At 40.1% G+C, this 144,179-nt stretch overlaps 1 protein-coding gene and 1 pseudogene across 2 annotated transcripts; both read right to left on the reverse strand.

Moving 5' to 3' along the window:
- Positions 1-5,920: 5,920 nt before the first annotated feature.
- SEL1L (SEL1L adaptor subunit of SYVN1 ubiquitin ligase) lies at positions 5,921-75,763 on the reverse strand. Of its 2 annotated transcripts, none has more exons than XM_073011232.1 (21): positions 75,584-75,763; positions 69,661-69,698; positions 68,691-68,922; positions 40,066-40,170; positions 38,205-38,310; positions 36,726-36,888; positions 32,372-32,425; positions 32,222-32,281; positions 31,181-31,262; positions 30,664-30,818; positions 27,713-27,769; positions 25,132-25,200; positions 23,023-23,100; positions 21,886-21,948; positions 20,485-20,572; positions 20,018-20,166; positions 18,925-19,090; positions 18,301-18,375; positions 16,839-17,011; positions 12,587-12,715; positions 5,921-10,164 (listed from the first exon to the last, which is right to left on the reverse strand). In XM_073011232.1, the coding sequence occupies exons 1-21, from the start codon at positions 75,651-75,653 to the stop codon at positions 9,955-9,957; spliced, it is 2,322 nt and encodes a 773-aa protein (XP_072867333.1). In that variant the 5' UTR covers positions 75,654-75,763; the 3' UTR covers positions 5,921-9,954. The 2 variants fall into 2 exon arrangements, with proteins under 2 accessions (XP_072867333.1, XP_007985687.2); XM_007987496.3 differs by having other exon boundaries at positions 40,066-40,233; positions 75,584-75,762.
- On the reverse strand, positions 33,656-34,070 carry LOC140710119 (non-histone chromosomal protein HMG-14 pseudogene; annotated as a pseudogene).
- Positions 75,764-144,179: the final 68,416 nt, after the last annotated feature.

The raw sequence follows: 144,179 nt of genomic DNA on the forward strand, positions 1-144,179 counted from the left end.
TTCGCCGAGTTGCTAGGTAACACTTTTTAAAAAAATCTAAGCAAATCCTCCAACTGTATTTCTTGCATTTTCTCATCATTATGATCTCATGACAGTGTCAACCTGCTGGAGGAAGAAAGACATGCATGGAAAGGCCATGCCCCGTGTAAGAATATTCATGCCCAATAGCATCTCCAGGTAGGATTCGTGGAAGAGTCAGCCCCCAGCTCCGTCACAGCGCTCCTCCTTCCTGGCACAAGGCCTTGGCCTTAATAAGCATTCAGGCGGCGTTGAGTGGAATTGCCACGCTGTAGGGAGGAGGGCCGGGGCTGCCTTGGTTTCTTTTCAGCGGTGGCTTAAGTACTCAGTGTTTCCTGCTTTTTGGTTGGCAAAGGGCTTTGTCACTTCAGTGGATTGCCTTCAATGTAGGGCCCTGGTGACCCCATTTCTGGAGCACAGCCACCCCACTGCGGGGTCGAAGTTGTCATCCCTGGGCCGCCCATGAGCCGTGAAAGCACCTGCCAGACGCACTCACTTTCTTTTCCCTCCTTGAAGCTGTTTTTCTAGGAGGGATTTCTCCTGCTTTCTTGGGAACAGGGAGAACTGACTGGGGAAAGACTTCAGAGAAATTTTACATGAAGTAGCTAGTTAAGTAACACAATGCCACATAAGTCGTTCAAGTACATTTGTGTTTAGGCAGGTTTTCTCAAGAGATGATTCTGGATCTTCACCATCTTTCAGAATGTTATTTCTACTGGAAAGTCCATCTGCTCATTCAAATTCGTATATATATATGTGTATATATACACACACACACATACATATACATATATATACACATATGTATATATATTGGAGGCCAGCCGTGCTCACGCCTGTAATCCCAGCACTTTGGGAGGCTGAGGTGGGTGGATCACCTGAGGTCAGGAGTTTGGGACTAGCCTGGCCAACATGGAGAAACCCCGTCTCTACTAAAAATACAAAAATTAGCCGGGCGTGGTGGTGGGTGCCTGTAATCCCAGTCACTTAAGAGGCTGAGGTAGGGGAATCGCTTGAACCTGGGAGGCGGAGGTTGCAATGAGCCAAGATCCCACTGCTGCACTCCAGCCTGGGTGACAGAATGAGGCTCCGTTTTACTAAAACAAACAAAATGTGTGTATGTGTGTGTATATGTGTGTGTGTGTGTGTACATATATACATATATATATATATATATATATATTTTTTTTTTTTTTCTTTTGAGATGGAGTCTTCCTCTGTCACCCAGGCTGGAGTGCAGTGGCACCATCTTGGCTCATTGCAACCTCCGCCTCCCGGGTTCAAGTGATTCTCATGCCTCAGTCTCCTGAGTAGCTGGGATTACAGGCACGCACCATCATGTCTGGCTAAAATTCAAGTATTAATCAAATTAAACTCCCCTCCCCTCCCCCTCCCACCCCCTCCCACCCCATGGTAAGGTTTACCGTAAACCTTACCATGCAGCATTAACGAGACAGCATAACATAGTAGTTTACAACTTGGGTGCTTTTAGCCAAGACAGGTTTTTTTGGTTTGAGACAGAGTCTCACCTTGTCCCCCAGGCTGGAGTGCAGTGGCACGATCTTGACTCACTGCAACCTCCGTCTCCCAGGTTCAAGCAGTTCTCCTGCCTCATCCTCCTGAGTATCTGGGATTACAGGCATGTGCCACCACACCCAACTAATTTTTGTATCTTTGGTAGAGACGGGGATTTACCATATTGACCAGGTTGGTCTCGAACTCCTGACCTCAGGTGATCCGCCTGCCTTGGCCTCCCAAAGTCCTGTGCTTACACGTGTGAGCCGCCATGCCTGGCCCAGTTTTTTATTTGAATTCAAGTTTTATGACTAACACTAGCTGAGTGACCTTGAGCAAGTTGCTTAGCTTGTCCAAGCCTGTTTCCTCATGTGTTAAATGAGAATGACATGACTAGTACTGACATCCTGGAGTATTGAAGATTAAATTCAATAATGGATGTGAAACACTTAGCACCTGTCCCATATTGTGGTGATGAAGACCCGCAGATGAAAACAGCCTCTTTCAATTCAGTCTTTCATTCATACTCATCTTCAAATTCATTTTACACTTCAAGGTCTGAAAGATAGTAGGTGATTAATAAAGGCTGGTGAATGAATGCCCAAATGAAACCTTATGTTATAAACTTTATTTTTAATTTTGAGACAGGGTCTCACTCTGTCACCCAGTTTGGAATGCAGTGGCATGATCTTGGCTCGCTGCAATTTCCACCTCCCAGGCCCAAGTGATACTCCCACCCCAGCCTCCCAACCTTCCAAGTAGCTGAGACGACAGGCATACACCATCATGCCCAGCTAATTTTTTTTTTTTTGGTAGAGGCGGGGTTTCACCATGTTGCCTAGGCTGGTCTCACACTCCTGACCTCAAGCGATCTGCCTGCCTCGGTCTCCCAATGTGTTGTGATCACAGGCGTGAGCCACTGCACCTGACCCCTTATGTATAAACTTTAATATTGACCTCTTTAGCATAAACTTTGTTTGTAAATTATTTGGAGTCAACCATTTTAGGACAGTGGAATGTTGTCATTTCCACCAGGAAGCCTTGTAAAGGGTCTGGTGTCAGTGGAACAAAAAGTCAATTTGGTTTCTTTTGGCACTTAAGACCTCCCACAGCTGGACAGGACCTTAAGGACCATCCCCACCCAGTCTCTTGATGCCTATGATGACCCTGTCCAGCAAATCACTTGTCTGGGGCCACCCACCCAGTGTGAGGACTCGACTGCAGTCCAGAACTTTCTCGCTATGGCATCCTTCCCGTTTTCCTTTGCATTTTAGGGCCATTCAGTGGGGCTAGGACTGACCATCACTAATCTATTTTGTGAAGGGACTGGGCAACTCAGGAGAACCCATGCGAGGATCAAACGGTTGGTTGTGTCTCAATCTCTTTTCCTTTTTTTGAGATGGATTTGTGCTGTTACCCAGGCTGGAGTGCAGTGGTGTGATCTTGGCTCACTGCAACCTCCACTTCCTGGGTTCAACATTCTCCTGCCTCATCCTCGCAAGTAGCTGAGATTACAGGTGCACACCACCATTCCCAGCTAATTTTTGTATTTTTAGTAGAGAGGGGATTTCACCATGTTGGCCAGGCTGATCTCGAACTTCTGACCTCTTAATCCACCTGCCTCCGCCTCCCAAACTGCTGGGATTACAGGCGTGAGCCACCACACCTGGCCATGGACCTTTCCCTTATGCCTCTATCTGATCTGTCATAATGGCCTGCACTGAAGTGGTGACTCACAATTAAAAAGCCCCTTTAAGGAGTGGCAACAGGTCAGATGAGATGGAGTTTCATTTCTCTGTAGTAAAGTTTGGGTTTCATCTCTGTTCATGGGTTTCTCCTCTGTTTAACTGCTCTAAGGCACAAATGTGCTCTCTTAACTTACTGTACTGTGTTGAGACTCAACAGATTCTTTGGTTTAGCTAACGTGAGAACACAAAACAACAGTCTAGTTATGAGGCTTTAACTAATTTTCAGTCTTAAATGAGTGATGAAATGCAGATACCAATTACACGGACTTAAGGCTTCAATTACTTTTTCCTCCTTCTGAAACAATAAAGGCCCAGTGTGGGTGCTTTCACCTACGGCACATACTTCAGCTAGGGTCCAAAGATGGCTACAGGGAAAATACCCTGCTCTTCTCAGCTCTCGCAGTCCTGGAAGTACATTTCCATGCACTGAAAGATGTAAGACGGGCTGGGTATGGTGGCTCACACCTGTAATTCCAGCACTTTGGGAGGCTGAGGTGGGAGGATTTCTTGAGCCCAGGAGTTTGAGACCAGCCTGGGAAACATAGGGAGACCCTGTTTCTACAAAAAAATTAAAAAATAGCTGGCCGTGGTGGCACATGCTAGTAGTCCCAGCTATGCAGGAGGCTGGGGTGGGAGAACTGCTTGAGCCCAGGAGTTTTGAGGCTGCAGTGGGCTCTAATTGAGCCACTGCACTCAGCCTGGACAACAGAGCGAGACCCTGTCTCAAAAGAAAAAAAAAAAAAAGGAGGTTTAAGACGCTACCAGCCACAGAACATTGTCCAAATGGTAGGTAAAAGAAAATACATGTACAGGTTGGAGAAATTCAAGTAAATTCTTCTTTTAGTACTTAAGGGAAACAAAATCAGCAGGAAGCCTCCCCAACTCCTCACCACCATGCACTCACACGCACGCACAGCCAGCGTTAGTCTCTACTCACTTCAGGACGTTGCATTTAGAACAAAAAAAGTTCAATTAATCAAATTTTCCTAAGAAAAGCATCTACGGGCATAGCCACAGAGGAAGGGTGAGGAAACGCAGGTGTGCAAACTCTTGAAACCCACAGCTGTGCTTTCACACCCTGAAATAAATCTGTTTCCAAGAACAGAGGTTTCTGTTGTCCACGTTTAAATCTTGAATCGTGTAAAACTCAATGATATACTCATGTTCGAAGTTAGCATCCTTACATGGGATACCTGAATCTCTTATCTCCCAAGACTTATGAGACATTCTTTCCAAGTCTGAGAGGTGAATTAATGAGGTTATACTGGGCGGTAGAGAGGAGGCAAAGGGAAACCGGATTGAGCAGCAACAAATTATATGAACATTCCAAATTCAGTTAACCACATTCCACTCACACGAGAAAAAATTGTGCAGTTTTTAGAAATGGGATTTAATATACGATTGAGCATTAACGTTGTCATGTTTAGAAGAAATTAACCCAGATAAAAAGAATTTGGCCTCTAGGGAAAATCAGAGTTCTACTCAAATTCTAATACCAATAATAAACTACTAGGGTGGTGAATTTTCAGAATCTAATGAAAAGCTTGTTCAATTCGATGGCAAAGTAGTGGCGTGACATGAGAAGGAATGTACAAAGCCCGTTACACAGCAGTACCTCCTTTTGAACTGCTAGGTTCTAACGCTTTTTCTTATTCATAGAAAAATACCCAAAAAGTAAAAAATTTCCTTTTCTTTCATAGTTCCTACTACAGAAATTCTGATTTTTTTTTACTTGCATCTAATTTGTGTATCTGCTGTAACTTAATGTAAGCATACTTCTAAGCTGGTATAACCAACGTAAATTGGCATCATAAAGGAAGTTAGGGAAGGGGCTGTAGCTCATCAAGTTGCAGCCAGTGAAGATGGAGGACGTTCTAATGACTTGTCAGAAAGACGCCAAGTGGTGAACAGGTATTGCCCCAGGTTGGATGGTCACCTGCTGGTGTTAAGGCTCCGACATCCGACTTCCCCTACAACTTTTAGGTCAGTCAAGGTCATCTGGGGTCACTGACTGTGCTCCCACAAGTAAAATTTGAGATCTGACATCTCAGTTGCCACAATTTGCATCATGCAGGCTTTTTATCCAAGATCTAATGCTTCTAAGCTGGAACATTTTACCTCAGTTACCTCTTTGAGTTGCCTGCTGGGAAGCTGGGGGCCAAATTTGTAGCCCACTTCCAGCTGCATTTTGTGTACATGTTCACTCTTGATTTAGTGTTTTTTATTTCTCCTTTACTCAGAGCATATTTAGTCTAAATAAATGTTATTGTGTTGTACGTGTCTCTTAAAAATTTCCTGGCACAAGGCAATGCATAAACAAGCTTTAGATAAATTATATTATCATCAGGCTAGAGTGAATCACGCTTACTACATATCACAGGCCACTTCAGGGCAAAGATGGTCAGAGATTGAAAAGATAATCACATTTCTTAGCATATTCATGCTCTCCCTAGGGCAATATTGGACTTGTAAAACTCTGAATTTCAGGAGTTTAAAATGAAACATGAATTCAAATGGCCCCAAATGAATGTTTTCAGAAGCTTCTGAACTTCCAAAAAACATTTAAAAATTGAATCATTCAGCTTAAAAACAGTCTTTCTGGAAAGATGCCTGGTTGTGGTATATGACAGCATACAGGATAACCAGAGGTGGAATCTTTATTTCACAAGTTTCAAGATACAGTACAAAACGAATCTGTACATCTCTCTATTAACAGGGTTTGTTTGTTTACACAATTATATTACACTTCACCAACCTTTATACTGCATTTCATTAAATACAAAATACATTTACAAAAAGAGTCTACCATGGTGTTCCTTCACAATGCCAGCTTAAGGTCTTTTAAAACTTCCTTTTCTACATATTTATAGTGGTTATATCTTGATTATATCAACATTATGAGTTTTATGAGTTTATTTTTTAATCAAAGAGAATAGTGTCAGCCTGTTTCTCAGACCAAACAGGAAAAAGAGCATGTGAGATGATTCCCTGCACATAACCAAGGAATCCTTTTCATGCACACATTGGACTTTTACTTGTGCCAACAGTCACTTTAACATACAAATCATCTTTCCTTGGGATCGTTTTAAATTTTCTTGAAATACCAAGTGGGTGGAGAAATATAGCTTCTTTTCAACGAATACCACAAATTTAAAATCCAGATCGTGCCTCAGGCATTCAGGAGTGTTATATTTTCATTTATATTTGAGAGCGATGACCGATGAAAAATATTTGCATGAAAATAGAAATTTTCTTTTGTTCTAATCATTTCTTATATACTTCTAGTCATAATAATGTGTCATATATGTACATATGAGATTCACTTTCAAAACAAATATCAGCTGTCACTGAAACAAATATAACCCTGCTTGTCTTGGCAGGTAAAGGGGCTGTTTCCATGACGCATCTTGTTTTGAAATGTGCATGTTAAATGTTAGTCCGAACCTCTGTAAAGGAAGTTTTTGCATATGTAGTTGAGACATTAATGCACATGCTACCCACATAAAGAATTGTGTTTTTCATTTATAGGCCTGCATGCATACTTCCAAACACTGAAAAATGAACATGAGGATAAAAGAAGGGAGAGAAAGACAAAGCAAAAAAAAAAAAAAAAAAAAAAAAAAAATCCTATATATATATTAATGAAATACTTAAGTTTCCTGGAGGCATCAACGGCTCTTTAAATAAATCATCAGATCATCACCAGATCACTGGCAGGGGTTTCCAAAACTTCCCAATAGTACAGAGACAAAATGGCTTAGTGGTAAGACTCTCACATGTAAGGTAAAAATTAACCAAATATGCAGAAAAGTAACAAATCCTTAGGAGTATCAAGATTAATAATTTATAAATTAATCTGAGTTAAGTGCTAAATAATAAATTTTGAAAAGAAGTCATCTTTGATTTAGTTTTTTTTTTTTTGCCATTGACTACTAATCCAAAATAAGCCTCACCTAGAAAACAGAAACTGAAACTTCAAACAGAGAGAGAGAGGAAAAAAAAAACCCGCCAATGCTACCTCTGTAAAATAAAATAGAAGCAAAATGAATAGTTTCAAGACAGTCAGCTAACCAACAAACCAAATGCATAAGAGAATACTAAACAGGGTATTACTGTCATCACGCTCGAAGGCAGGAAGACAGACTACAAAAGGTCTTAGGAGAGATGGGCTGCCGTGGACCAATGAAGCCACACTCTATCTGTTAAGTCTAAATTCTAACATTAAAACTCCTGAATCCTGAGTTAGTTTAATGTCACTGACATTAACTAGCTTTAGTTACTGTCATTTTATTCAAATGGATGCCATTTGATTAGGTAAGTATTGAGCATTATTGTAGGAGAAAGACCAAACCCAACTCCTATTTGCTTAGGTACCATGTCCCATGAACACAAAAGAAGAAGAGAGCAAAGTATTTTTGAGACAGTCTTTCAGTGAAGCCGTAAGAACTGAGTTATTTGAAAGATACCATTCACAAACTGCTGGCAGCAAATGACCCAGGGTAAAACAAAGTGGAAACAAGCCAAGAAAAGGAAATTCAGAACATTAACAATAAAAAAAGGCAAGTAGTAAACTAATAAGAAGTGGGTTATTATATGAAGAACGAGACTGCACTTTCCCATCCAGCCTTAGGTGGCACACACTGTTTTAAGACATGTTTTCTCAAAGCATGTACTCAATGGAGGAAAGGAAAGTGAGATATAAAAATCTTGCTAAAAGAAAAATGAGGGTGGACAGCAGAACAACAAAGTGACAGTTGGTAGTCATCTTGGGTGGTTTTTCAACTTTTACATAAATTATAACAGTTCCTTCTAAAGGAAGTGTGGCTGCTACCATGGATGACACTTATTTTGAAGCGGGGAGAAGGGGCAGTGGTGCAGACACCGAAGTACTGTACCAACTGAACTCAAATCTCTACGTGTAAGAGACCAAACAAGTCTTAGTATTTACAAGAGCTGCCTAAAGCAACATTACACTTAGTGGGGGTAGATTTCCTACCTTTCACAGATATGCTTTCATACATATGGTTCTCTTGGTGACCAACTCTTCGAATTTGGAAGCAATTATCTGGGAGGAAAGTTTTGCTTACCAGGTTTCCCATAATTCTCTAAACACAAAAAAGGTATACAACTTCACATTTAAAAGCCTTCATGTTCATTATAGACTAGTTAAATCTAGTTCTAACTACTACCCCAACTTCAAAAATCAAAGCAGTACACCTCTACAAGCAATAAACTTTTCAAGTTTTCTCGCAGATGAGGGATTCTGGGAAAAAAGCATGAAGGTTAGTATAAACAGACTGATATCAGTAGGCATAGAAAATCTGCTCAGATACAAATGCAGTCTCAGACAAGATACAGGCTGGTGAACACCACCATCTGACAATAAAATGAAATACAAATTCAGCTTAATTCCTTCACGTGTGTGATTATGTGAACCTCTTCAGTTTTTTTCCCATACTATTTAACCAGACAATCCTGAAAATCAAGTAGCCTTGATTTTCCTAATGTTAGTAGTGAGAAAATGGTGACTATGATAGCTAAGCAGCGGCTGGCTTTCTATTATAATATAAAACTATCAGAAATAAAAAGATACCTGAATAGTACAGAACAGTATAGACAGGTTTTGGCTTTCATCAACCACTGAGTTTAATCCATCTTTGATTCTCTGAGTTTTAGTATTATAATAGTAGTCACTGTAAGCCATACCCTGGCAATGATATTTCATATTTAAAGAATTCAGGAAGGTGATGTGTTCTTTGTGCAAAAAGAAATGCCAAGTAAAATAAATCCTGGGAACAAATGCTTCAACTTTAGGAAAAGTGTGTCTGTGTCTGTGATCGTGGTACCCCAACCAGAGTTCGTTTTGTTTTCTAATTTCTCCCACTTAGTCCATCCTCTGGCTTCTGGATCAAGGCTCTGTATATTCAAAACAAACAAGCAAATTACAGAGTAGGTGGGGCAAATTCTCAGCAAGGAGTCAGTTCACAAGGCTTTGCATATGTATATTCCATTCCAAAGAAGTCAAGCTCACAAAAAGCTCCTTAACGAGGCCTTTCAGTCTTTGAAGGAGAGGAGTATGGTATACCGTATGACAATCACCAATAAGAAACCGCCCAACCTTCCCTTTTAAAATAACGAATATGCTGAATAAATCTAATTGCATGTGGACTGGTAAGAGTTTCTCAGTTGTCGCAGTTTCCAAAAACTTAAAAGGCAAGTTCTATTTTCAGACTTTCGAACACATTTAAATTTGCAACTAACTGGGTTTTCCTTTTTACACTGATCAGTTTTTAGTGTCGATGCACAATACCTTAAAGATGGTTGACATTAAGAACTTATGCACACTGAAATAATGACCAAAAGGATCCAAGAAAGATAGCTGGATACAGTAGACGTTACTTTGAGTGTCTCACATATGTTTCCAGAAAAGAAAAAAGAAAGCCACTGAGAGTTGTTATTCCATATGGCACTGAAACAAACATTCAGCTTAGTTTAGGTAAGAGTTACTTATCCCTGAAAATAAAGGCATCAGATTCTAAGCAGCTTTAGGAGTTCAATGCTTCCTTGTGCCGTGCCTCTTCCGGGAGGTGACCACTGATCCAAGGTCAAATGCAAGTGTTCCCAGCAGATAACTTCCTTTGCCGTCACTGATCGAGGCTGGACCCAGTGGCTGTTACTGTGGTGGCTGCTGCTCTGGTGGCGCCTCTTGCTGGGGTGGAGCTGGCCGTGGCCCTGGAGGCCTGGGTGCAGGCATGTCTTGGTGCTGCCTTTGTCTATAAGCTATGACTGTTCCCAACAGCAGCGCAATGATGGTCATGAGGTAAAGGTCCCACTCAGGTCCCAAAAGCTGGTCCATATCAAGTTGGGTGAACATATCCCGAATCTTCATGAAAATAATATAGAAACCATTATTATCACTAAAATGTCAGGCAAGGAACTGGGAAAGTTACATCACCAGAGGTAAGTACAGAAACTAAAATAATTGGTTTTAAAAATGTTTTGCAATGTGTGTGTATGTTTACAAGGGTTTTAAAAGCCTTCAACTGAAGCTCAAAATAATGTGTCTGAGGAATTAAGCTATTAATGTATAACAGATGACATTTAATATAAAATGTTTGACAGTGTTCTTTCCATCAGTAATCCAATATACTAATTTTAATCATTTTTCACAGAAAATATTTGAAAACAAACACTGGGGCCAGGCACAGGGGCTCACACCTTGTAATCCCAGCATTTTAGGAGGCTGAGGTGAGTGTATCACTTGAGGCCAGGAGCTCGAGACCAGCCTGGCCAACATGGCAAAATCCCATTTCTACTAAAAATACAAAAATTAACCAGGCATGGTGGTGGGCGTCTGTAATCCCAGCTATTTGGGAGGCTGAGGCACAAGAAATGCTTGAACCCAGGAGGTGGAGGTCGCAATGAGCTGAGATTGTGCCATTGCACTCCAGCCTGGGCGACAGAACGAGACTGTGTCTCAAAAAAAAAAAAAAAAAAAAAAAAGAAAAAAACAGTGGCGAGCCAAGGGCAGAAATTAGTATCTTGGCACAGCGAATCTACTGGCAGTGATAGCACGCCAGCTGGAAAGCTCTGTTCCATGACAGTGGGGCCACTTCACTGTTCTCCATGTAATTGAAAATAGCAGGAATTCAACTATTTAATAGCTGAATAAATAATGCTTCTCAATTAGGATTTAACTAAAACACAAAATATTTAACATCTGAATTGCAACCTGAAAGTTACGTCCTTAGGCTATGATATTTTAATTGTTTTAATATCACTTATTTCTGACACTTTCTGACTTCTATTATACTTACCCATTAAGATAGTAAATATGGGGTCTAATTTTTAAAATAAAATTACATTTGAAGTATCTCTATAACACATTTGTAGGTACAAGTGCTAAATTTTTCTGGAAAAAATGACAAGAAACCACTAATTGTGTTCTCTGGGGAAGAATCTGGGATGGGAGATTTGTGGTCTTCTGTACTGTTTGACTTTCTTACGATCACTACTTATTAGTCTTGTACTCTCTTTTTCTTTTTAGTTGGAATAGCTAGGTGGTAGGATTATGGGGCGTTTTTACTGTCTTCTTTATACTTCTGTATTAACACAAATAGCAAGGATATAATATACCCAGTACAGCATATTGTAAGATGAAGTCCTAGACCATAACCAACAGTGAGTAATAAAAACTGAGAGAGAGAAGGGTCTGCAATGGTACTGAGAGAGAAAGAGGAGGCTGCCACATGATCGGCTTTTTAATGAAAGGAACAAAGATTGTTTCAGTTGGCAGTGGTTCCAGCACACCTGACTCATGCTACCATGCAATTACCGTAGAAGTGACTGGGAGGCCAGAGTCCCACAAGACCAGTGCTCTGGAGCCCTATCTGTGGAGGGCTTCAGGTGCATGGACTAGACAAGTCCATTTCTTTTCACTGACGCTGGAGCGGCATGGACTACGTTTATACCTGTGACAGACATGAGGGAAAGCCCGTTCTTGAATCTAATACTGAAAGCCATTAACAAAAGGGTGAAACATCACCCTTTTCTGGTCCTGAAGAAACTTCTCTTGTCCTGAATAAGCCTATGTTAGAAACAAGGGCTCTGAACATCTTAGGGCTTTCAGAGTGAAATGCTGCACCAGTTAATCCATTCTAGGAACTACAGTACTAGAAACAAAATATAAAGCTGGCAGAACCCAAGAGTACCTACATGCCAGTATTGCCAACTAAAGTTGGTAATTTTGAAGAAAATGGGTAACCCACTTCCTATACAGGTTCTCCCATTAGCCTATTTAAATAATTTATGCTACTTTTAAAGAAGAAAATTCGGGTGGTGTTTTCAACTTAATGTTTCACTATCAGAAGAATCTGAAGTACAACAACCTGGGCAGGTTCTCAGGTTCTTCTTTCCTTTTTTTTTTTTTTTTTTCTTTTTCTTTTTAAGGGACTGGTTTGAGTCACTGCCAGGCGGTCATCTGATTTAACGTTTACTGAATTAAATACTGTTTCAAACTGCCGTTAGTCTCAGTTTTCCCTAAACCGGAAAACACCTGCCTCCGTGAAAAATGCTTTAGCGTTAGGAAGTGTCAAATGCTATCTAAAAACTGCAGTAGCTGCTTTCTGTCTGCATTTATCCCTCCCCTGATAAGGTACTCTGGTACCTGAGCTGAGGGGAAGAAGGGAACACACCTGATACCTGCAGGACACTCTTCCCTGTGCTTCTCAACTTTTGAAAAACAAACCTCCAGGACAGACCTTCCATCATTTGTATTTTAATGAAAAGAGGCATGGACCACTTACGTTTGTTTCCCGTATGTACTGCAAGAAATAGACAACGCCCAATTTGCAGAGGGCTAGGAAGACTGGAACTTGTGCATCTGGGCTGGCTTCAGCTGCCATGTCATAAAAACGTTTTGCAAGGTGAATATCCTGTAATATAGGTAAGAAACAAAAATGGATTTTCTTGGCAAAATAAGTAAAAATATTTAGTGAACATATTAGACAAATTTATTTTACCTTTGAGGTTTTCATTTTAAAATGAGTTTCCCTCACCTAAAGAAAAATGCCAAGCTTTACTTGGGTAAAATTCGTTTAATTATCTAACTGCTTAATATTGAAAAACTTAATTAAAGAACTCATTTTCCCCCAACATAACATTTCATTTGCTGTGTAGATATGCTGGATACAGCCATGTATCCATGCATTAGCACTGTTAACCTAGAGATCTCCAAGGGCGACCTCTGAAACTCACACTAATTTTTTGCTACTGAAAACTTCAATCATTGTTAGCAACGTCTGGTTTCAGTTTGGGACGGTGATCTTCAAAGTAGGGTAGAGACACTCAAGATTTTACAACAAAGGCCAGGCATGATGGCTCATTCCTGTAATCCTAACGCTTTGGGAGGGTGAGGCAGGAGGATCACTTGAGGCCAGGAGTTCAAGATCAACCTGGGCAACATAGTGAAACTATCTCTACAAAAAAATAAGCCAAATTAGCTGGGTGTGGTGGCGCCTGCCTGTAGTCCCAGCTACTTGGGAGGCTGAGGTGGGAGGACCACTTGAACCCAGGAGGCGGAGGTTGCAGTGAGCTGATATGGTGCCACTGAACTCCAGCCTGGGTGACAGAGCGAGACCCTGTCTCCAAAAAAGAAAAAGATTTTACAAGAGGCACTGGCATGGACATGTTAAGGGACTCTGCTCTGCAGTTCTGCAGCTTCCATATGTGCTTTTTCCTGAAAGGGATCTGCTGAGAATAGGCCTGTGTGCACAGCAATGTTTCTCTGCAAAAAGGAAGGCACAGCCCTTATCTACCCCACTCTCTCCTCAAGTGCATTGCCTTGGGGTGTAAAAACCTCAGGAGCTACCACCAGAAGAGATGCCTTGAAATACTGGTTCTGGAGAAGGCTCCTTTATCGACTAATTATAAACCCTTATTAGGGGATCTTGTGTTTCCCTGTGTTAGATCTTTCTGTGAAGGGTGAAAACCAGTCATTCTTAATTTTGGCCCAGGCTGGAGTATTCTGAATTTAGACATGTAATAAAATGGGATGGTGGGAATTTTCACTTAAAAATCTCACTTCTACTCCCTATTATCAAAGAATACCAAACTCTTAAAGAATTCCATGAGACATGAGGAAGAAAGGTTAAAGACCAAAAATGACTCCTCCTGCCAACATATTTAAATACAAGCAGTTATTTTCACCTATTCCTTATTCTTGTCCTTAGGGTGTGTCATTATTTAAAAAGAAGAGCATCTTCAAATAATGGTAACAGTATGGTTAGTGTGAGTTTTTAGAAAAATATAACTCAAATGGTTTTTTGGACTGCTGTATTTTTCAAGATCATGGATCAAACTTCCTGTGATTCATACACTGGATGATTCACTGGGGTAATTAAATAGATTCACTAGTGTGTAATTAAAACTTATCAAATAATATGATTTTTTTCAATTACAGTCAATCCTCATATTTAATATTTTCCTAACTATATTAAATGGGGGATTGCTTTTAGTAGCATGAATATTTTAAACCTCAAAAGAAAAAAAATACAAAAGGTGATCACGATGTCTTATAAAAAAAAGTAATGGAACCGGGTGCGGTGGCTCACGCCTGTAATCCCAGCACCTTGGGAGGCCAAGGCAGGTGGTTCATGAGGTCAGGAGTTCGAGACCAGCCTGGCCAAGATGGTGAAACCCCATCTCTACTAAAAATACAAACATTAGCTGGGCGTGAGGGCAGGCGCCTATAATCCCAGCTATTCGGGAGCCTGAGACAGGAGAATAGCTTGAACCCAGGAGACGGAGGTTGCAGTGAGCCAAGATCGCGCCACTGCACTCCGGCCTGGGCGACAGAGTGAGACTCCATCTCAAAAAAAAAAAGTAATGGAGTTACTGATTTTTATACATGATTATTTATTCTCAAAAGCTAAACAAAAAGTTCCCTCCCCCTACTCTTATCAACGGAATACTATGCCTTTTATCATATTCTTTATTCACAAGAATTTCTATCATTAGTTATACATTGTATTACAAATTAAATTAGAAGAGCACATTAATTTTCTTGTTTTATAACCTATTATAAAAACAAGAATAGTTATATCATTTTAATCTTGACTACAGTCAGTAAATCATTACTAGATGTACTCCATGAAAGCCATAACTTACATGTGATTTTTATATTAGTCTTGTTAAACTTCACTTGATTTAAAAATAAAAGTCAGCTGGGTGCAGTGGCTATACCTGCAATCCCAGCACTTTTGGAGGCCAACGCGCTTGAGTCCCCAGGGGTTTGAGACAAGCCTAAGCAACACAGTGGTACCCCATCTCCATTTAAAAAAAGACACAAGAACCCGTCAGCCTTTCTGATAGAAGCTAAGTCTAATTTGGGCCACTGGATGACTGGGTTTGACAATAAAGAGAGGCTTTAATTACTACATTAAGTGGCAGAGATTTTCCAGAAGTTGAATGTACTGAGTTTGCTGCTCCTAAGCCTTGACTGAACTATACATAAGTATCTAATATTAGTAATATTCTAAATATTAAGGTAAGTTTAAAATATAAACATTTACATACTTTAATTAAAACATCCAAATGTGAACAAAGCAGCGGCATTTTGTCAAGAAAATACTGCATTAGCAAAAAATGAACTTTCCCTCAATCCTTAAGCAGAGTTAGGTCAACAAAGGGCCTCTAAGTGACACAGGAAGGAGTATAATTAACAGCCCATTTCATAAGTCTTGGTAAAGCCTTTTATACTCTTCCTAGAAATTGAGAAAAGTGAAAGGCTCCAGTGTCAGGGAACGCATGTTTTCACAAGTCTCTGGTTTCCAATTCTTTGCTTTCGACACAACTGAAGAGGGACCTATTAAGTGGTCAGGGGATTGATCATTAAAAATAATTTCTAATGACAAGTGACTCTGATTTTTGGCATCTAACTCTTAAAGCAGGTTGAAGAATTAAGTGACCACGCTATAGTGAAACTCTTCCCATTTTTCATGTACATATTTATATGAATGACATTCTAGTGATACGTTTTAAAAAACGAAAAACAGAATTAATGCTAAATCTACACAATTTTTAATACCCCATTTATCTCATTAAAAGATGCATTTTCAATTAACAATACAAAAAGCAAAGTTTTATCAAAACATATTTTGTAGATTTGACCAACAATGTATTAACTGACCAACTGTGACTAGTAATATCTCATGAATTTTTCTTAACACTTAGATCACTGGTAAAAAAATTCAAAATGAATTTATACACTTGTTTGTTTCAGATAAGTATGACAGAGTAATCAATAAAAGACCTAAGCATTAAAAACAATATATTAGTATTACATTCTACAGAAGTCGTGGTAGAAAACATAAATTTAGGGAAACAGGAAAAGACATAACTTTCAATTAAAAAACTTGCTTGTATATTTCTAAAACATTAATAATGGTGAGTATTCAATTATTATTATTTAGGGTCTACTGGATATTTTAAGGGTAACTAACTTTATTTGAAAATGTTAATAATTAAAATAGCTAGAATTTAGACCCTTTGAAACTTAAGAAAAAACTGAAATGCCAACTTAAAAATGTACAAGGGGGTCTGTAGTTTTTCCAGTTTCTTTTGAGGGCACACAGGCAAAACCTTAAGTCATGAGTCCAGAGAATGTCGGAGTTCATTAGGAAAGTATAAGAATCAGAAATAAACTTATTAGAATACATTTAATTCATTTCAAAATAATTTGAAAAGAATAGAATTTGGCTGAAGACGGACAGATAGTTTCTCAAACAAGTAGTTATCAGCAGAGGCAGCACTGCACTTCCATTTTCATGAGTCTGTCTTCAGCTTAATCCCTAAATAAAACGGCGTGGATAGTAGTATCTGTGGGTGCTGGAAGATGAGAGATGGAAGGGCAGTGTTCTGAAATATTACAAATCAGGCCCATAATTTAGTGGCCTGAAATCCAATTGAATGTCAAGGAAAGTCTATTTTCTATTCAAATGCAAGTGTTTCCCCCAATCACAATTGTATGATTCAAACACGTTTGGAAGCCACACTCACCTGTTTAATGCCCAGTCCTTTCTCATGCATGTATCCCAGATTAAACATAGCTTGTGCACTGTGTTGCTGCTCAGAAGCCAGACGGTAATGAATAAATGCAGTTTCATAATCGACATCGGTGCCAAATCCATAGAAATGGTAGTCTCCGAGCTTAATTCTAGCCACAGTATAGCCTTAAACAAAAGTTAAATGCAGAACTGCCAATAAATAAAGTATGTTTAAAACAGACCAAACTTTTTTCTCCTCCTGTTAACATGCTTACATAAAACAAATAATTTTAATTCGTAGTACACAAACTTTGTAACAAATCCTTTCAGCCAAGTTATAAAGTCCAGTAAAAATTTAAACTAGAAGTGTAGCTCTTCTGCAGAAGGCTTTGGAATAGACAGAGGTAAAACCAAGTTGGTGTGTGTGTTGGGGGACAGGTTTAGTATCCCTAATTCAAAAATCTGAAATCTGAAATGCTCCAAAACCTGAAACTTGACATTCAAAGGTCATGCTCAAAAGGAAACGCTCACTGGAGCATTTCAGATTTCAGATTAAGGATGTTCAAACAATATGTATGCGCAAATATTCCCAACACACACACACAAATACAAAAACATCCGAAATCTGAAACACTCTGGTCCTAAGCATTTCAGATAAGGGATACTCAACCTGTACTCCCTTCTTTCACAAATACTCCTATGTAAATGATCAGGCTCTACTTTATCATGTCACTTACATTTTAAAATAATCCAGACTGACCATTTAGGTTTGGAGAAGGAACAAGCAGAGAATGTTGAGAGGAACATGTTCAAAAGAAATATTCAAAAGAAAAAGAGGAAAAAGTCTCTTAGGTTTCAGACTAATGTTCTATCATATATTCTATGTAATTCCCGTTTCACACAGTATACTGGCCTTAAACTACAAACCGAAGAGTGAATCATAGCTTGACAGAAATGTGTTGTACAAAGACTTTACAACCCAATTTAGAAACTCTGGCTCTGAGAAACTTCTATGTTAAGAATAAATAAGAATAATATGCAAACAAATGAAGTCACAGTATCTCTGCTTAATTATTTTATTTTTTTGAGATGGAGTCTCATTCTGTCACCCAGGCTGGAGTGCAGTGGTGTGATCTTGGCTCACTATAACCTCTGTCTCCCAGCTTCAAGCGATTCTCCTGCCTCAGCCTCCTGAGTAGCTGGGATTAGAGACGCCTGCCACCATGCCCGGCTAATTTTTTTGTTTTTTTATTAGAGTTAGGGTTTCACTATGCTGGCCAGGCTGGTTTCGAACTCCTGACCTCAAGTGATCCTTCTGCCTTGGCCTCTCAAAGTGCTAGGCTTACAGGCGTGAGCCACTGGGCCCGGCTTCTGCTTAATTTAAACGTGATGAATGGCATGGTTTAATATTCTCATGGGAGACAAACACAGGGAGGTCCCTAGGTGAAACTCTTATCCTAGAATTAATCACTCACCTTGAGAGGCGGCTCTGTTCCAATGTAGCAAAGCTCTGGGGTAAGTTTCATTCTCACCTACAATGGTTGCTTCTCCTATAGGAAAATAAATGAAATACGAATCAGATATTTAAGAAAAGGCACTAGACTTAATTTTCATTTGCAAAGTAGGGAGGACAGGTGAAGCATAAGTTAAAGAAGAATTAGGATATAAGAATTAAAACAAATGCTGAAATTAGACAATTACTGAACTAAAATAGTGAGTTCAAAGCAATCACTGGATGCAAGAGTGCACTACTTTGTGAAACATGTTTTATCTATAGAACCAATCATGAGACTATTGAGCCACTTTTCTACAAAGTGTTGGGAAAATGGTGTTTTTGTATCCACTGTATTTTGAAAAATATATTTAATCAAAGGGCTTAATTTTAAAATGAATGTCAAATCCATTCTACAGTCAACTCTGGTTATAAAACTAACTTTGATGGCTAAAGTAAAATATTAATAACTTAAGCATGTGTGTTCAGTTCCAGTTATAATAATAAAGAATGTTTCCTAGTAGCTTTTCTTTTTGAACAAATTAAACAGTTCACTGGTGTGAACTCGTGCATTCTAAACCTAAGGTAGGACTAAAATGAACCTTACTCTGATCAAGAATGAAGGCTGCATTGCTTTGTGCCACTTCATAGCCCTGTTCAGCCAGGAGGAGGTACTGGATCACTGCAGCATTGTAATCACCATCTTTATAGCTGTTATAGGCAGTCATAAGCCTTTCAGACCAACGGCCTCGTTCACATACATTCTTAAACAACTGTGTGAGGTGGGGAAAAAAAAAATCAGTAAAAGAAAATAAGAACGATATACCAGAAAATCACTTACGCACTTTGGCTACAGATAACTATTAAGCTTGCTCTTTCAATTTCTGGCAGCTTTCTTGAATAGACATAAAAGTTTGAGATACTTTAATTTAAAGTTTTCACTTACTCTTTAGAAGTCAACGGGTTTATAAAAAAATAACAGTACACAATCATTGTACTACAAAAATTACCATTTACTCTGCCCAGGTACTGTTCTAATGGTTTATGTGTATTATGATTCTTAATCCTCCCATGAGGTTCATGAGGGGCCACCCTATGACATAAGTCCTGTCAACAGTCTCATTTGACAAGTGAGTGAACTAAAGTATGGAGATTTAGAAACTTTGCTAAGCATTTATCAATGTCACTCTAAAGTGCCAGGTCTAAGAAAGAGCTAAGAGGAAAATTTCCAATTAGGAGATATTAGCATTCCTTTTTGGAACATTCATTCAACTTTTTCTTTCTTTCCTTTTTTTAAGTGATAGGCTCTTTCTATGTTGTCCAGGTTGGTCTCGAACTCCTGGGCTCAAGCCATCATCCACCTCAACCTCCTAAGTTGCCGGGACTACAGGCACGTGCCACTGTGCCCAGCTCACATTTTTTTTTTAAACTGATTATTATCAGATACTGTCTTAGGTGCGAGAGATACTGCAGACACCAATGTCTCCCCTTATACAGTTGATTCTAATAGGGAGAGACTGTAATAAGTAAGTATAATAATTAGACACCGACCCCTCAGTTTTCCCTCAGTATATCAAAGCTAGGTAGGCTGAGTCTAGAACTATGTAAGAAAATATACCAAGAAAACTAGAATTAAAAGCACAGACTTTCCTGCTGGGCAAATCAACTCCCTACACACAAGCTGGTAGAAAAGACCTTACCTCCACTGCAGTGTGACATGATCGCATCACACCGGTGCCACTGGCATGCATCTGAGCTAGGTTGTAGAAGGCCAAGATATGGCCTCCCTGAGAAGCTAAATTAAAATACTTTAAGGCCTGTTTATAATCTCTCTTGACTCCAATGCCATCTGTAAGAAAAAAAAAAATCACACGAGATAATAGACTTAAGATTTAGTTAAGCATCAGAGGAGGCTTATATATGAGGAATAAAACTCTAACGAAAGAATTCTTACTGAGTAAATATGCGAACCTAACACAAATTAGCATATTGATACAGATTAATATAATTTACAATGAAAAACACAAGATGTATAAATCATTGAACTGGCAGAACATTTAACCAGCCAGAATTTGGTAACACCCATTTCCATATCATAATGCCATCCAGAGGAAAACAGCTTAATTTAGATCTTGGGGTATACACCATTAATTCCAATGTTACTTACTATAGTACATGGAACCAAGCTGTAGTTGCCCATCCACCCAGCCTTGTTCAGCAGCTTTCTGGAAATACTTCAGGGCTAGATCATAATTCTGTAGAAAAAGATGTCATATGATGGTAACGTTCAAAAGGCTGACATACTCAAAAGTTAAGAGACTTATTAAAAAAATGAACAAAGCATATAAAAAAATTCCCGAAGAGCCATTAAAAAGATCACTTTCTAATTCTTATAATAGATAATAATATACATTAAGTCACAGGGGGATTAATATTTAAGGCGGTGAAGAAAAGCAAATAAGAGTTTTTGTGAAACAATTTGTATGCTGCTCTCAGAAAGCATAAACACTAGTAGAACATCAGACCAGGAACTAAGAAACAGTCAATCTTCTCTGCTAACCAATTAATCCTTTTTAAACCTCAATTTTCCCAAAATTAAAGAAGGGAAATTCTCTCCTTATTCTTTTATTCCCTGTGTACCTTACCAAACACTACATTATTATTATACTTCAAAGGTCATATGTATCCAAGGAGAAAAGTTAAAATAAAGGTTACTACTGAATTTTAGTGTCCTAGAATGACTACAAGGCCTCAAAATGAGAACACATTACTGTCTTTTGTGTTAGAGAATACCTATAGATATTAAAAACCTAGCTCTTAAACCTGGCTCTTAGTTTCAGCCTCAAATCAAAAGGATATATTACTTGGAAAGATCATATAGAGAAAGAAACACCAATATGAATCCAGGGACATCCAATATGAGGAGGCTGCACCGAAGGATGAGATGCAATGGCCAAGGAAACCCAGACACAGACAGAACACCAGGGAAGGGAGAGGTCAAGTGAGGTAGAACCAAAAAATGTCAATTGGACTGACATTTAGGAGGTTACTGGTGATCTGTACAGACAGTATAGTTCCATGAAGCAGAAGTTCGATTGCTAAGAACTCAAGAGTGAATGGCAGCAGCTTAGTTTGACTCTGAGTGAAGGGCTGGGAGAAGGGAGGTGGTAGCTAGAAGGGGCAAAGGGCAGAACAGAAAGCTTTCCTCCTCCTAAATGGAAGGCAGTTATGCATTTTGTCAGACTTGAGTAAAAAGGCAGGCAAAGAGATAAAGTCCTGAGAAATGGTTAGAGCAGGTCAGTCAGGTAGAGAGCAGAGATGGAAGAACAAGAAACAGCTCCATACCTTTGGGAGAAAGTGCCAGACACAGAGCTGTTCTAAGAAGAGCTGAGAGGGTGTCTGTCGGGTATGGGGTGGTAGTGAGACAAACTCACACAACAGGAAGAGGTTCAGCTTTGCTTACAATGGAACAGCCCCACCTGGGCTGACTGGAAGCTAATTAAGGAACACATCCCTGCCTCTCCAGCTGACTGATTATTAAAGTCAGAATGTCAGACTGAACACTTACAACTTGAACTCCTCTCCCATAGAGGTAGGCCATTCCGAGCCCACTCTGTCCAACTGGGTTGCCCTGCAAACCAGAGAAATCAGACAAAAGAGTGAAAAGAATTCATTCAAAAACAGGCAAGAACAAATAACTGCAAAATAAATAATTTATAAGCATATTCAAAAACATGTCTTAAGGTACTTTTCAGTTCAAAACAAAATTTCTTCTCATCAGACTAAACATAATATTGACTTTTAGACATTTGGGGGCTTTGAGTAATTTGCTGAAAAAGAGTAAAGAGTAAATTCATTTAGAATTCAATTTTGGTGACTTACTTTATGAACACCTGTACCATGAATTTATGACATAAAGCATGACTAATGTATTTCATCAAAATGAAAAGTAGGTCACATTTTTGCAGTTTTTCATTGGTAACATCCCACCCCAATAAAGAGGGAAGGTATCAAGGAACATCTTGTAATAAGAGCATAATCATGTAATAATAGCAATGCTGCTATCAGGTGACAAAAATATATACTTAGGATTATTGGAGTGTCATAGAGCAAAGAGAATCACTGTTTTGGGACTAGAAAAAAAAAGAATCTAGAATTTGCCTAAACTTAGAGGCACAGAAGACATCTTTAAAAAGACTGTCACAGCATTCCTTCGGAAAACATTCAAGTGATATCTGGAACTACAGTAACATGTATAATAGTTGACAGAGAGGTAAGTGTACATACTGAAGACATACAAAATTGTAGGTATTCATATGCAGTTTTCTGAGCCAAAGAAAGCCTAAATTATGTACTATGATTATCAAAAGTACCCTATAATGTAAGCTTTTCAATTTCATGTTGCAATATAAATAGGGTAGATTATATAACTTCAAGTTCCATTACTAAAAGTCAGTATTTCCCTGATTAGGAAACTTCTCAGTGAAACTTAACAATTAAAAATCAACAGTATGGTCCCTAAGAAAATTGCTTTTCATCAGGAGGGCTTTGTCTAATTAACACATTCACATGAATCATACTTAATAAGCAGTTTCAATAATGTATAGCATGAGTTGGCTATGATTAACCTTTTAATATAACAAATTTATTTATTAAAATATTAGCAATAAGGTACACATTTCAGTACACTGACACAAAGCCTTACCATGTCAGCAGCTTTCTTAAAGTAGTGGAGAGCTGTCTCATTACTCTGAGGTACAATGTCACTTCCTTCCGAATACATCTGGAAAACAGATCCCAATTTCAGTAAGAGCTGTAACCCTTTCTCGAATTACATTTTTCTCCTTTCTCATCTCCTTTTGGGTTTTGTTAGATCTCATGAAATCTTTCCAAAAAATTTAGAATTCCCCACAGGATATTTTAGAATTAAAATCAAAGGCTGGGTACAGTGGCTCATGCTTGTAATCCCAGCACTTTGGGAGGCCAAGGTGGGCAGATCACCTGAGGTCAGGAGTTCGAGACCAGCCTGGCATATGGCAAAACCCCGTTTCTACTAAAAATACAAACATTAGCCAGGCGTGGTGGCATGCGCCTGTAATCCCAGCTACTCGGGAGGCTGAGGCAGCAGAATCACTTGAGGCCTGGAGGCGACAGCTGCAGAGAACTGAGAGCTTGCCACTGCCCTCCAGACTGGGCCACAAAACATGACCTCATCTCAAAAAAAAAAAAAAAAAAAAAAAAGAATTAAAAGTAAACCCTTAAAAGCAAACATTTTAATAATTATATATTTTGATGCCACCTCAAATTTATGCCTTATTTGTAAACATGAATACATAAAATCAGCTCATATACTAGTCTCAGAAGAAATCTTTAAGCCCAGCATAAATCATTTTTCTCACTCTATTCCAGGGCAGTCAAATGGTTAGTAAGTTGCTTAGGATCAGATCAGTGATTCAACAAGGAAAGGGGGAGCTGCTTGCAGCATTCATTCTTCTTTCTCCTCTACCACTACTTTCCTCAGGATAAGATCACAAGTGGGTCTTAAGTTCAGGAAACGAAGTAACTAAAAGGTTTATTTGAAAAGGGTTTAAACACTAAACAATTAGAATATCAGGTATGGAGAATGATAAAGGGCCGAAAGAAAAACAGAATGGTCAAGACCGCCTTTATTCACATACGTGTTAAAGAAACAATACATTTAAAAGATAGTTTTTAAAGACAGTGACAGTAATTGAGAGCAAGAACCAAAAGAGGAATGAAAGGTTCTTAAATGCTTAACAAAAACAGATAGGAAATACCAAGTTCCATGCTACGGAACAGCTGGAATATTTAAATGTAGTTACCACACCCCAATTACTAGTATGATCATGAGGCAAATTATGATGAAATTTCCCTGTTGTAAAAACCTTTGTGATATATTCCATCTAAACTTCCTTACTTCAGGATTTACTTAGAAGTGAAAATACCCATTGATTTATAGTATGTTTCAAAATAATGAAAAAGTTTTGAGATTCTTCCATGACATATGTAATTTATTTATAAAGTTTCTACACTTAAATGTTCTGTTTCCTTGATTGAGAACATAGCTACAATGAGAAGAGGTGGGTCATGGCTACCACATTTAAGACAATTAAAAGCTCTGCAGATAAATTTCAACAAACTCTAATTGCCTCTATTCAGTATGGAAGGAAACAGGCAACTGTGAGAGTCTTAGCAAAAAACTGCACAGCATCAAGAACACGTTCCTCATTATTGCATACAATACACAAAAAGTAGGAGCTTAGTGAGAGTTTATTTCAATGGAGAATTAACATACTGATGAGTAAACAGTATGGTTTTTTTTTTGAGATGGAGTCTCACTCTGTCACCCAGGCTGGAGTGCAGTGGTGCGGTCTCGGCTCACTGCAAGCTCCACCTCCTGGGTTCACAACATTCTCCTGCCTCAGCCTCCCAAGTAGCTGGGACTACAGGCACCCGCCACCATGCCAGGCTAATTTTTTGTATTTTGAGTAGAGACAGGGTTTCACCATGTTAGCCAGGATGGTCTCGATCTCCTGACCTCATGATCCACCCACCTCGGCCTCCCAAAGTGCTGAGATTACAGGCGTGAGCCACCGCACCCAGCCGCAAACACTATGTTATATTTAAGTTGCCTAAGAAAATGCCTCTGAACAGCACTTTAAGATATAATAGTCGTGCACTAGAAATTTTATTTCCATTTATTTTTGGTAAATTGTTGATCCTGAACACAATACATGCTAATTATGCAAACACCTCTTGCTATTGCATAAAACATTCACAGGATGTACAGTACCTTTCCCAAAAAGGCCATGGCATGTGAATTGCCGGCATTTGCTGCTAAATTGAAGTAATCAAATGCTCTCTGTGAGAAAAGAATTTATTAAAATAATTAGTTTTTAACAGAATCTGCTTTTGACTTTCAGCCAAAATAATTATTTCAGGAACATTTAAAAAATCTTGTTATATATTACAGTGCTTTAAAAACAAGAATACCCAGTCACGAATATTTTGAAAGAGAAATCAGAACATCTAGAAGTTTTATTTTACCAAATAACTGTACCATTTATCATTAAGTCACGCATAATTATAGATACAAAGAAATTTCTTATGTCGCCTAAACTTAAGGTCCAAGAAGGCTCCTGTTATTTTTAGGCAAAATGAACATCAGCCTGCTTAAAAGACATTTAAGAGCAGCTTGACTTCTTTGGTCTATTTCTCTAATGATAACCTGGGAGAAAGGAAAAACTAAGAAGTCTTTCCAAGACATGGAGCATATTTTCATTGTTCTCTAAAGGAATACAATTTCCTCTTGTACTGTTTAGACAAAAATTCTTGACCCTACTTAAAAATCACTTAAGTAAACACACTAGCGTCACAGAAATTCATTATCACCACCCGCAACTGTATTGCCGCCCATTTTTTTTAAGGACCTTGTACCATTGGTTATTCCTCTTCTTTTCCTTGCTGACTTAACTTCTCCCTCTTTTGGAACCAGTTCCCCCTCAACCACATTCTATAATCTCATTATCAAAAAATAAAACTCAGCAGGGTGTGGTGGCTCTCACCTGTAATCCCTGCACTTTTGGAGGCCAAGATGGGCGAATCACTTGAGGTCAGGAGTTCGAGACCAGCCTGGCCAACATGGTGAAACCCCGTCTCTACTAAAAATACAAAAATTAGCCTGACATGGTGGCATGCACCTGTATTCCCAGCTACTTGGGAGGCTGAGGTGGGACAATCACTTGAACCCAGGAGGTGGAGGTTGCAGTGAGCCAAGACTGTGCCACTGCACTCCAGCTTGGGTGACAAAGTGAGACCCTGTCTTTAAAAAATAAAAAAAATAAATAAAATAAAAAAACTCAAACCAAAACATACAAGATACGTATCTCCTTTAGACCCCCAACTTCTCTCCAATGATGACTGTTCTGTTAGCCACTTTCCTTTACAGCTAAGCTTCTCGAATAAATGGTGACATGCACTTCAATTCACTCTGTCATCTAGTCTTAATTGGCTTCCATACGCTACATCAAAAAGACAGTTCGTCAAGGTCACCGCTGACCTTCATACTGCCAATCTAAATTTCAGCTCACCTCACTCCACCTTTCTCTGCAACATTTGGCAGAGTCCATCATGGCTTCCTTCTCGACAGACTCTCAGCTTGGCTTACAAGATGTCACACTCTCCTGGTTTCCATCCTAACTCTACCTGTACCACCTAAGTCTCCTTTGCTGGTTATTTTTCTATCAGTTGACTTCTGAACATTAAAGTTCTTCAGGGCTTAGTTTTGGACTCCATTCTCACTTCGCATTCTCTAAGCCAACTCATCTACTCCCATAGCTTCACACACCATCAAGATGATACCAACTCCTAAATTTGTATTTTCAGCTTCAATACAGGCTATTCAACTACCTCTGAACACCCTATCCAATGCCTGAACATACCCCTAAAATCTTCTCTCCTTGATCTCAACTTGTTTCTCCTCCAGCTCAATTTAAGCAAATGGCAATACCATCTTATTGGTTGCTTAAGGTATCAGCCCCCCTTCACTCATACTCTATCCATCACTAAGTCCTGTTACATTTACCACCAAATACGTCTTGAATCCACTACTGTCTTCCATTACCGTAGTTCTAGTCCAAGCCACATTCTCTCTCACCTGAACTTCTGGAATATTCCCCTCCCTGATCTGCCTGATTTTATTCTGGGGTCTTCTAATTCATTTTCTATACTGCAGCCAAAGCTGTTTTCAAATCTGAACATGCTGATCTTCATAGCTCCCTGAAGTGCTGCAGGGATATGCTGATGTGATCAGGCATTACTTATCTTAGTTCTGTTTCATGTACTATGGGCAGACCAGCCACATTCCTGTAGTATGGGCAGACTAGCCATATTCCTTCCTGTCTCTGGGCCTATGCACATACTGTTCTTTTTGGCCTGGAAGGACCTTATCTCCAGTGTCAACTAAAATGTTCTCTACTTCTTTTTATGGGAGTCTTCCCTGCCAAGTGGTACTTCCTATCCATTAACCAATTATTGTATCTTTTGAATTTCCTTTGTAAGAATAACCACAATTTATATTTGGTATGATCATTTAAAAAATATCTAATGCTCCTATGAAAGCTCCAAAAGGGGAAAGACCAAAACTATTTTGTCCAATATTGCATCCTGAATGCCTAGCAGTGAATGGCACATAGTAGGCACTAGTATTTGTATTTTTCAGCTTTCTTAGGGGTTGGTTACATCTTGAAAGCTCATTTGTGATGGGTGTTTAAATGACACAAGTTTGATACTGGCATTGACTCAGCAAGAAATATATTGAGAACATCATTTCCTGCTATAACTGAGGTGCAAAGCCCTAGGAACAGGGTAGTTACCTGATGATTCTGTTCTACTCCACGTCCTCCGTGCAGATGCAGTTGTCCCAGACCAACCTGAAAATGATCACAAACAAGGCAAAAGTAAGTGGTAGCATCTGGCACACAATTAAAATCAAACCAACAAGAAATGATTTGGTCGTAAAATGGTTTCTGTTCAGGACTCAAAAAACTAAAAGATTTAGTCTTAACTCCTGAAAATGTTATTCTACTTTAACCTAAAAATTTTGAAAAGTAAAAACGTATACTTGTAATTGCAAAGCACCATTTTCGGCCAGGTGCTGTGGGTCACACCTGTAACCTCGACACTTTGGGAGGTCAAAGGTGAATCACTTGAGCCCAGGAGTTCAAGAACAACCTGGGCATCATCGCAAAATCCTGTCTCTACAAAAAATAGAAAAATTAGCCGGGCATGGTAGCATATGCCTGTAGTCCCCACTACTTGAAAGCCTGAGGTGGGAGGATCACCTGAGCCTGGAGAGGTCAAGGCTGCAGTAAGCTGTGTTGTGCCACTGCACTCCAGCCTGGGTGACAGAGAGAGACGTTTTCTCAAATAAAAAACAGGCTAGGCACAATGGCTCATGCCTGTAATCCCAGCACTTTGGGAGCCCAAGGCGGGTGGACTCTCTAAGGTCAGGAGTTCAAGACCAGCCTGGCTAACATGGTGAAACCCCATCTTTACTAAAAATGCAAAAATTAGCTGGGTGTGGTGGTGGATGTCTGTAATCCCAAATACTTGGGAGGCTGAGCCAGGAGAATTGCTTGAACCTGGGAGGCAGAGGTTAAGGTGAGCCAAGATCATGCCACTGCACTCCATCCTGGGCGACAGAGCAAGACTTCGTCTCAAAAAACAAACAAATGAACAAACAAAACAAAAACCAAAAACACAAAGTATCCTGCTAAAGTGGAGGTGAAATCAAGGCATTTTCACATAAATTAAAACTGAATTTGTCCCCAGTGAACCTGCTCTAAAGGAAATACAAATGGGTGCTCTTCAGAAAGAAAGAAACTTACTAGAAGCTGGGAGATACAGTAAGAAATAAGAGCTGGCCAGGTGTGGTGGCTCATGCCTATAATCCCAGCACTTTGGGAGGCTGAGGTGGGCAGGATCACTTAGGCCAGGAGTTCAAGATCAGCCTGGCCAACATGGTGAAACCCCATCTCTACTAAAAATACAAAAAGTAGCTGGGCATGGTGGTGGACGTCTGTAATCCCAAATACTTGGGAGGCTGAGGCAGGAGAATTGCTTGAATCTGGGAAGCAAGAGGTTACGGTGAGCCGAGATAGTGCCACTACACTCCATCCTGGGTGACAGAGCAAGACTTCATCTCAAAAACACAAACAAAACAGAAAACAAAAATACAAAGTATCCTTCTAAAGTGGAGGTGAAATAAAGCATTTTCACATAAATTAAAACTGAATTTGTCCCCAGTGAACCTCCTCTAAAGGAAATACACAAATGGGTGCTTTTCAGAAAGAAGGAAAATTACTAGAAGCTGGGAGATACAGTAAGAAAGAGCTGGCCCAGTGTGGTGGCTCACGCCTGTAATCTCAGCACGTTGGGAGGCCGAGGTGGGCAGGATCACTTAGGCCAGGAGTTTAAGATCAGCCTACCAACATGGTGAAACCCCATCTCTACTAAGAATACAAAAATTAGCTGGGTGTGGTGGTGCATGCCTGCATTCCCAGTTATTTGGGGAGGTTAAGGCACCAGAATCGCTTGACCCCAGGAGGCGGAGGTTGTAGTGAGCCAAGACAGTGGCACTGGGCAACAGAGCAAGGATCTGTCTCAAAAAATTAAAAAAAAAAAAAAAAATAAAAAGCAATGAAAAGGTAAATTTGAAAATAAATATAAATTAAAATGGACTGTACAAAACAACAGTATCTCATGGTACCAAAAGATATAAAATCAAACACACACAGAAAACTCTGAGATCTCTGTGCTGTCCTGGAAATGGTAAAAGTGCTCATTGTACCAGACTTTGGTAAGTCAAGGATGCATGTTGTGATTGCTAGATAACCACTACAAGAGTAGCCATCATGCTAGCAGAGGGGAAGAGATGCAACAGGAAAAAGCACTCAAACCAAAAAAGGGCAAGAAAGGAGAGAAAAGTAAACACGAAAAGCAAGATACACAGAAAGCAAGTAAAACAGAAAATTTTAAGTAAATTAAATTTTACATTAGTGTAAAAATAAGACGTTGAACAAGTTTATTATAAGTCTATCAGCTAACATTTAGATCTACCTTTCACTACGTTTTTTTTTTCTTAAGACTCCACTGCTAGTCTTAAAACCAACTGTTCTTAATAAGTATCTAATGCTCATCTGTACATGTCCTAAATTAGAAATAATTGCCAACTTAGTGGAAAAAAATGTAAATGTTAAAGTTCTTTTTATTTTAATATCAAAAGAAGCCACAAAACGCGTGTGTGCACACATGGTACTTTGATGGACATTATACAATTTCCATTAAACGAGCTTACTTCTGTTCTTGACCTTGAGGAAATTATGATTTAAGATGAGCAGAAGAAAACATGAACGGTAAATAGCTCTGAAGAGCATCTGATATTGCAAATATTCCAGGGACTTCTTGTTTACAGAAAGTGACAGTTTTCATCATTGGTGACTCTAGTAAGAGCCTTCATCGTCGGTGTTAATGCTGCTCTGTTCAAGCAGTGATTTTTCAGCGGCAGTACATGGGAGAGTCACCTGGACAGTTTCAGGAACCAACGCCTAGGTCCCATCCCACACTAACCGAAATGGAATATCCTAAGAGTGTGGGACTCTTGGTATTTTTTTTTTTTAAGGGGCTCAGGTGATTCTAATACGTAGTTCATAATTGCTCAGGGCAATGAAAATGTAACTTACAGATATAAGTGCTTGCTCCTGTCCCCCACAGATTAAAATACACAATGCAGTAAAGATACTTGGTGAGATGTTTAAACACGTACCTGTGCTTGCACATCACCTTTTTCAGCTAGGAACTGGTAATATTGAATCAAATCTTCTTCTAGCATTCCACTGTTCATTCCTGGATTTTCCACTTCATCAGGCAGCCGTATTCTCTGTACTACTGAGCCTCCTGTTAGTGAGATATCACTAGCAACTGAAATAGAGGAATAAAATAATAAGATTGAGGAAAATCAGAAGAACTGTTCCAGAGAGAAGTACAATTCTAGCTGCCAAACGCTGACGAACACTATGTTAAAGGAATCTGTTTTTACGGTAGTCTATATAGATCGCAAATCAGTAATCTATTAATAAATTGAACTTTTTTCATAACATAAATAGAACCTAAAGCAAAAAATTATATTAAAAAAAGTACTTCTGAACCTTAACTAGTTTAAAGATGAGTCTACATAAAACAGCCATTTATAACACTTCCAATAGAACAATAAAAATAGAAATGTTTAAAGTTAATTTCATTTTTTTTTTTTCCTTGAAAGATAAAAGGGAAAACATAGATACCATGATTGGCAACAAGACGATAGTGAGTCAGTGCAGATTCACAACTCTGGAGGACGCCGATGCCAGCCCAGTATCTGTAACCCTGTAAAACAACTTCATGTGAGGAGGCAGCAGTTTCACGTACTTCAGTGGCATTCTTCGTGGAACAGATAAAGCTAAGTATACCCAGAATTTTGCTGTCATTTGATCCAAGTACACTAACACCTTATTTATGCTAAGTTTTAGGTTTTGAGGTAATTTATTCAGCAACTTCAACAAGAAGGCCATAGCTAAGAACAAAGAAATAAATAATGTAGTTCCTAGAGCAATCAAAATAGATGTTACAAACTTTATTTTTGAAGTGTGTGCATTTTACTTGTAAGAGAAAAATTATAAGGGCTTTTGCTTGGAACCAGTTTTAATCTTAAGACACAATTTTATCAAAAATGAGTTAATCTTCCAAATTAGCAAAGAAAAAGTAACAGCAAAATAGGGAAAATGAGACTATTGGAAGAAGGCAAAGTGCCACTAGCAATAAATGACCAGAATAAATGGGAAGACAGCTAATCATGAAGAGTAAAAAACAGAAAGTAGAGCTCTCTGGAGTCATTCTGCACAAATAACTTCATGAACTTTAACAACCTTTAGGGCACTGTTGCAAAATAATGTATAAATATTTCATGTTCTTTTTCTGTAGCCACTATTTATAAAATTTTGAAAAACTAAAGAAAATTTTTAAAAATTAAGATAATCTAAAAAATGATTCTGACAATTCCAACTCAGAGAAAATTTAAAAAGAGACATTTATCAGATCGCTCTTTTTAGGGGCAATCAGCCAAACTAATCATTTTAAAGAAAAACTGTGGACACCACCGATTTTCATTTACATGTAGATTCCATGTGTTATATCCATTAACAAGAATTTGAAGGAAGTTCAACTGAGTATTTGGTATTATTAGTACAAGCAAATCTCGATCATGAAAGCTGAAAAAGTTGTGGCTACTATAAACCACAAATTCGCCTGATATTAGTGTTATTAGCCTTCTACTAAAGTCTACTTACCAAAACCATGTGGGCTATTAGATTGCCCCCAAGAGCTCCAAATGTATAATATACAAGGGCCTGTGAAAGAACAAAAAATGTTTAACTGAACACAGGCACACATTTATTCAATTCAAACTGTAATATGCAATAAAGTTTTAATAGTATTACCTTTGCCTGACTTGAATTAACACCAAGTCCAGAGGCATAGAGAAAGCCAAGAGCCTGAAATAAATGATAAAGTAAGAAATCTTGAGTTGGTGAAGGTTTATCCAAGACAGACACAGTTTTATATACTACTAAAAAATACAAGAGTCTTTAAATGCTAAAAGATTTGAATTCAAGTATGTACAAACGTGGATTAAAGAGCCTTGGAAAAGCATTCAGGGTTTTACACATTACACAATTAAATTAAATGTAACATTAAAAAAAATTTTATTTATTTGTGGCCTTTTTTTTTTTTTTTTTGAGACAGGGTCTCATTCTGTCATCTAGGCTGGAATGCAGTGGCGTGATCTTGGCTCATTGCAACCTCTGCCTACTGGGTTCAAGTGGTTCTCCCACCTCAGCCTCCCGAGTAGCTGGGACTATGTAGAGGTGTATGCCACCATGCCCGGCTAGTTTTTGTATTTTTTGGTAGAGACAAGGGTTCACTATGTTGGCCAGGCTGGTCTCGAACTATTGACCTCAAGTGACCCACCCACCTCAGCCTCCCAAACTGCTGAAATTACAGGCGTGAGCCACTGTACCCGGCCACAATTAAATGTAACTTTTTTTTTCATAATTGAGATTTTATTGGTTGAAGATCAGTACAGACATTTCAATTTGTACATAATTCTTAACATATGTAACGAAATTCTAAAAAGCCATGTATTGTAATTCTTTTTTAAAGTTATTCCAGTGACTTTCCAGCTTAAAATTTGGAAGCAAATTTTCCTTAAGAGGCTATCAAGTACCAGTATCTTCACATGTTGCTCAGCTGTTTACATAGGGGCCACCAGTTCACAACTGAATAGCATATACACTACATATTCAAATTTGTAATCTTTCACAGCACAGTAACAAAGTTATTAGGAAAACAGGACTACCACAACCAAACATGTTACAGAGTGCACACAATTCTGACAGGGAGCGCCATGATCAAGGAGTGGTTTTCTTTAGGAAACAATTCTACTAAAAAACAACATGAGAATGGAAGTAATTTAAAATGTTCAAGACATTAAATGCAGGACTGACTCCATATTGCCATTTAATATGCTTTGTATTATAGGATATAAAAACTAACCCCCCATGTATGGAATATTAAGCTGACACCCGAGACAGTCAAAGCCTCCCATAATTCAATATCCCACAGTATTTTCTGGTTGTACCAAAAAATAAACCACCAGCAAATGATTTCACCTCTTAAAAAAAAGCATTTACACTTAAAAAATGGGATGAGGTGGGATTCCCTCCTTCTTAAAAATGTTTCTAGAGCTACTAAAAAACTTGCATTTACAAAATAGTTGATAAAAATATTCCTCTGGATTGTACAAGAAGGGAGACAGGGACCACTGGTAAGACATGGTATATGTATTAATCAGACTTGGCTTCTTTCTCTCCTGCTTCATCAGAGGCTGGACTCTCCTCAGTTTTCGTTTCCCCGCTTTCTACAGGTAAATCTTCTTTAGTTTCTTGGTTAGCCACTTCGGCCTGATTTCCCTTTGCTCCACTTTTCCCTTTTGTTTGCACTTTTTTGTCTGAAGCTTCGCTGTTGCCTTTTTCGGTTTCGCTTCCACTTTTGCAGGAGGTTTAGCTGACAACCGCGCCAATCTCCTCTTGGGCTCTTCCTTGGCGGCCCCTTCGCAGAGTTGACCTTCCTCCTGGGCATCCTGGCGGCAGGGAAGGTGCGTGCCGGGTGCCTGTGGGCTGCTGCGCGCAAAGAGCCTTCGCGAAACTGGGCTGCCTGGCCACTACCACTCCTCCCGCAGCGCGAGGTTCTGAGACCCACAGCGGGGGCGGTGGGAGAACCGGATCAAATGTAACTTTATTTTTATTATTTTTTTTGAGACAGAGTCTTGCTCTGTCGCCTAAGCTGGACTGCAGTGGCGCAATCTCGGCTCACTGCAGCCTCTGCCTCCTGGGTTTAAGCAATTCTCCTGCCTCAGCCTCCCGAGTAGCTGGGATTACAGGTGCTGCCACCATGCCCAGCTAATTTTTTTTTTGTATTTTTAGTAGAGACGGGGTTTCACCATGTTGGCCAGGCTGATCTTGAACTCTTGACCTTGTGATCCGCCCGCCTTAGCCTCCCAAAGTACTGGGATTACGGGCGTGAGCCACCGTGCCCAGCCAAATGTAAGTTTAAACAACAAATGTTTAGCTTGAAAACAATTTAATATTAACTAGAAAGACAAAGCTGAATACATGTAAACATGACTTTATGAACAACCATTATGAAGACAACTCCCATTATCGGTACATCAGCATATTTCTCTATATATGTAGAGAGGAATACGCTATGAAAACAGAGAAGATATGAATTACCAATATAAACTATCCCAGATATAAAAAGAGGCAGCAAGGGGTCAAGTTGAAGGGGTCAAAGGAGAAAGGCTGCTCTACAATGTTAGAGCACACATGATTTTCTAAAAATAAAAACAAAAAAATGGAACAAACAATGTACTGCTGAAGTTCAACCTTTTCAATCCTTTGCCTTCTGTGGATCGTCCTTGTTGTTGGAAAGTATAAGCTAACGTGACAAAGGCAGGTGTGGCAGAGACTGCAGTGCTCACTGAAATCATGAGCTCCTCTACATTTCCCAGCTTCTCTGGAGAATCACATGCCTGGGATATGGCTGTCAGGGATATAAGCCTGAAAACATCCTATTGAATCCTGAGGCTCTCTTTTCTTACTTCATTGTGGCGTGGAAGCCCCGTGTAGCAATCACTGTACATAACAGAAACAGCCCATGACCAGGAGTCACTATTCAGAAAAGAGTGATGCCAACAGGAGAGCTACATCAAATCTAGCATGAGCAAGAAACAACTGTCTGTTATTTCAGACAGTTGCAGTTAAGCCACTGTGATTTTCAGGTTTTGTCTGTTGCATCAACTAGAATTAATTTTCATGGAGAGAATGCTTTGCAACATATAAAGTGCTGTGGTTTTGTAAGGTTCTAATATTAGAGGGAACTGATGCCTTATAAAGTAAAACCATTCTTCAGAGCAGAACGCCTCTGAAAATAAAGAATATATATGTTTTTATATAAACTGATTCACGCAAAGAAGGGAAAAAGCTTTGAAAACAAAGGGGAACCATTAAGACATAATCTGTTTATAATAAAATACTGAGGAAAGAGCTGCAGAATTGTTAGGTATTCAGTTCTAAGAAAACAATTGCTATGACTCCTGTTATTGGTCATATAGTTTGAAAACAGGCTTTCCTCGTGATTAGGTATTTCATTAATCTTTAAGCAAGTCTCACAGCTTGAATAAACTTGAATTACTGAAGGAATTTTAAATAAATATGATGGTCCCCTAAATCCAGGTGTCAATCTTAGCATTATTAATGGGGAAACAACCAGATATGTTATCAACTGATGTGATACAATGTAGAATACAGAACATCCCTTGTAATGTAGTCTGGCCAAAAATATTTTACTTGTGTTCATCAGCTTTTAGCCGTGACATCCTATTGACAGGAAATACAGGTGATAAAGAAACAAACTAAAAGCCACCATGAAAAAACAAACTGAAGTAGGATATTCCGCAGAAAAACTGTGCCTATCTCTAATACAGACAAAAAAGGCACTGGGGTATACTAGATAACAACAAAATATAAGGTCGAGTCCTGGATAGAATACTGGTTTGGACAAAACAGGTATAAAGAAAATTTTGGGGTTCAACATCATATGAACATAGTGTGGATATTATGTGACTTAAAATGTGCTGGGATGAAAAGGTAAAGTTCTAGAACAATAGTGATATCTCATTTTAATAAAAATATGTGTATATATACATAAAGAGAAAGATCTATTATAGAAGGATATGCATGCACTAACACATTATTACTCATATTTGGGTGGTACATATGTGATGTGTACTTCTTAGTTTTGTTAGTTTGTATTTCTAGTTTCCTGTAATGGACATGTACTGCTTCTGTAATAAAATACTTTTAAAAAAAAAAAAAACAAGATTAACAAGAGCTGCAACATCTGAACTTTGGAAAAATGCAATGGTGAGTAATTTCAGATAAAAAATAATTAGCTTCATATTTCATTCTCTACGGATCTAATCTGGAAAACTACAAATGTAATTGTGGCAAGGCACAACTGCAAAAATGTCTTCATTGACTATAAATGTTCCCAGACTAAGGAAAAAGACTATCCAAGAAGACTGATAAAATGGTTAGCCACAAAATTAGTATTTAAAGATACTTTATCTTCCAGTCTGACTTTTTAAAAGAAGTCAAGACATAAGAGAGTACATTGCTTTTAAAATGAACAAGTGCTACATGCAGAGAGATTCTTCACTGAGAATGTACTTACAGTCTGTCCCTTGGGAGAGCCTTCCTCAGTCAGCTTCTCAAACATCTCTCTTGCTGCCTGGATATTCTGTGGCAAGTAATCACCAAATAAAAGAGCATATGACACTCTCTCCAGGGCTTTGGTATGGTTCATGCCCGCTGCCTTCTGAAGATACCGATAAGCTCTTTAAATGTAAACAATTAAAAACCAAATTAGTAATGTTCTGAAACTGCCGTTTTTTTGATCTACTAAAATGCAGCATAATTTCCTTATGTTACAAAACCCCTTTGATAACCTTTTGAGATACGGAGTTTCACTCTTGTTGCCCGGCTGGAGTGCAACGGCATAATCTCGGTTCACTGCAACCTCTACCTCCTGGGTTCAAGCAATTCTCCTGCCTCAGCCTCCTCAGTAGCTGGGATTATAGGTGTGTGCCACTGCACCTGTCTAATTTTGTATTTTTAGTAGAGATGGGGTTTCACCATGTTGGTCAGGCTAGTTTCAAACTCCTGGCCACTTCAGCCTCCCAAAGTGCTGGGATTACAGGCATGAGCCACTACGCCCAGCCACCCCCTCTGATAATCTTATTTCTATTTGGTCATGTTGCTTATATATGTAAAAAACATCCTGCTTTTTTATTAAAAAAAATTTTTTTTTGAGACACGGTCTTCCTCTGTTGCCCAGGCAATCACAGCACACTGCAGCCTCTCTACCTTCTAAGATCAAGTGATCCTCCCACCTCAGCCTCCCAAGCAGCGGGACCACAGTGTGCACCATCATGCCTGGCTAATTTTTAATTATTTTTTTAGAGACAGGGTTGCACTATGTTGCCCAGATTGCCTGGCTATTTTGTTTTTCATATGAGGTACCAGTTCTCCCTGTTATCCTAATATCTTGAAATAGTCTAATTATACTAACAGTAATTCTAAAAACTTCTATTAAAAAAAGTTAACCAGATTTGCAGTAAGACATTACAATATGATGGTGTCCAGTATACGATCTAAAAATAACCATTGCAATTTTCTTTTTAAACCTTTGCAGACTGTAAAAATGTCAGCTGAAATTAAAAGGACATAAGATGTTACGAGATAATCACTTGTTCTGTTTTTTTCCCAAGCACAAATTCCTAAATTCCAGTCAAATATTACAAAGCAAAACCAAAAAAACGTACTTGACAACAATTCTTTTTGTTTTATGTCATTTTGAATTACAAATAGTATATGCATTCTTGGTTCTTAGAAACTACTACAACTTGAGTCAATCATTGCCATTTTACTCACTGTTACTGTAATCAGTATGTGTAACAATTTTACCTTTAACAAACTAAAGTGTGGTAAAAGCAATGCTACTAATGCCCGCAAGTCATATTACGTTTTCTTGTAATGGAACTTAAAAAAATCTTCTGTGTCTCTGGTAGTCCATTTTTTAAATAATGTAGTTGCTATTTGTCTCAGTAATGGCCTGTCTTGGGGAAAAAGTGGACTTAGCAGTGCTACCTACTCTCTTTTTTGGCTTTTCTTATTGCTTCCATTAAGGATTTTCATTCCAGTTTGATACATCATTTCTGCTTCCTGCATCTGCCGTCTCTTAGCAGCCTCTTCTTCAGCTAAAAACAAAATGTCACATGCATTTAAATGGATTTTAATTCTACACCAATTATCAACCATAAGTATTTATTCTTTCTTTTGGGCAGTCATACAAACGTAATGAATGATCTTTCACTATTCTCAAATACGATCCTAAAAACGCTTATGTGTGGCCTTTACATGACACAAGATAAAACTTAAAAAAAATATATATATATATATAAAAAATTCATTGAAATCACTTTCTTATAGAAATACCAATACCAAGCTACTCTTAGAGGGTACTTTTCTGTTAGAAATGCTAACTTTTAAAAATATAATTCAACTAAAATTTCAGATTATATGTGATATGGTTTGGATCAGTGTCCCCACCAAATCTCACACTGAACTGTAATCCCCAGTGTTGGAGGTGGGGCCTGGTGAGAGGTGACTTAATCATAGGGATGGTTTCTCATGAATGGTTTAGCACCATCCCCTTGGTGCTGTTCTTGTGATAGTTAAGTTCTCACGAGATCTGGTCATTTAAAAGTATGTGGCACCTTGCTCCTCACCATCTCTCTCGCTCCTGCTCCCACCATATGAGATGGCTGCATCTCACATGGAAGTTTCCCAAGGCCTCCCCAGAAGCCAAGCAGATGCCAGCATCATGTTTCCTGTACAGCTTGCAGAACCGTGAGCCAATTAAGCCTCCTTTCTTAATAAATTTCCCAGTCTCAGGTATTTCCTTATAGCAGTGTGAGAATGGACTAATACAATATGCCAAGGTCAGCTAAAATAAGGTCCGGACATTAGAACACAGTAGTCAGAAAAATGCTGTTATATCCAAAGGACACTTCAGCTCTATTGGAAATACTGTATATCTTTATGAGGATAAAATATTTGATTAACTATATAATACAAATTAGTAAAAAATTGATTTTTATTAAATATAGAAACTGATTTAATGTTTAAGTTCACCAATTTTTCAAAATCATATAACACTGAAAATCACAGAACTGTTAAAGATTTTTCAAAAGTTATTTTGCTACTGTAAGAACTCATCAAAAGAAACATATTTCATTAGAACCAGTATTTATAGAAACAGAAGCAAATTCTTCTTATAATATAAAAAAATTCTGGTGCATTAACTGGAGTACCCAGTCACACTGGCCTACATCTAAAGATGCACTATATTTGATGTGCTTGCTCTTTTAGGATTGCCCAAATACTCTGTAAAAGCCATTTTTTTAAAAAAATTGGTATTTAATGGGTTATGTTCAAGATTTTCTGTTGTTTTTTCATAGTTAGAAAGTTTTTCCTGAACATAGCTTTCCTTAGAGGTCCCCATCTTTATGACATTAACACTAAAGATGGTTAAATATACTGTATTTGTCAAATGTTACCCTGGCATAGCATATTTCACCCTAAGTATTTTTTAAAAGTTATTTATTTTTCTTCTAATCACTATTAATCTTCTCCATAATGGCCCAGTTTCCTTTACTGTCCCCCAAAAGTTTTATGTTAATTTACCAGCCTGAAGGGTTTAACAAAACAACCTGTGTATACCAATGGAAAACCTTCTCCAAAAAAAACGTGAGTGTGACTTGAATGACACAGCCTGAAACTAAATACACCATATGCTTCCCACTCTTAAGTCCACTCTTTAAGGCTATAACGACATTAGCAATGTTGGCCATTTCTGACCAATGTGGAAAAGGATGACTAGAAAAAGGCCTTATAAACATTGCCCTAGACATAAAGCAATGCAGATCTGCCTCCTACTGAGCAATACTTACTTTCACAAAAGCCCCACTTTTCATCTGCTTTGTAGTCATAGGTTGTAGCACACCACAGTCTGCCATCTTCCCTCCCATCTGATGTACATTCATCATATTCCTTATCTAGGAAAAGAAAAGGGAAGTGGCAGGGCTCCCCATGTGCTGTGCCTTCAATGGCAGTCAAAGCTGGAATGACAAGAAATAAAAATCTCAACATGAACAACACCTCTGGTATTCATGATTCAATGCCATCAATTTTGGCTGTTAGAATTTGAAGCAAAGATTCATGATGCTTGATTTGTAATTGGGAACATAAAAGGGCTAGCAAAGATTTTCATTAGGGAGGACTTGGTTTAGTTAATTTAGTGAGCATGGCTAGCTGATTACTTAGCATCTGTGTCTAGGTTAGACTTTCTGAAGTTCCTGATATATAACCTTAGAATATTAAAAGTCTACTGTAAAACTCCCGCCCAAAAAGCAAGCACAAAAAATAGGCAAAATGCAAGTGAATCAATTCTACTGCTCAGCAAAGCTCTCCTTGTTTCTGAATGCCAGAAGTCAATTTCTTCAGTAATACAGAGTTATATAGGGAAAATGCTCCCCCCAAGGCAAAGTTAACCACTCACACACTCCTCTGCAATCCTGTGGCATTTTATTACAGTACTTATCCCATGTATGGAAGTTACTTCTTTACCATACTCTGGTTCTCATTGGACTTTGAGCTTGTAAAGGGTAGAGACTGCATCTGTAATTTATTCTATAAATTATTTCTGAGTATCTCTTAGGTGTTGGAAATTATGCTAGGTGCTAGAAATGAGGTGGATCAGAGGTCTCTGCTACACACAACTTACTGCCTAGCCAGGAAGGGAGATATTAAGCAAATGTGTGATGGATGCTATGGAAAGGAAAGCCTCCCCTCTCAGGAACTGAGGTTTCAACTGAACCTCAAGGGCGTGCAGGAGTAGCAGTGAATGAAAGGCTCGGGGGTGGGGTGGGTAGGAGTACTCTAACAGGTGCTAAGGTGACAAAAATCAATGAGTGGCAAAGTGGACAAGAGAAGAGGCTAAAGCTGCATGAGGAAGCCAGGCTGGGGAAAACTTTACAAGTCTTAATAAGGAGTTCGAACTTTTATCCTGAGAACAACGGAAACTCACTGAAAAGTTTTGCGTAGGAGTGACATGCTCACATTTTGTTAAAAGAGTGGAAAGTATGTAAAAAGTAAGGCTGGATGTAAGGTGACCAGTTTAAAGGTTGTAACAATAGTCTGAGAGGCACTGGTAGCCCAGAGAGGGGAATGGAATGGAAGATGTGGATGTACTCAAGTGATGTTAAGGAGGTAGATATGGTACCACTTTCTAGATGTGTGGATAAGAGGAAAGTTGAGTCGAGGAAGACACCCAGATGCTTTAAGGGAACATACATGGTTGCCCTTAATAAGATACAGAATTCTAAAGGAGGAGTAGGTTACCGGGTAGGTACTGCTATATTCAAGGTGGCTACTAAACAAACAAACAAACAACAAACAAAAAAAAAATCCCACAAAAAACAACAGCAAAAACAAAAAATCACAAGTGAAAATGTTTTAGGCATGTTTCAGTCATAGATTAAAAAAAAAAAAATTCTCCAGTACACAGATAATAGTTGAATTCAAGGGTATGCATAAGAATGCTGCATGAGATGTATATGAGAACACCAGAGGTCCAGGATTAAGCCTAAAACCATACACAGTAGGTATGAGCCCATGTCAACTTCCACTGGTCGCTTTTACATGGAGAATTTAATTGGGTAGCAGAGCTCGGTGATGAAGGGTCTAGGTTCTGGAGTCAGAACATTTGATGCAAATCCTACCACTTATTAGCTGTGTGCTTGGAGCAAATTATTTAATCTCTTAAGATTACTTAGCGATAACTTCCTTATCTCCAAATAGGAATAACAGTCCTTATTGCATTGAGTTGTTTGCAAAGAATGACTGAGATAATACATGTAAAGGATTCATTATGGTGCCTATCACTTTAGGTAATAAGAGTCCAAGAGATGACAGCTGCTATTATTATTATGGGCACCCCTGCTCTGAAGGCTAGAAAGTATCCCTTCTTTCTTTCCAGTGTAAAAAAATGCATATCCTACTATACTAATTTAAAAAATATTTTCAATAAGCTATGAGACACAAAATGAATTTCAAATGGTTTACACCAAGTAAATGTCACTCATCCTGGTAATAAGAGGCAAATAACTTTTTTACCTTTGCTTTGTCTATGTTTTAAAGCTGGAGGGATCATGCTACCTGACTTCAAACTATACTACAAGGCTACAGAAACCAAAACAGTATGGTACTGGTACCAAAACAGAGATATAGGTCAATGGAACAGAACAGAGTCCTCAGAAATAATACCACACATCTACAGCCATCTGATCTTTGACAAACCTGACAAAAACAAGAAATGGGGAAAGGATTCCCTATTTAATAAATGGTGCTGGGAAAATTGGCTAGCCATAAGTAGAAAGCTGAAACTGGATCCTTTCCTTACTCCTTATACGAAAATTAATTCAAGATGGATTAGAGATTTAAAATGTTAGACCTAATACCATAAAAACCCTAGAAGAAAACCTAGGTAATACCATTCAGGACATAGACATGGGCAAGGACTTCATGTCTAAAACACCAAAAGCAATGGCAACAAAAGCCAAAATTGACAAATGGGATCTAATTAAACTAAAGAGCTTCTGCACAGCAAAATAAACTACCATCAGAGTCAACAGGCAACCTACAGAATGGGAGAAAAGTTTTGGAATCTACTCATCTGACAAAGGGCTAATACCCAGAACCTACAAAGAACTCAAACAAATTTACAAGAAAACAAACAAACAACCCCATCAAAAAGTGGGCAAAGGATATGAACAGACACTTCTCAAAAGAAGACATGCATACAGCCAACAGACACATGAAAAAATGCTCGTCATCACTGGCCATCAGAGAAATGCAAATCAAAACCACAATGAGATACCATCTCACACCAGTTAGAATGGCAATCATTAAAAAGTCAGGAAACAACAGGTGCTGGAGAGGATGTGGAGAAATAGGAACACTTTTACACTGTTGGTGGGATTGTAAACTAGTTCAACCATTATGGAAAACAGTATGGTGATTCCTCAAGGATCTAGAACTAGAAATACCACTTGACCCAGCCATCCCATTACTGGGTATATACCCAAAGGATTATAAGTCATGCTGCTATAAAGACATATGCACACGTATGCTTACTGCAGCACTATCCACAATAGCAAAGACTTGGAATCAACCCAAATGTCCATCAGTGACAGATTGGATTAAGAAAATGTGGCACATATACACCATGGAATACTATGCAGCCATAAAAAAGGATGAGTTCATGTCCTTTGTAGGGACATGGATGCAGCTGGAAACCATCATTCTCAGCAAACTATCGCAAGAACAGAAAACCAGACACCGCATGTTCTCACTCATAGGTGGGAATTGAACAATGAGATCACTTGGACTCGGGAAGGGGAACATCACACACTGGGGCCTATTATGGGGACGGGGGAGGGGGGAGCGATGGCACTGGGAGTTATACCTGATGTAAATGATGAGTTGATGGGTGCTGACGAGTTGATGGGTGCAGCACACCAACATGCACAAGTATACATATGTAACAAACCTGCACATTGTGCACATGTACCCTACAACTTAAAGTATAAAAAAAAAAAAAAAAAGGGATCTCTAATGCAATGTATAGGCAAGGAATCCTTTAGTAACAACTTCAGAAGAGTCATTCTGACTACAGAATTTGGAAAGGACATCCCGATACACTGCTACTAGATCCAAACCTGCTGCTGCTTTAGAAAGTGTCTGAGAGTCAGGCATGGTGGCTCATGCCTGTAATCCCAGCTTTTTGGGAGGTTGAGGTGAGCGGATCACTTGAACCCAGGAGTTTGAGACCAGCCTGGGCAAAATTTAAAAAAATACTAAAAATTCAAAAAATTAGCTGGGCGTGGCAGTAGACACCTGTGGTCTCAGCTACTTGGGAGGCTAAGGCAGGAGGATCCCTTGAACCTGGGAGGCGGAGGCTGCAGTGAGCTGAGAAAGTGTCTGTAGAACTGCAGTTTGTAAACCTGAATTTCAAATTAAATAGCAAATGACGGTTTATAAGAATACTTCTATGATAATAGAAATCTTTGTCTTAAAAACGAATAGCTTATCATAGGAATTCTAGTTTGCCAAAACTTATATTTTCTAAGTATTTCAAATATATGAAATAATTCCTTTTCATGTGATGAACTATATGACAGAAAAGAAACCGGAGAGAGTAAAAAATTTTTTGACAACAAAAGGTTTTCATCTACTGCTGATTCAGCACTGACATAAGCAGGAAGAAACCTCAGGAGGCACTTGCTTCAATTTAGTCAAAACTGCAACCTGTCAAAATAATTCATTAGTGAGTTACTACAATGAAAATTTGTTTCTCTCAGCTACCTTCTCCAAGGGAAATCACAATATGGAAAGTGTTATTACCTTTTAAACCTGTTTTAAAATCTTCCAAAAGTTATTGGTTGGGACTCCCTAGTTTCAAATTGATTATCTCAAACAGAAACTCCTCACAATAGTTTTAATTTCAGTTAATTTTCTTTCTATGGAGAAATTCTGCAATAATTTCAAAGCCATCCTTTTAAAAACCTCCACAAGAACAGTGTCAATTTTAAAAACAAGGCAATCACTGCTCCGGTATAATGAAGCTGACAGGTTATGCAATTTAAATTAGCGATAACCAGTAATCAAATCTGACACCATGAAAGGGAAAAATGGGTTCTCAGTTCTGCAGCTTCATGTAAAATTCACATTTTCTAAATAATGAATCATATTTTGGCTCTACAATTAGTGACACAGTATCCCAATCTATTTGGACCTCAAGAGTAAGATATTTATAGTACAGAACTTATTGTAATACTGAACAGAATGCTTTACACTTCAACTGGTAGAAATCTGCTCTTGCAAAGTCAATTAAAATCAGTCAAGAAAGTAAGAAAAAGCAAAAAGCAAAACAGAACTGAAAATATTCAGTGTTGGCCAGAAGATGGGTAAATGAGTATGAAGACAGTGTCTGACAGTCAGGCACGGTGACAATGGCTCATGCCTGTAATCGCAGCAAGTGAATATATTAATACAATCTCTTCAAGAGGGGCATTTGGTAATACCTATTAGAATGTAAAGGTCCATATCTTTAGATCCAGCTTTTCTACTTCTAGGATGTTTACTTAAAAAAAAGCTCCCAAAAACACACAAAGAGATTATGTGCAAGAGAGTACTTGTACAGTATCCTAATTTTAAAAACATAAAACCAAATGAACTCAAAGATCTACTGATAGGAAACTGGGAAATACACTATGGGGCAGCCATTAAATGAAAACCGGGGCATTGTCAACATGGAAGGATTTAAAGGTCCCTAGAGAGTAGTGGAGGGGGCGGGGGGGGAGGGGGTGGGGTGGGGAAGAGGATCAAAGGCTGAGTCCTGAGGCAAGCTCGGTTTCACCATCAGACAAATTCTCAGGAATCAGCAGCCAAGTGAAGAAAGTATCTTCAGGGAAAAGAACGATACTAGTGAGGGGTTAAGATGAGGACCAGGAACCAACCAGGTATTCAGCAATTAGAATGTGACTGGTGGAAAAGAGTAGATTTAGTAGTCTGGAGAAGGCTCAAGTCTTGCTGGAGCTGGATTAGAGAACAGGAAGAGAGAAAGCGAAATCAGTGATTAAAGAGAACCCTTTCAAAGAATTATGCTACAAATGGGAGTAGAGGAGTGGGATGGTAGCTGGAGGGGGACTAAGGAACATAAGATTTTTGTTTTTAACAGATAAGATATTACAATATGCTTGATGCTTGAACACTGAAGGAAAGAATCCAAGAGATAAAAAAGGTAAACATGGCTAGAATGCTGATCTCTCTCTCTCTATATATATATTAAAGGCTAGGGGAATATAAGCACATCTTTTTCGCACTTTCAATTGTAAAATCAGAACAAAAACCTAAAAGTTAATTTCTTGATCTATACAGATAAACACAAATAATTTAGCTTTACAAGTTTCTCATTTTAAGAACTTTTACAGTTTACATGGGTGATCTTTAAATAAGAAAATTACCCATTTAATCATGCTGTTTCTCTGAAGCAATCTGATACTTCCAAACATAGAGTACTAAGTAGCATATGAATCAAATATACCTGTAGTCAAAGATAGCTGAGAAACAATTATTTAATGTTAAAAAGCTACCAACCTCCAGACAACTGTCATAGTGTTCATCAATTTTGGTAAACACTGAAATAAAAGCTCAATCAAGCAAACGATTGTCACCAAAAAAAAATCTCCCAAGGACTAAGAACAAAGCACCAGTACATACGGTTTAAAGGAAACAAAGTACTTGATTTAAAGTAAATGATACAGGACAAATGATATGGGCAGTATTTTACTGTTGTCTAGGAAAATGCTATAGTAATATTTTGGGGAAAATATCAATAGTACGTAATTTGCTACAGACTGCTTTCATCAAAAGTTGAAAACTGCTAAATAAGGTCTAGAAACTATCTTTGTAAATAAACACACACTATACGAAGAAAGCCACTGTTTTATAGATTACAATGCATTTTTCAGAAGATGTATTCATATGTAGAATGAACAAAATGTTAAGATCAGGGTTCATACAAAGTTCAGCTCTTTCTATGAGAAGCAACTAATCATTTTAAAACACAAAGAGAAAGAAGCCCAATAACTGGCCCATGTGACCAGAATAAAGTGGCAAACTTCATATTAATCAGGTGACAGGCACTGTCAAAAACCATCCAGAGTAAAACTTGCTCAGGAAAGCTGCTATTTGAGAACAGTGGGTTTCTCTAAACAATGGCTTTTAAAGACAGGTGGGTTTTCAAAGCTGTGGTGTGGCTGGGATCTACAAGGATGGTCTCCTAAAGGAGTTTCCTTGCACAAATAATTTTCTTGTAAAACCAAATCAAACCAAAGAAACAACAATAACAAAAAAAGTCTTTTCATGAAAGTCAGGACCTGCTGCAGGCAACTGCCTATGTCTTCTATCTTCTGTTTAATCTGATTGCTAGGATAAAGGTCGTTCCTTCCCTGCCATCCCCACTTAAGCAACAATGAAGTAGAAATCATTCTATTGCTCAACAACTTGCTGCAGAACCTAATTTTAAGCAAGATGTAGTCAGTTTAAACTCAGTTCCTTTTGTGCCATTTAAAATAGACCAAGATGCCAATTACTCTATTTTTCTTTTTAAAGGCTATAAGGATGTGTTTACTGCAGAGACAAACAGTAAGAAAGTATACAAAATTAAAGAAAAATGACAGTTATCTTTACCTATCACTTCAAGTTATTTCTGTCTAGAGGTAATGACAGTTAGTGAAAAAAGTTCTGGACCTTTTTCAGTTGCAAACTTATTTTTACAAATGGCTTATTTTCACATAAAGGATTTGGGATGGTTAATTTTGTGTGTCAACCTGGCTGGGCCATAGTGCCCAGATATTCAGTATATCATTGTTTTGGATGTTTCTATGAAGGTGATTTTTGGATGAAATTAATATTTAAATTGGTGGACTCTGAATAAAGCAGATTATCCTCCATGATGTGGGTGGATGTCGCCCAATCAGTTGAAGGACTGAGTAGAAAGAAGACTGAACCCTATAAAGAAGAAATTCTCCAAGCAAATGGCCTTTGGTTCTGTTTCTCTGGAGAACTGTGACTAATACAAGATCATACTAACTGAACTACTTTTCAATAGGACATTTTTTTGCTTAACATATCATTGACAATCTTGTAGGTGGCAGACAGCGCAGACTGCCTCATTACCGATTCTGAACCACTTCCCCAGATGACAGTTTCAGAATTCTCCTAGTGTCTTCCGAAAATGCTTCTGCTTTTCTGATGCAGGCAACATTTCTTCCTGAGGACCCAGGCCCCAAAGGTGCAGCCACTATCAGATTTGACCACATGGAACAAACATGAAGATGAAGCCAGTCTACTTGAGGAGCTGAACAGAAGAAAGGGAGAGCTGGAGTCTCTGATGGCACAAGTCCTGAACTGCCTACCTGTGTTCTACTTACATGAGCCAAATAAACCTCTGGTTTTGCCACTGTCTGACGGATTTTCTTATTTACAAGAAAACATGCTCCTTTTAAAATGGCTGAGTATTCTATAACAGGCAATACCACAAAGTAATCATTCTCCTTATGATGGCCATTTTTACTGAGATGATATGCAGAAAATAGTTAGCACAGCAAGTCTAACTAGTTATCCTTTGAAAGACTGCTTATGACGTGGCTGTCAGTTGCCATCAAGGAACTTAGATTTTGGAAGGGTTCCCACTGAGAGGTGAAGTCAGCTGGGCTTCTGGGTAGGGTGGGGACTTAGAGAACTTTTCTGTCTAGCTAAAGGATTGTAAACACACCAACCAGTGCTCTGTGTCTAACTAAAGGTTTGTAAACATACCAATCAGTACTCTGTAAAAATGCACCAATCAGCGCTGTGTCTAGCTAAAGGTTTGTAAATGCACCAATCAGCACTCTGTAAAAACAGACCAATCAACTCTTCGTAAAATGGACCAACCAGCAGGATGTGGGCGGGGCCAAATAAGGGAATAAAAGCTGGTTACCTGAGCCAGCAGCAGCAACCCGCTTGGGTCCCCTTCCACACTGTGGAAACTTTGTTCTTTTGCTCTTCACAATAAATCTTGCTGCTGCTCACTCTTTGGGTCTGCGCTACCTTTATGAGCTGTAACACTCACTGCAAAGGTCTGTGGTGTCACTCCTGAAGTCAGTGAGACCATGAACCCACTGGGAGGAATAAACGACTCCAGACACGCCACCTTTAAGAACTGTAACACTCACTGCGAGGGTCTGTGGCTTCATTCCTGAAGTCAGCGAGACTAAGAAGGAATAAATTCTGGACACATTTTGGTAACCATGAAGGGACAATCACCAAGCAGTGAGTACCATCAGACCCCTTTCGCTTGCTATTCTGTCCTATTTTTCCTTAGAATTCGGGCACTAAATACCGGCACCTGTCGGTCAGTTAAAAGCGACTAGCGTGGCCACTGGACTAAAGACATGGGTGTCAGGCTTTCTGGGAAAGAGCTCTCTAACAACCCCCAACTCTTCGGAGTTGGGAGTGTTGGTTTGCCTGGAACCAGCTTCTGCTTTCCCTGTACTTCTGGGCTGAGCCGAAGGTGGACAGAGAGGAAAGCCATTCAGTTCCGGGGTCTGGACAACAAGTTGGTTGACCTTGTGGCCATGAGTGGAACTCTCAAAGTCACGTTGCCCAAGTGAGACTCACCCATCTATCCTATCTAACCTGACCCTTGCCTCCTGGGTCCTAATGCTTGTCAGACAAACTTCCTCTCGCCTCTCTTCTCTGAGGCTAGTCCTGCTTCTAAAAACCACTCCCTATCTCTGGTGCTTTTCTAGTTTCTCCTATAAGAATGATTTCTAGTATATACTCCAGGACTCTATTCCCTTCTTTAGGCACCTGGGCTCACTAGTCAGAGACACACAATTTTTGTCCAAAGCCCAGTCGGGGCGGGGCACTATCTTATCTGGAATTTTAGGATCCCTCCTCAGGCTAGCGGGCCTAACAAAAGCTATTCCTGAAGCTAGGATATGGGGAGCCTCAGAAATGATATCCTTCTGATTCAAGTGAGGACAAAAGGCATCACTCTTCCAACTCTGGAGATCCTTCCCCTCACTTAGGGTATGCCCCACTTCAGTTTTGGGGCATAATATCTTTATAGGATATGGGTAAAGTCCCAATACTAACAGGAGAATGCTTAGGACTCTAAAAGGTTTTCGAGACTGCGTCAGTAAGGGTCATTAAATCTGATTTTTCTCGGTCCTCTTTGTAGTCTAGGAGTACAGGCAAGGGTGCAGGTTTTCGAGAATGCATTGGTAAAGGCCACTAAATCTGACCTTCCTTAGTCCTTTTTGTGGTCTAGGAGGAAAACTAGTGTTTCTGCTGCTGTGTCGATGAGCTCAACTATTCCGATCAGCAGGCTCCAGGGACCGTTGCGGGTTCCTGGACAGGGAGAGAACCAACCCAAAACCACGGGCAGTTTGGTCTTTCAGATGGGAAACAGGCATCAACAGGCTCACCCATGAAATGCATCCTAAGCCATTGGGACCAATTTGACCCACAAACCCTGAAAAAGAGGCGGCTCATTTTTTTCTGCACTATGGCCTGGCCCCAGTATTCTCTCTGATGGGGAAAAATGGCCACCTGAGGGAAGTATGAATTATACTACTATCCTGCAGCTTGACTTTTCTGTAAGAGGGAAGGCAAATGGAGTGAAATACCTTATGTCCAAGCTTTCTTTTCATTGAAGGAGAATCCACAACTATGCAAAGCTTGCAATTTACATCCCACAGGAGGACCTCTGAGCTTACCTCCATATCCTAGCCTCCCTATAGCTCCCCTTCCTATTAATGATAAGACTCCTCTAATTCCCCTTGTCCAGAAGGAAACAAGCAAAGAAATCTCCAAAGGACCACAAAAGCCCCTAGGCTATCGGTTATGTCCCCTTCAAGCTGTAGGGGAGGGGAATTTGGCCCAAGCTGGGTACATGTCCCCTTCTCCCTCTCTGATTTAAAGCAGATCAACGCAGACCTGGGGAGGCTTTCGGATGATCCTGACAGGTATACAGATGTCCTACAGGGTCTCGGGTAAACCTTCACTCTCACTTGGAGAGATGTCATGCTCTTGTTAGGTCAAACCCTGGCCTTTAAAGAAAACAATGCGGCTTTAGCTACAGCCTGAGAGTTTGGAGATACCTGGTATCTTAGTCAAGTAAATGGCAGACTGACAGCCGAAGAAAGGGACAAATTCCCTACCGGTCAGCAAGCCGTCCCCATTATGGATCCCCACTGGGATCTACATTCAGATCATGGGGACTGGAGTCGTAAACATCTACTGACCTGTGTTCTAGAAGGACTAAGGAGAATTAGGAAAAAGCCCATGAATTATTCAATTATGTCCACCATAACTCAGGGAAAGGAAGAAAATCCTTCTGCCTTCCTTGAGAGGCTATGGGAGGCCTTAAGAGAATATACTCCCCCGTCACCTGACTCACTTAAGGGTCAACTGATTCTAAAGGGTAAGTTCATTACCCAATCGGCCGCAGATACCAGAAGAAAGCTCCAAAAGTGAGCCCTGGCCCTGAACAAAATCTGGAGGCATTATTAAACCTGGCAACCTTGGTGTCCTATAATAGGGACCAAGAGGAACAGGCCAAAAAGGAAAAGTGAGACCAGAGAAAGGCTGCAGCCTTGGTCATGGCCCTCAAACCAACCTTGGTGGTTCAAAGAGGACAGAAAATGGAGCAGGCCAGTCACCTGGTGGGGCTTGTTGTCAGTGTGGTGTGCAAGGACACTTTATAAAAGATTGTCCAATGAGAAACAAGCTGTCCCCTTGCCCATGTCCACTATGCCGAGGCAATCACTGGAAGGTGCACTGCCCCAGAGGACAAAGGTTCCCTGGGCCAGAAGCACTCAACCAGATGATCCAACAACAGGACTGAGGGTGCCTGGGGCAAGCGCCAGCTCATGTCATCACCCTCAGTGAGCCCCAGGTACGTTTAACCATTGAGGGCCAGGAAACTGACTTCCTCCTGGACACTGGTGCAGCCTTCTCAATGTTAATCTCCTGTCCCAGACAACCGTCCTCAAGGTCTGTTACCAACTGAGGAATCCTGGGACAGCCTGTAACCAGGTATCTCTCCCACCTCCTCAGTTGTAATTGGGAGACTCTGCTCTTTTCACATACCTTTGTTACTCCTGAAAGTCCCATGCCCTTATTAGGGAGGGATATAGTATTCAAAGTTGGAGCTACTGTCTACATGAATATGGGGAACAAGTTACCCATTTGTTGTCCCCTGCTTGAGTAAGGAATTAACCCTGAAGTCTGGGCATTAGAAGGAACAAATTCCGGGCACACCACCATTCTAACTTATAAAAGTGACTCACGGAGCCCAAACCATACAAACCCGTGGTTTACTCTCAATACCCATTTTTCTTCTGGGATTCTACAGTTTTGGTACATGCTAGTAGAGGGTGATTAGAAACTAGTTTTCAATAAAAACTCCAGGCAGTGGGTCTCTAATGAGCCTCCCTGGTAGACAACATTTCACACGTGTTACAATTTGCTGCTGGGGGAATTAAGTGCATCCTGCATAAGTTCTGTGGGAGAGGACCCTTGGAAGCTTCTACCTTGTTTCCTCCAGACTTCCCCCCATGTACCTTGCACCTTTGCTGATTTTGCTTTGCCCCTTTTTGCTGTAATAAATAATAGCTGTGAAGGCAACTATATGTCAAATCCCCCTACCAAATCATTAAACCTGGGGATGGTCTAGGGATCTCTGACACAGATGCATCAGAAGTGGGATTTGCTAGAATGACCCTGACTCACTGATATATGGTGAAAGTGCTGTTTGAGAAGAGGAAGGATAAAGGGCAGAATATGATGAATCTTTGGGGCCTGAGTGGTTACGCAGTCATCCACGGTATGAAGCAGTAGCTGAGCTGCTATACGTTGTGAGAGCCACAGAATCTGAAAGTGATAGATCCAGCTCCAGGAAAGCTGGCTTGCTGGATGCCCCTGACTGCTTTTAGGCATGCTGGCTAAAATGAGGGAAAAGGCAGTGTAGTGCAGCCTGTGGTTTTTGTTCTCTCCTCTAGATGGAAGGAGAAAGGACCCCCAAATTCCCAAGGATGGGCCAAACCAAAAATGTTACAAGTTTGAACTGCTCTCTTTAAAAAGTTAAATCTGGTCTGGAACAAAATTTTGGATAAACCAGAAAACAAACAAACAAAAAAACTGGGGGAGGTAACAATCCAGCAGTTTTTTTTCAGCCTGGCTGCTGCTCTTGCTATAATATCCTCCCCCGCCTCCCTTCCTCCACTGCATTCCAGGATCTTCCCTGGCAGCTGTAATGTTAACAGTGCAAACACTGAATTTACTGCTAGGAGGCTAAGTAAACTGCAGTAGGAAAAAAAAAAAAAAGGAAGAAAAATTTAAAAATGGCTTTATATTTTGTGGCTATTGCATCCAGATGTATTGTAAAAATTAATATAAAATGTTAAACACTTATAATTTTATAAATACCAGAGGAATAATCCTGATCAGGGGAAGCTGCAAAAAAAAAAGGAAACGTGTTAGTGGCACACAGCTTCTTTGCTTTTTGCTGCCAGTGGGAGGACTGGAATTTGAACTCTTTTGAGTTTTGGAAACAGAGTATCTGTAATTGATGGTTTGCTTCCAGGGTTACCATGTGTACCCTCTGGGACTGAACTTTTTTTTTTTTTGAGACAGTCTTACTCGGTCGCCCAAGCTGGAGTGCAGTGGCATAATCTCAGTTCACTGCAGCCTCTGTCTCCCAGGCTCAAGCGATTCTCACACTATACTAGGCTAATTTTTTTATGTTCTCAGTAGAGATGGCGTTTTACAATATTGGCCAGGCTAGTCTTGAACTCCTAACCTCAACTGATCCGCCTGCCTCGGCCTCCCAAAGTGCTGGGATTACAGGCATGAACCACCGCGCCTGGCCTGGGACTGAACTTCGTGTACTCTGACTCTCATGAGACTGACTCAGCCCTGGAAAGCTTTTAGGTCAGCTTCCACTTACTAGGCTACAGTTGTGCTGTGCCTGATTTAAAAAAAAAAACAACAAACAAACAGTTAACACAGAAACTTAAGACCATGTAAAAAAACAAATAATAGGTAAAATGTGTTTTCAAAAAGGTAGGCCGAGAGGAAGCCTATTGTTTTTCTAAGATAGACCATTATGATAAATGGGAATTCTTTATCTGGCTAAGTCCAGGCCTCCTAAATCAATACTGCAGGCTGGTCTTCCTACTTACTACTAACTGGGTCTTATTGGTAACTCTGCTGTAAACATGCCTTGGCCAAAGACCTAGAGAGTAGACTGTGCAGAGAAGAGTTAACAAAAGAGACATAAACTTCTCTCTCTGAGAAGGTCGGCTTACAAGGTTGGCCCTTGGTTGGCATCTGGAAATTTAGATTGCTGGAGAGTTCCTACCATCCTACGGATAAGAGTGGCTCACCCAAACTATACAAACAATACGATTTATGCTGAACACTTGCTTTCCTTCTGCAAGTCTGGTACATGCCAGGAAGAGACCGCCAACTTAACCAGCCCCCAATAAAAACTCTAGGTCTCTAATAAGCTACCCGGGTAGAAAACATTTCACATGTGTTATCTTAACTTGTTGCTGCCAGATGTAAGCACTCCCTGTGTGACTCCTCTGAGAGAGGACCCTTGAAAGCTTACATCTGGTTTCCCCTACACTTCATTTCATGCTTTTCCTTTGCTGATTTTGCCTTCTAGTCTTCCACTATGACAACTTATACGTGTGAACACAACTCTATGCTGAGTCCTTGGAGTCAGCATAGATTTACTAGGAACACTTCCTACCCAATTACTGCACCTGAGGGTGTGGTCTTGGGGTTCCTCAACACAATTGGGAATAAGTGTGAAATGTTCAAGAAACAGCAAGAGGACAAGTATGGTGGGAGTCACATAAAGGGAAGTGGCAGAAGTTAAAGAGACAGGAGGTGCCTGATGTCAGGCCTTGTTAACAGAAGAAGTTTGGATTTTATTTTGAGTAGGACAGGAAGCCAAAGGAGGTTTCTGAGCAGGGAGAAGGCTCAGTCTGGCTGCTGTTAGGGAACTGATAGTGGGGGAAAAGAGCAAAAGGAGGAAGGCCCGATTGGAAGCTCGTACATATAGTAAACACTATCCTTGGGTGGTTCAGGAACCACTTCAGAAAGGAGAAACCTACGTTTATTTTTAAGAATGAACAGAAATTTGACAGTGGATTTGGGCAAGGGAATGAGGAAGGCATCCTAAGCAGTGAGGAGAACCTGTACAAAGGCCCAGAGGCATGAACTGTATGTTGTATTTGAAGAACAGAGAAGAGTTTTGTATTGCTGGAAAAGGCTGCTTAGGGGAGGGGTAAACCGAAGGCTCTGTGAATCATGCTAAGGACTGCATACTTCGTCTCCCAGGCAAACAGGGAGGTAATAGAGGCCTGTAAACAGGGGAGTTACAGGGTCAAATTTGAGTTTGAGAAAGGTTCATATGGTAGCAACAAGATTGAGAGGCTGACAAAGGGCAAAAGTTTCAAAGCAGCTGTCACATAACCCAGTTCTAGTGTAGCTGGAACTGTACACAGCCATACATATGCAATTTATGTTATATATTATATGTGCATAAGTACATAAGCCTTTTCTTGTATTAAGAATAAATTAAAAACAAGTCTAAATCATTATTGAAAAGTGAAAACAAACTGATACAAACTAATCTGAATGTTTATAAAGTTGCTGATAGAACCAGAGAATTATTAGTGATTTTAAAACACTGTATTATTATAAATCCCTAGCAAAATATATACTGAGGATAAGAAGGACCATAAAGGATTCTTGGGCTGCATTCTGTGGTCCCCCAGTTAGTGGGAAGGGCCACTGTTATTTTGAAACTATATATACATATTTATTAAAAAAAAAGTAACATTAATGTCATTAGGTACTAAGATTTTCAGCACCAGTGAAAGGAAATAACACAAAATAAGCAAAAACCTTGATGAGGTGGTAAGGCTCGCAGCAGACCTGTAATCTGTTCTTTCTTCTCACTGGCCCAAAACAGAGCGAGCAGATACCTCTCTCTAAGCATCATCAAATCCCCTTAGAAATATGGTAAAGACAGACCTGTGGCAAACACACTGAAGGTATTTACTATCGGAAGAGTCCTTACTTATGAAATGCTTCAGCAGGATGAACTTGATCTGTCTACATTGCTCATTATACAAAAACCTGGGATGTAGGCAGGCATGACTCTCTAGAAAATATCACATACACTATGTAATTATCAGAGAAGAAACCGGTGATGTCTCATGTTGGAAACAGCTTTCTTTCGTGGAATTGACACTCTATAGGCATTACTTAGAGGCCTCCAGTGTTGAACTCTGGGCTCGAGCACAGTCTAATTGAGGAAAGAAAGGACCTGAGAGCAGCTCTGGTAGCCACAGACTTCTCTACACCCTGCTTGTGTCTTACGATAATTTTATCTTTGAAAATATTTGCCAAGCTTGATAGTAGGTTAGGATCTCTGATCCTTATAAGTTCAATATGTCAATCTGATTTTTGTTATCTTGCCTGTAATATTTAATTTGAACTGGAAGTTATTGGTATGAAAGATACATTTCCTAACCCAACGCACCAAAAAGGCCTATAAGTAATGACAATTTAGCAATGCAGATCACTGGAGCTTATAGTATCTAACCCATTAAAAGCGATTTGGGTTCCTTGGAGAAATAGCTGACATTCACTTCTATGTCGAGAAATGTACAAAATGAGTTTAGGACATCCTTGTTCTTCCTGGAAAAAAAAGTTACGAAAGATCACCAGGATCTAGTCAAAAAGACAAAGGAATGACTACCAACAGCCAAAAATGGAAAATTCTGAGCAATCAACAAAAAAGAATGATTGCAATGAACACAAATACAATCATGTGACAGACACATCATGACTCCCTGGTCAAAGACAGACTGTGGATACCATGGTGGTCTCATAAGATTATAATGAAGCTGAAAAATTCCTATCACCTAGTCATGTCCTAGTCATTATAATATTGTAGCACAATCCATTACTCATGTTTTTGTAGTGAAATTAGTGTGAATAAACCTATTGCACTTCCAGTTGTATAAAAATATAGTAATACAATTATGTATGGCACTTAACACTTGATAGTGATAATAAACAACTATGCTACTGGTCTACATGCTTACTGTATTTTTCACCCTTATTTTAGCATGTACTCCTACTTATTTAAAAAAAAAAAGTTAACTGTACAACAGCATTAGGTGGGTCCTTCAGGAAGTATAGGCATCGTTATCATAGGAGATGACAGTTCCATGCCTGTTAATGGCCCTGAAGACCTTCCAGTGCGACAAGATGTGGAGGCGGAAGACAGTGATATTGATGATCCTGACCCTGTGTAGGCATAGGCTAATGTGTATATTTGTCTTAGTTTTTAACAAAAACGTTTTAAAAAAAAAATTAAAAAATAGAAAAAAGCTTATAGAATAAGGATAATGTATAAAGAAAATATTTCTGTATAGCTGTACAATGTGTTTGTATTTTAAGTGTTACTACAAAATAGTCAAAAAGCTAAAAAATTTATAAATGAAAATATAAAAGTTTATAAACTATTACTGTGTTACAACTGAGTACGGTATTCAATACCATAACAAGCTATGGAAGTTTGTAGCCTAGTGGCAATAGGCTATAACATATAGCCGAGGTACATAATAGGCTACAATAGCTAGCTATGTGTAAGGATACTCTGTTTGCATAATGATAAAATTAGTGATGCATTTATCAGAATGCATCCCCATTGTTAAGTGACACATGACTGTCCCTCAGTATCACTGGAGGACTGGGTCCAGGACCTGGCCTGGTGGTACCAAAATCCATGAGTGCTCAAACTGTTTAGATAAAATGATGTAGTGCTTGCATATAACCTAGGCAATCCTCCCGTATACTTTACATCATCCCTAGACTACTTCTAACACCTAATATAATGGAAATGCTATGTAAATAGTTATACTACATTGTTCAGGGAATAATGACAGGAACAAAAACTGTGGACATGTTCAGTACACAGCTGCAACCACCCATTTTTTCCAAATATTTTCAAATATTTGGTTGAATCCATGGATACAGAGGGCTGACTATATATAAGAATCCATGAATTTATAATGATGCTTGTGATATTGCGAAAAAATATTTGATCTTCATCCCATTTCCAGAAATATAGCTCTTAAAATCCCTGGAATCTCTTGAGTGATTAGAATGTCTTCTGTATGATAATGAGATAACTGGTGGCTGGAGGCTCCTAGAAAGCCTTGGGATAGGACTTGGTTGCCAGGGAAACCAACCATTACATTAGAGGGTTAGCATTTACGGTCCCACCGCCCAACCTCAGAAGGGCAGAGGAGCTAAAAGTTGAGCTAATAAATCAATGCCCAGTGATTTAATCAATTATGCTTGCATAACAAAGCTTACATAAAAACCCCAAATAGCTGAGTTCTGGGAGTTTGAGCACTCCCAGTTCTGGAAAGCTTGAGTTCTGGAAAGCTGAGCACATGGAGATTCCTGGAGGGTGGGTGGCATGGTCAGATCAGAGAGGGCATGGAAGCTCGGCAGCCCTTCTCCCATACCTTGCCCTATGCCTCTCTTCCATCTGGCTTTTCGTCTCTATCCTTTGTAATATCCTTTATAATAAATGTAAATTCATATTTACATTTACCCATTTATCATGCTTCCCAGAGTCCTAAGTGCTAGCAAATTAACTGAACCCAAGAAGGGGGTTGTGGGAATCCTGATTTATAGCCAGTCTGTCAGAAGCACAGACAACCCGGGGCTTATGATTGGCATCTCAAGGAGTGGGGACTGGTCTTGTGAGACTGAGCCTTCAACTTGTGAGATCTAATGCTATCTCCAGGTAGTGTCAGAATGGAATTAAATTGGTAGACATCCTGCTGGTTTCTGCTGGAGAATCCTCTGTATAACTGATTGCTTACTTGGTATGTGGGGAAACACCCACAATAGATCTAGTGCCAGAAGTGTTAACTCATTGAGAAAGAGAAAGAAAAACACACCTTCGTTTGGTTTTTCCTATATCCTTACAATGCTCAAATACAAAGCAAAACAAATACAAACAAAAACATACTCATTAGTCTCTTTTGGAGATTGCTTGGGCACCAAATTTTCATTTTGAAACAGTTCAAAGGAAATAATCAAGAGTTTATCTAGCTTTCTCTGGATGAGACTATATTTCAGGGCAATCAAAGACTTGATGAAAGAAAATTCTTTATAAAAGAATCCTAGGTAACAAATGCAGGAGGAATGGTAGAATTAGAAAGTCACCATTTTGCAACCCCTAATAAATAAAAGATTCAGGCAATAAACATAAACGGCTGCCAAAATCTCTAGGCAAAAGATCAATGAGGAACTTTAGAATGGTGAGATCAGACTGGTATCACCTGACCTCGCTGATTAATCTTAACATCAGTAAAAATGGAAAAGTCAGATACTACATGTCTCTCGACGTAATGCAACAGAAAGTACACACCACCACCTACCTATGAAATACTCTCAATAAAAAGACAGAACCAAATCTACCCATGTCTCTAGAACTAACTCCCAGTTTATAGAATAAACAGCAGATAATGGAACAAGCTCAATGATGTTACAAGGACATGACTAGCTAGATCCAAAACGTGAGAAACCATATAGCACAAAGGACACTGCATATTTCTTTAGCAAATAAAATTAACTTAAAAACAAAGGAGGGGCTGGGTGCCGTGGCTCAGGCCTGTAATCCCAGCACTGTGGGAGGCCAAAGTGGGAAGATCACTTAAGGTTAGGAGTTTGAGACCAGCCTGACCAACATGGTGAAACCTCATCTCTACTAAAAATGCAAAAAAATTAGCTGGGCATGGTGGCATGCGCCTGGTATCCCAGTTACTCAGGAGGCCGAGGCAGGAGAATCTCTTGAACCCGGGAGGCAGAGGCTGCAATGAGCCAAGATCGTGCCATTGCACTCCAGACTGGGCAACAGTGCGAGACTCTGTCTCAAAAAAAAAAGAAAAACAACAAGGGAGGGAGATCAGCAACAGATTAAGAGAAACCTAGGTCTTAGCTTGGAAATGAATTCAAACAAATAAATTGTAAACTGACGCTTGAAGAAACTTGAAAAATTAAACAGTCTGGGTATTAGGTAATAAAGGAGTAATGGCTAATTCTATGATTTTGCTGAAAAGAAAATTCTTCCTAGAGAGAGAGAGAGAGAGAGAGGTAAAAGCACAGGTGGAATTTGCCTTAAAATATTCTAGGAAAGAAAAAAGAGGGAAATGTGGGTATGGCAGTAAAGATGAAAAGACCAGCAGAATGATGTCTATTGAAGCTGAGTGAGGGGTGGTAAGGGGGGTCATTTTACCCTTTACTTTTATGCATGTTTAAAAATTTCCCAGGCTTGCTGCAGTGTCTCATGCCTGTAATCCCAGCACTTTGGGAGGCCAAAGTGGGAGATCACCTGAGTTCGAGGCTATGGTGAGCTATGACTGTGCCACTGCACTCCAGCCTGGATGACAGAGTGAGACCATGTCTCTAAAAATATAGAAACTAAAAAAAAAAAAAAAAAAAATCCCTAATTAAAAAATGAAGAATGAATTAAATTATAATATTTAGTAAAAATTTTAAAATGGTAATGCACACTTCGCTGAGGTATTTTCAAACGAAGTAAACAGAATTACTTTTCTGAAGAACAATTTAACAATGTGTATCAACTGTCTTTTAAACTTTTACATCCAATTCAGCAAATATACTTTTAAGAATTCTAAGGAAATTTTCACAGATACGCACAAAGATACATCTAAAATGATCTCCCAGCATAACATAAACGTTTTGGTTTATGGTACCGTATATTTACATATAAAATTATTTATAGTCATTAACTATCAAATTGCAAAATAGCTAAATGACATGGAAAAACGTTTATGGTAAACTGTTAAGTGCAAAATGCAGGCTGCAACATAGAATACACATTTTGACTCAATTTACTTTTCTTAAAATTATTCATACACCTAAAAAAATCCTGAGAGAATATTCTCCACGATGTGAGTAGCTGTTATTTCTAGTTGATGGGATTCAGGTACTTTTAATTTTTTAAAAATAGTTTTTCTATTCATGAGAATGGTACATTTGTAGTAAAAAAAAAATTCTAGGGGGAGGTTCCAAGATGGCCGAATAGGAACAGCTCCAGTCTACAGCTCCCAGCGTGAGTGACGCAGAAGACGGGTGATTTCTGCATTTCTAACTGAGGTACGGGGTTCATCTCACTGGGGCTTGTCGGACAGTGGGTGCAAGACAGTGGGTGCAGCCCATGGACCATGAGCCGAAGCAGGGCGAGGCATCACCTCACTCGTGAAGCACAAGGGGTCGGGGAATTCCCTTTCCTAGCCAAGGGAAGCTGTGACAGATGGCACCTGGAAAAAGGGGTCACTCCCACCCTAATACTGTGCTTTTCCAATGGTCTTAGCAAATGGCACACCAGGAGATTATATCCCGTGCCTGGCTTGGAGGATCCTAGCCCATGGAGCCTCCCTCATTGCTAGCACAGCGGTCTGAGATCGAACTGCAAGGCAGCAGTGAGGCTGGGGGAGGGGCGCCCGCTATTGCTGAGGCTTGAGTAAGTAAACAAAGCAGCCTGGAAGCTTGAACTGGGTGGAGCCCACCACAGCTCAAGGAAGCCTACCTACCTCTGTAGAATCCACCTCTGGGAGCAGGGCATAGCTGAACAAAAGGCAGCAGAAACTTCTGCTGACTTAAACGTCCTGTCTGACAGCTTTGAAGAGAGTAGTGGTTCTCCCAGCATGGAGTTTGAGATCTGAGAACGGACAGACTGCCTCCTCAAGTGGGTCCCTGACCCCTGAGTAGCCTAACTGGGAGGCACCTCCCAGTAGGGGCCGACTGACACCTCATATGGCCGGGTGCCCCTCTGAGACGAAGCTTCCAGAGGAATGATCAGACAGCAACATTTGCTGTTCTGCAATATTTGCTGTTCTGCAGCCTCTGCTGGTGATACCCAGGCACACAGGGTCTGGAGTGGACCTCCAGCAAACTCCAACAGACCTGCAGCTGAGGGTCCTGACTGTTAGAAGGAAAACTAACAAACAGAAAGGATATCCACACCAAAAGCTCACCTGTACATCACCATCACCAAAGATCAAAGGGAGATAAAACCACAAAAACTGGGAGGAAACCAGAGCAGAAAAGCTGAAAATTCTGAAAATCAGAGTGCCTCTTCTCCTCCAAAGGAACGCAGCCCCTCGCCAGCAACAGAACAAAGCTGGACGGAGAATGACTTTGACGAGTTGAGAGAAGAAGGCTTCAGGTGATCAATAATAACAAACTTCTCTAAGCTAAAGGAGGATGTTTGAACCCATTGCAAAGAAGCTAAAAACCTTGAAAACAGATTAGACGAATGGCTAACTAGAATAACCACTGGAGAGAAGACCTTAAATGACATGATGGAGCTAAAAACCATGGCATGAGAACTCTGTGACACATGCACAAGCTTCAGTAGCCAATCTGATCAACTGGAAGACAGGGTATCGGTGATTGAAGATCGAATGAATGAAATGAAGCGAAAAGTTTAGAGAAAAGAGAGTAAAAAGACAAAGCCTCCAAGAAATATGAGACTATGTGAAAAGACCAAATCTACATCTGATTGGTGTACCTGAAAGTGATGGGGAGAATGGAACCAAGTTGGAAAACACTCTGCAGGATATTATCCAGGAGAACTTCCCAAACCTAGCAAGGCAGGCCAACGTTCAAATTCAGGAAATACAGAGAACACCACAAAGAAACTCCTCGACATGAGCAACTCCAAGACACATAATTGTCAGTTTCACCAAAGTTAAAATGAAGGAAAAAACGTTAAGGGTAGCCAGAGAGAAAGGTCGGGTTACCCACAAAGGGAAGCCCATCAGACTAACAGCGGATCTCTTAGCAGAAACTCTACAAGTCAGAAGACAGTGGGGACCAATATTCAACATTCTTAAAGAAAAGAATTTTCAACCCAGAACTTCATATCCAGCCAAACTAAGCTTCATAAGTGAAGGAGAAATAAAATCCTTTACAGATAAGCAAATGCTTAGAGATTTTGTCACCACCAGGCCTGCCTTACGAGAGCTCCTGAAGGAAGCACTAAATATGGAAAGGAACAATCAGTACCAGCGACTGCAAAAACATGCCAAATTGTAAAGACCATCGATGCTAGGAAGAAACTGCATCAACTAACGAGCAAAATAACCAGCTAACATCATAATGACAGGATCAAATTCACACATAACAATATTAACCTTAAATGTAAACGGGCTAAATGCTCCAATTAAAAGACACTGGCAAATTGGATAAAGAGTTAAGGCCCATCAGTGTGCTGTATTCAGGAGATGCAGCTCACATGCAGAGACACACATAGGCTCTAAATAAAGGGATGGAGGAAGATCTACCAAGCAAATGGAAAACAAACAAACAAAAAAAGCAGGGGTTGCAATACTAGTCTCTGATAAAACAGACTTTAAACCAACAAAGATCAGAAGAGACAGAGAAGGCCATTACATAATGGTAAAGGGATCAATTCAACAAGAAGAGCTAACTATCCTAAATATATATATACCCAATACAGGAGCACCAAGATTCATAAAGCAAGTCCTTAGAGACTTACAAAGAGACTTAGACCACCACACAATAATAATAGAGACTTTAACATCCCACTGTCAACATTAGACAGATCAATGACACAGAAAGTTAACAAGGATATCCAGGAATTAAACTCAGCTCTGCACCAAGTGGACCATATAGACATCTACAGAACTCTCCACCCCAAACCAACAGAATATACGTTCTTCTCAGCACCACACTGCACTTATTCCAAAATTGACCACATAGCTGGAAGTAAAGCACTCCTCAGCAAATGTAAAAGAACAGAAATTATAACAAACTGTCTCTCAGACCACAGTGCAATCAAACTAGAACTCAGGATTAAGAAACTCACTCAAAACCGCTTAACTACATGGAAATTGTAGTTTTCATCAGGAACAACCTGCTCCTGAATGACTACTGGGTACATAACGAAATGAAGGCAGAAATAAAGATATTCTTTGACACCAATGAGAACAAAGACACAACACAGAAGAATCTCTGGGACACATTTAAAGCAGTATGTAGAGGGAAATTTATAGCACTAAATGCCCACAAGAGAAAGCAGGAAAGATCTAAAACTGACACCCTAACATCACAATTAAAAGAACTAGAGAAGAAAGAGCAAACAAATTCAAAAGCTAGCAGAAGGCAAGAAATAACTAAGATCAGAGCAGAACTGAAGGAGATAGAGACACAAAAAACCCTTCAAAAAAATCAATGAATCCAAGTAAGAGCTGTTTTTTTGAAAAGATCAACAAAATTGATAGACCACTAGCAAGACTAATAAAGAAGAAAAGAGAGAAGAATCAAATAGATGCAATAAAAAAATGATAAAGGGGATATCACCACTGACATCACGGAAATACAAACTACCATCAGAGAATACTATAAACACCTCTATGCAAATAAACTAGAAAACCTAGAAGAAATGGATAAATTCCTGGACACATACACCCTCCCAAGACTAAACCAGGAAGAAGTTGAGTCCCTGAATAGACCAATAACAGGCTCTGAAATTGAGGCAATAATAGCCTACCAACCTAAAAAAGCCCAGGACCAGATGGATTCAAAGCCGAATTCTACCAGAGGTACAAAGAGGAGCTGGTACCATTCCTTCTGAAACCACTCCAATCAACAGAAAAAGAGGGAATCCTCCGTAACTCATTTTGAGGCCAGCATCATCCTGATACCAAAGCCTGGCAGAGACACAACAAAAAAAGAATTTTAGACCAATATCCGTAATGAACATCGATGCAAAAATCCTCAATAAAATACTGGCCAACCGAATCCAGGAGCACATCGAAAAGCTTATTCACCATGATCAAGTGGGCTTCATCCCTGGGATGCAAGGCTGGTTCAACATATGCAAATCAATCAACGTAATCCATCATATAAACAGAACCAAAGACAAAAACCACATGATAATCTCAATAGATGCAGAAAAGGCCTTTGACAAATTTCAACAACCTTCATGCTAAAAACTCTCAATAAATTAGGTACTGATGGAACGTATCTCAAAATAATAACAGTGATTTATGACAAACCCACAGCCAATATCATACTGAATGGGCAAAAACTGGAAGCATTCCCTTGAAAACTGGCACAAGACAGGGATGCCCTCTCTCACCACTCCTATTCAACATAGCACTGGAAGTTCTGGCCAGGGCAATCAGGCAGCAGAAAGAAATAAAGGGTATTCAATCAGGAAAAGAGGAAGTCAAATTGTCCCTGTTTGCAGATAACACGATTGTATATTTAGAAAACCCCATTGTCTCAGCCCAAAATTTCCTTAAACTGATAAGCAACTTCAGCAAAGTCTCAGGATAAAAAATCAATGTGCAAAAATCACAAGCATTTCTATACACCAATAACAGACAAACAGAGAGTCAAATCATGAGTGCACTCCCATTCACAATTGCTTCAAAGAGAATAAAACACCTAGGAATCCAACTTACAAAGGATGTGAAGGACCTCTTCAAGGAAAACTACAAACCCTCAATGAAATAAAAGAGGACACAAACAAATGGAAGAACATTCTATGCTCATGGACAGGAAGAGTCAATATTGTGAAAATGGCCATACTGCCCAAGGTAATTTATAGATTCAATGCCATCCCCATTAAGCTACCAATGACTTTCTTCACAGAATTGGAAAAAACTACTTTAAAGTTCATATGGAACCAAAAAAGAGCCCGCATCGCCAAGACAATCCTAAGCCAAAAGAACAAAGCGGGGAGCATCACACTACCTGACTTCAAACTACAAAACAAGGCTATAGTAACCAAAACAGCATGGTACTGCTATCAAAACAGAGATATAGACCAATGGAACATAACAGAGTCCTCAGAAATAATATCACACATCTACAACCATCTGATCTTTGACAAACCTGACAAAAACAAGAAATGGGAAAGGATTCCCTATTTAATAAATGGTGCTGGGAAAATGGCTAGGCATATGTAGAAAGCCGAAACTGGATCCCTTCCTTACACCTTATACAAAAATTAATTCAAGACGGATTAAAGACTTAAATGTTAGACCTAAAACCATAAAAACCCTAGAAGAAAACCTAGGCAATACCACTCAGGACATAGGCATGGGCAAGGACTTCATGTCTAAAACACCAAAAGCAATGGCAACAAAAGCCACAATTGACTAATGGGATCTAATTAAACTCAAGAGCTTCTGCATAGCAAAAGAAACTACCATTGGAGTGAACAGGCAACCTACAGAATGGGAGAAAATTTTTGCAATCTACCTATCTGGCAAAGGGCTAATATCCAGAATCTACAAAGAACTTAAACAAATTTACAAGAAAAAAATCAAACAACCGCAACAAAAAGTGGGCGAAGGATATGAACAGACACTTCTCAAAAGAAGACATTTATGCAGCCAACAGACCCATGAAAAAAATGCTCATCATCACCGGCCATCAGAGAAATGCAAATCAAAACCACAATGAGATACCACCTCACACCAGTTAGAATGGCAATCATTAAAAAGTCAGGAAACAACAGGTGCTGGAGAGGATGTGGAGAAACAGGAATGCTTTTACACTGTTGGTGGGACTGTAAACTAGTTCAACCATTGTGGAAAACAGTGTGGCAATTCCTCAACGATCTAGAATTAGAAATACCATTTGACTCAGCCATCCCATTCCTGGGTATACAACCAAAGGATTATAAATCATGCTGCTATAAAGACACATGCACACGTATGTTTATTGTGGCACTATTCACAATAGCAAAGACTTGGAACCAATCCAAATGTCCATTAAAGAGAAACTGGACTAAGAAAATGTGGCACATATACACCACGGAATACTATGCAGCCACAAAAAAGGATGAGTTCGTGTCCTTTGTAGGGACATGGATTAAACTGGAAACCACCATTCTGAGCAAACTGTTACAAGGACAGAAAACCAAACACCGCATGTTCTCACTCATAGGTGGGAACTGAACAATGAGAACACTTGGACACAGGATGGAGATCACATGTTGGGGCCTGTCGTGGGGTGGGGGGAGGGGAGATGGATAGTATTAGGAGATATATTTAAGGTAAATGACGAGTTAATGGGTGCAGCACACCAACATGGCACATGTATACATATATAACAAACCTGCACGTTGTACACATGTACCCTAGACCTTAAAGTACAATTAAAAAAAAAAAAAAAGAATCAGGCCAAGTGGGCTATGTCCCAGCTCTGCCACTTATGAACTGTGGGACTCAGACATGGAATTTCCCTCTCTGTCCCTTAGTTTTCTCGTCTATAAAATGGCAACTATAATGCCTACTTTATAAGGCTACTGGGAGAATTAAGAGTTCATCTGACAGTGTCTGGCACATAGGCACTTGACAAATATTTATTATTACAGGTCTTTGAAATTATACCTTTCCCTTCAATTTGATAACTTAGTGGCAGGTTACTCTTTTATAATCTTGACACAGTCCCACTGTGCAAAGCTCTCCAATCCTAGCTTCACTATTTGTCTTGTGAAATGACTATGATGAAACAAATTGTAATTACATAGAAAGATCACTTAGAAAGTTAGAGTAGCTGCTGTTGCTTGTTTCTATGCCGTTTCACTTGCATATTAACTGACACTGCCTCCTTAAATGACCAGGTCAAATGCCTAGGACTGTGTTAACTATTTTCCAACAGCTAACATAAGCAAGAAACAGAGGAGCAGGGTGACTGCTTAAGCTAAAGGAAGTTATTTCTTCACCAACTTTTGCCATTTTTAAAATGTTGTGATCAATTCTCAATTCAGTGGGAAAATGTGAATAGTTCCCACGTATCTCTCTCTCTCTCTCTCTCACACACACACACACACACACACACACACACAAGCATGTCCTTGGCCAAGAACAGACAATTTATATTATTCATTCTTTATAGTGAGAGTTTATAAAATTTCATCTGTTTATGAGAATTGTTACAAAATCCAGGGAATTAACAGGAAAACTGGACAACACTTCATTGAGTATTGGTAAGTGCCAGTTAAAGTGTACTTCTGGGTAAAATGAGTAATAAAAGTTGCCAAATCTAAAACAAACAAACAAACAAACAAACAAACTCCTATTTTTTTAAGAAGTTCAAATTTGGATTTGTTCCTGAGAGTGGTTAGTAATGGAATAATAAACAGATAAGGCAGTGATCGTTGAAATAATAAATGACAGAAGGGTAGCAAGACATGGTGGAATGGATACATTAATAATTTTTAAAAGGATTAATATTTAGAAGACTATTGTGGAAAAGATCAAGTTTTAAATTGAAAAGTAGAGGTTTCAAGATGGTGAAAGTTAGAAAAGGACCGAAGTACACATAAGCTTCAACTGAGGGATAAACACCTAAATCAAATTACCTAGGATGATCCACAACGTTATTGTAATAATAATCCTACCACAATCCTGAAAACAACCATAGTGGCATGTTCGACAATTCTTCCTGAGTTTCTGTTTTGTATGCTACCCTGACAGATTATTTTTCAGAATTTCTCAGTGAGAAATGTATTTACGTACTGGAGTCCAAAAAGAAACATTAGGATATTAATAAAAAAAAAATTGCAATCTCATCTATTGAATTCAGCTTATGTAACTTGGGACAAATCAGTTAAATGAATAATTTGGTATATTAAAATCTAGAAATTCTCACCAAACTACACTCCATATATTATTTGTGGGTAATAATCACTGAAGCCAGTTTCCTTCAGCCTCTTTATTCATTAGCTTAAAATTTTCAGTTGTCTCCTAAATAAATCAAAAAGCAAGGAAAGTGTCCAGACTACCTGGTTTCCGTACTTTCTTTGGCTCTTCATAGTCCTTGTTTTCTGGATTTGGAGACTCTAGAAAGCTGAGATCTTCTGTGACACTTTCCCCCTCTTGGCTCTTGAGGCTGTCTTCCTCTTCTTGAATAGAGGATTCTAATTCGGATTCTTCTGAATCAAGAAATATTTGACCAGCAACTACTCTGCCTGCAGTAGTATGGTCCTTTACTGACTCATCTGATGTCAAAGTAGTCTGAGAATACAAAGTATTTTTAGTTATCAACAATGCCAAGACTTCCCCCAACCCTATTTGACCGTTATTTTCACTTATCCAGATATCACATCTCCTTCAGTCCCTGAAGTGCCACACTCACTCATCTCTACAGGCTTCGGCATGTGTCCATCACGTGCCTTCCTTCATCACCTAACTTGTAGTCTTTCTGAATTTCAACTTAGATGTTATTTCCCCCGGAAGCCTTCCTTAATTCCCAAAGTCTGGGTTAGGTTTTCCTCCACATGCCCCCAGCATACTTTATACTTCTACTTCCTGCTTTTATCTACATTCCCTCAAATCTAAAGATCAGAGCTCATAACTGATTGCAGGGTTGGGCTTGGTTAGTACTTGGATGGGAGAGCTCAATCAACCAATAAGTGCATTAGCTCACTGGATTTATTTTTGAAAACTGGAAAGTGGAAACAAATGACACCGGTTAAATTTTCAAACTTAGACACACACACTCATAGACACACACACACACACACACACACACAGAGCACATTCAAGTTGAAATGAAATACTTACTATCCCCTCTTGTAGGTATTTTCTCCCTCCAGAAAAACTAGACCTAATACTAATACCATCTGTCTTTTTCTGTCCTTTTAAATTCAATTGTTACTCAAAAGTTGCAGATTTCATATCCTTTCTAAGACACATAATTCATGCTTTTAAATCAGGCAGCAAATACTGGTCAATACACATTTTAGTACATACCTTGGAATCTAAGGATTCATCCTGGCTGCCTTCTTCATCTGCAAAGAAATTTTAAGACAATTTAGTAATCTTTCTTTTTGAGAAATTATAGTTATTATTAAAAGAAAACATTTGAAAAGTATAGCATATAATGATCAAACATTGGATAAACCTAGAATTATTTTAAAATTAGTTATATTCAGCAACTGTTCAGAAAAGATCAAATGAAAGTGAAAAAAAAAAAATGGGTTGGGGGTTTAGTTTCTCTCTTTCTCCAGGGAAGACATTAGCTTCATCCGTTACAAAGGTAGGAAGACCAACAGCCTCCACCAACAAAAACAGGTATTTCTTCACATGCCATCCAATTCTTGTGGGTCTATTTAGCCTATTTCTGAGAATGAGTTACTAAGTTCATAAAAATAAATCTCTAATTTCATACTCTGGGTTTCCACCTATTCTGTTTCTCTGCTCAGGATCTTGAGTCAGAGTAGCCCATTTTAGTGCTAATTAGTATTTTTATTGTTTACTACTAGAGTAAGGATGGAAACTAAGAATTATTATTTGATAGCAGAGTGGCAAAACAAATATATTTAGGATTTGTGTTCTACTCTACTCAGAGATAACCAGATGCAGGTAAAAAGCAGCGTGGTCCTGTCATATATTCACTCAATTGAGAGCTATGTATTAAGAAATCAATAACTTGTATTAAACAATTAAAAACAGTCACCGGTCACAACTTGCTTACACATTCACACAGCTTGCTTTGGTGTTGTCTGATTATATTAATGTTCCTTCTGTTATGCCTTACATGTTTTCTGACTATTACTTTTCTGGCTGCTTGTTACTCTTCTTCCTGCTCTTACATAAACACATGCAACAACTTAATGTTTAGATGCAAATGCTTGATTTTTGTATTACGTGCCAGTTTAAAACAGCAAATCTGTCAGATCATCTTTAAGTTTCCCTCTTGCTCTTAAAATTACCTGATTTTATTCAGGAGTGAGTTTCAGTTTTACCCACTCTATAAGCTGTATGAGAAATTAACCAGTAGACAAAATCTTGTAAGACCATGTGATTTTTACTAGAAAATTTGCTATTAGAGTTTCATTTATACTTTACTTCATATGGCTTTATCTTAAATATTATTTGTAATTTGTAACTCTAAAATACAACAAAAAACATGTGTAAGAGTTTGTCAAAGTACTAAGACTAAGAAGTATAATAAACTCAATTATGCACAAAATACAAGACACTATCTCACAATATTTCTTTTGAGTATTTGAGAAAACTAGCCCACTAGTGAGGTTTTGCCATATATGAAAGTGCTGTGAAGTTGACGAAAATTTAAATTACAGCTACTATTCATATTCACCTACGTTTAGATTACCTTCAAAGTATGTTTTACTTCTGGCAGATGAACAGAAGGTTATGCCACATATTAGTCTCATAGTGCCCATAACATTAGGAAATGATGTCAGTTAATTAGCAATTGTCCTTCATGCTAACTTCTTCACAAGCATTACCCAAAGTCCCATTTCTAACATGTAGTTCAAATTCCATTCTCAGCAAATCTTTAAAGAAAAAAAACCATCTCTATAATATAACAAAGTTGTACTGTAAGTACATGTAATTAATCACAAACTTCAACTAGTTAATATATCAAGAACAGACATTAAATGTTTAAACGTATATTAAATATCCCCAAATGCTGAATGAAACTTTAGCTGGAACTCTACATCACTCTCACTAAATTGCTACATTTAGTACCTCACCACAACAGGCTACATAGGCAGCTAACAGATGAATCATACAGACACACCGGTAAATACACTTCAAGACGTGTACATTTCACACAGCACAAGCTGTCAGGCATTAGAGTAGCAAAATGTGTTTTCCAACTCCAAGAAACATGATTTGTGACATCAGGGTTATTTCATGTGAATTGAATCATGCTTCTCTTTCCCTCTCTCTTCGCAATCTGGACTATATACTAATATTACCGGTAAATAAGATAATTCTCAGTTACTAAACTGGGAAAGCCTACTCCAGATGGTAGTCTCAAAGCATAAGCTATTTTCTTTTTCAAACTGATACAAACATTCACACAACACTTTTTAAAGAGTTGTTTATAACCTAGGAACTTCTGATATGTAGTATTCAGGTAAGGATTAAAGAGACTGAAGTTATGCATAAATAAAAAGCAAATAGTAATATTTTCATCAGAACACAGATATCAAGCAACAAGAAAAAATGCAAAAGGATTAAGTTATGCATTTCTCGCTCATCCAAATGGTTCATACTACTTTATTTAACTGTACACCTTCCTTTGAAAAAGACCAGTTTTTATTTTTATTGTATTAGCTAACAAAACTGCAAAGTACCAGAGATATGCTTTCAGGGAAAAGTAACCACTACAAAATCATTTTTCCACTCATCATGTAAATTCAACAGACTGATAACCTTTAAACACAGAAAGTCTAAAGAGTTTGGTGAAAACAGACCAGATCCCTGTTCTCTGTGTTAGCTCCGAATCGGTACAGATCCTAAGACATTCTCGATTCTAAATTTCTTCAATTCTGAGGCCTGGAGAGCTAGTTCTGGAACCTGGCTTCATCAAATGTTAATTCTAACACACATGGTTCAGTAACAAAAGCTTGCTCAGCCTCTGTTTCTCAACCCGTCATAAGGGGTAACACCTCTGTCCCGCTGACTCACAATGTTTTAAGGAACAACTAAACCAGTGAAATTAAACATCCTCTGCTATCTGAAAACTACTCTCTGAATTTATAATTATTACCTGAAATACCTGGCAGTGGACCTAACTAAAATGACTAAAAAGAAAATAAAGGTTAAGCCATCTTCCTGCCAAAAATAAGAAACATGCATTTGTGAGAAAAACTATAACGTTTTCACTATTATCCTGAGAAAATGAAGAAATATCCTTTTAGTGTCCTCCTTTAAATTTATTAACAGAAAAGAGAAAATGTTTCTAATATTAGCCATGTGTTAATGACGAGGATATCTTCTGAAAAGTGTATCACTGGGTGATTTCCTTTTTGTATACTTAAATAAACCTAAATGGGATAGCCTTCTACATACCTGGGCTATATAGTGTAGCCTATTGTTCCTAAGCTACAAATCTGTACAGCATGTGACTATACAGACTACTGTAGGCAACTGTAACATAAAAGTATTTGTGCACATAAACATAGCTAAACATAGAAAAGCTACAGTAAAAATATGGTGTAAAAGATTAAAAAAACGTGTACCTGTCTAGGGCACTTACCATAAATGGAAGTTGCAGGATTAAGAGCTGCTGTGGGTGAGTGAGTGGTGAGTGAATGTGAAGCCTAGGATGTTACTATACACTACTGTAAACACTGTACACTTAAACTACACTAAATTTTTTTTTTTTTAAAGTGTGCTACCATGTTACAATGGCTACAAATCACTAGGTGACAGGAATTTTTCAGCTCCATTATATTCTTACAGGGCCACTATCTTACATGGGGTTCACTGCTGACCAAAAGGTCATTATGTAGCATATGGCTATATCATATTTTTACATGACTCTAAAACACGATATTAGATAACAGCTACCAACAGCAATAGAATCAAGATTATCTTTGTTGGCTGACCATACTCGACCTGGATAAATGCGACCTGCCCTGGGCAACCACTAACATTCAAACACAAAATTATCACCAAAAACTTGATTTTCATACTGGAGTAAAACTTTAAACTTTGAGGCCAAAATCCTGTGAATGAAAATGACAATTGAAAATCCACTGCCTAATTTATACAACTTTATTTTACACAGTTTTTTGTTTTTGTTTTTTTTGACACAGGGTCTCACTCTATTGTCCAGGCTGGAGTGCAGTGGCATAATCACAGCTCAGTGCAGCCTCAACCTCCTGGGGCTCACTCCATCCTCCCACCTCAGCCTCCCGAGTAGTTGGAACTACACGTGTGCACCACCACACCTGGAGTTAGGTAGAGATGGGGTTTCGCCATGTTGCCCAGGTTGGTCTTGAACTCCTGGGCTCAAGTGATCCTCCCACTTCAGCCACCCAAAGTGCTGGGATTACAGGCATGAGCCTGGCCCGCACAGGTGTTTTATGATAAATGAACTTCATGTGAGCACAGTACTGCCTTTATTACCTTTTAGCACCCACATCTACATTGTTTTAGTTCCAGCTAAGGCTTTTGCCTTTACCATGGAAATGTTTTGGTACAGCTTTAACTACGATGGAAATCAGAGCAGACATTTCTTGAATACAGTCCTCTACCTACATCAATACAACCCAAAGACTTAATCTATCAGTGTTGAGTCTTTTATTATAACATCCTGAAAGCCCCAACTGTTGATCTTCAAATATCTTTTCCACTAGCATGGAGCTCTAAGTATATGAAATGTAGTCAAAGACAGACAGAAAAATTTCTATGCTTTAATTTTCTTTAAACTCTGCCAATTAAATTCAGAGGGATACACATCGTGTTCTTTCATTACTGTAGTTCTCTTTAGTGTGAAGAATCCCTCATGGAGACTGTTAATCTATGTACACCTGAGCTGTTCCAGACCTAAAACCACATGTTTAACAACCCCATAAGAGGAATTCTGATACAGAAGGTCCATGGTCCAGCAGGTACTCTACTCATTAAGCTCAACAACTTCATTTCACGCTTTTTGATCAAATATTAAATAACTGCTAAAAGTGCTTCCAGAGTTATGTAGAGTCTAAAGATCTGGTCATTAAACTCAAACCACCACTACTACTGGAAGGAGGGGAGTGGACCTCAAAGAATGACGTTGGCAGTAAAGTAATTAGCACAGGGTTGGTTCTTTTGAAATGGTATCTCAAATCACATCATGGATAGAATTTAGGTTTAGGCCTCTTATTTTAGAAGCAGAATGACGTTATGGCATTGATTTACAACTAGGACAGGTAATTTGGGGATTCAAATAACCATCTGGGAAATTTTCTGTTAAAAAAAAAGCTGACATTTATTTTAAAAAAAAGTTGACATTTATACTCTGTGTTGTCTCCCCAAAACGTAAAGCCACAGAACAGCTGTCTTGTTAACTGAAACAGATTAAAATTCCAAAGTTTACTGTACTAATTTTTCTTTATCAACACTTAGAAACACGAAGTTTTTCACGAACACTCTCAAAATGGAAATGTTCAAATGTAGGCAGATTAAAACATTTAAAAAAGGCGGGGTGGGACTAGAACCAGAATAAAAATTAGCTAACTGGAAAATCAATTCAAAAGCACACAAATTTCTGTATGTATATAAAACGCAACTTGTAAGAACCAAGATTTTCCCAAACATCATAAACAAACATGGGGCAACTCAGAAACACTGCGACAGGTCACCGCTTTCTCAGGAAGGTTTCAAAAAAGTAGAAAGTGGCTACGAGGAGATCAAAAGTCTTTGTTTTTAAACAAACGGACCAGGGACCATCTCAGGTGTTAGGCAAACTCACCAAACTACTGTCAACATCCTGGTCTGGATGGATCCTCCTCTGCCCTAAAGAGACAGCTCCAGGTTTGTCAATTATTTAACTTTCAATTCCCAAGCCCAGAGTTCCAGACCAGACCCTTCCTCTACCCCAGGGTCGAGGAAGCACCACTCCGGCTCCTGGGTCGGGATTCATTCTTTTGGAGTCAATTCCGCGTTCGTGAGAAAGAGTCGCGTAAAGTTTGTTACGTGGGAGAGAGGTGTGGGCAGAGTGGCCGCCCCTTCTTTTTCCACCCCACTCCACCTCCCTAAATAGCCCCTTTGGCGCAGGCCAAGCAAAGCCAAAGAGCGAGTGACAGGCCGGTGCGAGGTGTGCCCAGGGAGAACGGGGTCCCGAGTCTGGGTCCCCATGGCTCCGGCCGGCAGTAGAGGCTGGGGGGCGGAGGCTCTGGGCCTTCAGCCCGAGGGGGCGGATACTGACCCGAGGACGCCGAGGCCGAGCTCAGCAGCACCGCACAGAGCAGCAGCGTCAGCCCTATCCGGACCCGCATCCTGCTCTCGGGGCCGGTGCCAACCCCTAGAGCTGTCGCCTTCGCCTCTGCCACCACGGAGTCACCGCCGCCGCTTCGCCGCTGCTCTTCCTGCTCTAGTCTCCTTCCTCCGCCCCTTCCCAGGCCTCCCTGACCCAGGGCGCAGCCAATCCCCGCCCGCCGTCGCGGGCGTCTGGTCCAATCACCATGGTCTCCCCGCCCGCCCCCATTGCTCCGCCCCAGGGTCATTCATTGGCCAATCATTGTACCAGGCTCCCACACCAGCTTTCCCGGTTGGACCACGACTCACGGACATGGCCCCTGCTAATTGGTAGCACCGTTTCAACCGGAATCAGGGCGTGAATCAAAGACTGAGAGAAAAGAGGCTCATCCAAGACTACAATTCCTAGAAGGCACTTCATGTGATTAACTCGGGGGGTGCTCTTGGGAAACGTAGTCCATCGTGGGGCAAGATTTACAAGTGCGGGTGACTGTTAAAGTTAGAATGTAACTAACACCTGGACTAAATTTTAACTCAAGGCTATAGATTCACAAGCCTTTTTAAATTGACCCAAAATAAATATTAAGGAATAATTTTAAGAACTTGTAATGTGTTTAGCATTTTTTCCTGTTTTATTAAAAAAATTTAAGTTGGGCATAGTGATATGAGCACTGAGAAAAATGCCACAGCTAGTTGAATTTGAGGTGTTTTTTAAAACTTAGATAAAACAGTACCGTGAAGTACGGAAACCAGGGTACAACTCACTACCTGTCCTCCTTTCTCCGACAAAACAAAAGGAAATAAATCCACTCAGTACAGATTATCTCAATACAGTATTTATTTTCACTGGGTTCACCAGACAATAATCATCTAGAAAATGTGCCAACAGCCTTTGAAAAAGTATTTTAAACACTTGTCCTCATCATTATCTTCTTGTGAGTTGCATTGTTCTCTTCTTTCCTAACTAAAGTCAGGAGACCAGGTTCATGTGTGTGGAGGTAGAGGTGACTGTGATTGCATCGCAGGCACAGAAATACTCTATGTAATAAGCACCAATTCCAGGCATGTTCCAACTGGGTAGCAGAGCAGTGGCTTGGTGTTCCTGGCCCTTCTTTCATCAAACCTTGTCGTTCTGCTTTTCCTATCATCCACCCACAGTCAGCTCTAAGGCCTAGAACCTCGTCCAGCCAAGTGAAGGGCTTTGGAAAGGTCTCTGCTGGCCATGTGTCTTAGCACTTCTGGGCATTTGTCTTTGTCTTGTTTTGTTTTGTTTTGTTTTGTTTGAGATAGAGCCTTTTATTTTCAGGAAGATAGTAAAAAACCAACCACTGTTTCTCATTCACATCGGAGGAGTTGAAGGAAAGAATTATCTCCTCCAAAAACTTGTCTTTTCAACTACAACCTCCTTGGCTCTCATCACCATTTCTGTCACTAACAATGTTCCCTCTGAGTTCCTCTGATTATAAATCATAGAGTAAAATCTGGTATATTTTCCTTCCTTTTTCATCTTATTGATAATCAAGTTCTATCAACTCACTATGTAACTTTATTTTTTAAATTTTATTATGTACCTCTGTTCTCTCCCTCACTGAAGACTCCCCTAATGCTTTCATTTTCTCTCACCTAGATGATGCACCGGAGTTCTAGCCATATTCACTGACGTCATTCTCCCTTTAACTTGAATCACATATCATGGCCATATTAATTTTTCTTAAACACTACTTTCATATGCCTGTTGAAAATTTTCAATGGCTACACTTCTCACAGAATAAAAAAAAATTAGAACTTATTCTCCTCACAAAATAGGAACTGTGCTGACAGTTCTACTCTGTTGGGGAAGTACTGGGGAAGAAACTTCTGCCTTGTACAGAAGAGCCAGTGATGATCTGTTTGATTAAAATTGGGGAAAGTTTACTGCTTAGTTAAGGCCTAACTTCTTTTTTCAGTTTTGTCTTTACTGAGTACGTCTTATACTTAAGGCTTGTTCTGGGTGCTGCATGGACGAAATAGCCACTTCACTTTTACGTTCCAGATTTCACATTAACACAATCATGTCTTCCTAAGGGTGCCTCTACCCTTTCTCCAACTGCCCTTGCTTCTTTCTCTTAGCCATAACGCTGGCATCCTTCCCAATTTCATTCACATTTTGTCTTGGATCACACTTCTCCAACCAAATCTGTCCTCATTAGTCTTCATTTCTCTAAGAATCTATTGAGCACTCACAACCTTGCCTTATAAACAGATTGTACACGTGCTGAGGCCGGAGATGATAATGTGATTCTGTGTATAGGTATATAGTGCTGGACTTGCCACCACTAGCACTAAATAATTATTTGTTGGTTGATAGATACATCTTGTCTGTCTGTTGTAAGATTCAAAAGGGAGACACAGTATAAAAGCACTTTCTACATTGTAGGATGTTTTACGTATAGTATTGTTTCTTATTGATTGCTTGGTTGAGGCGAAGGAGGGAAATTAGTTTTATACCCTTAATGTGAAAAGGGCTTAGAGCTGCTGGAGCTTTTGCCTTTGGCCAGCATTGAGTAACTGACATGCTCTGATAATTCTCACAGGACCTGACTTCCTGAGGAAGTTCCAAGTCTCCAAAGTGGTTCAGAATATGCCGTGGGAAAGTCAGATTTATTTTATCAGCCTGCTATATTGCATGAGATTAATCAGAAAAAAGGTTGTGAATTCTCCATGGCCTATCCAGTCTGTGCATACACTCCTCAAGGTTCTCTGCCAGCATTCCCAGTTAAGGTTATGTACTTGTACAAAATGTTAATATTATTTATTAATTCTTGGACTTCTTTAATATTTGCTCAGCTGTCTTTATTCCATCTGTCCATATCAGCATTCTGGGTCATTGTCAGAGATTTCCAAGTTGCAGAAAACCTGTTTGCTCTGCATTGCAACACAGCACAGCACTCAATAGAGGTAGGTAATAAACACCTTTTAATGCAGATGACACTGATGTAACCTCATTCCATTGAAATGAATCAAGCAATCAGCAAATGCTGAGAACCTGAACGTGTTGAGGACATAAACCCAGCTTGCTTTTCACTTAAGGATGGTGAGACAACCTCCAGAGACTTTTCCTGAGAATGGGGCAATTGTCACCAACCCTAGTGGGATATATCCTTTCCTGTGCTTTTCTTTGCTTTCCATTTGAATTGGTAATAGGCAAGACTGTCAGCATTTGTATTAAGGTATTTGCCAGGGCAGGATTGGGGAGAAGCAAGAAGCAGAATATTTTTCCCTTCAGGGCTTTGAAAAGAATGTACTTTCTTTCCTATAGATGAGGTAAATTAAAGTTTTCAGGCATAAATGAAAATATAAACTCTTGCATTATATAGTGAGATAGAACCTGGCATCTTCTTATTTATATTCTGACCTCTTGGAGTAAATGAACAATGGATTTATACCTCATCATATCCCTCCTAACTTCAGGATAGCATATGGCAGGTGATCAAAGTGATTGAATTAATAAGTTTTGGGTGTTCATGCAAGTTTCCATGATTCTAATTAAGAGCATTAAGTTCGGATTGTAGATCATAGATTGTGGAGGAGTATATTTGATCTACCTAATCTTTGAAGCTGATAGAAGACGAAAGGGGGAAGGGGGCTTCAGGCTGTTTACCAAGTTTCATCGTGAAGCAACATTTGCTTTGGACATGTGTGTTCTCTGAGCAGTGTTGACTCATACCAGATAAAGGAAAGGCCAGGATACCTTTATACCCTAAATAACTGGACAGGCATCTTTGGGTTCAATATGTTCATAAATTTGTTAACTGCTAGTTCCAGGGAGAGACTGGATTATAACTAAATTTCAATACGAATTTGATGAAGTGAACTTTATAAGGTAGAGATAAACAGCTTAGAGCTCCCATTAAATTCAGAATACTTAACCCTTGAGTAGATGGCAATGTATTTAATTAGTGAATGTTGCATTAGGAACATTATTTTCACAGGACCTTCCTTCCTTCCTTCCACGAATATACAGGAACATTCCTGTAGTTGAGCACATGGCTTTATTACTCATTGCAGTGTTGAAAAAAAAACACACCATAAGGTATCTCTGTAGGAGGTTATTAGAAAGAACCTATTACAGAATTTGGGCTTTGATTGGGTGATTTGTCAGAGACTAGGGAAGTTCAGTGTGCTCTAGAGTGGATGCTGTTAGAAGTGCCTCTGTCTTCTATTGGGGGAACCAGCCCCCAATATTTCAACGTAGGTTCTTTTTTTATTTTCCCTAAGTGTCAGCTGGTCTGAAAAATAAAGAGAAAGAGTACAAAGAGAGGAATTTTACAGCTGGGCCTCTGGGGGTGACATCACATATTGGTAGGACCATGATGACAACCCTGAGCAGTAAAACTAGCAAGTTTTTATCAGGGATTTTAAAGGGGGAGGAGGTGTACAAACATGGAGTAGGTTACAAGGATCACATGCTTCAAAGGGCAATAAGGATCACAAGGCAAAGGCAAAATTAGAATTACTGATGAGGGTCTATGTCCCACTGTGCACATATTGTCTTGATAAATACCTTAACAGGAAACAGGGTTCAAGAGCAGAGAACCAGTCTCACCAAAATTTACCAGACTGGAATTTCCCAATCCTAGTAAGCCTGAGGATACTGCAGGAGACCAGGGCATATTTCATTCCTTATCTCAATCACATAGGACAGACACTCCCAGAGTGGCCGTTTATAGACCTCCTCCCAGGAATGCATTCTTTCCCCAGGGTATCAATTATTAATATTCCTTGCTGGGAAAAGAATTCAACTATATCTCTCCTACTCACACGTCCGTTTATAGGCTTTCCGCAAGAAGAAAAATATGGCCCTATTCTGCCTGACCCCGCAGGCAGTCAGACCTTATGGTTATCTTCTGTTGTTCCCTGAAAATCACTGTTATTCTGTTCTTTTTCAGGGTGCACTGATTTCATATTGTTCAAACATACATGTTTTACAATCAATTTGTACAATAATTTTCCTGAGGTGACGTACATTCTCAGTTTACAAAGATAATGTGACTAAGAGATTAAAGTAAAGACAGACATAAGAAATTGTAAAAGTATTATTAGGGAAGTGATAAATGTCCATGAAATCTTCACAATTTATGTTCTTCTGCCTCAGCTCCAGCTGGTCCCTCTGTTCAGGGTCTCTGACTTCGCACAGCACCTTCTATGATTTGATAGAAATAAATAATAATTAACAAGGCATGGTGGTGCACGCCTGTAGTCCCAGCAACTCAGGAGGCTGAGGCATGAGAATCAGTTGAATCTGGGAAGCAGAGGTACTGTGAGCCAAGATGGCACCACTACAGTCCAGACTGGGTGACAGAGTGAGATTCCGTCACAGAACAACAGCAACAACAACAACAAAACAGAAAAACAGAAATAAATCTTGAGGAGAGTAGATAAGAATGAGGATAAAGCTGTTAGTAGAAAAGAAGTAGCAGTCACTCATTTTGGCCAAGACAGGAGGTGTTTGGTGTTTTGTGGGTGGCACAGGGACCTTGTTCGGGTCTGTGCTTAAAGTCATAAAATGACTTATGACTTTGCATTGTCTCATTGTATCCTGCTCTCAGAGTAACCTGTCTAGGGTTGGTTTTCTGTGGGATTGCTTATATCTAATCAGAAAATAATATGCCCTAGTTCTGAGTGCCAGGTCAGTTCTGCTTGTCAGAGACCGCCCTTTGTTTTCTTTCTCAGCATGTGCTGTGTGACACACCTGGATCTTGATGAGGGATTGAACAATGAATAAAAAACAAAAAGCCATGGAGTTTACCCTCCAAACAGAGTGAAAAACAGACAAAACTAAATAAATAAATTATAAAATTAGGAGGTGATAAATGCTATGGAGAAAAAGATAAAGCAGGGAAGAATAATAAGAATCTTGGAGCAGGGGCATTAAAATTTAAAATGAGGAGGTTGGGACAGGCTTCCCTATAAAGTTTACATTTGAGCAAAGACTTAAGATGATGACAGAACCAGTCATAAAGATATGGGAGAGAAGAGCTGTCCAGGAATAGGGAGCAGGCTGTGTAAAGTTTCCAAGGCAAGAGCATGTCTGTTGTTTTCTAAAAACACCAAGGGGTTCTACAGCGGCAGAAGAAGGTGGGAGGGGTGGGGGGTGGGGGGTAGGAGCCTGTGAGGTCCGAGCAGTGATTGAAGCCAGATGGTCTGAGGATTTTAGGCTAATATAAGGGGGCTGGTGAAGTGCTACTTTTGGTGACTTTGAGACAGGCTATCTCCATGTGTCACCTGTATAGTGGCTGGAGATCTTCTCCTGCATGGGAATGACCAAATTAATTACACAAACTTTTAAATTCATTGTTTGGATATAATGCTGAAGTGACCAATTAAAACCTTTACACTCAAAGGTTTATTCAGAGGAAGTTCATATGCTGGTTAGAAACGGAGATAGATGGGTGTGGCTGGCAAGATGGCCAAATAGGAACAGCTCTGGTCTGCAGCTCCCAGTGAGATCAACACAGAAAGTGGGTGATTTCTGCATTTCCAACTGAAGTACCTGTCTCATCTCATTGGGACTGGTTAGAGAGTGGGTGCAGCCCAGGGAGGGTGACCCAAAGCAGGGTGGGGTGTTGCCTCACCCAGGAAGCACAAGGGGTTGGGGAACTCCTTCCCCTAGCCTAGGGAAGCCATGAAGGACTGCGCTGTGAAGAATGGTGCATTCTGGCCCAGATACTATGCTTTTCCCATGGTCTTTGCAACCTGCAGACCAGGAGATTTCCTCAGGTGCCTACACCACCAGGGCCCTGGGTTTCAAGCACAAAACTGGGTGGCCATTTGGGCAGACACCGAGCTAGCTGATTACTCTCCTTAAGATTTATTTCTGTTTTTCTGGTTTGTTGTTTTTGTCATTTTGTGACAGAGTCTCACTCTGTCACCCAGGCTGGAGTGCAGTGGTGCCATCTCAGCTCACAGAAACCTCTGCTTCCCAGGTTCAAGCAATTCTTATGCTTCAGCCTGCAGGATTTGTTTTGTTTTGTTTTTGCAGTTGCAAGATTTAATAGAGTGAAATAGAGTGAAAATAGAACTCCCATACAAAGGGAGGGGACCCAAAGAGGGTAGCTGTTGCCAGCTCGAATGCCTGGGTTTATATCCTGATCGTTGTCCCTCCCTTTGTGCTCTCAGGCAATAGATGATTGGCTCTTTCTTTACCTCCTGTTTTTGCCTAATTAGCATTTTAGTGAGCTCTCTTTACTATCTGGTTAGTCAGGTGTGAGCTAAGTTGCAAGCTTCGTGTTTAAAGGTGGATGGGGTCTCCTTCCCAGCTAGGTGTGGGGATTCTTAGTTGGCCTAGGAGATCCAGCTAGTCTTCTCAGTCTCCCCTCTCAACAGGAAAACCCAAGTGCTGTTGGGGAGGTTGGCCGACGACCGCTCTAACTGCTTCCTGCTGAATTGGGTGTAGTGGGGATTGTGCAGTTGAGATTTCCTCGGGAGAGGTGCCTTCGATGTCATTAACATCGGATCATGGGCTAGCAGGCCAGTCCAGGGGTCCACGGTAGATGTTAGTCATGGATTGCATCTGGGGCTCCATTTGAAGAATGATTTGTAGTTTTATAGCTTCAACTCTGGAAGAGACAAACTTAACAAGGAGGTTAAAGATACAGGGATTGAAATGTATGGCCTGCAGTGCAGGGGATTATTTCTTTGGCACACTTCATAGGCCCTATCTTCTTGATAGTTTTAAAAAGGCCTGGTCCTGTAAATAATGACTTGGCCATCTGATGGGTGCTATCAATGCCTAAGTGAAAGGTTTGGTGAAGGGTTTTAACTAATTTCCATTGGTTAGCTGTAGGCAAAAATATTTTCCCTTTTTTGGTGGCTAGCCATCCCGAGGGGAGGAAATGATGTCCTTGTGGGGTTCCCCATTCTACTTTTCCTGCTGAGTACTGGGGCTCGGTTTCCCAGAGGGGATTACCCCACACTAGGGGTCCTTCTACAAGCATTTCTAATGGAGGGTCCCACCTTGTGGCTCTTTTGGCTTCAATATCCACCTGGTAGCTCCCTTCTATTTCCCTTTGCTTTCGTTTCTGATGACCCCGGCAGTGTAAGACTGCCACCTCTTTAGGTTTCTGTACAGCCAATAATAATCTCCTAATGGCTTCCTGATGTTTGATAGATGTTCCCTCAGAAGTTAGGAATTCTCTTTCTCTCCATATTGCTGCATGGGCATGGAGGACTAGGTAAGCATACTTAGAGTCTGTATTATATTTACCCTTTTTCCTTCTCCTAATTCTAGTGCCTGAGTGAGGGCTATTAGTTCCGTCAGCTGAGCACTAGTTCCTGGAGTGAGGGGATTACTTTCAAGTATTCCATTATCACTGACCACTGCATACCCCACTTTTTGAAATCCTTTTTCTACAAAGGAACTTCCATCAAAATACAAGTTGAGGTTGGGATCAGTCAAGGGAACCTCTAAAAGGTCCCCTTGAGTGGCATAGGTTTGAGTAATTACTTGTTGACAGTTATGTTCTAGCTTTTATTCATTGTCTGGAAGAAATGTGACTGGGTTAAGAGTTGCACAAGTGTGCAGTCACAGCACTGCCCCTTCAAGTAATAGAGCCTGATATTTAAGTAAACAGTTGTCTGACAGCCACAAGTCTCCTTTAGCAGTGAGTATGCCGTTCACATCATGAGATGTCCACACAGTAAGATCTCTTCCCTGTATTATTTTAACTGCTTCAGATACTAAGACTGCTACTGCCGCCACTACCCGTAAACAATGAGGCCAACCCTTTGCCACTACATCAGTTTTCTTACTCAGGTATGCCACGGGTTGCAAGCTCATCCCTTGGACCTGTGTAAGGACTCCTAGAGCTATTCCTGTTTTTTCTGTGACATATAAAGAAAAGTCTTGCCCTGTTGGCAAGTTTAACACTGGGACTTGGTTTAGGGCCTTCTTTAGGGTCTGGAAAGCCACTTCCGCTTCAGGTGTCTATCTTACTAAATGGGTATTGGCTTTCTGAGTTTCCTTAATTAGTGTATATAATGGTCTGGCTATTTCACTGTGACTGGGAATCTGTATTTGGTAGAAATCTGTTATGCCAAGGAACACTTTTAGTTGCTTTAGGGTTTTAGGATGAGGATAAGCCAGTATAGGCTGGATACATTCCTCACTGAAGGCCCTGGTGCCTTTGGATAATTTTAGTCCTAAGTATTTAACCTGCTGTGAGAAGAGCTGAGCCTTTGGTTTGGAAACCTTGTAGCCACAGGTAGCGAGGAAATTTAAGAGTGCTTGGGTGGCTTGATGGCACAAGGTTTCTGAACGGTGGCTAAAAGTCAATCATCCATGTACCAAAGGACAAAAGTGTCCAGGTATGAGAATTGGCTCCAGTCTTGGGCTAATGCCTGGTCAAATAGATGGGGGCTATCCCAGAACCCTTGGGGTAAAACAGTCCAGGTGAGTTGAAACGTTGGGTTTGAAGAATCTTCAAAGGCAAACAAGAATTGAGAGTCAGGAGGTACAGGGATGCAGAAAAAGGCATCCTTAAGGTCCAGGACTGTAAACCACTCTGCTTCCTCTGGTATTTGGGAAAGCAGAGTATAAGGGTTAGGTACAGCTGGGTAGAGAGGAGCAACAGCCTCATTGATAATCCTGAGATCTTGCACTAACCTCCACTGTCCGTTGGGTTTCTGTACTCCTAAAATTGGAGTATTGCAGGAGCTATTGCATGGTTTTACTAGGCCTTGGGCTTTTAGGTCCTTAACAATCTTTTGTAGTCCTTGTTGGGGCTTGGGTCTAAGTGGGTACCTCCTTTGGTAGGGAAAGGAGGCAGAATCCTTTAGTTTAACTTGAACAGGACAGGCATTTTTTGCTCATCTATATTGTCCTTCTGTTGCCTAGACTTCAGGATTAATTCCTTCTTCAAGCAGGGGACAACAAACGGGTGTTCCTTCTCCTATGTTCAGGTGTATAATGGCCCCTGCTTTTGCTAGAATGTCTCTTGCAAACAAGGGAGTGGGACTTTCAGGCATAATTAGAAAAGCATGTGAAAAGAGTAAAGCTCCCCAGTCACAACTTAGTGGCTAGGAGAAGTATCTAGTGACTGGCTGTCCTAGGAACCCTCGAATAGTGACATCTGGAGGACAGTTGTCTGGGATGGGAGAGTAAGACTGAGAAGGCCACGCCAGTGTCCAGGAGACAGTTAACCTCCTGACCCTCAATGGTCAAGCACAGCTGGGGCTCTGTGAGGCTGATGGCATGGGCTGGCGCTTGCCCCGGGCACCCTCAGTCCTGCTGCTGGATCATCTGGTTAGAGGCTTCTGACTCAGAGGACTTTCGTCCCCTGGGGCAGTGGGCCTTCCAGTGATTCCCTTGACATAACGGGCATGGGTGAGGGGGTGGCTTATTTCTACTTGGAAAATCTTTTTTAAAGTGTCCTTGTAGACCGCACTAGAAGCAAGCCCTATTAGGCATTTGATTTGCGGAGCTTTTACCTTTTCCAGAGCCTCCAAAGTCCACTTGCCTGAGGGCCATGACTAAAGCAGTGGCCTTTTTTTTTCTTTTTTTTTTTTTTCCGTTTGTCCCATTCCACCTGCTCCTCCTGATCTCTATTATAAAAAACCTGGTTGCCAAGTTCAATAAGGTTTCTAAGTTTTGCTCCAGGCCTAAGGCTGACTTTTGAAGTTTTTTTTTTCTAATACCTGCAGCTGACTGAGTGATAAACTTACTCTTTAAGATTAGTTGGCCTTCAATAGAGTCAGGTGACAGGGAGGTATGCTTTCTCAATGCCTCCCTTAGTCTCTCTAGAAAGGCAGGAGGATTTTCTTCCTTTCCCTATGTTATAGTGGACATCATTGAATAATTTATAGGCTTTTTACTAGTTTTCCTTAGTCCTTCTGGCACTCAAGTTAGCAAATGTCTGTGGCACCAATCTCCATGTCCTGATTCTGTGTCCCAGTGAGGGTCTACACTGGGAACTGTCTGCTGGCCTGTGGGGAATCGTTCTCTTTCCTCTGTTGTCATCCTATCATTGACCTTACTGAGATACCAGAGATCGCCAAAGTCTTGAGCTACAGTTATGGTGGCACTTCTCTCATTTGGGGTTAGTGTCTGATTTAGCAGTAACATTATATCTCTCCATGTCAGATCAAAGGATTGTCCTAACCCTTGTAAAAACATCAATATAGCCATCAGGGTTATCTAAGAACTTACTTGGGTCTATTTTAATTTGCTTTAAGTCTGAGAGAGAAAAAGGTACATGCACTCTGGGTGGGCCGAATTCTCCTCCTCCCACTGCTTGGAGGGGGCATAATCGGGGAATATTGACACTCTTTGGTTCATTGTTTACCCCTTTGTCTATCTCCTTTGGACCGTTGGCGTTAACGGGGGTCCTTATTAGTTGGGAAAGGAGTCAGGTGGATGCTGGAATAGGGAGGTAGACTCTGAGGGCTTCCTGTAGGGCATAAACCACACTTTTTACGTAATTGCGAGTTGTTTCTTAATGAAAAGAAAGTTCGCACATATGGCACTTCACTCCGTTTGCCCTCCTTTCTACAGAAGAGGTCTAACTGTAAGATGGTGTTATAATTTATACTTCCCTCGGGAGGCCAGGTTTCTCCCCATTGAAGAGCATATTGTGGCCATGTGGTACTGCAGAAGAATATAAGTCATTTCTTTCTTAGCGTCTGAGGGTCAAATTGGTCCCAATTCTCCAGATACATCTTATTGGTGTTTTTGCCTTGAGGAGAACGTTTCCCATCTGAAAACAGAACATAGGGATGCCAGTATCCCTAGTCAATTTCCGATGAGCATTAGTCATAGAGTGTTCTCTACGGGCCTAATGCTTATTACTTTCCAGGGTGCGTAACCACTCATGGACCTCTGCTTATCGGATTAGTTATGCTCACTGATGTAGCAGTCCTGCACCTGTTTTCCTACCTTTCTTTACCACAAAGAAAGGGGTCCCACCTGCTGGATTCTAGTGGTCCTTTAGCAGCATGCCCAACATTGCCTTTGTGCTCAGGAGTGAGTCCTAGAGCTGGACTGGGTTCCTGAATATTTCATAACAACCCGCTGCCCCATCAAGATGCATTCCCATAAACAACTGTTCTTATGCAAATTCGTTTCAGAAAGGGTGTAGTAACCTTTTGAGTCAGGATTGAGATAATCTTTTGATTCTGTAAACACTTTAAGGCTTGGCTGAGTGCAAACAGCTCATACCTTTGAGAAGACCAATTATTAGGCAATTTTTCTAACTCTGCTTCCACAAGAGTATCCTATCAATTACTGAATAACCATTGTGGTTTTTTCCTCAATCACCTGGGAGGAACCGTCTATCTTCCTGTCCTGAAGGGAGTTCCTCCTAGGTCTGGTCGGACCTTTGTATGGTAATTAAGATTTAAATCCCCAGTTAGGAAATCTGCTGGGTTAAGGTAATTATCAGTGGTTGGAGTTACATTACCCTTTTCTAACACAATAGCCCCATACTTTAAGATTTTAGAGTTAGTAAGCTACCTTTTTGAGTTAGAATAATTCTGAACTGGTGAGGGGTGCTCACAATGAGGTTTCCTCTAAAAGTTACTTTTCTACTTTTAGCAAGGCAGTTGCTGCTACTGACTGAATGCATTTGGCCCATCTGCGGTTACTGGGTTAAGGATTTTTGATAGGAAGGCTATGGGTTGTCAGTGGCCTCAGTGCTTTCGGGCTACGCTTTTATTTAAACTGACAACCAAGTGGTATTGGAGTGTTATAGGGTCATGGACAAGACCTTCAACTATCAATTACAGGTTTTAAATTTACCCCGGGTTTTAAAGGAAAGGGGCACAATTTCTTTCTTTCTTTCTTTCTTTCTTTCTTTCTTTCTTTCTTTCTTTCTTTCTTTCTTTCTTTCTTTCTTTCCTTCTTTCTTTCTTTCCTTCTTTCCTTCTCTTTCTTTCTTTCTTTCTTTCTTTCTTTCTTTCTTTCTTTCTTTCTTTCTTCTATTTCTATCTTCTCCTTTCTTTTTCTCTTTGACTCCCTCTTTGTCTCTCTCTCCGTCTCTCTCTCTCTCTCCATCTCTTTCTCTCTCTCTCTCCCCCCCCATCTTTCTCTCTTAGCCATTACAAACGTGGGACCCTGGCAAGGGTGGTGGGGAATGGGTCCCACATAACTGCCCATGTTGAGAGCTGTATACCTAAATTGGGAGGGACACCAGGGATAAGACTCCCTGGGTTATAGCCTAAATGCCTAAGGACACAGCGTAGAGCTTCCTTTGGAGGTAAGACTTGCTAGAGGAAATGAAAGTCTGAACCATTAGTGCCTAGGAGGCAGGGATCAGAGGAAGTAGATTCAGAGGTAAGGAGAATTTTGGGGCTACAGTTTCAAGAAAGTCATGGTTGGGACCCAGGAGGATGGGTCAGAAGGATAGGTAGGAGCACACACATGGGCGGGTGACTGTTGAGTAGAGACTTCTGGCTAAGCCATGATCTCAACCAGCTACTGCCAGGAGTTCAGGACAATAGCTTTCTGCCTCTAGTCGGCCCTCAGCTTCCCCAAGAAAATTGAAAGTGGAAGCTGGCTCCAGGAAGACCAATGTGTGCAACCCAGAAGGGTTGGGGCTTGTTAGAAAGCCCTTCCCCAGATAACCTCACACCCGAGTCTTAAGTCTGGCAGCCATGCTAATTGTTTTTAACTGGCTAACGGGTGCCTGGTATTTTCCTCCAATTCTAAGGAAAGATAAGACAGAATAGCAAGTAAAAGTGGTCCAATATTACTCACCTCTTTTGAGGTAACTTCATGGTCACCAAAATGTTACCAGGGGGTCCTTGCTCCCAGAGCTCCCAAGATGGTGGCGGGCCGCTTCCAAAATGGCAGCAGGCCACTTCCAGGATGGTGGCAAGCCTTGTGTTCTCTGACCTGGGGTTCTTGGCCTCACGGATTCCAAAGAATGGAATCTTGGGCCATGTGCTGAGTGTTATAGTTCTATTAGAAGCCATGGGTCATGGAAGAGAACCATGGAACCCAGTGACTAGTGTTCAGCTTGATTGGGATGAACCCAGGCACTTAGCGGTGCAGGAACAATGGCAAGCCTTTAGCCTGATCGGGAGTGGCAATGGGCACCTCGCTGGATCAGGAGCACAGCAGACATCCTGCTGGATGTGGAGGGATGGAAGTCAGCAGCAGGTCTGCTACAGTGGCAAACAGCAGTGGTGGACAGTAAGCGAAAGCTCAGCTTGAGCCGTAACAAACACAGACCAGAAGGGTGCAGTTGAAAGATTTAATAGAGTGAAATAGAGTGAAAACAGAGCTCCCATACAAAGGGAGGGGGCCCAAAGAGGGTAGCCCAGGAGTTTTTTTTCATACCCCAGTGGGTCCTGGAACGCCAGTGAAACAGGACCATTCACTCCCCTGGAAAGGGGACTGAAGCCAGGGAACCAAGTGGTCTAGCTCAGTGGATCCCACCCCCATGGTGCCCAGCAAGCTAAGATCCACTGGCTTTCAATTCTTGCTGCCAGCACAGCAGTCTGAAGTCGACATGGGATGCTCGAGCTTGATGGGGGGAGGGGTGTCTGCCATTGCTGATGCTTGAGTAGGCAGTTTTCCCCTCACAGTGTAAACAAAACCACAGGGAAGTTTGAACTGGGTGGAGCCCACCGCAGCTTGGCAAAGCTGCTGTAGCCAGACTGCCTCTCTAGATTCCTCCTCTCCGGCCAGGGCATCTCTGAAAGAAAGGCAGCAGCCCCAGTCAGTGGCTTATAGATAAAACTCCCATCTCCCTGGGACAGAGCACCTGGGGGAGGGGTGGCTGTGGGCACAGCTTCAGCAGACTTAAATATTCCTGCCTGCTGGCTCTGAAGAGAACAGCGGATCTCCCAGCACAGTACTCGAGCTCTGCTAAGGGACAGACTGCCTCCTCAAGTGGGTCCCTGACTCTCATGCCTCCTGAATGGGAGACACCTCATACAGGAGAGCTCTGGCTGGCATCTGGTGGATGCCCCTCTGGGACAGAGCTTCCAGAGGAAGGAACAGGCAGCAATCTTTGCTGTTCTACAGCCTCTGCTGGTGATACCTAGGAAAACAGAGTCTAGAGTGGACTTCCAGCAAACTCCAGCAGACCTGCAGCAGAGGGGTCTGACTGTTAGAAGGAAAACTAACAAACAGAAAAGAATAGCATCAACATCAACAAAAAGGATGTCCACTCAGAGACCCCATCTGAAGGTCACCAACATCAAAGACCAAAGGTAGATGAATCCATGAAGATGAGAAAAAACCAGCACAAAAAGCCTGAAAATTCCAAAAACCAGAACGCCTCTTCTCCTTCAAAGGATCACAACTCCTCACCAGCAAAGGAACAAAACTGGAAGGAGAATGAGTTTGACGAATTGACAGAAGTAGGCTTCAGAAGGTGGGTAATAACAAACTCCTCCGAGCTAAAGGAGCATGTTCTAACCCAATGCAAGGAAGCTAAGAACCTTGAAAAAAGGTTAGAGGAATTGCTAACCAGAATAATCAGTTTAGAGAAAAACATAAACGACCTGATGGAACTGAAAAACATAGCATGAGAACTTAGTGATGCATACACAAGTATCAATAGCCGAACTGATCAAGCGGAAGAAAGGATATCAGAGATTGAAGATCAACTTAACGAAATAAAGCATGAAGACAAGATTAGAGAAGAAAGAATGAAAAGGAATGAATGAAGCTACCAAGAAATATGGGACTATGGGAAGAGACCAAACCTATGTTTGACTGGTGTACCTGAAAGTGATGGGGAGAATGGAACCAGGTTGGAAAGGACTCTTCACAACCTTATCCAGGAGAACTTCCCCAACCTAGCAAGAAAGGCCAACATTCAAATTCAGGAAATACAGAGAAGACCACAAAGTACTCCTTGAGAAGAGCAACCCCAAGACATAATCGTCAGTTTCACCAAGGTTGAAATGAAGGAAAAAATGTTAAGGGCAGCCAGAGAGAAAGGTCAGGTTACCCACATAGGGAAGCCCATCAGACTAACAGTGGATCTCTTTGTAGAAGCCCTAAAAGCCATAAGAGAGTAGGGGCCAATATTCAACATTCTTAATGAAAAGTATTTTCAACCCGGAATTTCATATCCAGCCAAATTAAACTTCATAAGCAAAGGAGAAATAAAATCCTTTACAGACAACCAAGTGCTGAGAGATTTTGTCACCACCAGGCCTGCCTTACAAGAGCTCCTGAAGGAAGCACTAAATGTGGAAAGGAAAAACCGGTACCAGCCACACAAAAACATAAGAAATTGTAAGGGCCATTGACACCATGAAGACACTGCATCAACCAAGCAGGCAAAATAACCAGCTAGCATCATAATGACAGGATCAAATTCAAACATAACAATAATAGCCTTAAATGTAAATGGGCTAAATGCCTCAATTAAAAGACATAGATTGGCAAATTGGATAAAGAATCAAGACCCATCGGTGTGCTGTATTCAGGAGACCCATCTCATGTTGAAAGACACACATGGGCTCAAAATAAAGGGATGGAAGAATATTTACCAAGCAAATGGAAAGAAAAAAAAAGCAGGGTGCAATCCTAGTCTCTGATAAAACAGACTTTAAACCAACAAAGATCAAAAGAGACAAAGAAGGGCATTACATAATGGTAAAGGAATCAACACAACAAGAAGAGCTAAGTGTCCTAAATATACATGCACCTAATACAGGAGTACCCAGATTCATAAAGCAAGTTCTTAGAGACCTACAAAGAGACTTAAACTCCCACACAATAATAGCGGGAGACTTTAACACCCCACCATCAATATTAGATCAACAAGACAGAAAATTAACAAGGTTATTCAGGACTTGAACTCAGCTCTGGACCAAGCAGACCTAACAGACATCTACCGAACTCTCCACCCCAAACAAAAGAAAATACATTCTTCTCAGCACCACATCACACTTATTCTAAAACTGACCATGTAATTGGGAGTAAGGCACTCCTTAGCAAATGCAAAAGAACAGAAATCATAATCAGCCTCTAAGACCACAGTGCAATCAAATTAGAACTCAGGATTAAGAAACTCACTCAAAACTGCACAACTACATGGAAACTGAACAACCTGCTCCTGAATGACTACTGGGTAAATAATGAAATTAAGGCAGAAATAAGTAAGTTCTTTGAAACCAATGAGAACAAAGACACAATGTACGAGAATCTCTGGGACACAGCTAAAACAGTGTTTAGAGGGAAATTTATAGCACTAAATGCCCACAGGAGAAAGTGGGAAAGATCTAAAATCAACACTACAACATCATAATTAAAAGAACTAGAGAAACAAGAGCAAACAAATTTGAAAGCTAGCAGAACATAAAGATCAGAGCAGAACTGAAGGAGACAGAAACATGAAAAACCCTTAAAAAAATCCATGAGTCCAGGAGTTGGTATTTTGAAAAGATTAACAAAATAGATAGAGTGCTAGCCAGGCTAATAAAGAAGAAAAGAGAGAAGAAAAAAATATACACAATAAAAAATGATAAAGGGGATATCACCATTGATCCCACAGAAATACAAACTACCATCAGAGAATACTATAAACACCTCTATGCAAATAAACTAGAAAATCTAGAAGAAATGGATAAATTTCTGGACACATACACCCTCCCAACAATGAACCAGGAAGAAGTTGAATCTCTGAATAGACCAATAACAAGTTCTGAAATTGAGGCAGTAATTAATAGCCTACCAACCAAAAAATGTCCAGGACCAGACAGATTCACAGCTGAATTCTACCAAAGGTACAAAGAGGAGCTGGTACCATTCCTTCTGAAACTACTCCAAACAATAGAAAAAGAGGGACTCCTCCCTAACTCATTTTATGAGGCCAGCATCATCCTGATACCAAAACCTGGCAAAGACACAACAAGAAAAGAAAAGTTCAATCCAATATCCCTGATGAACATCCATGTGAAAATCCTCAATAAAATACTGGCAAACCAAATCCAGCAGCATATCAAAAAGGTTATCCACCACGATCAAGTCAGCTTTATCCCTGGGATGCAAGGCTGGTTCAATGTATGCAAATCAATAAACATAATCCATCACATAAACAGAACCAATGACAAAATGCACATGATTATCTCAATAGTTGCAGAAAAGGCCTTTGATAAAATTCAACACTGCTTCATGCTAAGAACTCTCAATAAACTAGGTATTGATGCAATGTATCTGAAAATAATAAGAGTTATCTATGACAAACCCACAGCCAATATCATACTGAATGGGCAAAAGCTGGAAGCATTCCCTTTGAAAACCCAGCACAAGACAAGGATGCCCTCTATCACCACTTCTATTCAACATAGTATTGAAAGTTCTGGCCAGGGCAATCAGCAAGACAAAGAAATAAAGGATATTCAAATAGGAAGAGAGGAAGTCAAATTGTCTCTGTTTACAGATGACATGATTGTATATTTAGAAAACCCCACCGTCTCAGCCCCCAAGCTCCTTAAGCTGATAAGCAACTTCAGCAAAGTCTCAGGATACAAAATCAATGTGCAAAAATCACAAGCATTCCTACACATAAATAATAGACAAACAGAGAGCCAAATCATGAGTGAACTCCCATTCACAATTGCTATAAAGAGAATAAGATACCCAGAAATACAATGTACAAGGGATGTAAAGGACTTCTTCAAGGAGAACTACAAACCATTGCTCAAGGAAATAAGAAAGCACACAAACAAATGGAAAAACATTCCATGCTCATGGATAGGAAGTATCAATATTGTGAAAATGGCCATACTGCCCAAAGTAATTTGCAGATTATACCTACCATTGACTTTCTTCACAAAATTAGAAAAAACTACTTTAAATTTCATATGGAACCAAAAAAGAGCCCATATGGCCAAGACAAGCCTAAGCAAAAAGAACAATGGTGAAGGCATAACACTACCTGACTTCAAACTATACTACAAGGCTACAGTATCCAAAAAGCATGGTGCTGGTACCAAAACAGATATATAGACCAATGAATAGAACAGAGGCCTCAGAAATAATGTCACACATCTACAACCACCTGATCTTTGACAAACCTGACAAAAACAAGCAATGGGGAAAGGATTCCCTATTTAATAAATGGTGTTGGGAAAACTGGCTGGCCACATGCAGAAAACTGAAACTGGACACCTTCCTTATACCTTATACAAAAAGTAAATCAAGATGCATTAAAGACTTAAACATATGACATAAAAACCATAAAAACCCTAGAAGAAAACCTAGGCAATACCATTCAGGGCATAGGCATGGGCAAAGACTTCATGACTAAAACACCAAAAGGAATGACAACAAAGCCAAAATTGACAAATGAGATCTAATTAAACTAAAGAGCTCCTGCACAGCAAAAAAACTATCATCAGAGTGAACAGGCAACCTACAAAATGGGAGAAAATTTTTGCAATCTATCCATCTGGCAAAGGGCTTATATCCAGAATCTGCAAGGAACTTAAACAAATTTACAAGAAAAAAATAACCCCATCAAAAAGTGGGTGAAGGATATGAACAGACACTTTTCAAAAGAAGACATTTATGTGGCCAAGAAACATTTGAAAAGAAGCTCATCACTGATCATTAGAGAAATGCAAATCAAAACCACAGTGAGATACCATCTCATGCCAGTTAGAATGGTGATCATTAAAAAGTCAGGAAACAACAGATGCTGGAGAGCACGTGGAGAATTAGGAATGCTTTTACACTGTTGATGAAAGTGTAAATCAGTTCAACCATTGTGGAAGACAGTGTGGTGATTCCTCAAGGGATTAGAACCAGAAACACCATTTGACCCAGCCATCCCATTACTGGGTATATACCCAAAGGATTATAAATCATTCTACTATAAACACACTTGCACATGTATCTTTACTGCAGCACCATTCACAATAGCAAAGACTTGGAACCAACCCAAATGCCCATCAATGATAGACTGGATAAAGAAAATGTGGCATATATACATCATGGAATACTATGCAGCCATAAAAAAGGTTGAGCTCGTGCCCTTTGCAGGGACATGGATTAAGCTGGAAACCATCATTCTCAGCAAACTAACACAGGAACAGAAAACCAAACACTGCATGTTCTCACTCATAAGTGGGAGTTGAACAATGAGAACACATGGACACAGGGAGGGGAACATCACACACTGGGGCCTGTTGTGGGATGCGGGGCTAGGGGAGGGATAGCATTAGGAGAAATGTCTAATGTAGGTGATAGGTTGATGGGTGCAGCAAACCACCATGGCATGCGTATACCTATGTAATAAACCTGCATGTTCTGTACATGTATCCCAGAACTTAAAGTGTAATTATATATATATGTAGTGGAATTTCTTAAAAAATAAAAAAAGAAATGGAGATAGATAAGTGCAAAATATCAGTTAAGAAAAAGATCTTCAAACAAGGGAAATAATATTACTGTAAATGCAAATTACTTGAGAGTAAGTTTAGAAAACATTCGTGATGCAAACAAGGCTTTTGGACCATTTCCTATTCTCCCAGCTATGCCATGTTGACATCACATAAATGGAAACCAAAGGGCTGCAGTTGACAAAATATATGTGATATATAAAGATATATTTTATGTAAATACATGAAAAATATTTTCATAGGCTCACGCATATGTGATTAAAACAAACAGCATAAGAGTTGAGAGTAGGTTGCAGACATGATACTTTTCCCCCAGTTATGTTAGTGTGCATTTCCTGAAAACAAGCAATTCTCATGCACAACTACAGTACTGTTGTCAAAGTCAGGCACTTAATGCTGAACCAATACTATTGTCTAATCTACAGACTTTATTCAGATTGCATCGACTTGCCATAATGATGTCCTTCCTAACAAAAGAATATCCAGGATCATGAAGTGTGTCCAGTTTGTCACATCTCATTAGTTTTCTTTCAACTGAAACAGTTCTTGTGGGGACTATGTGTGTGAGAGAGTGTGTGTCTGTGTACATTTTCCTGAGTCTCATGACACTGGCATTTTGAAAGTGCATAACCCAGTAATTTTGTAAAACGTGCTAATTTCAGTTTGTGTCATGATTAGATTCAGGTTATGCACTTTTGGTAAGAACACCACAAAAATGATTCTGAATTCTCAGTGCACCATATCAGGAGGCAAATGCTGTTGGTTAGTTCCTATTCTGGCAATGATTATTTTGATCAATTAGGTATAGAGGTGTTTTCACTGTATTATACCTTTTGTAATTAATAGGTACCTTGTAGGGGATACTTTAAGACTATGTAACTATCTCAGGAGTTCTCAAACATTTACCCACTAATTTACCATATATATTCATGATTCTTGCCTGAATGAATAATTATGATGGCTGCCAAATGGTGATTTTCTATCATTCCTCCTATGTTTATCATTGGCTTTCTTCTGTAGGCAGAACTTTCTCTTCTTATTTATTTATTCATTTAATTAACTAATTTACATTGGTGTGGACTCTTAGATTCTTACTTTATTCAATAGGTATAATTCTTCACTATCATCAGATTATTTCAGATTTGACCAGTGGGTACCCCCTCAAAGGGACACCTGTATCTTTTTTCTTTTTTTCTGGTTTTATTTTATTTTATTTTTATTATTTTATTTTATTTTATTTTTATTATTATACTTTAACTTCTAGGGTACATGTGCACGACGTGCAGGTTTGTTACATATGTATACGTGTGCCTTGTTGGTGTGCTGCACCCATTAACTCGTCATTTGTATTAGGTATATCTCCTAATGCTACCCCTCCCCCCTCCCCCCTCCCCACAATAGGACCTGGTGTGTGATGCTCCCCTTCCTGTGTCCAAGTGATCTCATTGTTCAATTCCCACTTATGAGTGAGAACATGTGATATTTGATTTTCTGTTCTTGTGATAGTTTGCTGAGAATGATGGTTTCCAGCTGCATCCATGTCCCTACAAAGGACACGAACTCATCCTTTTTTATGGCTGCATAGTATTCCATGGTGTATATGTGCCACATTTTCTTTTTTTTTTTTTTTTTTTTTGAGACGGAGTCTCACTCTGTCGCCCAGGCTGGAGTGCAGTGGCCGGATCTCAGCTCACTGCAAGCTCCGCCTCCTGGGTTCACACCATTCTCCTGCCTCAGCCTCCCGAGTAGCTGGGACTACAGGCACCCGCCGCCTCGCCCGGCTAGTTTTTTGTATTTTTTAGTAGAGACGGGGTTTCACCGGGTTAGCCAGGATGGTCTCGATCTCCTGACCTCGTGATCCACCCGTCTCGGCCTCCCAAAGTGCTGGGATTATAGGCTTGAGCCACCGCGCCCGGCCTATGTGCCACATTTTCTTAATCCAGTCTGTCACTGATGGACATTTGGGTTGATTCCAAGACTTTGCTATTGTGAATAGTGCCACAATAAACATACATGTGCATGTGCCCTTATAGCAGTATGACTTATAATCCTTTGGGTATATCCCCAGTAATGGGATGGCTGGGTCAAATGGTATTTCTAGTTCTAGATCCTTGAGGAATCGCCACACTGTTTTCCACAATGGTTGAACTAGTTTACAGTCCCACCAACAGTGTAAAAGTGTTCCTATTTCTCCACATCCTCTCCAGCACCTGTTGTTTCCTGACTTTTTAATGATTGCCATTCTAACTGGTGTGAGATGGTATCTCATTGTGGTTTTGATTTGCATTTCTCTGATGGTGAGTGATGATGAGCATTTTTTCAAGTGTCTGTTGGCTGTATGAATGTCTTCTTTTGAGAAGTGTCTGTTCATATTTTGCCCACTTTTTGATGGGGTTGTTTGTTTTTTTCTTGTAAATTTGATTGAGTTCTTTATAGGTTCTGGATATTAGCCCTTTGTCAGATGAGTAGATTGCAAATTTTTCTCCCATTCTGTAGGTTGCCTGTTGACTCTGATGGTAGTTTCTTTTGCTGTGCAGAAGCTCTTTAGTTTAATTAGATCCCATTTGTCAATTTTGGCTTTTGTTACCGTTGCTTTTGGTGTTTTAGTCATGAAGTCTTTGCCCATGCCTATGTCCTGCACCAGCTGACCAGCATCAATTGACCGGCACTCCCCAGTGAGATGAACCCGGTACCTCAGTTGAAAATGCAGAAATCACCTGACTTCTGTGTCACTCATGCTGGGAGCTGGAGGCTGGAGCTGTTCCTATTCAGCCATCTTGGGCACGCCCCCAACACCTATATCTTTGTGATATATTCCCATCATTCCTTGAGCACATCCTTACATTTTTGTACTATTTACATTTTTTTCTACTTTCCCTGACCCAGCCCTGACATCAACCATTTCTCCAAGGAGCTCTGCTCTCCCTTCAGTGGAAGATGGTATTTATATCCGTGGAGTGCTTATTGTTACTGAGGTGTTATTGCCTCTAAAATCTCTTAGCAGATAGAACTGGGAAATATATATGTATGTGCTCCTCTTGTGTGTGTGTGTGGGGGGGTTATAGATGTGTGTGAGTGTGTACATACGCATACATACACACACATACACAGTCACACACATCTATAGTCATTTCTATATCTATCTCTCTCTATTCAAATCTCTGAGTAAATGAATAAATGAGCCACAAAAAAATAGGAAAAAATATTTGTAATACATATATTTTAAAGAGAGCATGTTTCTAAGATATATGAAAAACTCAATAAATTATAATGAATATATTATAAATACTATGTAGAATAAAACATGCAATTTGAATATGTATTAAATAATGTAAGCAATATAAATATGATATAACCCATACTATAAATATAAGAACTCAATAATAAAAACACACACAAAAAAAGGGGAATGATTTGAACAGGCACCTCACAAAGAAAATATGCAGGTAGAAACATGAGAAGGTTTTCAACTTCATTAGTCATTAAGGAAAAACCAGTTAAGATCATAATGAAATATCACTTACCTCAGCTAGAATGGCTAAAATTTAAAAGCTTGAGAATGTGAAATGTTGATGAGGATATGGAGCAATTGGAACTCTCAGATAAAACTGATAGAGCTGTAAATGTGTACAACTGTGAAAAATTGTTTAGCAGTATATCTTATAAATTTTAATGTATTCCTACCCTATAGCCCAGCATTTTTTATTACTATTTGTTCAAGAGAGATGAAATCATTTATCCACAAAACATCTTATGCGAAAATGTTGACAGAAGCTATATTTGCAATATTATTTTATAATAGTGAAGATCTTGGAAAAACTCAATGTCTACCTTCTGGTGAAGAGATAAACTGTGGTATATCCATACAATGAAATACTACTTGGCAATAAAAAGGAAATAACTAATGATATGTGCAACATCATGGATGCATCTTGTGCTGAATGAAACATAAAACATTATGCCAAGTGAAAGAAACCAGACAGAAAAGAGCACATACTTTATGATTCCACTCATGTGGAGCTCAAGAATAGGTGAAGCTGGCTGAGTGCGGTGGCTCACACCTGTAATCCCAGCACTTTGGGAGGTCAAGGCAGGTGGATCACCTGAGGTCAGGAGTTCGAGACCAGCCTGGCCAACACGGTGAAACCCCGTCTTTACTGAAAGTACAAAAATTAGCTGGGCACGGTGCAGGCGCCTGTAATCCGAGCTTTTCAGGAGGCTGAGGCCGGAGAATTGCTTGAATCTGGGAGGCAGAGGTTGCAGTGAGCCGAGATCATGCCACTGTACTCCAGCCTGGGAGACAAGAGTGAGACTCTGTCAAAAAAAAAAAAAATAATAATAATACGTGAAGTTAATCTGCAGCAATAAAGATTAGAAAAGCAGTCGCTTGGGGTAAGGGTGGGCAGGGGAAAAACTGACTGGAAAGGGGCAGGAGGGAATTTTCGTGTGATGAAAATCTTCTATAATCTCATTCATGTGTGAGTAACATGAGTACACATATTTATCAAAACTCATAGAATTGCATGTTCAAGATCCAGGCATTTTACTGTGTGTCAATTATGCTTTGTGCTAGGCAGAATAACGCCTCCTCCTCAAAGAGGTTCATGTTCTAATCTCAAACTAGTGAATATGTTTCTTTACATGGCCAAAGGAACTTTGCTAATATGATTGCATTAAGTTTCTTGAGATGGGGAGATTCTCCTGTATTCTCCAGATGGGTTCTAAATGTAATCACAAGTGTTCTTATAAGAGGAAAGCGGGAGGGTCAAAGTCAAAAGGAGAAGATGTGATGATGCAAGCAGCGGTTGGAGAGGTGCCATTGCTGGAAGGCCGTGAACCAAGGAATGCAGGCAATTTCTAGAATCTGGAAAGGGTAAGGAAGGAATGGCTATCCTCTAGAGCCTCCAGAAGGAGCACAGCCCTGACAACTTCCTGATTTTACCTTTGTAAGATCCATTTTTGGATGTTACAAAAATTATTTTTAATATTTTTTAAGAGGCGAGGTCTTGCTCTGTTGCCCAGGCTGGAGTGCAATGGTGCACACACGGCTCAATGCATCCTCGATCTCTTGGGCTCAAGCCATCCCGTCACCTCCACCTCCTGAGTAGCTGGACTTCAGGTGCATGCCACCACACTTGGCTAACTTTTTTCACTTTTTAAAAGAGACGAGACCTCACTATGTTGTCCAGGCTGGTCTTGAACTTCTGGGCTCAAGTGATCCGCCCACCTCAGCCTCCAAGTAGTTGACACTACAGGTGTGAGCCACTGCACCTGACCAGTTTTGGACTTCTGATATCCAGAACTATAAGATAGTACTGTCAGGCCTCTGAGCCCAAGCTAAGCCATCATATCCCCTGTGACCTGCACGTATACATCCAGATGGTCTGAAGTAACTGAAGAATCACAAAAGAAGTGAAAACGGCCTATTCCTGTCTTAACTGATGACATTACCTTGTGAAATTCCTTCTCCTGGCTCATCCTGGCTCGAAAGCTCCCTGCTGAGCACCTTGTGTCCCCTGCTGCTGCCCGCCAAAGAACAACCCCCTTTGACTGTAATTTTCCATTGCCTACCCAAATCCTATAAAACAGTCCCACCCCATCTCCCTTTGCTGACTCTTTTCAGACTCAGCCTGCCTGGAATCAGGTGAAATAAACAGCCTTGTTGCTCACACAAAACCTGTTTGGTGGTCTCTTCACACGGACGCGAGTGAAATTTGGTGCCGTGACTCGAATCAGGGGACCTCCCTTGGGCAATCAATCCCCTGTCCTCCTGCTCTTTACTCCATGAGAAAGATCCACCTATGACCTCGGGTCCTCAGACCAACAAGCCCAAGGAACATCTCACCAATTTTAAATTGGGTAAGCGGCCTCTTTTTACTCTCTTCTCCAGCCTCTCTCACTATCCCTCAACCTCTTTCTCCTTTCAATCTTGGCACCATCTTTCAATGTCTCCCTTCTCTTAATTTCAGTTCCTTCCCTTTTCTGGTAGAGACAGGAGACACATTTTATCCGTGAACCCGAAACTCCGGCGCTGGTCACGGACTCGGGAAGACAGTGTTCTCTTGATGTTTAATCACGCGGGGATGCCTGCTTGATTATTCACCCACGTTTCAGAGGTGTCTGATCATGCGGGGATGCCTGCCTTGGTCCTTCATCTTTAGGGGCAAGCACCACTTTTCTGGGGGCAAGCACCCCCACCCCTTCTCTCCATGTCTCTACCCCTTTTCCACTTTCCTGTGGGCCAAGCACCTACCACCCCTTCTCTCTGTGTCTCTACTTTCTCTTTTCTCTGGACTTGCCTCCTTCACCATGGGCAACCTTCCACCCTCCATTCCTCCCTCTTCTCCCTTAGCCTGTGTTCTCAAAAACTTAAAACCTCTTCAATTCACACCCGACCTAAAACCTAAATGCCTTATTTTCTTCTGCAACACCTCTTGGTCCCAACACAAACTTAACAATGGCTCTAAATGGCCAGAAAATGGCACTTTCGATTTCTCCATCCTACAAGACCTAGATAATTTTTGTTGAAAAATGGGCAAATGATCTGAGATGCCTTACATCCAGGTATTTTTTTCACATTTTGTTCCCTCCCTAGTTTCTGTTCCCAATGTGATTCCTCCCAAATCCTCCTTCTTTCCCTCCCGCCTGTACCCTCAGTCCCAACCCCAAGCGTCGCTGAGTCTTTCTAATCTTCCTTTTCTGCACCCATCTGACTTCTCCCCTCCTCCCCAGGCTGCTTGTCGCCAGGCCGAGCCAGGTCCCAATTCTCCCTCAGCCTCCACTCCTCCACCCTATAATCCTTCTATCACCCCCGCTCCTCACACCTGATCTGGCTTACAGTTTGGTTCTGTGACTAGCTCTTCCCACCTGCCCAAGAATTTCCTCTTAGAGAGGTGGCTGGAGTTGAAGGCATAGCCAGGGTACATGTACCTTTTTCTCTATCAGACCTCTCTCAGATCAGTCAGCATTTAGGTTCTTTCTCATCAGACCCCACTAAATATATACACGAATTCCGATATCTAACTCTGTCCTACAATTTAATCTGGAGTGACTTAAATATCATCCTAACTTCCACCCTCTCCCCAGGTGAACAGGAAAGAGTTTTTTCTCTGGCACAATCTCACACTGACAACTGCTGGCTCCATGAGCCAGACCTTCAGGAAAGCATTAGAGCAGCTCCCTGAGAGGATCCCCAGTGGAACTATCAGGCAGATTCCCCAAGTATAGCTAGGCGAGATTACATGGTTTCCTGCCTAGCTGAAGGGCTTAAAAAGGCAGCGTACAAAGCTGTTAATTGTGACAAACTTAAAGAAACTACCCAAGGTAAAGACGAAAACCCAGCCCTGTTCATGGCTCATTTGGCAGCAACCCTGAGACGCTTTACAGCCCTAGACCTTGAAGGGTCAGAAGGCCATCTCATTCTAAGTATGCATTTTATCACCCAGTCAGCTCCTGACATTAGAAAAAAGCTTCAAAAACTAGAATCCGGCCCTCAAACCCCACAACAGGAATTAATCAATCTCACCTTCAAGGTGTGCAATAATAGAGAGGAGGCAGCCAGACAACAACGCATTTCTGAGTTACAATTACGTGCCTCTGCTGTGAGACAAAACCCAGCCGCACCTCCAGCACACAAGAACTTCAAAATGCCTAAGCCGCACACGCCTAAGCCACAGCAGTCAAGCATTCCTACAAGACTTCCTCCATCAGGATCTTGCTTCAAGTCCCAGAAATCTGGCCACTGGGCCAAGGAATGCCTGCAGCCCGGGAATCCTCCCAAGCCGTGTCCCATCTGTGCAGGGACCCACTGGAAATCAGACTGCCCTGCTCACCCGGCAGCCACTCCTAGAGCCCCTAATGCTCTAGCCCAAGGCTGTCTGACTGACTCCTTCCCAGATCTGCTTGGCTTAGTGGCTGAAGACTGACGCTGCCCGATTGCCTCGGAAGCCCCCTAGACCATTACAGACACCGAGATTTGGGTAGCTCTCACATTGGAGGGTAAATCTGTCCCCTTCTTAATCAGTACGGAGGCTACCCACTCCACATTACCTTCTTTTCAAGGACCTGTTTCCTTTGCCTCCGTAACTGTTGTGGGTATTGACGGCCAGGCTTCTAAACCTCTTAAAACTCCCCAACTCTGTTGCCAACTTGGACAATACTCTTTTAAGCACTCCTTTATGGTTATCCCCACCTGCCCAGTTCCCTTATTAGGTCTAGATATTTTAACTAAATTATCTGCTTCCCTGACTATTCCTAGGCTACAGCCATACCTCATTGCTGCCCTTTTCCCCAGTTCAAAGCCTCCTTCCCATCCTCCCCTTGTATCTCCTCACCTTAATCCACAGATATGGGATTCCTCTACCCCCTCCTTGGCGACTGATCATGCACCCCTTATCATCTCATTAAAACCTAATAACCCTTACCCCGCCCAATGCCAATATCCCATCTCACAGCACGCTTTAAAAGGATTAAAGCCTGTTATCACTCGCCTGTTACAGCATGGCCTTTTAAAGCCTATACGCTTTCCTTACAATTCCCCCATTTACCTGTCCAAAACCTGGACAAGTCTTACCAAAAAAACAAAAACAAAAACAAAAACAAAAACAAAATACCTTTTAAAACGTTAGAATAGTTTTAGGTTTACAGAAAAGTTGCAAAGCAATGTGGAGTTCCTGTGTATTCCACACTCAGTTTTCCCTTCTTGCTGGCATCTTATATCAGTGTGGTGCATTTGTTACAATGAATGAACCAAACGGATCCATTATGATTAACTAAAATCCTCACTCTATTCAGCTTCCCCTAGTTTTTACCAAACGTGCCTATTCTGTTCCAGAACCCTATCCAGGATACCACATTACCTTTCATCATGTCTCCTTAGGCAACACTTGGCTGTGACGGTTTATCAGATGGTCCTTGTTTTTTATGACGTTGACAGTCTTGAGGGGTACTGGCAGGGAGTTTTGCAGAATGTCCCCTCAATTGGGATTTTTTTTTTTTTTGAGACAGAGTCTCTCTCTGTCACCCAGGCTGGAGTGCAGTGGTACGATCTCAGTTCACTGCAACCTATGCCCTTCTGGGTTCAAGTGATCCTCCTGCCTCAGCCTCCCAAGTAGCTGTGACTACAGGTGCCCACCACCATGCCTGGCTAATTTTTGTATTTTTAGTAGAGACAGGATTTCACTATGTTGGCCTGGCTGGTCTTGAACTCCTGACCTCAGGTGATCCACCTGCCTTGGCCTCCCAAAGTGCTGGGATTACAGGAGTGAGCCACCACATCCGGCCCCTCAATTGGGATTTGTCTGCTATTTTTCTCATGATTAAACTGGAGTTATGGCTTTTGTGCAGAACACTACAGAGGTGAAATGCCATTCCCACCACATCGTATCAAGGAAACATACTGCCAACACGGCTTGTCACTGTGGATGTTGACCTTGAGAACCTGGCTGAAGTAGTGTGTGGCAGGCTTCTCCACTGTCAAGTACTTTTTTCCCACCTTTCTGTAATCTAGAAGGAAGTCACTTTCCGGAGCCTGTTCTATCACGTTTGAATCTCAGTGTGAAGTCTATCTCCAGCTGTTGTTGTGTTTCACAGTCATTCCATAATCGATTTATTAATTGTGGTAACAGTCACACGAAAAAATAATATTTGGACCCATTTACATGTACAAACATTCTTCGAAGCCTATTGCTTTGCAAAGAGACTGCGCACTTGCATCAAGCTAAACACAAAATAGCAAAAAAGGAACAAAAAAGGAAGCTTTCATTGGTGATGCTGAGCATTGTGTCCCCCACCAAGAGACACACCTGGCGCACACCTGGCAGGGCCCAGGGCATGAGTACAAATGGAGGCCTATATACCATGGCTCTTACAAATTAAAAGTTATAAATTAAGCAAACAAACTGTTAAATTATGTCCTATCTACCTGCCAAAACAAATACACCTTCACAAAAAATGTGCAAAGTTATATAGTCTTATATTACTGAAAATCGGCAAATATCAAAGACAACTGACCGTAATTATTATTGCACGTGCCTGGGTGTTCCCTTGATGTGTTGGGCATGTTTGAGTGAGTCATAAATTAAAGACATATGTAATTTGCAAATTGTACATTTATTCTAAAATTTTTATTTTTCTTGCCTAATGTCAGCAGTATCTCCAATTATGCTGTTTAATCAAGATTTCCACAAAATTTCTGTTCTCTTGATGGTAATGCCAAATTACATAATCTTTTTTGAGTCATTGAAGTTATTATATGGTTTTAAAATTTCAACCCGGGAAACCTCTCTGCTGAGGCTGTAATAATTAAAATGGCCAATAAAGTTCTTAAGACATTACTTAAATTAAAAAATGAACCACAAATATTACTAACATGTTACAACATTGTTATGGGGTTTTATGTGATAAATTATTTTTATCATAGAAAATATTACTACATATTTTAACTCATCTAAATTACTATTTTTGTATCACAACTGTGTCTTTTGATATCTAGATCCATTCGGTAATTTTTCTTTTTTTGTTTTTGTTTTTGAATAGTCCTGTTGCAATAAGTATTTTCCTTTTAAATTTTTCAACACTATGGTATTATGAAGATAACTTGAAAATAGCAGTTTGATACTCAATTTGTTAAAATCTCTCTTCAATTAAGAATATACCTCAATTTATGATTTGCCTTTCTGAAATTTGTTTCAGAATTATTTATACATGAATCTTCTTTCATTGTCATGAAAACGTCATAATTTCGTTTTTAAAAGTTATCTCCGCAACCCCCTTTTTTTTTTTTTGTGGAGACAGGGTCTTACTCTATTGCCCAGTCTGGTCTTGAACTCCTCACCTCAAGAGATCCTTCTGGCTTGGTGTCCCAAAGCACTGGAATTACAGGTATGAGCAACCATGCTTGGCCTTTTCTTAAACATTTCTTTATACTTTAAGCATCACCTTTGTTGCATATTTTATGCTAGTTTTTTCAGTTAAGAAAACAATTTCTAAAATTAAACTATATATGTTTAATGCGTTTAACATAAAGTATCAAATTAGATCTGTTTTGTTTTGTTACCTTTTAAAAATTAAAATTAAGCAATAGGTTATACTAAATAAATGTGGATGGCACAAACTAAAAATTAATTTCATTTTGGTGATTATTCACTCATTTGGGAATGTTATTTTGCCACACTGTCCTAGTGGATCCTAAGTGTTCTAACATTGGTCCAAATTCCCATTGTGTGTCAAATAATGGTGTAGGGCCTAATTTCATATGTGTTTCATCATGTTAGTTCATTTTTGGGCCGACCCAGGAGATACTGCATTTTATCTCTGAATTGTTCCAAAGAATAGTGTTGCCACAGGTACAGACAAACTCATTTCTCCCAGCAATAGATTCCGACTCTGTGCATACGTGCACATGTGGCACAAAGAAATGCTTTTGGAGTTTTGGTAAACATTCTGGCTTAATCACCTTATTCTTTGCCAATCATGTCAGTGAGTTTTACAGTCATTCCATAAGCGATTGCCCTCATCAGTCTCTTAAATCAATGCCTAAAACTGAAAATTATTCTCTCAGCTTTTCAGTAAAGTCTAAACCTACTTTCACAACTCATGTAAACCAGCAAAATACTGTTGAGTTTTGACTTGTTTCCTTTTCTGGTAGTTCAACAACACATATAGTGAATATTACTTCATCAACATAAGTTTTGACCCTGTTACAACCTAGTTGAACTGAATAATAGTATCTTTAATTTCATTTATCTATCTGTTTATTTGTTTATTTAGATAGGGACTCACTTTGTCACCCAGGCTGGAGTGCAGTGGCGTGATCACAGCTCGCTGCAGCTTGACCTCTCTGGCTCAAGTGATTCTCCCATCTCAGCCTTCTGAGTAGCTGGGACCACAGGCATGCACCACCACACCTGCCTAATTTTTGTATTTTTTGTAGAGGCAAGGTTTCACCATGTTGCCCAGGCTGGTTTCAAACTCCTGGACTCAAGAGATCTGCCTGCCTCAGCCTCCCAAAGTGCTGGGATTACAGGCATGAGCCACTGTGCCCAGCCAATAGTATCTTTTTAAAAATTATATATGCTTAAACCTGCACGTTATGCACATGTACCCTACAACTTAAAGTATAATAATAATAAATAAATTAAAAAAAATTATATATGCTTTTTTCTCATCTTATTATTCATTAAATTATTAGCTTCATTTTGAATTTTCTAACCTTGAGAGTGATCATTTGCTTCACTATATTTTTGTTCATTTTAGCATCAAAATGTGAGACAATTTCTACTAAACCTAGATATTGTGCTTTTACTGACACAGAAAACATCATTATGCATAGCAAATTTTGGATACGTAGTGTCATCCTTTTAAGAACATCAGCATAAGGTTCTGAGGTGGCATTTCCTTATCTTTATTGAATATGATCAATTATTCTTTATTCATCCATTTTTTTCAGAAATTACATTGTACTTTTTCTATGTGCAAATTACGTTTTGTGACATGTAATTACATCTTCGTTTGATGAAGAATATGAGGTTGTAGGCATTTCATATGACCTGTGCAGACTGTGAATTGATAAGAATAATTTGCTAATTTTAATTTTTTGATCGCAATTAAGTCTTCATTGAATAGAGAATACATAATATGTTGGTCAGGACTTTTCTGTGGGGCATACTTGCCAGACATTTGCTCATTTCCCTTGTTTCCAGTTTTAAAATATGTATGCAATCTGCCTCTTTGAAGAACTTCTACTTATTTTCTGGTTAGCTTATTTTCTTTTTGAGTTCCACTTTTGTATATTTTATTTCTATCATGATCTCAATGATCCAAAGCATTAAACAATAAAACTCAAAGTGCATGTAATTTAGACACACTTTTACTTAAAATATAAGTGGAAATAAATTTGAAAATAAAAAACTATAATAAAAAATACATATTTTAGAAAATTATATTTCTTTGGAAATATCAAAAATTATATGCTAAAATTAAAAGACAGTGTACATTTTAATTAATAAAAACATTTTAAATAAAAATGATTAAAATGAAGTTAAAATATTTCTATTTAATTTTTTGAAAATTTATTTAAATCACATTAAATATTTTTATAAAACTACAGTGATTTACAATTCCAAGATTCATTGTCTCTCCAGTTACCAATGTAAAGAGCCAATGTCAAGCTTTATACTTATTATGTCTAGACCTATTTCTATTAAGAGTAATATGAATTGTTTAATATTGCAAAAATATTTTATTGCTATTATGCAACTGCTGTGAACATCATGAAAACTGTGAGAATCTCTAGAACTGTAACTTGGAGTATTAAGTGAATAAAAAAATAGATGTTTGGCACTACTGGGAAATGATAGTATATTTTGAGAAAATTCGTTACATTTCTGTTCTCTAAGAGAAATAAATAAGTTTGTGTTGTCTCTTACTGAAGCAGGGTCTACCTCTGGCATTGGCATCAGAGCAGTTCTATCAGTCCAATCTCAGACTGCTATAAATATCTGAGGCTGGGTAATTTATAGAGGAAAGAGGTTTAATTGGCTTACAGTTCCGCAGGCTGTACAGGAAGCATGATGCTGGCCTCTGCTCAGCTTCTAGGGAGGCCTCAGGAAACTTACAATCATGGCAGAAGGCCAAGGGGAAGCATGCACATCTTACATGGCTGGAGGAGGAAGAGAGAGCGAGGGGAAATGCTACACACTTTTAAGCAGCTGGATCCCAAGAGAACTCTATCATGAGAACAGCGCTAGGGGGATGGTGCTAAACCATTCATGAGAAACCCGCTGCCAGGATCCAGTTACCTCCCACTAGGCCCCACCTCCAGCACTGGGAATTACATTTCAACATGAGATTTGGGTAGAGACACAGATCCAAACCATGTCAGAAATACAAAGCCTTTCAAGACTTCTAGACACAGTTGCCTTCTGTTTCAGGGTCTTTGGAAAGATATGCAGAATCCTTTCCCAATCCTGGCTGGTGTTGGTTATGCGTTCGGTTTAGGTTTCAGGTCACACTGAGCCAGAGTGCATTTGTGGCACTTGCAGAAGTATGTGTCCCCTAAAATATGGAGTCTAGAGTGGATCTCCTTTTGCTCAGGTCGGGGCAATCAGTACTGACACCTTGCATCGCAGCAGGGTGGATCAAAGAAGAGATTGAGGGTTTAAAAAATTCTTTCCTTTTTGGTGTTAAAAAAAGACTTGTTAAATATGAACATGGGCTGAATCTCTTATAAATTAATAGCCAACACCCAACAAACCAAACCAGATACCAAAAAAAAAAAAAAAAAAAAAAACTAGCAGAAAACCCTAACCCCCAAAACATTGTGTAAATTTTTTTCAAGTGAAGGATAAGCATATTCTTTTGTCCGATCAGTTGGTTTTTACAGCTCAACATCCACATGTAGCCCAAAAATGAAAAAGAGCTTGTTCATATTATCAACGGGTGTGGTTTCCCTGTTATACTTCATGGCGCTTATCCCAATATGCAGCTAATTTTAAATTTATGGATTATATGTTTAGTGTTTGTTTTTCTTGTTGGAATTTGAGGAAGATAATAAAGCCTACCTTTTTCTTCCTTCTTTGAGTTCAGAATCCATTAAGAAATAAGACAGTTTGGGAGGCTGAGGAGGGCAGGCAGATCGTTTGAGGCCAGGAGTTTGAGACCAGCCTGGGCAACATGATGAAACCCTGTCTCTACTAAAAATACAAAAATTAGCCGGGCATGGTGGTGCATGCCTGTAATCCCAGCTACTGGGGAGGTTGAGGCATAAGAATCACTTGAACCCAGGAGGCAGAGGTTGCAATGAGCCGAGATCATACCACTGCATTCCAGTCTGGGTGACAGAGAGCAACACTGTCAAAAAAAAAAAAAAAAGGAAACGAAATAAGACAGACATCAGACACATAAAAGTATCAGCCTAATTACCAATAACTTCACTTTCTGCTTGTTTTTATAACTTATTCAAAGGGGGATGGAGTTTTTGCAAATTTAATTATAACATTGCAGGATATACACAACACTCAAAATCACCCATTCCCCAGTTCTTTCAGGAGATATCTTAAACATTTCCGGAGATTTAAAAAAAAAACTATTTGTAATTTCTTTTAATTAAAAAAAATTGTCATATGGCTCACTGGGAGTAGAATTGCAAAAGAATGAAGCCACACTACACAAAAACAGGACCGTGCTGGGTGATGCATAGTGTGTGTACACGGTGCCCGTGCATGTTTGAACACAGCAAGTAGTGACTCTTCTCTGCATGCGCACCAGGTCATCAGCATGTTCAACCAGGGGTGATGGAGATGGATATGTAAGGAGGATACCTAAGATTCCAGAGGTCTGGACTCTGCAGGCATCCTGGAGTCTTCGGCTTAAAAGAGAGACCTCAATTTTCATTCCTTTTGAAAGGATGGCTTGAGAGAGTTCAGTTAGGTCATGTGAGGTAGCCAGGAGCTTCAAATGGGAGACAGATAAGAAAGGAGTGAATAAATAAATGAAAGTAGTTCAGCAAGAATGTTCAGACAGAGTGAAACTTATATATTTATCGAAAGTAAGTAAACAAAATCAGATTAATGTTTAGAATGAGATTGTGGTTTGGGGAGGATTAGTTCTTCCCAGGAGGCCATGAGCCAGAGGTGAGCCTGCCTGCAGAAAAGCTACAGATAGGAAGTGTAGGAAGATGTGATAGGGCTTACAGATAAGAGGCAAAAAATAAAATAAATAAAATAAAATAAAATAAAATAAAATAAAATAAAATAAAATAAAATAAAATAAAAATGCTCTGTCTTCTAAATAGATTGATTCAGGAGTCCAGAGATCCTGCAGCACGTCTGATGGGTTGCTGCTAGTGGAACAGACTAACAGCTTGTTGCCCTCAAATGTGAGCTGAGTAAAAAGCCATCAATAGGAGGAATGTACACAGAAACTTACCAGGTAGACCTGAAGGTGAGGCTGCCTTGCAGAAGACCATTTCAGCTGTTTGAACTTTAAGAAACATTGGTTCGGATCTAACACTATGTAGAGTTTTGAGTGAATGGTTAGTAGCGTTTTTTCTAAAAGGGGACATTTCCACCCACAAACTAAATGACCCAAATAAGGCAGGTGCTATGGGGCTCAGCCAAGTAAGCCATTCTGTCTGCACTGGTATCCCAGCCATGCCTTATTTATTTATCTGGCATTACTTTAGATTTTTATCTTACTACAATTATAGTAGGAGATCTAATAAATCCAGCAATAGGAACAGAGAGACGTTTAGACATGTAGATAGCAGCCGAGTAAATTTTTTTTTCTTTTTTGAGACGGAGTTTCGCTCTTGTAGCCCAGGCTGCAGTGTAATGGCATGATCTCGACTCACTGCAACCTCTGTCTCCCAGGTTCAAGTGACGATTCTCTTGCTTCAGCCTCCTGAGTAGCTGGGATTACAGGCGCCCACCACCACACCCCGCTAATTTTGTATTTTTAGTAGAGACAGGGTTTTGCTATATTGGCCAGGCTGGTCTCAAATTCCTGACCTCAGGTGATCTGCCTGTCTTGGCCTCCCAAAGTGCTGGGGTTACAGGTGTGAGCCACCGTCCCTGGCCAGCAAAGCAAATCTTATATGTCCTGTGCAATTTTATGGGGGCAAAGTAGCCTGGAAGGTGGAAATGTCCTTGCAAATCTGCAGCTTCTAAAGAATTTGATTTTTGAAGACTAAGGGGTAACGAGACTGGCTGTTTTCTTTCACTCTTCAAAGTGAAAATTTAGCCTTGGATCCATCCTTTGAGATCATCTAATCTCACCTTCTCCTTTTAGAAAGGGTAACAGACCCATCAGGAGCCAATGCTTTGTTAAAGCTTCTAACACCCCACTAGCAGTCAGCCAGTAATCCCTGTATTCCCCAAACCATAACTCAAAAGCATCCTCTGATTAGACTGAAATATTGAGGACCAAAAGAATCAATATCTTCTTGTATGCATGACATCTGGGCAGTAGGGGCTCCTGAGGCTGCCCTCAAGTCCTTCAACCAGTTTGTCCCCACGCATAGACCTTGTGGGACTTCCCCATTCCCCTGTCACCCACAGAGATGACTTTGGGGGAGCCCCAAGGAGGAGCAAGGAGCCCTGCTGGAATGTGGCTTCCAGCCACTACCACCCACATGCCGGGGCCCTGGCTTCCCGATGTGGCCCGTTGTCTTGGAGAACACAGAGGGTTTTGTGCTATTTTCTTTCCTTAGTGATTCAGGAAGAGGATTTACACACAGCTCAGTGACACTGGGGGAAAGTGAGGATTCACCTTTAGAGATCTGAATGTCAGATTTGAAATGTTCTGCAATTGATCAGCTGGGTCCGCGAGATTGATCTTCCTGCCAGTCCCCTTCTCACGCCTCTTTTCAGGCAGGAACGTCCTCTTTATGGTTTAACTCACCCCCAGAGCCCTCCTCATTCCCTACTATACTTTGGAGGCTTTTCAGCCTCAGGAAAGCTCTCTCACCTCCTGTGACCCCCCTCAGATAACAGAGAAAGAGACTTCCAGGAACTCATCAAAGGGCTGCGAACAGTCAGCAACTTCAGACTACCCAGGAAGAATATAAAGCAAGATGTCAGCTTTCCTTCCGTGTAAAATCCAACCCCAAAGCTATCTTAAGATAGGGCACGTGGCATGATTCCACAGATCTTTGTGGACTTAATAAATGAATTTGCAGTCACAAAGACTGAGATTTCAGAACATGGCGAGATCTGTTTAACATTGATTGTCTGATCTCAGAGAAAAGGAAACAGAAAGGCAAATTGCCTCTAATTTCAATTAGAATATTTTGGAGATGACAGGAATCTTAGTGATTATTCTGTTTTCTTGTTGTTTTCTACAAATAGGAATTTAATGACTTGAATTTCTCGCTCTCTGAACTTTGGTTTAATAACATATATTCAAGTATTTTTATTTTTGACTTGAATAGAATACCTATTGGAAAGATACCCAAACTGCTCTTTCCTCAAATTTCCCATTCCTCACTCATACTTCCTAAATACTTGCCTGTAAAGTGGTTTACTAAGCTGGGAAACAGGTGGTGACTTTGGGGTCTTTATGCTTTAATCCTAGGTCCTGCTGTGGACTCATGATTTCCAAAGCGGGGCCCCTTGACAGTTACAAAACTGCCTGCGGTTCAGATTTACAAATAACGGACAATCCTGCCAAAGCTGCTTTGATGAGTACGATTAAAAAACAACACAGACATTTTTTAAAAGCTATTTTTATGCCACTATCTTCAGTAATTTAGATAATCTGGGATGTTAATAATTAAGATCCATGCCCCAAAACACCACCCAGCAAATTCTTACAGAATTGTGGTTCAGTTCCAGCTCTTAGAGAAGCGAAGGAAAGGCCAGTACACTGGGTACAAGGCTTTAGACGCATCATTCAAACTGTTCAAGCCCCCCAGCTTTAACAGTGTTCAGCACATAGTAGTAGGTCTTTCATGCATTCGTATTGGAGGATGAGTGCACATATCTGTAAATAGAGAGTGTACTTAAATTCTTTTAAAAAATAAAGCTGGATGCAATGGCTCATGCCTATAATCCCAATCCTTTCGGAGACTGAGGGTGGGAAATTGCTTGAGACCAGGAGTTTGAGACCAGCTTGGGGCCACATAGTGAGAACCCTGTCTCTACCAAAATTTATATATGTGTGTGTGTGTGTGTGAGAGTATAATATATATATATACACACATAGATGTATATATAAACAGATATATATATATGCATATTTTGTATATAAATTAAAAATAAAGAATGAGCTAAAGAATATAGCAGAAAAAGTGCTTTGTTTTTTTTTTAACTTTTAAGTTCAGGGGTACAAAGTGCAGATTTGTTACACAGGGAAACTTGTGACATGGGGGATTGCTGTACAGATTATTTCATCACCTAGGTATTAAGTCTATTATCCATTAGTTGTTTTTCTTGATGCCCTCCTTCCTCCCACCCTCCACTCACCACAAGACCCCAGTATGTGTCATTTGCCTCTGTGTGTCTATGTGTTCTCATCATTAGCTCCCACTTATAAGTGAGAACATGTGGTATTTGATTTTCTGTTCTTGTGTTAGTTTGCTAAGGATAAGGGCCTCCAGCTCCATCTACGTCCCTGCAAAGGACACGATCTTGTTATTTTTCATGGCTGTGTAGTATTCCATGGTGTATATCTACCATAGTTTCTTTATCTAGTCTATCACTGTGGGAATTTAGATTGATTCCATGTCTTTGCTATTGTGAATAGTACTGCAATGACCATATGCTTGCATGTGTCTTCACAATAGAATGATTCATATTCCTTCGGTTATATACCCAGTAATGGGATTGCTGGGTAGAAGAACAAGTTCTAAACTTCTCCCTGGTTGAGCATAATGAAATTTTACATGTACACAGAAGGCACCCAACACATGATAGGCACTGACATAGACTTGCTGTATTTTTAACTGCTGCTGTAAAACCATAACTGCTGCTATTGTCATTCATCCATTCAGTAAATATTTAGTGAGTGTCCAGTATCCACCATGTGCAAGGCACTGTAGACACAGCTATCAACAAATTATTTATATAATATAGTGAAAAGCATTTGGGTTTTGGAATCAGACATAGCAGCTCTCTTACTTAACTAGCTCTAGTGTGAACTTGCTGTGCTAACTTCTCTGAGCTTCAGTTTTCTCATCTGTAACATGGGGATAATAGCATCACCTTTGAAAGTAGGGTTATTATGAGGATTACATGAAATCGGTAACATCTGAGAAGTTTACAGAGTCATAGAATGTGGTCTAAATTATCATTAGCAGTAGTAGTCTACTTCTAGAAGTTTTTCTGTTGAAATGTTGCAGCTGCTATATTTCATCACGAGAGGGCGGCATGACCACACTATTTGAAACCTGTCTGTTGTATGCAGATGGCTCTCAGCATTGAACACAGCATCAGCCTCATTTTCTGAGTTTAACACAACATTTAGAGGTCTGAACAGCTTAGTCTAATATTTTTGAAGTGTCAGGTTTTAACCTCTAGGCTTCTATTCAACTGGGTATCTTTGGAACGATTAATTAAGTATTCTACATTCCAGATGCTGAAAATATTTTTCAAATTAGGACTCAGCAGGATCTGAAATTTTGAGTGTTAAAAATTAGGCCAAGTTATCTAAAAGCGTTAGGTTGTCTGTGGGTATATCCAGAATTTCATGCAGAGCTGGCCAAACTGTTAAACTCAGGCCTCCCAGCAGTCATTTGAAGTTCGTTTAAATTCAATTTACTGTGTACAAGCCGTTATAGTAGCTAGAGGATACAAAGCTGGAGTCTTTATTTCAACAGATATTTACAGAGAACCCACAATGTACCATAGTTTCAGCAAGGGATTAAAAAAAGAAACCAAAGTTAAGACGTGGTCACTGTCATTAAGAAATCTGTGAGATTTATCAAGCTCCTAAATGGAAAGTAACAAGCAAGAAGAGAGCAGCTCGATGGGCTGAGACAATAGAGCAGGGTCTGCTGCGTCTTGCACCAGGGGCTGGCTTGCAGCTATTTGTAGGCCTCTTTGTTGGAGAGGCGCAACTCCCTCCCTCAGGTGATCTCACCCATGACTGATGGGCTGGACTCTGCCTACATGGTGTCCCCGTGGGGAACATTTGTATCAGTGCTTCTAAACGTTCATGCCATGACACATAGGCATATTGCTAAGATCCATAATGAGGATGTTAGAGGCAATTTTCTTTCTTTTTTCCTTTTTTGAGACAGAGTCTCCCTCTGTCACCCAGACTGGAGTGCAGTGGCACGATCTCAGCTCACTGCAACCTCCACGTTCCTGGTTCAAGTGATTCTCCTGCCTCAGCCTCCTGAGTAGTTGGGGTGGCATACGCCACCACACCCAGCTAATTTTTGTATTTTTAGTAGAGATGGGGTTTTGCCATGTCAGCCAGGCTGGTCTCGAACTCTTGACCTCAAGTGATCTGCCCACCTTGGCCTCCCAAAGTGCTGGGATTACAGGCTTGAGCCGCCGCGCCCGGCTGTAATTCTCTTTTACTGTGAATCTCAGCCTAGAAACCAGGGAGCAAAATCTGTAGCTTGCTTTATCCTCCAATGAGTCCTTCTAATTTTATTTTGTCTCCTCAATTTGTTAGGATGCCAGAGACATCATCATAGTCAATTCATTTCTCTTGTTCTGGGACAGGTTGTGTGGCAGGGGCAGAGGGTGATATAAAGGTTTCGGTGAGTGTGTGGAGCTGTGAAGCCCTTGACATCACCTGGCCACGTGGGCATCTGTTGAGATGTCCGGTACTCATCTGGTTCTTGGTGATCAGTTTATTCAGGTTGCCTAGGAGACATCCTTTCTCTCCCTGCTAAGTTTCAGATTCATTGGCTCACTCTATCTCCCGGATGCTTTGGGGACATGGGAATTGTTCTGTCACACTACAGTTCAGCAAATTCTCTGAGGCCACCCATGGCTCTGTCCAACGTCAGGAAACAGCAGGCCACAATGTCCTTTCTGCATTTTTCTGCCTCCCAGGGATCTTCCCCGACAATGGGAACATTTTCCTGCTCTCAGATGCCTCACACCCTCCTGGGGACTTTAGTACCTCCCTGGGGTTTGCCCAAGATGCCCCTTCCCCCCAATCCCCAACTTCTACCATCCCATTGCTTCCCCTTAGGCTCCCTATCTCAAGCTTGGGAAATCTTCTAAAATCTAGGAACGGGAGGGACCCTGGCTCTTGTAGTCATGATTTCTCTCTAAAACCTGTATGGCAAATTCTCTTTGTGGCACTTAAATTTCCTGTCTTTTTGAAAAAACAAAATCCAGCATGAATCTCAAAGGTTATGTGATTTTCTCCTCGCTGCCTCCTTTCTCCCTACAAAGCAAGTACAGGCGAATCCAGCAGCCTGGGGTTGGGCAAGAGGAGAAGGGTAGAAAGGTGAAAGCAAATATAGGGAAAAATATTGGTTAATATTTCAAATATATTATCCTGCCATACCAATAATAAAGTACCCGCATTTGTGGATAATTTATCTTTTTTTTATAAGTTGAAGTGGTTTCAAGGTTATCCCTGTAATAACTTCCATCCTATTGTTGCTCTAAATTTCAGCTTAATCATTTCTTCCTCAGGGAGGAAGGGTCTCCTGACCTACCCCCACCCATGCTTTCACAGGACCATTTATCTCCCTCTTATAATACTCAATCTTGTTTTGTAAAAGTTGTAGTGAAATACACATAACAAAATGTACTGTCTTAACTGTTTTTAAGTGTACAGTTGAGTGGCATTAAGTACATTCACATTGTTGTGCTAGCATCACCATCATCTATCCATGGAAATCTCTTCATCTTACAAAACGGAAATTAACTTAATGCTCTTTGTGTGTGTTTTTGGATTAATATCTGTCTGCTCCCATGGGCTCCAAGTTCCATAAGGGCTTAGGCTGTCCCGTTTTGTTCATCGCTGCATGTTACTGTCACACTCAGTAAATACTGGTTGAGCGAGCACTCTGTGGTACGCACTGCATCAGACAGTAACACTTGCTTTTCATATATGCATTCTTGAGGGGGAAAGAAAGGAAAGAGGTACAATTGTTGTGTCAGAAATTGCTCATACCCTGGGTGTACATGGAAGCGTGCTGTACGATTCAACAGCATACAGACAAGTATGAGACTTTGGGCTAACATGACTACAACTGCATGCCTTCCCCAAAACATAATGAAATAAGGAAGTAGGAAAAGGAAAAAAAAAAAAAAAACCCCATAAGCAGTAATCAAGTGAAGAAATATAAAATAGTACAATAAACTTAAAAAAAAAAAAAAACACCTGACCATTATGAAAAGGCTCAGAAGATGCTGGAACAGACTGGAATCCTAGTAATGCCTGAATTCTCCAGACTGGAGAGAAAATAACATTCTAAGAATTCTCACTGCTAGCCCCAAATGTGAAGAGAAGCAGATGGAACAAAGTGGCCTTATTTTCTCCTTCTGACCTAGGAATCATGGAAATGATATTGGAAGAAAGGAGTGAGTGAGGATAGCTCTACAGCTACTCATGGGACTGAAGAAATCTACCGAAGCCCAAGGTTACTTAGCAATGGGAAGAAGATGCTTCCATCTCCATTGGCATTAGGTAGGGTGATCCTTTGTACAGCACAGATAGCAAAATAATGGAAGAGAGAGCAGGATTAACTTTTCCAACCAAATCTGCCCTGCATACCCTCTCAAGAGTAGGGGCCCAGCTGGGTCTTCAGCAGAAAACTTAAACTGGTCTCAGACATGGTGAGAAGGGAGCCAAGAAGTCATCCCACTCTGTCAGACCGCATAGAAAGTTTGCACAGGGCTGGCGAGCATGAGCAAAATGCAAATAAATAGCATGGCAGGAATGCAAACCCACTACAGTAAAAGAAACAACAAGTAAAACCCCAAGTCAAAGCAAGCAGGCTAGATGTATATTGCACAGATTCTGTCTAGAAGAAAACATGAGGAATAGAAGAAGTTCTTTGCAATCACTTTATGTTTTAGAGCAATTTGGCTTTATAGGAAAACAAATATAATAAGTCAAGAACTCAAAGATAATAAAACAATAGAATAAAATCAAGGAGTTATGGAAGCTCTATGGAATTAGAAGAATTAAACAATATCACTCTCAAACTCATAATTGCTAACTGCAAAGAGCACAATTTAAACATTGCCGAAATTTGAAGTATTAATATAGAAGAAAGGCTTGAGGCGGAGTGTGGTGGCTCACGCCTGTAATCCCAGCACTTTGGGAGGTCAAGGCGGGCGGATCACCTGAGGTCAGGAGTTTGAGACCAGCCTGACCAGCATGGTGAAACCCTGTCTCTACTAAAAATATACAAATTAGCTGGGCGTGGTGGCTCATGCCTGTAATTCCAGCTACTCAGGAGGCTGAGGCAGGAGAATCACTTGAACCCAGGAGGTGGAGGTTGCAGTGAGCCAAGACCATGCCACTGCACTCCAGCCTGGGCGACAAAGTAAGACTCCATCTCAAAATGAAAAAAAAAAAAAAAAAAAAAAAAAAAGAAAGGCTTGAGACATTCCAAATAAATGAAATGAAAAACACAAAAGATAAAGCAATTAAACTGAAGCTAACGGATGTAAAAGACAGAAAATTTCTACATAAAAACATTGGATGTCTCCAAAGAAGTATTCAAGGAAATAACAGAAACTTTTCTCTGAATTGAAAACAAAACTGAGTCTGCATATCCATCCCTTATACGCCGTTGGTGGAAATGCACAGTGGTGCAGCTATAAGGAAAGACAGTAAAGGGGTTCCTCAAAAAATTAAAAATGGAATTACCATATGAATTGACAATCCCACTTCCGGGTATTTATTCGAAAGAACTGAAATGAGGATCTTGAAAAGATACTAGCGCTCCCATGTTCATTGCAGCACTATTTGCAATAACCAAGTTGTGAAAACAACCTAAATGGTCATCAAGAGATGAATGGAAAAAGAAAACACAATAATACAAATACAAACATGAGGAAGAACAGGAGGGAACAGGAAAAAATTGGAGAATCTGAAAGTTTTCATCTCTCATAGCAAATTGCAAGGAGTGAAGAAAAAGCGTCCCCCCTAAAATAGGTAGCTTTAAAAACTCTGATCTTCTCATGTTTTTAGTAAACTCATATCTTAACCTCAGAAATATATTTTTAACAATATAGCTTTAAAAAGTGAAAAAATGTTTGTTTGAAGTTCAAAAAGTACTTCAATTTCACTGCAGTTTCTTTTACTTCCATAAAATCAAAGTAAATTTAAAATTAATCCTTTTTAATGAAAAGTATATATATACAAATAAACCCATTTTTATAAATGGATTTTCCCTCCTCCCTCTCTCTACTTATCAGTTCTTTTTTTCTGTATTTTTGCATAGAAAGATATGTGGGATCATTTTAACCTTATATGAACAATAGTTATTCCTGGACGTGGAATTTGGATTTAAAAAAAAATTATATTTGGCTTTGTGATTTAGTGCAGTCTTTATATTTTTTAGAATAGGCATGTATCATTTTTACCAAAACAGGTGATTTTTAAATGTAAAAACCAAAGAAAAGACTAGAAATCAATATGACAAGATATGAATAGTAGTCAGTTTGGGCAGGGGATACATGGATGATAATTAGATTTTTTTTTCTTTGTACTTTTCTGTATTTTTTAAATTTTCAAAAAATTTATAGAGGAAAAAAACCCCAAAAGGATAAGTTGAAAATATCCACTTTATACCAACTGAATTGAAATCATGCTGGTCTCATTTATGGGCTGCCTAAGAAACTCAAAGACAAGTTGATAGAATGACTGGCTGGCCAGAATGGGTTGTAAGATCTGTAATAATGAGCTTCAGAATGACAGGCTAGGGTGGCACGTGGTCACTCTTGGGTGGCCGAGAAGAAAAAGTGACAGTGTCTGAGCACTGAGAGAATCACAGAAATCGCAAAAGAACAGTCAGATCTATTCATCATTGCATGTACTCAAATATGCCATGACTCATTTCTTCCCTTGAAGCATAACACCTAGTAAAGTCTGTGAACGCTCGTAGGTGTTAGTTTTTTCATCGACCTTTTAACGGAATCTTATTCTACTTATTAGGCACTCGATAAAGATGGAAATCTGTTAATGAAAACTAATGAAACAAATTTTAAAACTAAAAATGACAGCAGATTTTGCTAAATTAATAGGAAATGGATATGATTCTCAAGAAACAATAGGTAAAACGTAAAACTAGCATGGCTGAAAAGTGGTTGTACAGCAGTGATGCCCTAACCATGCTGGCCTGATCCTTCTCTTGGTGCACTGAGACAGGCAAGCATGGCAAAGCTGAAAGACTGTGGAGTTTCAAGTCAAATTCTTGCCCCTCTAATTATAGTTTCCTTCTCCATAAGATGAAGATCCTAGTGCCAACTTGGCTGATTTGATTAGGATAACAAGTGCATTAAAAACTGTCAAGAATTCAATGGAGGTAATTACTACTGGAGCATGAAGCAGGGCAAACCTCTGCCCTCCTTCAGAATGACCACAGACTAGCTATTACCTAAAATTGTATGTTTTTTCTTCCTAACTGCTCTCTCTTTCTGTTCTTTTTTTTCTTTTCTTTTTGAGATGGAGTCTCGCTCTGTTGCTCAGGCTGGAGTGCAGTGGTGCGATCTCAGCTCACTGCAACCTCCTCCTCCGGGTTCAAGCGATTCTCCTGCCTCAGTGTTCTGAGTAGCTAGGATTATAGACATGCACCACACCTGGCTAATTTTCATATTGTTAGTAGAGATGGGGTTTCGCCATGTTGGCCAGGCCAGTCTTGAACTCCTGACCTCAAGTGATCTGCCTGCCTTGGCCTCCCAAAGTGCTGGGATTACAAGCATGAGCCAGAGCACCCAGCCCTAACTGCTCTCTTTATGTTCAACTTGACCAATAACCAACCCACACAGGCAGCTCCCTGGGGAATGTGCAAAATGAAACATGGATTAAACTTTATTCAGAGGCAGAGGGGGGATGTTCTGAGCTGATGGCCCTAAATCTATGTAGGAAGCACATGTGCATGAAGCCATGTTCTGAGCTGATCGCCCTGAATCTGTAAGGGAAGAACATGCGTGCGAAGCCTGTGTGTCTGGTGTGTACTAATAGCTGGAGGGATCACGGAGATGGTCTGATCCAACGTTTTCACTTTGTAGAACACGACACCAAGGCCCAGAGAGGTGGCGACTTGCTTAGGCTCATATTACTAGTAAGTAGCAATGCTGTGACAAAAGAACTCAGCATCGTGACTCAGAATAAGTACTCCTATTTTGGGTTAGCAGGGAAGTTTTAATGGGAGGACTGGCTTATGGAGAAGCACAGAAGTTCAGAAACTAGACTGGGGAGAAAGAGTTGGCCCTGAAAACCCCTGCCATAGCCTACAATTCAGTAGTGCACACATCCTTGTGTTGCCTCTCTATGTGTGGTGAAATTGTCGCTTCCTTGTTGCAAGAAAGCCTTGCCATCTTTTCTCCTCTTCTTGGTTCACCTGCTGATGAGCACATTGTCCATCTCCAGAAGCTTCACTGGGCAATATCTATTCTCTGTGATGTATGCATGAGGCTGGCATGAAAGAGACCTGAATGTGAGCATTCCTGGGTCCCAGAGAAAACAATGACAAGGAGCAAAGCCAGAGCTAGCACTGGGCATCCTCCTAGACACAGAAGGAGGGACTGAGGGAAAGATGCTGACTGGCAACGGGGCAGTTGGTAGCAGCAGAGTCAGGAACTAAGATGCAAATATTCTTTCATCTCTTGCAGCCAGAGGGCAGGAAAAGCTGAAAAGCAGGCTCCGTATTTAATTACAAGGTCTGCTGATCTCCAGAGAAGGTTGAATTTTGGGGGTCAGACCGAGAGTAGTTTCTAACAAGACCCTGGGAAGGAGAAAATCGGCAATGAAGTCATGCCAAGAATAAACATGTAGCTCCACAGACGCTTAGGATCAGGGAGGAGTCGCAGTTACTGCCTCTCCTAACTTCGTAGACATCAGGTCTCTCACCTGAAGTCTGTGGCCTTGGTTGACTGTGATTCCCTTCCATGGGGACTGAAAGTGTGGGTCTGGAAGCGTGTGCTTCTTTCAAGATGAGCTGTGGGCAGACTCTCTGACAGCACTGGGCTGAGATGTGTGCTTTGCCACGTTTTTATCTTCAATCCCTACTGGCCCCTTCTATCCTCACCTTCTTTTCCTTTTTCTAGGGACTTCTCATCTGCAGAATTGAGAAAGCACATATTTAGAAATTCCAGGAGTACCGAACAAAAATGCTTTATAAAAAGGAGACATGATCTCATAGAAGAGGGATGTTTATTTGCCCCAGCCCAGGAGAAGTTCATTCTGACAGCATAATTTTAGAGTCGATCAGACAAACACACCTGGGAAGGAGCTGGATAAACTAAATTAGGAATAAAGAATGGTCATTGCCTCAGGCCCTCAAATCTGAAGACACTAGCACAGATTTAGAAACCCACTCTCCAAGTTACTTTTTCCCCTCCACTGACTCATTTTCTGCTTTTGCTATTTATTCATGAACTTCTCTTTATATTTGGAGACAGGGAGGAGAATATTCTTGGGGATTTAACAGAGTTGGGTTAAAACAAGTAGCTACAGACATCAGGTATTGGTAATGACTCTTAGACAGTCCGTCCCAGCAGGAGTGGATGTGGACTTGGGGTTTGGACTTTGCTTCCTTCCATGCCTGCTTTTCCCGGAATCTGCTTTTCCCTTAATTTGCTCTCCATTTGTCCTCTTTCTACAAGGCTGTGGCACATCCATTGGCCGCCTCTGGCTTTCATATGCTGAGCTCAGTCTTCCATAAACAAGGCACCTTCCAATCCCTAGTTCTTGACAAAATAAACCATCATTAAGCCTGACACATAGTTGGCACTCAGATATTCGTTAGAGAACGAAATGAATAAGTTCCAAGTTTAACACAAATGGAGAAATGGAGGCTCAGAGACCTACTTACTCACTGCCCCAGGGTGCATCCTAGCAAGTGGCAGAGTTTACAGTCTAGTCGAAGTCAAGGAAAAAGCATCTAAAAACACTAGTAAAATTCTAGTGGGCTCAGGGTGTTCTCATGTCATAAGATTAGTACAGGGTGCAACTGTTACAACTTTCCCCAGTGGTGAACCGGGATGGCTACCACTGAAAGAAAATGCACTGGTGGGTGCAATAGCTCACCCTCAGCGGAGGCCTGGGGGAAGTGGTAATTATTGAATTACTACTAATTGAATGCTCTTGCTGGGGGGTATTGATGCCCTTGCAAAAGATTGATGGTGAACAGTGGCCATTTAAGGCCCTTGACTTACAACCGGCAGAGGTCCTCCTTGATAGATACAAATGTTCTTTTATCTCTTGCAGCCAGAGGGCAGGAAAAGCTGAAGAGCAGCTCCATATTTAATTACAAGGACTGCTGATCTCCAGAGAAGGTTGAATTCACAACCCAGCAGGTGTACCTCACTCACCAGGTCAAAACCCCCAATGGGAGGAGAAAGAACTCTGAGACTCAAGATGGGGACATCTGAGTTGATATGTTCAGACATTTTTATCCCCAGAATTCCCTGTACCCTCCGGGCTGCGGAAGTGGCTACTTTGCTCTGCAGTCATCTGAGACTTAAAGCGTTAAAAGTCTGGACTAGGACGGTTTTAAAAAGACTTGAGAAATGTAGGGAGTGATGTGGGAGATGATGGGAAGAAATGAGGTTTGTGTTCCAGTCGCCACTAATGCTCCAGTGCTTCTTGGGATAAGAGGCAATTTAATAGTTTGATGAATACGACATTGTAAGAGAAATAAATATAACTTGTCTATGTAGAAAGTAGATATAGTAACTCTTACATGTCCTGAAGATAGCATGTATTTTTCTTTTCCAATTTCCATTTTCAGTTTTATTTCATGAAATAATAACAATTCTCACAACAGTGATTAAACTAATAAATAACATTGTGCATTAGTGCATGAGAATGAAGAATGTACATTATAAATAATAATAGTTTATTTATGATACCGTCTCTATGGTATCATAAATAAATGATACCTTTTTTTTCTCCCAACAAAGTGCTTAAGGATCTCAAAAAACAAATACACCCATACACATGTAAATACACAGGAGGTAGAATTATATATGTGTATTTCACCACAAGTAAGAAATCTTCCAAATGACAGTTGATAAAGAAAATGGTAATTTTAGAATAAAAATCATTAGAGATGGTGGACATTTATTAAATTTATGTACTATCGAAACTTGGTTTTATTAATTTCAAACTCAATTTGAACATTCTTGAAATACAAATAGATAAAAATCTTACTAACATTATTGAGTCTCAGGCAGAAAAATACATTCACATGACCTTTTTTTTTTTCCTGGCAAAGCTATATATATCCTGTCAGTTTCAGTGGTTTGCAGATGTCTGGATTCCTTGGACCAATACGTTTGGAAAAAAAGCCTTTTGGGGACCAGTATTGAGTTTCATTCTATTTTGCCACTTAAGTTTATTTGGAAAAAAAATCACTGTTCTTTTACTACCATTCTTCTTCTTCAAAAGAATGAAGATTTAAAAGTAAAACAGTATGAGAGATATAATCTCACAGTAAAAACTTTTAAATGTACTCAATGAATTAAAAAATTAGCTTCATGAAAAACTCTTGGTTATCTCATTTATCTCATTCCTGTGGGGATCGGCGAAAAATTTTGTCAGGATAGGCACTGATGCTGTACATGAACAGAAATTTAGGACCCACTAGTGTAATGCATTTCTAGAAATTAGATGTAGAGAGAGATGCATCTAGAGAGATGCAGAAAGTATATCACAGGATGATTCGAAGTCGTTTGCTCTGGGGCAGCTCTTCTCACATGTTAGCATCAGCATCTCTTACAGAGCATCTTAAAACACAGATTGGTACCCCACCACAGAGTTTTTTGAGTCAGTGGATTAGTGGGAGCAGGTGGTCAAGAATGTACATTTCTAACAAGTTCTCAGGCGATGCTCATGCTACTGACCTGGAGGTCACCTTTTGAGAACCACTGCTCTATGGTAATAAAAAGGCAATTGCTAAAATGTATTTTTCATTTTCAAGCAATATTATAAGAACTTATCAGACTTCTTATTTCTCAAAATGTAGAGTCAGACCTCAATCTCTATTTTACAGAACAGAGAATGCAAATATCTTGCCCAAGCATTCCCATGGCCTGAGATGCTCTTATTGCCTTTTGAGTGAATGCTAACACATCTTTCTAGAGCCTGTTTAAGTCTGATCTCCTTTTTCCTTAACCCCTCAGGTTGATTCGATCTAATCTTTCCTTCCCTTTTCCCTTTTCCTTTTCTCTCCCTCCCTTCCTTCCTTCTTTCTTCGCTTCCTTGTATGGATGTTCCTCTTAGATTTTGGGCTTGTGGAGAACAGGTGCTGTAGCTCGTTTATTTTTCAATCCTAGCATGTAGCATCAAGCCTGGTGTTACTTTTGTCTGCCTGTTTGGCATATCATGGCAATAGCAATATTAGTGAGTTGAGTAACTGCTACTGGATTTGCTCTCTTAGATGGTTTGGATTATTTAGGTTAAACATTTTGCCTCACTTGCCCCTTATAATCAGTGTTATTTTTCTGAAATCACGTGGATAGCTTCTTAAGCTGCACACTTAAGAAGTATCTACTACAGGGGTACTAGCCAATTAGTCAAATATTGGAGCAAGCATATGGAAGTCCTCAGTCCCCATATTTGTCAATTATTAGCCTAATAGACTTCCCTGTACATAATCCTATTTACTATGCAAAAACTTGCATACTATTTCTTTTTTCTTTTTTTTTTTGAGATGGAGTCTCACTCTGTCGCCCAGGCTGGAGTGCAGTGGTGTGATCTCGGCTCAATGCAAGCTCCATCTCCCAGGTTCATGCCATTCTCCTGCCTCAGCCTCCCCAGTAGCTGGGACTACAGGTGCCCGCCACCATGCCCAGCTAAGTTTTTGTATTTTAGTAGACGGAGTTTCACCATGTTAGCCAGGATGGTCTCGATCTCCTGACCTTGTGATCTGCCTGCCTTGGCCTCCCAAAGTGCTGGGATTACAGGCATGAGCCACTGCACCTGGCCAACTTGCATACTATTTCTACCAGCCTTGGGTAACATAAAAATGTGATGCTTTAGCTACCCAAATTGAAAATTCTTCAAGTTTTTTTTTGAATATCAAAAATACATGGAATAGTAAATATGCTTGGAGTATTTTTCCACATTCCATAGGGAGGAATTGAAAGCTGAAGCCATCTGGTGCACCCAAGTTTTTCAATAGTTCAGTACCTCTTCTCATTTCTTTATGTGCCATTTTTCTTTTGAAACTAAGGGACACACATAATGGTATAGCAAAAATACTGACAGGCATGAATTCATGCTAAATGCAGATGATTTTATTTTTGAATTGATGAATTGGTTTTTGCCATTTTGGCCAGAATTTCTTTCATTTTTATTTTATTTTATTTTTTTAAATTACACTTTAAGTTCTAGGGTATATGTACACAACATGCAGGTTTGTTACATATGTATATATGTGCCATGTTGGTGTGCTGCAACCATTAACTTGTCATTTACATTAGGTATATCTCCTAATGCTGTCCCATCCCCCTCCTCCCACCTCACGACAGGCCTGGTGTGTGATTTTCCCCACCCTGTGTCCAAGTGTTCTCATTGTTCAATTCCCACCTATGAGGGAGAACATGCGGTGTTTGGTTTTCTGTCCTTGTGATAGTTTGCTCAGAATGATGGTTTCCGGCTTCATCCATGTCCCTACAAAGGACATGAACTCATCCTTTTTTATGGCTGCACAGTATTCCATGGTGCATATGTGCTACATTTTCTTAATCCAGTCTATCATTGATGGACATTTGGGTTGGTTCCAAGTCTTTGCTATTGTGAATAGTGCATTTTGGCCAAATTTTCAAGACCAAAGATCCTTGATTGTATGACCCAGGTACGTAGGAAAAGGCTGATTGATTGCGGGAAAGTAGGGTTCACTATTTGCATTATATTTATCACCATTTCTGGACCAATGAAGACAGAGATGAGGGAGCAAAACGTATCTGGGCTATAGACTGGGCTAAGGAGCAGAAAGATATGCAGATAATAGCATGAGATAGAATAGATAATGAGAATTGAAGTCCTAAAATTTTTAAGTCATTTTCTATAACTGACATAAAACATTTCCCAAAATATCATGTTAATCAAGTGAAATAAAGAGACAGCATTTTATTAACTTTGGCCAAAAGATGTCATTTTTCATCATACTTAGTGAACAAGAGTTACTTGTTACTTTTTAGACATGTTTAGATTGCTCAAACTCTTTCATTTGAGAAATGTAGAGTGTCCTGCCCTCAAACAGAACTACACAATTAACGAACATTTGTTTGAAGTGCTTTGTGACATTTAATTCAAAGGTGTCCATGAGATGCCACATGCTATTAGAAGTAGCAATCCTTGTTTTGTTTGTAGACAATTCAATTACAGAAAAGACCCAGAAAGAAGTTGTGAAAGGAATATCATTAAACAACCAAGTAGCTCTCTTCTCATGTATATTTTAAAGAGGGATCAGCTTGTGAGCTTGCAGGTAATTGACTGCAGAATTAGTTTGTCCATTGACCAAGCATTTATGGAGATTGTAAAGGATGAGAAGTAATACAAAGCAAGTTCCCTTGTAAAAATCTCTAGGAAGGTCAGGGGGAAGGAAGGGGAGAAGGAAATTTGTCTCTACCCTTATTAGATATTGAGGAACTCTTCTATGTTTAAGAGAAACTCTGGGCCAGGCCTGGTGGCTCATGCCTGTAATCCCAGCATTTTGGGAAGCTGAAATGGGAGGATTACTTGAGTCCAGGAGTTCAAGACCAACCTGGGCAATATGTTAAGACCCTGATTCTATTAAAAAATACAAAAAAATTTAGCTGGACATGGTGGCATGTGCCTGTAGTCCCAGCTACTAGGGAGGTTGAGGTGGGAGGATTGCTTAAGCCCGGGAGGCAGAGGTTGCAGTGAGCTGAGATCATACCACTGCACTCCAGCTTGGGTGACAAATGAGACCCTGTCTTAGAAAAAAACACACAAAAAATTCCCCCTGCAAACCCCCAGAAAAGCCCTATCCCATTATCTCTTTTTATTATTCTGGCCCCAAATAAGTTCACTCTTCTGAGTTTTATAGCGTTTTCTTTCTGCCATTTTTTTCTTACAAATTAATGATACACTGCATCAGTCATCATAGGGAGAGGTTAGAGTCCCATCTGCTGGTTAGGCATTGTTTACTCTTCATGAGGGCAACTGTGTTAAAAAGTCTCACACACAGGTACTGCCTCCCTCCACGGGCCTCAGTAACTTAACCAGTGTTGGGACAGGCAGCCTGTGATAGGTGCAGTCACCTTGAGTCACTTCCTTCCTCTTCTCCTGTGGCTGCTCGGTGTGATGTCCCTCGTCCTGCCCCATACAGTCCCTCCAGTTAGAGGGTGAGACAATCCCATGCTTTGGGTTTGGGTTTAGGAAGATGGAAAAGGCTCATTTGGCGTTCAAGCAGAACACACGCCCACTGACCAGGTTATCAGCCAATTCTTCCCAGGAGTTTAGAGCATAATTACAGGTAATTAAAAATAACACAGTTCTTCAGTTCTGATCTGTCATTGTCCCTTTTATGAGAGGCCTTACAGTGTGGAAGGGAGGCCAGCTAAGGCAGGATTTGGGAATTCTTAGGCGTCTTTAGTCAATGGCATCTTAAGCTTCATCAACTCCCTGACAATTGAGCTCTTAATTGTGTGTGGGTCTTTTATTCATCTCACAAACATCTATTGAAGGCCCAATCCATTTTTCTGCACTAGATTCAACTAGATTGTACATTCCCGGAAAGGCAAGGGACTACATCTTTACACTTCTTTGTAGCTCTCTTCTTTCTCTCTTTATTTTAGAATCTAGCAAAGTACTGTGTACTTTGTAGCCACTCAGTGATTATTTCTAATTAAATGAAACACTGAACAAAGTTCCAGCTTCCTGAGACCTCAGACAAGAAGACAAGTATTGGGTAGATGAGGGGAAAACATAGCAGTTTTTGAGTACTATATGGCAGTGACTTTGCTAACTACATTATCCAACAGTTCTGCCAGCTATGGCCCAGGGCCTAGTTCTAGAGATTTTGAAAGAAACTGTTAGCGTCTCCCTTGGAGAAAGTTCATGGGTAAGAGCATTCTGGGACCACACCAAATATTGATTCCTGGAATGACAGTCCAAATTGACATGAATGTTCAATTTGAGAGCCAAACATAGATAAAAAATAGAGTATTGGGGACACCAGGGCTACAAAGAGGCTACAATGGGAAGGCCCAAGGGAGAGTTGGATGTGGACCTTGCCAGAAAGAAATAAAGAGAATAAGAAAAGGACAGGTGGTTAGAAACAAATGCCGTGTTTTCTAACACTCCCCATGAACCAGTGAAAAGAACTGTTGGACATACAGGAATTATTATTCCCATCATAATCAGAGTCAAGATAAACCTAGGATACTTCTCAGATTGCTAGCATAGAAAGACTGAAGAAATACTAGAAAAGTATATTAAAAATATAGATTTAAGTTAAAAAAATATGATTTCTTTAACACACACACACACACACACACACACACACACACACACACACACACGTGTTTTATTTAAAGAGAATGAAAACAATCTAAACATGAGGCTTTTTAAAATGTGAGGCCCTGGCCAAATGTCCCTCATGTTCACTTGGTGACAGTATCTATCCTTCTAGTACAGATTGGGAAACTGAGGCTTAGAAAGAATAAATGATTAGAAGAAAGTTGAACTAGTAAGGGGTGGAGACAGGATTTAAATCTGGAGTGATTGGATTCTAAACCCCCTGTATTATTCTGTTCTCATGCTGCTATGAAGACATATATGAGACTGGGTAATTTATAAAGGAAAGAGGTTTTATTGACTCATAGTTCCGCGGGGCTGAGGGAGGCCTCAAGAAACTTCCAATCATGGTGGAAGGGGAAGCAAACATGTCCTTCACATGGCAGCAGGAAGGAGAATAAGTGCCAAGTGAAGGGGGAAGCCCCTTAGAAAACCATGAGATCTTGTGAGAACTCACTCAGTATCATGAGAACAGCATGGGGGAAACCACCCCCATGATTCAATTATCTCCACTTGGCCCTGCCCTTGATATGTGGGGATTATTACAATTCAAGGTGAGATTTGGGTGGAGACACAGAACCAAACCATATCGCCCCACTCCTCCCTTTAAAAAAAGCTATACTACATTGTTCAGGCAAGAATAGGATCTGATAGGAATGTGACAGGTTGGGAGCAATGGCTTACACCTGTAATCCCAACACTCTGAGAAGACAAGGAGAGAGGATCACTTGAGCCCAGGAGTTTGATACCAGCCTAGGCAACACAGAGAAACCCCATCTCTACAAAAAATTAAAAAATTAGTCATCCATGGTGGTGCATGTATGTAGTACCAGCTACTCAGGAGGCTAAGGTGGGAGGATGGCTTGAACCTGGGAGGTGGAGGTTGCAGTGAGCCATGATCACACTACTGCACTCCAGCCTGGGTGACAGAGTGAGATACTGTTTCAAAAAAAGAAAAAAAATGGATATGTTGTAGGTCAGGACATCCAGAACACCCTATGGGATTCTATTGTCAACGGATTAAAAAAAAAAAAAGATCCTGCTCTAATTAAATAAATAACATACCATTTGAAAGAGTTTTTCCTTTCCAAGTAATTTGCTTATATCTGAACTGCTTTTGTGTCTACCTATGGTCTGACCTTTGTTTATAGAGCCCAGAGAATGGCGGCCATTCCCTACCAACACACTACTGGTTGTGTCTTTTTTGGCAAACCCAATAAAAATACATTTAATAGTCTTGCAGAGTTTGATTTTGTTGGGTACAATAACCTGCCACTGCCCCAAAGCAGAACAACATGATTCAAAGGGCCAAAACAATGTCTTTAATGACTTGATAATTAAAACAACACTACACAAGAGCAGTTTAAATGTAAGCAAATTACTTGGAAAGGAAAAAAAAATGCTCAAACTCTTTCAAATGATATGCTGTTTGTTTAATTAGAGCAGAATCGTTTTTTTAAAAGCCATTGACAATAGAATCCTAAACAGATTGATAGAAAAAAAGTAGTAATTAAAGACATCTTTTCTGATAATAGCACAGGAAGAAAAATTCAGCATGAATCATGAAGCCAAAGGATACTTGGCATGGATCCTATAAAGAGAGATTGTGAAAATGTTTGGGCTACACTCTTAATTTGGGCCCCTTAAAGCAGAGCTGAGACAAACACCGCACAGGTGACGGAGCAGGAGTATCACCATCTTGAACAAGCACTGTTATTTTAAAATTCACCGTAATCAAAAACCGCCTAAATCCAAAGGGCATCTGCCTAATGGCTAAGGTCAGCATGACCATAAACCACAAATAACATCTCTGAAAAGACACCTTCCAAACTCCTCCCCAACCGAAGATGTCAGCCCCAAGATAACCTCCCCACTGCCAGAGACATTCCAATCCCGCCATAAATTTCTCCCCAACACAGAAACATTCCAAGCTTGTGATAAGCCCCCCACCCTAAAACCAATATATAGTCTTAGTTTGTAAGAAAAAGCACTTCTAACTGAAATCGGCCAGAAGCCCCTCTCAGGTTTTTTCTCTAAAATAAACCTGCCTTTTCCTATCAAACCTCGTTTCATGTTTCTTTTCTCTTTTTTAAATTCATACAACAGGGAGTTTATTTGGGAGGTGATCCTGGGAAGCACATGGGAGGGAGTTGGGGAGGTAAGAGAATAAAGTCTGTGCATGAGCAACTTATTGCTGTAGGCAACTGGAGCTCAATCATGCTGGAAACTTCCAAGAGACAATGCAGAACATACCTTAAAACTGTCCTGCTGAGGGACTGCTGAAGATGGGGCATGTATTTACCATTCCTTGAGGGTTACTCTTGGGAGCATTAAATCCTGGGCACTTCCAAACTCTCCTGTGCAATCTCCCAGGGTGCTAGAGATGCCTTTCAGGCAGAGAAGCAGAGAAGGGCTCCCTTAAGGTGGAAATTGGGAAACTCTTGGAATGCCTGTAACTGTCCTTGATGGCTGCTGGTAGACTCAGAAATGGGCCAAGGGGTCATGGGGCCATGTACCAACAGCATCTGTTACAGATAGACTTTTGTAAGATGTCATCTTTCTAGACCAGCACAGTCTAACAGAAATAATGTAAACCACAAATATAAGCCACATAGGCAATTTTAAATATTCTAGTAGCTACATTAAAAAAGTAAAAAGAAACAGGTAAAAATAATTTTAATAATGTGTTTGTTTCATTCATTATGCCCAATGCATTATCATTTCAACATGTATTTAATATAAAAATTATTAATAAGATCTCTTATGTTCTTTTTTCTTTACTATCTTTGAGATCTGGTATGCATTTTACACTTACAGCACATCTCAATTCAGGCCAGTTACATTTTAAGTGCTTCATGCGACTCATGGCTACTATATTGAACCACACCAGACTAGATAAATATGAGAAAGACATTCATGCGGGAAAAGGGTATGGAACAAAAGTTTGTGATTTGCTTTTCTGTGATTTTCTTCAAAATATCAGTCAAGTCATAATCTTCCAAAATATTTTAGGATTATCCTTTTTTATTTTGAGAACAACATTAAATGATGTCCTTTTATAATTTATGGACTTTTTCACAAACTTTCTCTGCCCTTTTGATTTCAGATGCTCTTCTTCTGGTTTATGTGGCAAGGACTATCATAATTAATTTTTCTTCAGAACATTGATGGGAGAAGACCTGAAGGGTATCTTGCCATTATCAATTTAGTTTATGGGGACCATAACCATGGAGGCCTGGGGGAGCAATGGGAAAGCAGGAGCACCATTTGACCTGGACTCTTAAAGGTTGGTACTAACTAATGAGATTCTACCTATAGTTACTGCATTTAAAAAAAAAGTTCATTTGTTATAGATGCATAATATCCACATTTAAAGTATGCTACATTTTTGCAATTTCCCCCATTTTTGCAAATTTCTTTCTTTAAAAAAAATCTGAAAGTTCTTAAAAAAAGGCCTGGGCCTCTCTTTATAGTTGAGAGGAGTAGCAAATGCCTTTCATTTCCAACTTCTTTCTCTTCTTGTCTGTCTATATGAGAGAGCCTATTATTATAACAAAAAACAAAACATGGATTCCTTGATTTTCTAGTCCTCCTTGAAGTTAGTAGTGGCCATGTGATAGTGTTGGCCAATGAGATACAAGCAAAAATCTTCTGGTGATTCTTCTTTGTCGTCTTTATTCCTTCCTGGAACTCAGACATGATGGTTGGCATTGTGGCAACAATCTGGTAACCAGGAGGCAAGCAACATGAAAATGTAAGCCGACATGCTGAGGATGGTAGAGAAAAAGATAGCAGAAAATTTTGTATCTAATAGCAATATTGGGCTTCTTTACCAGCCCCGGAAGTACCTTCTGACTTGTTATGTGAGACAAATAACACCTTCTATATTTAAGCCACGATTACTTAGATTTTCTTAGAAAAATGAATTCGTATCTGATATAGAGGCACTGCCAAAACCATCACTGAAAAATACTCAGTGTGCATTTGCTTTCTTTTTCAAACTTTCTTGCTCTTCCCTACAAGTGGCTAATTAAGCAGTCATCCAGAAACACAAAACAAATACACAAAATGCTGCAAATCGGAAGTTGATAATTATCCAGAGAGCTAATTAGATATCTTCTATTTTAGAAAAGGTATAGACTGATCACAGCATCTACCTTCGTGTTCCAGTCTCAAAGTCGCTTATTCAAAATGATTGCAATTTCTTCAAATTGTCACTTTTCATTTACAGGGGACAAAAATATCAATTCAGATCACTCATCTATCTTTGGGTCCTCAGATCTTACCTTGAGTTTGGTACATGGAAGGCAATCAGCAGATGTTTATTGTATAAATACAATGATAATATTGGGCAAGTAAAAAATCACTTCTTGTGCAGGATTTGTTCATTTTTAGCCTTTTTAAGAAAGCTTCCTCAGATTTTTAATGGACTATCCCATTTTTATGGACAATATTAATGCAGGCTGTAACAACCCCAGAGATATTTTCTGGAAGTTGTCTAAGAGCTTCCCAGAGAGGGAGAGACAGATGAAATGACTGGTTTATCTCAGAATTTCCCCTCCCATGGTAACTGCCCAGCACCTCTAAGAACTGTAAATGAGGAGTTATAAGTATGAAAGGAAAACACCTTGGGCCCCCAAAATCACTAAGGAAAACTCAAGCTGGAAACTGCTTGGGGCAAACCTGCCTCTCATTCTATTCAAAGTCACTCCTCTGCTCAATCAGATAGATGCATATTTGATTTGCCTCCCTTGGAAAGGCTCATCAGAAACTCAAAAGAATGTAACCATTTGTGCATCACCTGTGACCTGGAAGCTCCCTCCCCGCTTCCAAGGCTTCCTGCCTTTGCTTCAAGTTGTCCCATCTTTTCAGACCGAACCAATGTACTTCTTACATATATCGACTAATGTCTCATGTCTCCCTAAAATGTATAAAACCAAGCTGTGCCCTGACCACCTTGGGCACATGTCATCAGGACCTCCTGAGGCTGTGTCATGGGTGCATACTCAACCTTGGCAAAATAAACTATCTAAATTAAATGAGACCTATCTCAGACTTTCTGCATTCTCATAAGTTTCCAAATTGTCTTTACTTTCTTGGACACAAAAATAAAAACCTCAAAACGAGTACTTTTTAAAACCATGTAGAAATCTGTCCCTTTTCCATGTGGGTGAAACTCAAGGCAACTACTATGTAAGGATGAAAGCTTCAGAGTTCAGATTTGATAACCTATACAGGAGGATCAAAATCCAGTCTTAACGTTTTCTGACCAAACCTAGCTTCTATAAGTGGTTGTTAAAACAGCTTTTCTTTGGCTCACTGATATTCTGTGATTTCTCTGAGGACAAGAATCTACAGGATTCTGGCTTTTACCTTTAACATCTTTTTTTTTTTCTTGAGACAGGGTCTTGCTCTGTTGCCCAGTCTGGAGTGCTGTGACATGGTCACTGCTCATTACAACCCTGACCTCCTGGGCTCAAGCTATTTTCCAGCCTCAGCTTCCAGAGTAGCTGGGACTACATGCATGTGCCACCACACCCAGCTAATTTTTGGATTCTTTTGCAGAGACAAGGTCTCACTATGTTGCCCAGGCTGATATTGAACTCCTGGGCTCAAGTGATCCTCCCAGCCTTGGCTTCCCAAAGTACTTAGATTATCGACATGAGCCACCACACCCGAATCTTTACTTGTTGCATGATGGTTGAGCTTTTGCACCTTAACTTGGAGTGGAAACAAATATGCTAGCTGTCTGACCTTGGGTAAGTTTCTAAACTTCTTATCAGTTTCCTCATCTTTAAAAATGGGAACTGTAACAATACTGGTCTCATTAGGTTGTTGTGTTAGTTACGTGAGATAATACATGTATAATGCTTAGCACAATGCTTTGCATAGACTCAGTCCTTAATCAATGTTAGTTGTTATTAATAAAATTTATATAAAATTGTTAATTATGAATAATTAATAATTATGAATAAAGTACTATTTACAACTGTCTCATAAGCATTTATGCTAGATTGATGGAGATAGTGCTGACTTGTCTTCAGGAGCACCTGATCCCCATTTTTTTTTTTTTTTTTTTGAGACGGAGTCTCGCTCTGTCGCCCAGGCTGGAGTGCAGTGGCCGGATCTCAGCTCACTGCAAGCTCCGCCTCCCGGGTTCACGCCATTCTCCTGCCTCAGCCTCCTGAGTAGCTGGGACTACAGGCGCCCGCCACCTCGCCCGGCTAGTTTTTTTGTATTTTTTAGTAGAGACGGGGTTTCACCAGGTTAGCAAGGATGGTTTCGATCTCCTGACCTCGTGATCCGCCCGTCTCGGCCTCCCAAAGTGCTGGGATTACAGGCTTGAGCCACCGTGCCCGGCTCCATTTTTTTTTTTTTTAAAAAGGAATTATTATAATGACTTATAAAGAGTTTCTTTGGTTTTCTTGGTTGATTTGCTAGATGTTCTCTCTGGAAACCATATCCAAGAACTGGAGCATTAATTTGAAGAAAGAGGTTCAGAGGTTTCTCTCTGAGTTTTCCTTGAAGGCAATAGGAAGTGAATCATTCAAATTCAACTTTCCTTTCCCTGACCCACGCACTTGGATCAGAACACTTTACATCATCAGTGTTAGAACGTTTTTCTTTTCAAGAATTCTTTGGATGGTGAAGTGCAACTGGGATTTCTCATATCCGGGGAAACCTCGTTTCTATCTAGTTCTGACTTTGCTTGGGCCTGAACAGCAGGTGATGGCTTTGCAGTCATGGAGGAACAAAAATTTTCAACATTTTTTAGTTGAGAAAGCCTAGTCTTTAATTCAATCAGGGCTTGGAAGAAGGAGGAGGCAATGGGGTTCTTTGTTTTGTTCCAACTAGTTTACCCTGAGTCTGCAGCTGGTTAGAGTTTCTAAGAGGCTGTTAGTTCCAATTAATTTAGTATACACTCTCATAAGTGTGCCTGATGAATTTAGAGGCAGCAACGAATTTATCTGTGCACCAGCCATAAAATTTCCATTACTTTTGTTAATGAATTTTCCATTTGATTTTGAAAGCTTTTTAAAAAGTTGCTCATTGGTTTTTCAGGGCCTTCCCCTCCTCCTTCTACATAATTTGTGTCAAAATAAGAACTTCACTTAGAGAGAGACTGGACATTTCTATGAGGCATTTTGCGTTTGGGCCCAGGGAGGCTGCATTTCCCAAATGTCTCTAAACTTCAAAGGCCATCATACCCTTCTTGGGCTCCAAAGTAGGTAAAATAGGAAGTCCGAGCTGAAGAGGTTGGGTTTCCCAGAAAGTTCAGTTATTAACTGCAGGGGGGAAAAGCAGCGATCTATGCAGCCAGTTGTGGCGGGAAAACAGTCTGTCGCAATAAGGTCGGGGTCAGCTCAGAGTTTCCTTTCCTGAGCTCTGTGCCTTTTTCTTTTTTCTTTTTTCTTTTTTTACTTTAGCAGAGACATCCCGCAAGATGAGAAGCACTGGATGCTGTAAGTCTGATTGTTAGCTAAGATCTGGCCTTAAGATTCTCAAACCCTAGAGAGGAGAGACAGAAGCAGATAAACCTGCATTTCAAAGCTCGAGGCAATTTTCCTTCAAAAGCAACACTTTTGAAGCAGCCTGTTTCTTTGTTCTGGAAATACCATCCAAACATACAGTTTTATTAGGTAAATGTAATCACACCATAATCAGAAAATGTGTTTGAGAGGCTGTGACTCTAAGGAACTAAACCGTGAATGTTTATGTTGTCAGCTTCTTGCATGTCTGAAGACTGTTTCATTTAGAGAGATGCTCCTTTTCTGTGTGTTAATTTACAATGGGCTGTGTGTCACTTGTTCCTGTGCAGGTGTGAGGACTGGCAGATGGTAGGAAGGACAACAAGGCAATAAGAAGGGAGCAGGGCAGGGCTAGGGGAAGCTGACACTGCACGTTGTCCTGTAGAAGTGGGAACAGCTCAGACAGACATGGAGAAATCTCCCTGTTGGTGAGTGGGGGTCAAGTCTCATCCTACTGAGTAGGATCCATTTGTTTTGGAGGGAGTAGACACTTCTCACTTTTCTGTTGCCATTTTTTTCTGTGGGAAACAGCAGGAAACGAACACTAAGAAGGTACAGCTTAAACTGGGGCCCCTCTGACCTTTGATCAACAGATCGGGTCATGGAGGGGTCTAAACATGCAGCCCACATGCTAAGCACTGGGGGAAGACGGCCTGCCTGAGGAGAGAGGCATCTCCCACGGGGGGGTTTTCTGAGAATGGGCCAGGCTTGGAATCCTTGAGACAGCCAAGTCTAGGAGTTGCAAGTTGTGTTCTGCATCCGATATTTTGTTATCTCTGGCCCTTCAATAAAATCATGTTAAAATGGATATGGTTTGTCTGTGTCCCCACCCAAATCTTATCTTGAATTCCCATGTGTTGTGGGAGGGACCAAGTGGGAGGTAATTGAATCATGGGGGCAAGTCCTTCTGGAGCTGTTCTTCTGGTAGTGAATAAGTCTCACAAGATCTGACGGTTTTAAAAATGGGAGCTTTTCTGCACAAGCTGTCTTTGCCTGCTGCCATTCACATAAGATGTGACTTGCTCCTCCTTGCCTTTGGCCATGATTGTGAGGCTTCCCCAGCCACATGGAACTGTGGGTTTTCCATTAAACCTCTTTCCTTTGTAAATTGCCTAGTCTCATGTATGTCTTTATCAGCAGCATGTAAACGGACTAATAGAAATATTACAGCCTGGTTTCCAACAAAATTAAGGTAAAATTTGAAGTCACTTTGGTACAGAATAGTAAAAGAAGAGTAGCTGCTCCAGTGAGGAGGAGGCTGCTCATGGATGGAACCAACTCAAGGATGGAGCCTGCAGGTGGGTGGGGCCTGTCACTGGGTAGAGCCTGCTAATGGGTGTGGCCTGCTAATGGGTGTGGCCTGAGGGAGGGGCCAAAAATGGGTTTATAAATGCTAAGCGGAAGTAAAGAACATTTTAGAAAATGTAAGGTTTGAACTGACCTTTAGGAGGTAAATATGGTTTTAAAAAATGTTAACGAAAGATTGGAATAGGACAAGGAGGCAGAGAGACCAGGAAGGAGCTTTCACCTGTGTGTTGTGGAAAATAAAAGGAAGGGGCAGGTTTGAGAGAGGGAACCAACAGATCACGGGTCAAGCTGTCCTCTGGAAACTACTCGATTTCCTGTGTCTGAAACAGCAAGTTATCTCTGCTTCATTTTCCCCAGCACAGAATATGACCATTAACAATAAAGCAGGTATCCAGGGCTCCCTCAGTACCAGGCATGCTCCGAGTGCTTCTTGTGCCCTATTAGGTAGAGGCTGTTACAGACGGGGAAGCTGAGGCAGGAACTGTAACTTTCCCAAGACTCTTACCACCACACTTACAGTGTCCTGTCATGCTCACGCTCCTCTTCCCTCCTTACCTGGTATTTTATGTGGAAAAATAAAATAATATTTGTGAATTTATCTCACGTATTTTGGAAGACGAATATGAAATAAGTTCTTTTTTCTCTTTTATTATCTTCTGTGCCTCCCCCAAAGTTCGAAATAGAAAATTTGAGCACCCATTGCAGAGATGTTCAGCACAACTACACCATCCCTCATTTTCCCCCTTCTCGATGATACCCTGGTGAGGGTTGCTTTTCTTTTCTTTTTTTTTTTTTTTTTTTGAGATGGATTTCACTCTTGTCGCCTAGGCTGGAGGGCAATGGCACAATCTCAGCTCATTGCAACCTCTGCCTCCTGGGTTCAAGGGATTCTCCTGCCTCAGCCTCCTGAGTAGCTGGGATTACAGGGGCCCGCCACCATGCCTGGCTAATTTTTATATTTTTAGTATGGATGTGGTTTCACCATTTCATGTTGGCCAGTCTGATCTCGAACTCCTGACCTTAGGTGACTCACCAGTGTCAGCCTCAAAAATTGCTGGGATTACAGGCGTGAGCCACCGTGCCCGGCCAAGGGTTGCTTTTATTTTCAAGAGCAGGGGAAGCGTAAATCAGCTACCTCGGAGTAAAGAGCACTTGTTAACATGACATTACATTTACAAAGCTCATTGACTGATGTTTCCTCAATTTACCCTAATAGCTTGTGAGGTAGGCAGTATTTCGCGGATAGGTAACTGTGTTCTCTAGAGAGACTGTGAGTTGTTTAAGATCTGGCCGCGTTAGTGCAGAAGATCAACTTTCTGACTCTCTCTCTCTCTCCAGTCCTCTACTCTGACCTATCGAGGGGCTTTGACTGCCAGTGGAAAATAGTAAGAGCTTCCGTGTCCCTCTCCCCACTGGATTCATGATATTCACAGTATTTTTGCATAACTCTCTGGGTGGTTGTTGAAGATGGCAGGGCTGCTCCACGCTATTCACTTATAGAGGACTCCTCTGGAAACCTGTTAAGGTAACACGTAGTGTGAAGGAAAAAAGGTCAAAGTTATTCATGAAATCTGTGTTCACTTGGGCCTGCTGAGGAGGGGTGCTAACATTCTCCACTGTCTCACCTAGCAGAACTTGCCTCATCTTTAATTTTGACCCCAGTTTGTGAAACCTTTTGATTTGGATTTCTGTGCAGGGCTGTATTCCCAGAGGGATCAGACCACATCACCTCATTAGTCATACACACTGATCTTCACAGCAAATCGGGTACCCACCAAGAGCCAATGGTTAAGGACCGCTTGGGGCCCAGAGCTCTGAAGGGCCAGGTTTATTTCCACATGCTGAATTGTTCCTTGACCTCAGTTTTTCCCTTTAACAGCAGGACACCACGTGGGGAAGAATGCAGACTCCGGAGTCCTGCCAGCAGGAAGTGTGAGGAGCTGGGAAATTACTTTACCTCTGAGCTCTCCACAGAACTAGCACACAGGCTCTTTTGGAATCGCTGGGTGTTCGCATTAAAGAGGGGGTTGGAAGAAGGGGCAACGGTGCTTGGAGAATAATACTTGTTACACAGCTGTAGCCGAGACCCCTCTGCTTATCATGAAAGCTTCAGGTATTCACTTTCCCTCTTCCTCGTTGTAATTGCTCCATATCTAAGGCTTCATAGACCTGCAGTTCCTGTGGAGAGTGGGCTCATATTTGAGAGCCAGATCCCTTGACCCAGGTTGTCTGAAAGAAGCGCTTCCAAAGGTTAACATTTCACTGAGTGGCTGACAAAGCCTTTCAAAGGATAGCTATGGTCCAATTTTAGGGGGTGCTGTGAAGACCCCGTCTCCTGGTGGCGTCTTTATTCTGGTGTCTGAGATCACAAAAGAGGCTGAAGTTTGCCTAAGTGAGTCCACTGTGGGCTTCTTTGGACTCTTGCATATGAAAAGGTATTGGGTATCTCAAAGGATGAGGGCCTTTCTTACTGCACTCGTCTAGGTGGGCAGTTATTTATTTGGGGTACCTGGCTCCCTCTCTACCTCTGTAGATATAAGGTCAGCTTTTGGAGGGCAAGGCTTGCATTATGGACATCTTTATTTATATCTTTGGATTCAGATAAATAGTTTACCTTCAGTAAATATTGATTGAGTAAAAACAAATGTGTGGTAGATGTGCTGTCTAGAAAGTGCTAGATAAGACTCAATGCTTTTCTTTTTAAAAGTAGATTGTTGTTGTAAAAGTAAAGCAAACTCATGGTAACAATTAAGAGTATGAAAAGATAAAAATAAAAACGAAGTTTCCACTAAGCAGAGATAATTGCAATGAGCAATTTCCTGTGTTTCTTTACAGAACTGTTCAATAAGTCTACATCTCAAGAACATTTTTATTTTCACAAGTGACATTATACTATAGTTACATTTCTGCAACTAACCTTTTTGTATAGTTAACAGTATATCTTGAACATCTTTTTATAATAATGCATATAGATTTACCCCAATCTTTATAATAGCTGCAGCCCATTGTATGAATTTTCTACAATTTATTTAATCAATTCTCTATTAATGCATATGCAGGATGTTCCCAGATTATTGATTGTTATGAAAGACGCTGCAGTAAATATCTATCCATGTTTATATTTGTGTATCTGTGGGATAAATTGTTTTAAGTGTAAGTTTATGGGATATTACCAGTTGCCTTTCAAAAAATGGCACCATTCATACTCTGACCAGTAGTGTATGCAAGAGGCCGTTTCCCCACATCCTTGGCAATGATGAGGATTAGCAAATGCTTTCATATTTGTCAATACAATAGGAGAAACAGTAACTCATTTTGGTCACATTTATATTTTTTTAATTTTGAGTGAGTTTCAATCTTACCCTCTTTGGGGACCATTCTGTTTTATTTTCTGTGAACCATTTGTTCAGATCCTTTGCTGATTTTCCTATTGAATTGCTTCTCTCTCTTTTTTTTTTTTTTTTTTTTTTTTGAGACAGGGTCTCACTCTGTCACCCAGGCTGGTGTGCAGTGATATCACAGGTGTGTGTTACCATACCACACCCGACTTTTTTTCTTTTTTCCTTTTTCTTTTCTTTTTTTTTTTTTTTGTAGAGATGGGGGGTCTCCCCATGTTGCCCAGGCTGGTCCTGAACTCCTGGGCTCAAGCAATCCTCCCACCTCAGCCTCTCAAAGTGCTGTGATTACAGGTGTGAGCCACTGCACCTGGCCTGATATGCAAGCAATTGTTGTGCATTTATGGCATTATTTCTTCGTCCTACTTAAAAAACTGGTCAAAGTTTATCATTTACCGTATGACTTTGAAAATGACATTGTCATAAATAATTTTAACATTTTATAGACTTAGGTTTACCAATCTTTTTCTTTGTACTTCTAAATTTCATGTCATGTCTAGAAAGGATTTTGTCTTTCAAGGTTATAGAGTTCACTTATTTTTTTCCCAAATATATTTATGACACTATTATCTATATTTAAATATTTGATCAATAATTTTAACATTTCATATACTTAGATTTACCAATATTTTCCTTTGTACTTCTATATCTTGTGTCATGTCTAGGAAGGATTTTGTCATTCAAGATAATAGAGTTCACTTAATTTTTTTTCCAAATGCATTTATGACACTATTATTTATATTTAAATATTTGATCCATCTATAATTTTTTTGGCATGACAAGTAATAAAGGGACAAAGATTTATTTTGTCTAAAAGGCTAGCCATTTACTC

The sequence above is a fragment of the Chlorocebus sabaeus genome, chromosome 24, assembly GCF_047675955.1.
Source record: "Chlorocebus sabaeus isolate Y175 chromosome 24, mChlSab1.0.hap1, whole genome shotgun sequence".
Lineage (NCBI taxonomy): Eukaryota > Metazoa > Chordata > Mammalia > Primates > Cercopithecidae > Chlorocebus > Chlorocebus sabaeus.

Bases quoted from the DNA above. Each gene is read 5' to 3' on its own strand.
- SEL1L (XM_007987496.3), bottom strand. From the start codon at position 75,653: ATGCGGGTCCGGATAGGGCTGACGCTGCTGCTCTGTGCGGTGCTGCTG. The intron at 23,101-25,131 runs GTACTGTACATC...TCTGTTTTCCAG, and splicing joins CCATGGCCTTTTTGGGAAAG to ATGTATTCGGAAGGAAGTGA. The intron at 17,012-18,300 runs GTGAGTGATTAA...CTTTTGTTTAAG, and splicing joins GAACAGAGCCGCCTCTCAAG to GCTATACTGTGGCTAGAATT.